General features: G+C 36.7%; 1 protein-coding gene and 1 long non-coding RNA gene across 3 annotated transcripts; both read right to left on the reverse strand.

Annotated features, from left to right (window-relative positions):
* Positions 1-959: 959 nt before the first annotated feature.
* On the reverse strand, positions 960-40320 carry XPO1 (exportin 1). 2 transcript variants are annotated; one of them, XM_032497632.1, is made up of 25 exons: positions 40181-40320; positions 36701-36832; positions 32025-32126; positions 28439-28511; positions 17933-17994; positions 17679-17723; positions 16291-16472; positions 15294-15342; positions 15098-15217; positions 13766-13894; positions 12959-13117; positions 11604-11801; positions 11006-11144; positions 10625-10806; positions 10386-10542; positions 10131-10294; positions 9710-9844; positions 9188-9371; positions 8768-8874; positions 5534-5728; positions 4004-4172; positions 3193-3327; positions 2954-3113; positions 2770-2866; positions 960-2024 (listed from the first exon to the last, which is right to left on the reverse strand). In XM_032497632.1, the coding sequence occupies exons 2-25, from the start codon at positions 36824-36826 to the stop codon at positions 1878-1880; spliced, it is 3216 nt and encodes a 1071-aa protein (XP_032353523.1). In that variant the 5' UTR covers positions 36827-36832; positions 40181-40320; the 3' UTR covers positions 960-1877. The 2 variants fall into 2 exon arrangements, with proteins under 2 accessions (XP_032353523.1, XP_032353524.1); XM_032497633.1 differs by lacking the exons at positions 36701-36832; positions 40181-40320 and adding an exon at positions 30860-30923 and having other exon boundaries at positions 32025-32104.
* An 8130-nt stretch (positions 40321-48450) lies between these two features.
* LOC116669000 lies at positions 48451-60582 on the reverse strand. The gene is made up of 3 exons (XR_004326358.1): positions 60498-60582; positions 51627-51631; positions 48451-48460 (listed from the first exon to the last, which is right to left on the reverse strand). It is a non-coding gene; the product is annotated as an uncharacterized LOC116669000 (long non-coding RNA).
* Positions 60583-110171: the final 49589 nt, after the last annotated feature.

Here is a 110171-nt window from a genome sequence, read left to right on the forward strand (position 1 = left end):
CAGCTCTTCTAAAGTAAGTATGAACTTATAGCTGATTCAGAGAAAACAATCTGGACCTGAACTCTTGACTAATCCAATAAACTTCTTAAATTATTTTTCAACAAACATTAGTAAGAAGGTCAAAGATCCTAATAAAGCTAATTTTTCAAAAACATGGTTTTTGTGTGGGGCGTAATTAGGTTTATTTATTTATAATTGAGGTACTGGAGATTGAACTCAGGACCGAATGCATGCTGGGCACACACTCTACCACTGACCTATATACCATCCCTGCCTCAAAGCTGTTTTAAAACAAGTGTTTCAATATTTTTCTTTAAATAATATTAAAATCTTACCATTTGTTCAAGAAAGATCTTATGCATGATTTTTTTACTGAAGTAATGCCAGTTTTGCCAAACCTATAAAGTTAGAGTATGGCAGTTATAAAAAGGTGCTGATCCTCCACGAACATGAGGCATTTCAAACCCTTAGGTTTTAGTCTAGGTTTATAGGCTAGTTTAATCCTCTGGAAATGGGTTCACCCAAGCTGGCTTCCTTTTTCTATTCTTTTCATGTTTTGTAGCCACTCTACACATTCTCCCCTTCCTCCCACCTTTCTTACAGGAATGAGACTACTTCCCAGGGTTATGTTCAAGAATATGTGCAGTAGCTTCTTGTACATGGGTTTTCATTAAGGCTGATTTTTAATCTTCATTACTCTTAGTTCCTAACCAGAGGAGAAAAGATGCTTTTTAACTGCAAATAAAGGTAAAACATGTGCCAACCTCTCACAGGAATGATTTGTTTCTTGGAAACAGACGGTATCTCAAGACCACATTCATTTTACCCAAGTGCTGCCTTTACTCAATAAACTTAGAAATACTTGGTATTGAACTTCATTTTAAAATGTTACCTAATACCTAAAAACAAATAACAACTTTCATTAATATACGAATAAAGTTGAGCCAATAAAGGGAAAATAAATGTAAACCAAGTTTATTTTGCTTTTTAAGTAGTGTTCTTAAAGCACTACAGCTTGGTAAACAATGTAAATTAGTATAAGTCATCTCAAAAGCCAGAATTTTGTTTTGTGTTTTTTAATGAGTTGTTAAAAAGATGCAGCCTATTCTAACAGGATAAATATTTTTAACCATTTCACTTCGAGTTAATGAAGGCTCACAAATGAGCAACACTCCTCATTGAGGAAAACAAAAAGCTGTTGTCGACAAGCGACAGCACACACACACAAAAACAAAAAGAACTGTGTAAAAATATCTAACTGTGTTCCCATATTTTTTGAAGTCGCTTTACAATGGGATGATATGCACATGATCTTGCTGCAAACTTGCCATACAGACTTGTAATACATGTGGTCTAGACAAACGATTCAGTCCAACAGGTGCTAACTTCAGACAATGCAGCACTATAATCCTTTTAACAACGCAATTTGTTTTACTCATTATCTTTTCTTCTAGACTGAAATACAGGCTAGGAAGAAAATGCCCCCTAATTAAAAATTGGTACTGTTTACAGGAAAAATTGTATAATTTTGCATTAGAATTTACAAGTATATGTTCAAATTGAATTTGCCTCCTCCCCCCATCCCAGCCACAAAATGGGCATGAAGTAAAATTTTTAAAAATGCCTTAATTTTCAACTTCATGCAAACTAAATAAAGATGACCAAAACAAAAGCTTAAACAATGGAAGGATATTTCACAGAAAATTTCTTATACAAAAAACACATAAGAAAAAGGGCCACTAGGTGACATTTTAATTTACAAATTGGCATCATTTTGGTCGACAAATATCCAGATGCTGTTTTCTTCTGCTAACAAGAGTTGCAGAGAGGAAGGAAAAAAAAAAACAAAAAAACCCCCATCAGCATGACTTCTGATTTTAATCACACATTTCTTCTGGAATTTCGTGTGGATTAAGGATGCCAGGGACAGACATCTGAAGTTTATGTTTCTCTTCCTGAGCCTGTCTCAGAGCTGTTTCTCTTTCTTCCAAAAATAGATCAGACGTATCTTCACCTGCAAACTCCTGTGAAAAGACAGTTGAAATGTCAACATAATAAACTTCAATTTCAGAAAATTACTTCCCTTTGGGGGGTGTGTAGATAAGCACCTCCCTGTTTGCATAACTGATATAATTTATCCATCAATTGCTGATTTTAAATTATAGTATATTATTTTATAATTCTATAGTTGAATTAAAAACCAAAGAAAGTTGGAAGAAAAAAAGGTAAGATTACAGAAGAGGTATAGTGTGATGCCATATACAAAATATACTTCATAAGCAATAATACCAAGATGTTTCTCAGACTAATGATCAAGTTTAACTATATTATCACTGTCCTAAAGGCTGCAACAAAGCATTGTAAAAAGGCAGTTAAAAAAAAAAAAAAAAAAAAAAGGCTGATAATCTAATTATCATGGTTCCCTATAATGGATTCCTTAATAATAACAGGGGTATAAAATTCCCAAAGGAACTACCAATGTGTTTCTTTCCTCAATTTCACTCCTTTAAAATGATCTATGGGATTCAATCACAATGCTGCGATATTTAGACCTTCTAAAATGAATTATATTAATAAAAAGTTGCCCAAAACATTTCAAGCCTATCTTCGTCCTGGTCTTAAGTTTTCCTTTCTGTAATTCAGTCTAAAACCATTAAGACTTTGTATTATTTAAAAAGCCCAGTCATTTCACATTACAAAAAGTGGTCAGTGCAACAGTTCAATCACATTTAGTATCAATACTTCTGTAATCGCAAATAAAGTACATACCTTTATCTGTACCAGGAAATCCCTAAGATGTTCCTTGAACGCAGGAATATCCTGATTTAAGCTGAAAAGTCCTGTCACAAAGAGCTTTACTTGAGCACTGCAATTCAAAACACAATGATTAAAAAAAAAAATCACTTAAAAACAAAAAGCTTAAAAATTTAAGTTTATTAAAAAGTGTATTTACTCTTGTAGATGAGGGAATGCAGACTTAAGAAGATTAGCCACATATTCCTGAATAAACATTTGGTTATTAACTGGATTTCCAGGATTTAATGGTGTACTTATTTTTCCTTCTTCAACCAAATTAAACATATATGCAAGGATAGATGCATGCATTGTCAAACCTGTTGATAAGAAGGACAGCATTAACACCAAGATGAAATAACCAGAACATTTAATATTTTTATGGCTGTAAATCCTTACCAGCAGTATGTGAGGTGTCTGTCACAACAGAAAAGATATGCTGAAGAATATCACAAAAATAAGTCTGATAGAAACTCTGAGCCGCAGCTTCTTCTTGTGCAACATTTTGTAAGAGTGTAAAAAGTATCTGTAAGCCTTAAAATACATATAACATCAACAAAGTTATTACATACTGACATTCATGATAGTACTTCAGCTATTAACAAATTCATTCAAAGCCCATTCCCCCATTTTTTGCTAATGACTAACAATTATTTGCCTAGGTTATCTTAAATCACTAATGGAGTTAAAACTAGAACCAGTGACTGCTTACTTACAGACTATAATCTAACCATTACCACATTAGCATTATTTCTGAAGGTTTAGTTTGATTCTTCCTCATCCACTCCAAAAGTAGCACAACTGAGCAGATTTTTCTAATACATAAACCAATTACTACTTAAAAGTAAAAGAAATCAACTCTCCTGCTAGAAATGTTTTACTTTTTCATTTGTTGACTCTTAGTGTCACAGACGAAAAGCATTTGGAGAAAAGTAAACACTGGTGAGGATATGGGTAAGTGATGCTCTCCCTGCCTTAAATCTTATGCCCACCTCCCCATAACTCAATTCTGCCTACAGACTCACTCTGAAACAGATGATTAAACTGTTTATAGGACTTAGACATATCTATGCAGTTGATGCACTCAAACAAACCAGGACAAGTAAATTGATAACTACTTGTCTACCACTATACACATCTGTTAGGTGTCTGTACATAGATTTTGGGTTGCTAGGCAAATGAATAAAGAACATTGCTTCTATGTATTTACCTGTATCTGCTACATTCCTCATAGTATGTTTGAAAGCCCAAATGATGGAATCCAAAACAAGTTTAAACTGTGCAGGTGGAATAGCCAGAAATGCTGGGAAACAATGAGAATTGACAGCCTGAAGTAGTAGGAAAAAGTTTGTTCTGTGTTCAGGATATTCTTCAAAGTCCTAAAATGAAGCAATACAAGGGCACCTTATTTTAAAGAATATTCATCAAAACTCACATAAAGACCATCACATTTTCTAGGAACTCTGAGACTATTACTATTATTTTTAACGACTTTGAGACCACTAACACAGATTAGAAAAACTGTTACCTATTGTATAAATGTGTATACTTAACATCTACATTTTTTTCCTTAGTTAATGTATTTTCCCACTCCTTATAATAAGCATATACTACACTTTAATAACTAAAATGTAGTATCAAGGGAGGGATGTATGCAGATGTGTCCATATAAATTTTGATGATAACCAATGATGTGTGTGCATCTCTTCTGGCTGTACTGTAAGAATCCATTGTTAAGTAATTCAGTGGAAAACATACCTCCTTGCTGGGGGGAGGGTACAGTTCAAGTGGTAGTGTGTATTTACATGAGGTCCTAGATTCAATCCTCAGTACCTCCTCTAAAAATAAACGTAATCACCTCCCCTGACCAAATTAACTAAATAATACAGTAATAAAGTATTTTTTTTAAAAAAGAAACATCTCTTTGCTAATATTTTAATAGTATGGGTTGGATAATGAATCCTCTTAGAAGCATTACACTTTGTGAACTCCATTGCTTTATGACTCATTTTTAGTTGCATTAAGGGAATGTATTACTAATCATAATTCTGGCAGTATCTATCTAGAGGGCTGTTGCCACTTTTGTCTTTGAAATTTTTATTGCCAAGAAAGGCAGGATTACCCTTTTTTCCTTCCAGACTGATTTGGTATAGTATATTGGTTACCAAAATACTAATATAGTTTTGGGACTCTGAAATGGTAAATATTCATCATATGTGAAAAAGTGTAACTGTAATGATCTTAATTATGTAAAAATGGATGCTTAGTTAAGGAGATACACAAACAAGACCTAAGAGGACACATCAAACTGTAAACTGCTTGTGATTATGGACTACTTTGTTCTTTGTGTTTTTTGGTTTCCTATTATACACATCAGCTTTCAAGAAATAAATGTTATTTTAAAAACCTTAAAAAAAAAAAAACAACCTAAAATGTAATCCTCCCTTTTCATTTATTTAAAACAAATTAATACAACTAAAGCCAATGACTGAAATGCAGGAAGTTTTCAATAAATGCTAGCTGCCATTTGAATAAATATCAAACTTATTTTTAATTCTTAGAATTCCATGCAAATTAAAAAAATAACAAAACAAGTATTTTTATGATCTAGTTCAAATATATAGTATCAGAGCCTAAAATTTACGCTGTAATCAAAGATAGTCATCATTTATGCTTTTAAAAGTGGTAAGAACACACTGCAGAACTTTCCATTATATAACTGAAACGCAAAAACACATACCTTATTTATCATATTCAATGTGCATTCAAAAACAGCATCAAATATTTGAGGTATTTCAGCTGTTATATGTCCTCCTAACTTGTTGACAATAATAGCCATAGTACTAAGCACTTCTGGTTCTCTAGCAGCTGGGACATTTCTCTGATAATCAATGAGAACTGCATCCAACAGAGGAGGGACAAAATTTTCAGCTACCTGTTTAAAAAATAATCTGATTTTAATTTAGGCACTTGGTAACTCATATTAAACAGTTAGGTCAATGTCATCTCCTGTACTGTAATTTTTTGTATATTAAAACTTTTTATTAACAGAAACCAACAAATCACAATCGGCTGAGAAGGCCATGAACATTATGCAGTTTAAATCTGTATGATAGGAAACTGAGGCCTGAAATCAAATGACTAGCTCTAAGTTCTGTGGCAGAACCACGATTCTGGGACACTGTTATGTGGGATGGGTAACCTCAGAGTAAAGAAGAGTCCCCCTAACCAATATTGTACCAAGGTACTCATATCTAACACCAAAAGAGGACGCCACTCAGTGATTTTTAACATAATGAATACTGGGTGACATCTCAATAAATAGAAACAATAACTATCATTTACTCTCAAAAAATGAACTGGACTATGCCAGAAAGACTGCGTGTGGTTTTCCAAGCTTCTCAATAAATAGTCTTATTAGGGTGTAATTTCTATGCTTTTAGGTTCTCTATTAAAATACGTAAAATAAACACAACCAATGTTTTATTTAACTGAAGATTTCTAGTTACTAGTGTCCCACTACACGAAACAGGTCTAGAAAGATTTGAAGGATAAGGACAAAATTATTTTTCCTTTTACCCACTTGGGTTTCTCTTAACTAGAACTAGTTCTCACTTTTTCCTTTCTTACAGTTTTATTGAGATACGATTGATGTACAGTGCTGTGTTAAGTTTACTTATATATATGAAATGATTACCAAGTTTAGTGAACATCATCTCATATAGATACAAAATTAAAGAAACAAAAGATTTTTTTGAGTGTGACAAAAGCGCTTAGGATTTACTCTTTCGTATATAACACACAGCAGTGTTAACTGTATTTATCATGTTGTACGTTACATCCCTAGTACTTATTTATCATATAAATAAAAGCTTCTACCTTTTGACTTCCTTTTTATCCAATTCACCCTCCACCCACTCCACCTCCTCTGGTAACCACAAATCTGATCTCTCTTTTTAAATTCAAGCATAGTTGATTTACAATGTTGTGTTAAGTTTCTGGTGTACAGCATAGTGATTCAGTTATTTTTAAACATATATATATATATATATATATATATATATATATATATATATATACACACACACATGCACTATTTTTCATTATAGGTAATCACAGGATATTGAATATAGTTCCCTGTGCTATACAGGGGGCCTTGTTCACCTATTTTATATAGCAGTTTGCATCTGCCAATGCAAACTCCCAATTTATCCCTCCTCCCCACTTTGGTAACCATAAGTTTGTTTTCTGCTTGTCTGTCTCTTTCTGCTTTGTAAGGAAGTTCATTTTTATCATTTTTTAAAGATTCCACATATAAGTGATATCACATATGTCTTTCTCTATCTGACTTCACTTAGTATGATGTCTCTAGGTCCATCCATTTTTTTTTTATTTTATTGAGTTATAGTCAGTTTACAATGTTGTGTCAATTTCCAGTGTAGAGCACAACTTCTCAGTCATACATGAGCATATATTCATTGTCACATTCTTTTCCACTGTGAGCTACCACAAGATCTTGTATATATTTCCCTGTGCTATACAGTATAATCTTGTTTATCTATTCTAAATATACCTGTCAGTATCTACAGATTTCGAACTCCCAGTCTGTCCCTTCCCACCCCCTTCTCCACTGGCAACCGAAAGTCCATCCATGTTGCTGCAATGATTTCTTCTCAGTTTGCTGTATGTTTAAGTACAACTGACCTACAATACTATGCTAGCTCCTGTTACACAGGATAGTAATTTGGTATTTCTATGTATTTCAAAATGATCACCACAATAACTAGTTATGAACTATCACCATAAAAAGACTACATTTATAGTCTACATTATAGAATACTATGCATTATATTAGTATATTGTTATATAAAATGTATATCATATAATACATGGACTATAGAAATATTATGTATTAATAACATGTTATATTAGAGCTATATTCTCCACACTGTGCATTTTCATACCTGTGACTCATCTGTTTAGCAATTAGAAGTTTATACCTCTTAATCTCCCTCAACCTATTTCTTTCCTTCCCGTTTTCACATTTCTACTCTTAACCCTAACTGAAATAGTTTATTTTCCTACAAAGCGGATCCAAAGTATTTGAGTATCTTTGAATTCACAGCCCTAAATCACAATACAAATCTTAGTTATAAATAAAATATGAGACCCATCTTGTCATTACCTCTGATGTTCCTGAAATTACTGCCCATGCTATTGTAAATTATGAACTTCTCAATTCCCTCAATTCATCCTACTTTTTACTTTCTAATTTTTAAAATGCAGTTCTGATCTCATAATGCATATTTAAAACCTTCTGGGAATCATGGGAATTCCACAACTGTTTTCTGAACAAGTTTCCTGAAATTTACCTTGTCAACAGGAACAATATTGAAATTTCAAAATTATGAAAGTAAATAGCACACTTGTCAATGCTATTTTCACCCAACAGTGATAAACAAGATACGATTTCTTGTAATTTTCCGAGGATCAAGAGAATGAAAGGTGTAACGATAATAAAACATAAAACAGATTTTTCCCCAGCTGAAGTATATGAAGTGGGTTTAGTTTCTGAAGACCACTTAAGACTAATGGGAATAAGACAGCAAAAGAGACATTCAAACCTTCAAAACTAGGAAAGTGCCTACTCCTACTGAAGAGGCAATCTAATGACAGCTTTGTCAACTGCTCTCAAGATCATGAGGAAAACAAAAATTTCATCCTAACTGTATCCATGGAAAAATAAGAATGATCCAATCATCTCAGCTTTGTTACAGCATGCCATCCCTCCCAACTAACAGCAATTTCTTAGTAAGATGGAATATATCTTACTACTTTAATGTACTCAAGAATTCTGATAAATAAAATGTTATAAAATGTGACACATCTAAATTAACTAAATGTATACAGAGATATATGCACATTCCAGAGAATGCAGCATCAACCTTAAAAACAAACAGCACATCTCACTTACCATCTGTGGATCATTGGACCGGCTCACCCAACCAGATATCAACTTTAAAGTTTCCCTTTTTACTGTTCGCATACTTCTTATCAACGGTTGCTTTGTAACCATCTCACCTAAAAAATATAATCAGGTGGAATCCAACTTGACAACCAAAACTCTACATTGGCAGTTACATGTACTTCAGATACTATTTATCATTAGAAAACTTAAAGACAAGGCTATACAGATGAATTTCCTGAGAAAATAAACTAAGACTAATGTTATAAGGGAAAAGAGCATGTGACTAGTTAAAAAAAATTGCCTAGGATCACCTGAAACAAGGAAGGGATTAATTTAAATCTGTGAGAAATGTTGAATGCTTATGCTAAAGCAGTGAGTGTAGACCTGTCTTAATACATCATTCCACAAGAATTCAGAATCATTTACCATTAGCTTGGATAGCTGCAGAAATATTTTCACTGAGGCACTTGTATACATTAAGCATATCTAAATAAATCCTTCCAAGCTGAATCACAAAGGGGTGTCCAACTGCTTTGCAGGCTCTCACATTTGTTTTCAATATGCTACCAAGCTGCTTGACTGTTTCAGGATCTTTAAGTATATCCACATTCTGTGAAAAGTAAGAAACAAATTCCATTTATCACATGAGAATTATCCTTGTATCTAAAGCAAAATACATTACCCACATTACTCTAAACCACCATCACATTTATAATCCTAAATGGTAAAACTAGTACAAAAGTCTTCACTACTACGAATAGAGCAAAATATTCCCAATTTTCCATCAAAATATAAAAATGTATTACTTTTTTCAGTGTGCAAAAGCACACCTAAAAGCACCTATGAATCAGATATACACGTCAAAGGTACTAAATTTACTACCTTTGTGAGTAACATTTTCTTAAAATTCCAACCACCAGCATTTTTACAAAAAAGAATAAAACTTACTTTGGTTGCTTGCTGGATTATGCTATCCCAAACTTGATTAGGAAGTAGCATGTATTTTTCTATCAAATGTTCTTGTACTGTTTGGTCTGTCTGTGCACCAATCATGTACCCCACAGCTTCATAAAACGTATGGACCTATGTTAAAAGGAAAAAATTTTCTTTTATCTACCGTAATAAGGAAAACCACACACAAACAATCCACATACCTATTTAAACTAATTTTGTTCAAGTGTCAGAAATCATTTATATTATAGGAAAACAGCCTAACAAACTTCTGGTTGAATTTCTGCCTCACTACAAAACTTAACCAAAGAGACACATGAAGTGAATCCAATAATGGCATTTGTTCTTTTCCCATGAACAAATTCTTATTAAACAGCAGTTACTGTCTAAGAAAAATGTGCTTAGACCTCTACAGTACCTGCTGAGGCTGAAGATCACAAATTATAGTGTTAATGTTGTTCAAAATCTCATCAATAAATGGCATTACTTCTCCAACCTGAACCTGAACAAAATGCCTACGGCATTTTTGAGCTATTTTAATGAAAGTATCACAAGCCATGTCCTGGACTCCATCGTGGGTCTCTAACAAAACAAAAACAATTATCAAAAACATTTTTCAAGAAAAATTTTGCTTTTCATATTCAGCAAAAATAGTGTATTAAATAGGATTTACCATGCATGAATTCAAACAGCTTGTTAACTACTGTCTTCAAAAATTTCCAGTGAGCTCTTAAAAATCGTGGATATTGACCTACTATGTACATGATATTTGATGCAATAATAGCTTTATTATCTTTGCCTCTTTTCTGTTCACATAATCCTAATAGATCCTGTAAAACAAGACAAATTTCAGTCATTTGTAATAAAATACACTTGTCTAATGGTTCCAGCCCACACACATCACTTGCATACCTTTATAACAGTAACAAGAAATCGCTTTTCATCCTCTTCATGCATTGCTCCACTAATGGAACCTATTGCCCAACACAAAGTATTCAAATTTTTCCAAGACCATTCCGTACCATTCACTTGATTGTGAAGCTTCTCAGTCATTATTCTTTCTGTATCTACATAATCCAGGTGAGTAAGATAAACTACAAGGAAGAAAAAGTTTCAGATGTTTCAAAATGCAAAACTTAATGGGCAAAAAGACTGTTTACTAAGAACAGCACATTAATAAGGATGGCTATTAACAGATTCAGAACCTAAACATGCCACATTTATTAAAAAGTACTTCTACCTCAGAACAGAATTACAAAGATTAGATTAAATTAACAGTATCTATTAACTTACCTAATGTTTCTCTCATATTCTTATACAAATTTATGGAATCTGTATCCTTCATGAATTCTCTCACAACTTCTCCCTGATCATTTTCTACAACCAATACTTCCTCTGGTTTAGCCATTCGACTAACCATCAATAAACGGACCTATTCAACAATGAAGAAAAAAATCTTTTAGATCTTTGGAATCAGCCACAACAAATAAATGTAGCCCCTTCCCAAAGCACTTAAAGTCAACATACCAAACAAAATTGTTCCCATGCTATAAAAGGATGCACATTCTTGAAATGTAATTCTACAATAATGATTTTTCAATCTTTATTTATCACGGATAAAAATCCACTCTTGTTAAGTTTCCTTCGTCTCACTTGCATTCCTAACGAACTCACAGGTGGTGCTGGTGCTTGTAGAAGGACTACACCTTTAAGGACCAAAACTCTTAAAACCATTTTCTTTCATGTCCAACTTCTCAGTATGCGTGGAGAATCTGAATTTTTTTTTGTAGCTCATTTATTTGGATAGATTTAGCCAAAAAATAAAAGCCAGTATTTGCATTTAGTCCTCAAATATCACAGGAAGCACACTCACTACCCACTTTATTGTTACCTTGGATAACACAGGCAAATACAGCTGTCTCCTGGGAGGAACATCAAAATGTTGACTTCCAGACAGCAAGGGAGAGGCAGATGTTGAGAACGGGCTCTCTCTATAGAGTTCAGCTGCCAGGTGATTCCAGTATTCAAGACAAATCTTAAAAATTTCAGTTTCCTCTACTTCTGATACCAACAACATATAATGAAGGGCCTACACAAAAGACCAAAACTAGTAAAATAATCCTTAGACATTATTAAACCAACCTCAAACTGCTTTCCACTTGCTACATTAATGGGAAATAATCAATGTTGTATTTTATACAACTCTGAAGTTTCATTATTCATCAGATAGACAGTAGAAATTTTCTAGGAGCAAACTGTGCTGCCTTCTGACATATCCTAGAATGCTTCAAGAACCTTACGATATTGTTGGTCAATATATTTTTTTTTTACCGACTTTTTTAATTCTCCAGCTTTCAGTGCCAAAGAGGCCATGCTGAGTTAGGTAGGCAGGCAGTGCCCAGAAAATATATTTCAATAAAAGAGAGAAGCAAATAAACAAACAAACAAACAAACAAACAAACAATGTTAAGTTTCTTAAAAAGGTATAAACATTAAGACATTTGTTACTAATAGCCCCCCATTAAGACATTTGTTACTAATAGCCCCCTCAAAAAGAAAACACTCCATATGTTCATCAACTGATTAATCGACACACAAAACTCAATATATATCCATACAATGGTATATTTATTATTCAGCCATAATAAGGATGAAGGACTGGTACATGCTGTAACATGGTAATATGCTAAGCTGAAAGAAGCCCCAAACTAAAGACCATATACTATAATTCCAGTTACTTGAAATGGTTCAGAATAGGTAAATCCATTGAGACATTAAACAGTGGTTGCTAGGGATTGGAGGAGAGAGGGGAATGAAGGGAGTGACTGTTTCAATGCGTGCATCATCCTTTGTGGGCGATGAATACGTTTTGGAATAGACAGATGACTGACAACATTGTGACTATACTAAACACCACTGAACTATACAGTTTAAAATGGATAGTTTTATGTTATGTGAATTACACCTCAATTTTAAAATAAGGCCTTTAGACTTTTATCTTATAAATAACACATCTACATATCCATTAGGAATTTAATTTTCATTATAAATTATTGAACTGGCATTAAGTAGAATACAAAATCAGGAAATTTGGCTTTTAATTGTAATGCAGAATTGACGACATGTATTTTTACTGCACAGACTATTAGGTGATAAGACATGTCAAAAGATCCATGAATTTCAGAATACTTTTGAAGTTTTCATTATGCAGAGAATTTCAGAAACCAAAGGCTCCACAAAGCCTACCTCCATGAGTGTTTCCCTGAGACTTGATCTTTTTTCTATAAGTTGACCGTGTTCTTTAAGAAAGGTGCAGAGAAACAAACTGAGATTTTGAATAAAGTTCTGTTCATCATCCTTTCCATTTGAGTACGCAAGTCGGATATTGGTATTTAAAGGAAGCATCTGCAAATTCATATGAGTCATTAGTCTTCATTTTAAAGACAAGACACTACATTTAAGTTCTCAAATTCCACCACACTTTTACTCATTTTAAAACATGGAGTTAAACAGTTTACTGTTCACTAGAAAGCCTTGATCTATTATACCCACTTTGTACCTTTCTGCCCTAGCTTTTGATTTTTTTAATGTTACTAGTAAGATTTCCTCAAAGATTATCCTTTGAGGTTTTCCCATCTTAGTATTATTAAAAGTGTAAAAATATTCAACGGAATCAGATCACAAACATATACAGTAATGTACTATGATTAACCTTCTAGATAATTTCATATATACCTAGTCAAACAAGGACAGGCTAATCCCTTCATTTAAGAGATATAAGGTCAGAGGCAGAACTGATACTAACCCCAGTTTACCATGATTCTAAATTCTGTAGAAATAAATTACCATGACACTCCCAGAAATTTTCAAGGAACTTTCAAAATGTTCATAAAAATTTCTAGCTTACCCTTCATGTTATATATATAATAAATATGCAGTTGCATTATAGCTGATTTATTTATGTTAACAGGTGCTGAAATGGTTCAACTCTAACCCACCTTTTTCTAAGGCACTAAAATTGTTTAGTCAGTTTTTAAAAGAGTGTTGTATTACCTGTTTTAGCTGCATCATTGTCAGTGTAAATAGCGTTACAAACTGTTCCTCATACTGGCTTACACTCACACCAGCAATCTCAGTGAGGCACTTCAGAGAGACATTTCGAAACATTGGAACATTCAGGAACTATTTTAATTGAAACAAAGGGGGAAGCATAAAATTAAATGGCCCGAAGCACTTTATTTAAAATTAACAATTAAACAAAAAATAAAGAATTTAAAAATCAGGAACATAGAGAAAAAGATCAGGTAAAGAGGTGATAATGTCTTTTTGGTACATACATTTTAAAGGAATTCCATTATCCACCCAATAGGGATTAAATGCTTTAGGAGCTAACTGTACTTTCTTTTGATGTATCCTCAAGACATCTGTAAAGCATCAAGTTGCTTAGAAAAGTTTCCCCTTGACCTATTATATGACTTTTTAAGGACATCATGTTTTCTGCGTAATCTAATGGGACTACAATTGTTAAGGATTTTAGGAGATGGGCAATACACCTAGGATTAATGAAAGTGTGGGAAAACTAGCTCTTTGACATTTTATTGTTGGGAAGGTATAAAAAGAGCCTACCACTTGTGGGCGGCAATTTGGTAAGCATCAAAAGCCTTAAAAATCGATGTACCTATTGACCTGGTACTTAACATGTATTAAAAATTTATCCAAAGTAAATATTTGGACAAGTGCATGGATGTTTCATGTAGTAAAAAGCAAACCAACTGTTGACAAAGGCAAGTAATTTTAAATAAATTGTCTATCAATAAAATGGTAGCTCTAATGAGTAAATTCCTATTAGAATATATCACTTTACCAAGTCCTGTACAAAGCCCCAAATGTAAGTTCATAGTAGCCTGCTTTTATAAGGTCTTGATTAAATACTAATTTATTCATTATATCTGACTAGAAAACATCTGGAAATGCAGCAGTTGGTTAAGTGATTATCTCTGGATGAACAATTTTAAGACTTTATATAGGCATTACATGCTACTGCTTTAAAATTATGTGGGAAAAAATACAAAGATTTCCCATTCTGCAGACATACCCCTTAACTTACCCTACTGTGACATATGTAATCAACTAAAGGCCAACCAAATTAATTATTAGTTGTTCACATGAAATTTGTTAAGACTGCATGGTAGATTTCGACAGTGTTCTTAAGAATTATAAGCTGTAACTACAGAAAAGTTCTTTTGAGTAGCTTCCTCATTCTTAGAAACAAGGTTGATTATAGCTAGGAGTATAGAATGGTTTTTCTACACAAAAGAACATTATGAATGAAGAAAATACATGCAATTATCCACTGATAAATAAACTGAAATGTATTCACTATACCTTATATATTAATGTGCTGATTAACTTGGTTTCAAAAATATACCCAAGTGGAATCCAGTTAAGAAATCTGAGCAATGTTTCCAAAGTTGCATGTACAAGTGGAGCATTTTGGGAATTTTCCTGCAATGAAAACATGCTTGTAAATTGTCATCTTCCTACAATTATTATTTTTAAAAATGAAATTAAAAGTACTTACCATCACAAACTGACACAGTTGAAAAATTTGTGAGAATTCATTGCACATGCTAAAAAAAGAAGTAATCGATTTAGAAGACACATAGAAATAAACATTGTAATTAGTTACATACTAATAACATTTCAGCAGCCTGGTCATTAAAAACTTGAGTTAATTCTATGTAAACACAGATATCAACTTCATCAAGTTATAAAAACTATGTATATTACTGTTTTAAAACTCACCTATAAAGAACCCATAATTTTTTTAAAAATTGTTTTCTTTGGGCGGAAGATTAGGTTTATTTATTCCTTTTAATGGAAATACTGAGGACTGAACCCAGGACCTCACGCATGCTAAGCATGTGCTCTACCACTGAGCTATACCCTCCCACAAAAGCATGTAATTTCATTTCTTGAAGGTTTGTCAATTCACTTTATATGAATTTGAATCAATCTAGTCTTTTAAATCAAGATAGCTGAATCAAAAATTTGAAAATGAGTAGTGTTAGATGTGCTTATACACCAAAACAGATGAAAAAATTATAAATTCTGAAGCTAGTTTGAATACACAAATGTAAAACATTTCTGTTCCCGAATGACTAGAACACATCCTTATTACAACGTTGAAAAAAGTAAAATCTGGCATGTTCCTAGTGTTAACTATAGGGGAACTGACAAAATGCAGAAATAATACAGTAGACATTTGAACATAAGTCATTTCCGTGGGCCTACAATTAAGTAGATACCATATAAAACGGATTCCAAAGAGGTTTCTGGGAACTCAACCTATATTCCTTCCACATGATATGTATGAAGTTATTTTGCTGTAACCTCACACATACTTTTCAGCCTCCATATTTAGAATATTAGGGCCACTTTGATATTTAAATTTGTTCTCAAAAAGAATTAAAAGTATATTAACTTCTAACAATGATAGTTCCTTAAAAATTTATAATCTACCTCCAAATTCCTTGTAATTGTTTTCAGAAATTACTTTAAAATTCTAAAATACTTGCCTGTCTTTTAAATGCTTAGCTTTCACTTGGGTTATCTGTCCACTAGAGAAATCAAATACTTCTTCACTCAAGAGTTTCAGAATCACCATATTATTCTGACAGAGACTTTCACTGGTCCTACTTGCTCCAACAATGTCACTGATAAAAGTTGGCCAGTGTTTTGGCCATTCCTGTTTCAGTATCTGAAATAAGATAGGAGATGTTAATTTCATTGCACTTGTCAATGACAAACTTCACAGAAATTGTGTGATACCAAAAGCAGGAGCAAGTATCAATCACCTTTCATTTTCTCTCTGTTTTATTAAGACAGGAAATATGCCAATCTCTACAGAACACATTGAGTAGAACGTATAGCACAGATAAAGTCCTTTGTCTCAAATGCCCCATTCCTCTCAGTTACCCTGATTGGTCTAATCTGTCTGTGATGTGTATGTGTATCAGTATTTACTACATAAGTGCAAATTATCCTAGGAGATGCAAAGATCTCACTCTAAGTGATAAAACGGTGATGAGCAGGGAAAGACATTATCTTTGGCTGGAATCTGAGCCTTGAAATATAGTAGGGTTTGGACATATAAATTTGGAAAAAAGGAAGCGTTACAATTGGGGATAAAATCACCTTAGACTAAAACAGCCTAATGGGTGGACTACATTCGATTTTATAGTCTACTGTTTATGTATGCTAGGGATTTCCCAACCAGATATTCTGCAGTACCACCTGTCAGTAAGAGGTAAGCAACTTAACATCTTTGTAATCCTCCCTCCTCCCATCCAGAGACAGGCTAACAACAAAGTCCTCAGTATAAAAGCAAGTGCATCTTTGTGAAAAGCCAAGTGTTTGGGAAAACCAAATGTTTCTGTAACTTAATAAATTGAAAAACCTATTTTTTCCCACATACCAATTAATGTTCTCAGGAAATTTGGGGGATATATTATAAAAGATAGGTAAGTATGAAATTTCTAAAGTTAGACATGGAAGGTTTAAAAACAGGCTAAGTACAGAGATTAATTAAAGGGATGCTTGAATTGAAAGGTAAATTTTTAATGAATTAGTAAGACTGAGTAAGGTAAGACTGAAAGAGTTGACATGGAAAGGAAGCGTTCACATTATGAGGCAGATGAGAAAATTTTTAAGGAGTCCAATCCATATTGGAGCCCAGAAGTGAAGGGTTTACAGTATCCAATGTTTCCTACTACAGCATATTATCAATTTTAAATACCAGACAGTAGCTAAGTATTGTAGTTATTGTGAACACTACTATCACTACTCTGTAAGATGTTAGTTTAGTTACTCGATAAAAGTAGGTTAGGATATTTTGTTCAACTAATCAGCCTAACTGAAGTATTTAATTCTTCTCAGGGAAACACTGTATCAAGTAAAAACTCACCTGAACAAGAATCATATTTAATTTCCCGATATACACCTTTTCCTTCTAAGAAAAGAAAAAAAGTTTAGATTAAACAAAGACCTAAAATAGATAAATAACAAACGTAGGCAACCCCATCCAAGAGAAAAATGTTTGCAGATCCACTGTAAATGTGCATGTATGTATATCTTCTCTGTCTGTGACAGAAGTTTAAGTTGAGTATCTAATATATTTAAATATTACACTCTCACAGTAATCGCCAAAAAAGCTCTTACCTCTACACAAGTTGGGTCAGACGACGTCTTGATAATGAGGCCAACAACATATTTTTTTATGCCTATTAAAAAAAATTATTCAACACTTTATAGCATGCTAATAAATCTTTAGGAAGCAAAAACAAATACAAACTGGGGGTGGGGGAGGGCAGAGTAAAGTCAAACAACACACCTCAATCCACAAATTGTGGCATTTAAAAAATATGCCGATTTTAGTGCACTACTCCTTTAAAGTTTTAGTTCTTGTTAACCTTTTAATTTTCATTAACCTTTAAAAAACATTGGTTTACCTATTACAAACTATTGTCTTCTGAGATATTCCTTGATGCCAGACAGTTAAGTACACCAAGCCGTGGTTTTTAACTTAAAAAAATACCACAAAGGACTAACATGTTATTCATTTAAATAAAAACATGTATTACTTTTATGGGTTAAAACTATAAAAACACTGAATATGTAAACTATGTAAGCACTATAAATAAGTTTATGTAAAATATTTATAAATCAAAGTCAGATGTTAATCCTTTCCAGATTTATTTTAATCACAGCATTAAGCTAATCCTAGAAGTAATTTTAATGTGTTCGCCTTACAATGTAGGAAAAAAGAGTAAAGGAGAAAGTTTTTATTTGTAATGTTCTTTACTGAAGGATACCTTAATAGCATAACCTATTCTTTAAACAGTTAAGACTTCACACCTTTGCTTTTATTTTGCATCACTGAGAATTTACTGAGTTATCTACTATAGGTCCCCTTAAAATTTAAAGTAATGTGGTGCACTTACATTCCCATACCCAAAGGGTCTGAAGCAGGATTCTCTATTGCAACGAATTATTATTTCCCACTATAAAGGATAAAGACTACCCTCACACCTGTTTCATAACTTAGGCTTTGCCACCAAATGACTTATGAAGACTAAAATTTTCAGAGGTATCTAAATTTCAAAAATACAGATAAAAGTTCATGAAACTGCGTTTCAAGTCTCATTTAACAAACCTGCAAAACTGGACTCAATATCGACTTAGAAGGGATATGCTAAGAAATTAACCCCGTTTAAGAATCAGCAGGAAATAGTCAACTTGAGAGCAACAAAATGTTTATTTGATTGTAAAACTACCTTAATATAGTAATCTTCATGAGCTAAAGTATTAAATTCACTCTTTGACCCTAAGGGTTCCTCTTCATTGGTATTTAAAAAATAATTTTTATTAATTATGGGGAAATCAGCCATTTCCTTTCACATCCCAAATAAAAACAAAACCTTAAAAAACATTAATAATAATAATTTCCTAACTGCAGAAATATTTCATTAGTATAATAAAGCCACATAATAAGGGTTATTTACCAACTGAAAATGCAATGTTAAGTACTATCAATATTCAGTGTAAGAATTGTTTAAAAAACTGCCTGCCAGGTGCCAAAAACTTAAGTGTTTCATACAAACACACACAATATTACAGTACCTATATTTTAAAAAGTTTTACATTAGGCAAAGACCACAGTACTAACTGTTGCAGACAAGACCACCAATGAATGATAAAACAAATGGGCAAAACTTTCAAGAGGAATGTGTTTCTGGCATAGTGTTAAATTACCTTCCCAAGCTATTTATCACTTTCAAAGTAAAAAAAAAAGTAATTTTGTAAACAGAAAACCAGCAAGCACCAACATAACTGGTAAAAGTTAATAATAAATGAACAATTAAACATACTGATACATGTACCCCCTGGTTTGGCAGACAGAGAACATATCACCTGTGTGGCATTCTTGGCCCAAAATATGGAATCTCACATCTAATCATGAGAAAACAGACAAGCCTAAACTGAAATACACTACAAAATAACTGACTAAAACTCAGCAAAAGTGTCAAAGACATATCAAGCAGGAATTAAGAACTGTCACAGATTAGGGAGAGTAAAGTTTAAGACACAACTGAATAAATTTTAGAATAGAAAAAGGACATTAGAGAGAAAGCTTGTGAAATCTGAATTAAGGTCTATGATTCAGCTAATAGTACTGAACCAATGTTAATTTTCTGGTTGTGATTATTTTACTATGGTTGTCTAAGTTGTTAATAATAGGATAAACTAAAAGGTGAAAGTACATCTTGTACTTTTTTGGGCAATGGTTCTACAGTCAAATTATTTTTTAAAAAATAAGGGGCTTTGTGGACACAAAATAAAATCAGGTCTAGATTCAATAAGGTGATTTAAAAAAAAAAAACTAGGGGAATCAATTTTATTTTAAAAGTAGTGCTAAATCATACCACTTAGGGAAATCCACACAAAAACCTCATGTCCTAATACCCACTAGACCTAATCAAAACATAATTCTGGCATTGCTGACTCTTCTATTCTTTACATATAAATTACTATCATTAAGGCCCCTAAAAATTAAGGAAAAGGGCCATTCTAATCTAACAAAAAAGCACCCTTCTGAAACCTCTAAATAAGTAACAGATAAAAACACAGTTTAAAACAAAACCAAAAATACAACCTACTCTCTCAGATTAAATGACTGACAATACCAAATAATAAGAGACTCAGTAATTTTCTTCTAAATCTGTCATAAGGAACAAGAGTAAAACTACAGTTGCTGCCTCTAGTTGAAATCTAGAGGCTTTTCTCAGCCTCAGAGAATAAGAAAACAGGATCAAACAGATCCTTCAACTCTTCTATTACCAATTAAATCAATTAAATCCCTTCTTCCTCTTTTCAGAGGCTTCTGAAATTCACCTGTTGATGGAGCAAAGAGTAAAAGGTGAAAACAGGAAAAACGTGGTAAGTAGTCATAATTATACAGTTCTCAGAGACAATAAAGTCTCAATTTAATGTCACTCTACAATGATCAGTACCTTCCATTCACTCAAAGAACTGGAACTATATATAAACAAGTTTTCTGATAGAGTACTACACATAAAAGTGTCTGTCTAAAATCTCCTACTGCTATGTACAAAGCTTATTTGATTAAGTACCATATAACTCCTCCAAATTCCTTCTCATTGTTTATCCAAAATTAAAAAAATAAAAGCAGCTCAATTAAGAACAATTTTCCAAGTGTGAACTGCACATTTAAAAAAGAAAGTGTCACACATCAAAGTAGAAAAGTCAACTGTTTGTAAGTAGCAAAGCTTCTGAGATTTAACAGAAAACCATCTGAGATTCGACAGAAAATAATTCATTCCTAGTGTCTCTTATTCTTTGTGCCAAATGAATTAGCTGTCTGTCAGTTGCAAAACTGACATTTATGTGAAACAAATTTCTCAAAACAAGAACTACCTTTACCAGACTTCATACCAAATAAATACTATGCTAATCAGAAATGGTCTGTTTCCAATTATTTTAAAAATGTATGTGAAGAAACTTATTTCTTGCAACAGCCTTCTAAGCTCTTCCTTGGAAATCAGGAAAACTTAAAAGTATACATGTTAAAAAAACAAACCCAACAATATTCCACTGAAGAGTTCTCATTCATAAACTTTGTGTGCCACTGACAAGCACAATTATGCTCTTCTGTGGTTACTGTGCTAAGTTTTTCAAAGGACTCATACAATGATCTATCATACTTATATCCATAGCCTCATTCTTCTAAATAGGAAGAAAAAATTCACCTCCCAAGTTTTTAAAGTAAACCTTCAAATTATTTATTGAAAAGTATTACTTTTAAAAAATGGGCCAGCCATCTATATAATTTCTTCAAAATAAGATACACTAGTACAAAAATGCCTAACTAGTAACTGGAAAGCAGCTTATGACACATGGATTTCCCATTTCCAAGAGTTTTATGCATTTATCTTTCACAATCCAACTCTATTTCTCAACGTCAAGAAAAAAATGTCCTTGACATTCCCATTTCAAATTAAAACTAAGCACGCCAAGTAGTCTGTACAATCTTGTAAGTGGATAGTATCAACTCTATGTTAGCTAAAAAGGTGAAATTTAAGTAACTCCCATCATGACTTAGAAGTTACATATCATCTTGCAAGTTATTTACCTGGCAATATTAATAATCTTAACCCCCAGGAATATCTTACAAGTATGTGGATACTTAATGATAGGGTAAAAGAAATGTATAACAGAATTTGATCTTCATAAACAAATTTCACTAAAACCCTTTAAAATCAGAACTTACTGACTACAATATATTGATAGTGCCATATCCCACGGAGACAAAGGCATTTTCTAAATTTAAATCATAAGGTTATACATGAGCATCTTAGCTAGTCAGTGACACTGCCATACATTAAATTTTTAATCAAATACAGGATTCTACCTATTAAAGAGGAAAATGCATTCCTAGACAAACTGTAAAATATGAGTTAAAAAGTTGCACATACCTATCCTTTTCTTCCATAGTGGCTAATTCTCCTACACCACAGAAAATGGAAAGCCTTAACACACTATTACAAACATAAAGCTATAGATAGGCAAAACTGAATTCAATTCAGTCCCAATCACTGTGCAATTCTTAAAAGTATACAATCAAATTACTTTATTTATTTTTAATTTTTAAAAATATATTTTTATTGAAGTATAGTCAGTTTACCATGTTGTGTCAGTTTCTGGTGTATAGCACAATGTTTCAGTCATATAGGAACATACAAATATTCATTTTCATAGTTTTCCACCGTAAGTTACTATAAGATACTAAATTTAGTTCCTTGTACTATACAGTATAAACTTGTTTGTCTATTTTGTATTAGTTTCTGAAATCTCGAACTCCCAATTCATCCCTTCCCACCCTTCTAATTACTTTAAATGTTTGTTTACTCTATAATCAGATTCCTCCATCAAAGCCATGTATAATCAAAAGAAAGGCTCTTTTCTCATGCCACAGTATTAAACATCTATCCATGTAAACCACCACCAGTGATCATCAGAAAGGTAAGTCACTAAAATAAAGCTGTTTGTTCCTCTTTCCCTTATTGTCCAAAGGAATTCAGAATAATGTTCCTACTCCTCACTCAATGAAATACTTGTGAGAACAGCAAAATGAGAAATAGCTAAAAAACAGTTCGTAACCATTAGATAGGCTAGAATTAGACTGTAACTTACTGCCTACATGTTTAGTAGTTTTTAAAAGTAGTTTCTAAAATCCTTAAAATTATTCTTAAATGGATTTATGGCCTCAAACCAATACTGAACAAGACCTCTAATGAAGTATTATTCAGCCTTAAAAAGGAATAAAATTCTGACAGATGCTGCAACATGGATGAACCCTAGAAACAGGCCATTTGAAATGAATGAGACAAAACACTGTATGATTGCACTTAGGAATTACCTAGAATAGGCAAATTCAGAGACAAAAAGTATAATAATGGCTAAAAAGGACAGGGGAGAGAGTGTACTGGAGAGTTAATGTTTAATGGGTAGTTTCAATTGGGAGGATGAAAAAATTCTGGAGATGACAGTAATGATGGTTGCACAATACTGTGAATTACTTACCAAGAATGAATTATACACTTTCCCTATAACAAAAAACAATTATATTAAAATCCACCCCCCTTTTATAAAGTTTATAGATAGTTCCTGTCTCCTATGTGGATGCGAAGTAAGGATTAGGCATTGTTATAGGCTTCAAGTAAGGACCTCTTATGGAAGTTTCACAAAATTAGGAAACTCTGGAGGGACCAAATTGTTACCTTAACCAGCAGTGGTGGGAAAATAGTTTCTGCCAATTATGTATGGTGCTGAAATGTAAAAAGAACATCTTGAAAAAATACTCTTTGTTTTATTAGATAAAATAAATCCAACCAATACTATATTCTTTTTATTATCCTATCATAGTATAAAGCTGGCAAATATAGGCTTGTCTGTCAAATCTCAGATTATATTGATGTTTCAAACATTACATTCTATGGGAGGAAAAAAAAACTTCTCAAGGATTTGTTTAAGAGCCAAACACAATGCGAAGGAAGCTCAACAGAATTAGTCATTAGGGAAACAGAAATTAAAACCAGTGATAAGCCATTATATATGTGCTATAGTGGCTAGAATGAAAAACACTGACCATGCCAAGCTTTGGTGAGAATGTGAAGCATATTCATATACTGCTACTAAGAACGTAAAGGGATACAACCATTTTAAAAAAACACTTGGGCAGTTAAACATACACCTACCATGTGATGTAGTCATTCTACTTCTAGCTAATCAAGTGAGTGAGAGAAAGCAGATTGGGAGCTGGGGATGTAAAGAAGGCAACCACAAAGATGAAGGTCTTGATTATACTGGTGATTTCATGGGTGTACACAAGTCAAAATCAAATTGTATACTTTAACACATGCAATTTATTGTGTATGTCAAATATACCTCAATACAACTTAAAAAAGGGCCAAAGCAAATAATTTTTAAAAGCCACTATTGCTTAAAGGCAACATGTTAAACATGATATTCAGTACAACGGAAGATTTAAAGCATGGGAGTGACCTGATTAGTTAGTTCTGTTTTAAAAATATCATGTTTAATTCTTTGTAGTGAATATATTACAAGGGACACAACATATACACATGAGTGGTTAATGAGCCCAGTTAGGATGCTACTGCAGAACTGTCAAGGTAATTTGAGACTACTATATGGTTATTTGGTGAAACGGAAAGAAATGGGAATATTTGTGGAAAAAGGCTGGCAACACACACTGTGTTTATCCACGGTCAGCACCTAGATATATAGAAGACTTCACATACATTACCACTTATATCATATACCAAAAACCATGCAGGACAATCAAGATAGTATGGCTTTATCACTTAACAGATTAAAACATAATCCTTTGGTTAAAAAAAAAGAGATTCCTTTACAAAGATTTTTTTTTTCAGGGAGAGACAAAGGTCTCCCTTGCCCTTTCATTATGGTTTAAATTTTCTAAACCAAATACAAAAATTATTTTTAAAAGGAAGGAAGTTACCTGCATAATGCAAGTTGATGTATACTGCAGACAAGACAGAATCAATACCACTGACAAGTCTTAGTGTACCTTTAATTACTTCAGTGACTAGTAACCACTCCCTATTTGGAAATTATTCTACTTCATTTTTAAAATTTCTTGTCTTTCTTAAGTCAAAAATAATTGTCTTGAGTTACAACAACTCATCTATGTAAACACTCACTTTAAAACTGAACCTCTAAGATATCAACTATAAATACACGTAAAAGCAAAAAATATTGGGAAGTCATTAGGCTCTTAGAGGAATGAATTCCAAACAGTGACTGCCAGTCACTGAAGTAATAATAAGCAATTCATTAATTAAATAATTATTAACTGAACACCTATATACCAAGGAGTAAGAATGCAATAAAGACATTCTCTGATCCCTGGTAGCATTGTTTATATTTGGAGGGACAAGGAAAAGAAAAATAGCAACAGCCAAATAGGATAAAGGTTACAGTGGGTACAGGTTGGGGTGACCAAACAGAAAGAAACATTTTCTGACCTAAAACTAAATGATAAAAACCAGAGCAATGCAGTAAATTTTGTATTACATAAATTAAATTCATTAAAATGATTATAAATGTTATATCTCCCTTACTCTATTTTTATTAAAGTATCTTTTAATTAAATGTTTTTTTTTAATGTCCTTATTTGACTATTAGCTCTGTCTTTTGTTCATTAAAATTTTGCTCTGTGATCCACTGGTACAGGACTCACTAAGGGAACACACAGCAAGAGACATCTGACTCAGTCTAGAATTGTCAGGTTATTTTCCTGGCAAAGGGCTTTAGATAAAAGCCCTAAGCTGAAAATGCCATTCCCCTAAAAGAACACATGAAAATTTAACATTTGCTTATGGACAAGAACCTGAAAGCAGATAAAATAAAGGTTAGATTTGAAAAAAAAAAAAAAATGTATAAAACTTGTTCTGGCTTGCTGTTTGTAGAGCCAAATCTATCCTTCCTTTAAAATACATCAAAATCAAGCATTTCCACTTTTCATGAATGAGCTTATCTACAGGGCCCAACCTGATTATTCCCTTTTAGCATATGTAGCACTCACATATACACCTAATTTAATGCTCTCATTATTTTTAACCTACATTTTATCTTCCCACCTTTAACACTTTGATGCAGGGATATATTTACATAGTCTTAATATCTAATAGTGCTTTGTACAAGGCAGATACACAATATATGTCCCACATATATGCTAAGAAAATTGGACAAATACTAGCTATACTTTAAAAGATATGACAATTACAAACAAAAAGAATGCATAATAGTTTGGAGGTTATACTAATGTATTTCCAATACTACTAAAGACGAAGGAAAATTAACACTCAGAAATGTTAGTTTATTTTGTGAGATAAAAAAATCTTAAGATTGTAGAAGCTTCCCAGTATTGACAAAGTTGGAAAGAATTTTAAAATACAGTACTGAGTATGTTTTCCAAAGTTTTATAAGTGAGATCAATTACCTTAAAAACACAAGTCATTAAACGCATCATGCAAAGTTGCTGTTGCATATCTAAAGCTAGAGTTCACTAACATTCTCTGGGAGCCATTTTACTTGCTCTTTTAATAATGAGCCTCTGAAAGACACTAGAAATTACATTTTCCCTCCATGTAATGACTTCACTGTCAGTGACAACCACTAACCAAGTCAGTGTGTGATACTAACTTCAGGTACTTTTAGAGAAGTTTACAGTCCACTTAATCTTTTTTTTTTTTAATTTTGGGGGGAGGTAATTAGGTTTACTTATTTATCTTATTTTTTTTTAGAGGAGGTACTGGGGACCTTCTGTATGTTAAGCATGTGCTCTACCACTTGAGCTATACCCTCCTCCCTTTCTCACTTAATCTTATCACTAGTGCCAAAGGAAAATGCAGGGGGAAAGGTAATTCTGATGTTTTTTTTTTTAAAGTACTGCTTTAAGAGAAATGAAGTATTTCACCAACACAGAATAAAACCACCACCACCTCTCCCCCATCTTTTTTCCAAACAAGATGACTATACTGTCAAAATTAAAATCATATGCCACCTAGAATATGTGTATATTCGATATTTAAAAGAAATACATAGCTTTTGATTTTATGATAAAAACTAAAAAATACCACTCCCATTCATGTAGAAAGCAAAAAATGTCAATTCCTCAGGGAGAACTTTATCCTCTAATTTTTTTCAGTAACAAATACAACCATGACTTTGATAAGCTAGTATTATTTTAAATCATTTAATTTTATTGGAAAGTATCTTGGGAGGATCATCTAGCACAATCCTTACATCACAGGAAGCAGAGGTCTAGGTGTTTAGAAATTAAAGAGGGACTTACTATGGTAAAATGGTACTGAAGTAGAAAATTAAACATTTTTTTGTTGGTATGGTACCAACAAAAAGGAACTGAAGTTTAATTTGAGGCTCAAACAACAAATATAAAACAATAGTAGTAAAGGAACCAGGACTGCTCCTAAGGTCCCAACAAGTAGTGATGAACCATTTGTCTATTTGGGCCACACAGTCAAACTGTACTTACTAATTTCTGAGGTCACAAAATGTGATCTAAAATGGTTTCAAACCAAAATAAAACATTTAAAGAAACAGGAATCTTTTTTGAGAGCAGTATTTCTTCCTGTACTACCATTCTTAATCCAGCTTAAGGTGTATTAGGTGTATTGCCATTAAAAATTGTCCCATTCACCTCTGAACATGCTACAAAGATGTCAAGATGTAGGTCAGACTGGGTAAATCCAGGTCACTATCCCACCATAAAAATGACATGAGAAAGCAGGTGAAAGACAACATCTTAAAGAGCAATAGTCAAAGGGGACATAATTTAATAGAAGAAAACACCACCCGAAGTAGTATGATTCCCATTATAAAGTCCACACTTCCTTTTACATGTTTCAGAGATTAAACAAGTAATAAAAAGTAGATAATAAGGCTATATGTGAAAACTGGAAGTAACCGCATTAAGGAATTCCAAGAGACTAAACTTGCCCCAGGTTTCTTAAACTGTGACTACTTTTGCCGAGATAGTACATAAGGGAAAAAGTTAAAACATGAATACCAGGCATCACCATATCTTCATTTTTTATCTTTCCTTATTTCAGAAGTGAACCTCCTATAAAGTATGACCAGAATTTCAAAAGGTAAAGCCTTGTGATTTTTAAAACGTGGTTTTACCTCTGCTCTGCTTTTAATTTGTTATTCCATGTATTACAACTCATTACCTTCTTACTGTCTGATAAGCTTAAAGCAATGCATAAGAGCACATATTCAAATTTCATTCACTTCAAACATGGTCCAGATTAACTATGAGTTGAAACAAATTTTCCACCACAATATTTACTGTAGAAAGTCTGACCAGTCTGGTCTCTGCTTTTCCACAAAAAACCACCTTATTCTTCCCTTGCCACCAAATATAAATAAAACCTGCCTTACCACATGATGAAAGCAGTAATCCATCACAACATAATAAATTACTAAAGATTCAACACATTCTCTCTGTCCAATACTCAACTATAATAAAAATGCCAGGAATAATAAATTCTGAATTTACAATTCTTTACATTTTCCTACCTTCGCACTGGTTCCTTGGAAGAATCTTCCACCTTGTTTTTATCACATTTTCCAAAATTTGTAGTCCATAATACTGAAAATTGGAGAATAGAAGGATGTGAATATATTGCTGTAAGACTGGCAACTTTCAGGATTCACAAATGGACAGACATTCACACATTTACAGCTAAAGTTTCAAAAACATTATGCTACCAAGTTTTATTACATATATTAAACAAGGATCTATTCACCCATATACTGAGTTTTCATGCATTTTCCTCATTTCATTGTTTACTACTCTATTTAACGTCCTGCTGTTTATACATGCTCACACCAGGAGGAGGAACCAAATAAAAAGCCCTTTAGCAGCCAAATGGGCTTAGTCTGTAGGAGGAAAAGCAGCAGCCAGATATGAATTCACAGCATAAATGACTGCTTATAGGCTCACGTACTTTAACACGACCAGGCTCCTAAGAATTTAGCAGCTTGGATGCTCTCAAGCTTCCTACCATCTTCTAGAAGTTGTAAGCTCTTGGCCAAGTATTAAAGTATTGTCACAGATACCTTCTACAGAAAAGTGTTTACAAATATCACTGGTGTGTTACTTAAGGAGCAGCAAGACAGCCCACGGGTTTAATTTTAAATTTTAACCCCACCCTTATAGTTGCTATTTCTACTAATTTAAAGATAAACTTTTGTGCACAGTCAAAATAATACACAAATGCATGTTGCAATCTGTATCTACCTTTCAGGTATTCCTTCCAAATATAAAAGCGATAACTAAAAATATAATTAAGTTAATAAATACAAATACCACTTTCAAGCCATTTTGTCCCTCCTGCTGATTACTCACTCTAAATAGTCAACAATATTTATAACAATTTATAAGGCTATAGAAGTCACGACCCAAAATTATTACCATGACCAATTAGTGTGGATAGACAGGAGGAAGAAAAGGGTCAAAATTGTTGTGGTATGTTTCATCTGGTTGAATTAGGGAAGAATCAGCTACAATACCTGAAAGGTAAACTCATTCATATATAGACATATAACCTCAGATTGCAAGTTTTGGCTGAGAATAAGAGTTCATCTTTAAAATGGTTAGTCATCACACAATAAAATAGGAGCATTAGTATTTCAACCAAAGGGATCATGTGAATGCACTCTTTATCCAAGCACAATATAGACTGTCCCAAACTACATTGTGCTCAAACAGTAAATGTTTTTGCTGTTTTCTTTCATTTTCAACATTTCATACTTTTAAGAAAATTTCTGCCATTTCAAACTAAAATCCTACATTTGCAGAACATTCCTTAAAAAGACTTCAAAAATAAAAAGGCCAAAGCAAAATTCTGAAATTACAAATTATAAATTTGATGCCATTAAAAGTTTCATAATCAGCAGCAAATGGTGAAGCTTTCTATTCTGTTCATTTACATCTCTTTATAGGTCTAGGTCTCAGAAAAATGTCAATAAATTTTAAAAAAGCACCGTTTCTCATCGACTGAAATTCTAAACTAACTCTTAAAAACATACTACACTAAACTTGCTTTAAATTAATTTTATAGGCATGAAATCAGTGTTAAAAGTTTTAGTTAAGTCAAAATAATGCACTTCTTACGACATGGTATGTCCCCTTGCTAATTCTCAACCAACTAAAAAGATCTTTAAAAAAACTAGGAAATAAAACCCACCATAAAAACACCAGTTGAAAAGTAATCTTAATGATAACTTCACCATATATTTAGCCAATGCATTTTCAGCTTACCGTTTTTAACTGAAGAATATTCCCCCCTTCATTGCTGCATTCATTTACTTACTTCTTCCTTTATGTCTGATACTTTGTTACCTAAATTACCTATTTACTAACCTCTAGTCCTTTCTCCAACTGTAAAAAAGTAGCACAAGCTTGCTGAAGATACAATTCATATTTTCCTCTTTCTGCCAACAGGGCTGAGGCAGGAAGCCCAATAAAAGCTTTTCACAAGTTAGTTCAAAGGAATATACAGATCACCATCATAATATCCTAAAAACCCAAACCCTCCTATACATTAAGACACTACATATGAAGAAAATCCACATTTCTTTGAAAAGGAGTATTTTGATTAAAAAAATTTGAAGTGACAGCCAAATCTGAGGGCCAGTAATAAATAACTACTTCGGAAATACACATAAATAATCCAATCATTCTGAAGTATTACTTTTCTGCTTTACATTTCAGGACTTGAGAAATCCACTGCTGAGTTATGAAGATGAGGGACAGATAACAGCAAAGACTAAATGAAAAAATAAATGCATGAAATGATCCCTATGGTAGAAATTTCTACTGAGCCCTTAGAAATACTTATTTTATGCATTGAATTCCCATTTCCCCTCCCACCGCCCATGAAACAAAAACAATTGATGAACAGAATTCAGTTAAAGGGAATCAAAAGGGTAGACCTTGTGGAGGCCTGCCGTCAAAGCCTAGCTGTGTCAGTTGCACAGGAAGACACCCCTTTTCTTCCTATTACAAGCAATCAACATAATGGAACATTATGATTAATATCAGGTAGTGTTAACATCTTTAAAGAAAAAAAAAATGATTGCATAAAAGCCAAATGTCATAGTGCATAAATTTAGCACCAAATCATTTGTAATTTATGTAAATTGAAGAATTCTTTACCTGTTGCTTTCTTTCTGTTCCTCTAATCATCTCATTTTTCACAAGACAAATTTGAGTTTTTAAAAATACTGTTGATAAATCAACTTAAACATTAGTAATGTCTGTCAGTATAAAAAGCAAAATTTACCAGGCAAGCAAACAGGCAAACACTGTTATGTTACTTAAGGTTAGCACTTTGAGGAAGTTCTGGACTGTATTTTTGCCCTAAAATTTAAGATGTCAAAACTAATTAGTATTTTAAAACTGTTAATTAACACAGTCTGATTTCAGAAACAGAAGTGAACATGGCCATTTTCTGTTTTAACACAATGTATATCAAGTGGAAACCTTGTGTATATTTGAACAGAATGCCATGCACGGTATTTTATTACTTTAAGGCAGTTTAAAGAAAAGTGTGAATCATCAAGCCTAAACAGTAAAAACACATTTTGATCAACCCTTCTGTTCAAACTTAAGAAAAAAGGACCCAAATGATAACATTTTCAATTGCAAATAAAAACTGAGTGCTGTCCCATTAAAAGCATTGGTACCATGGAGTAGGGTCTTAGGCTGCCCACGCAACTTGGTTTTGGAGGTGCCTAGCCTGTATTATATTGATTACTTGCCCAAAATAATTCCTCTGATGTCATGTTTCATCTCTGAATAACATTCAGAATTTATTTAGATCTGTACACATATTCTAAAAAGAAAAAACAAAAACAAAAACCCCAAACAACAAAAAAGCCACCTTGCATACTAGTCCCAATTACAAAACTTCATTCATAATTCTTAGGACTATTTGCAAGAATTAATTCTATATTTAACACTAAATTTTGAAATAAGTTAACATTATTAAATGATTTGAGATAACAAATGCTAATACTAAAAATGAGATACCTTCCTCAAAGTTTATGACTGGAAGAAAAGAAGAAATAATGGATTTTAAAACCACCACTTGCTTACTTTCGTGTTCATATTCTGTGAAAATTCCAAAATTGTGTCGACTCTTGTCCATGCATCAGGATGCTCCTTTAAATGCGTCAGTACTTCTTGAGCCATTCTTTGCTAAAATACACAAAAAGAATTTTAAGCTAACTTGTTCTTTTGAATTATATTGAGCAAAGACAAATCATAATAGAACAATGATCCTATCAACTTTCAGAAACACTCAAGAATTAGTCCTTATAGAAATAAATGTGTCCATCATCACTCTTAAACATCAATTAAAAATGGGAGCATTCCTTTGAAACAAGTTTTTTAATTATCTGCTTTATTTGTTATTCTCAAAAGTGAACTTAAATTCAATCAATTGTAACAAAGATCTACTCTGACATAATCAAAGTACTCACAGCACACAACTAACCAAAAGCAACATATAACATTCACATATACTTAGATAAATTATGTATGTAATGGTATATACTTTGGTGTGTAAGAGTCACCAAGATACCTCTAACAAACTGTAAAATTTTATTTCATGGGAAGACTGATAAAAGTTAGGTCTAAGTACGTCTACAAACCTCAGATACATGTAGACAATATAAAACATTAAGACCTGTAAACCTTTTTAAAAGTCTCTTCAATTTTTTGTAAATATACTTTTATCTCTGAAAATCTTGATTTCATATATTACATCCTAACTTATTTTGAATTTTTTTTGCTTTTGTATTTCTATAATGCAAACACAGAAATATTTAAACCTATGAAACCACCATCTAGAATTAACAAATGTTAAGATTTTGCTGCACTTTGTCTTTTTTTTTAAAGTTAAGATCTAAAACTTACGGAACTTTGTAACTTTCTTTAGAGATAATTAACTTTTATGAATTTAGTGTTTTCCTGTCTGTATTTTCACAACATGTGTATAAATTTCACAAATACGGTTGTGTGGTTACTAAGTATTATATATGTAGTATACTACAGAAATCCTTCTGCAATTTGCTTTTTGCATTTGACAGTTTTCTTCCCTCAGTTTTACTGAGGTATGATTGACAATTGATAGTTTTGAAGATCTAGCCATCTTGACTTTATCTAGCTTCTTCATTTTAACTGTTAGTTTTTCATATGATATGAACACTACATTTTATCAAAGGCTGATAATCCTATCGATTTTTTTTCGAGAAACAATAGCTTAATCTTTTTCACCTTTACAGGCTATTTTGTAGCTCAACCGAATCCTATCTTGTACCTATTTCTATCACATGTTGTAAGCAAAAGTTTGTAGGTTTTAAAATTAGTCAATTATCCTTCTTTTAGACCACCTGATCAAGGTTTTGATTCTATGGGTTATAAACAAGAAAGTACAAAAAAATGGGGAAGAAAGCATTATTATTTAAACTATCTGTGACACAGACAACACATAATCTTTAAGAAGGCTTTTATTCCAATTTACAAAAAAAAAATCGTACTTCTCTTGTGGCTTTGATGTTAAGAATTCTTTTCCTCGGATAACAGATATAATTATCATTCATGATTTTTTCCCCTATTAATCAACCATCAATAAACACTGCTTACTGTTTAAAAGAAAACGTCAACAAATGCACACCCACTAAATGAGGTAGTTGTTCTGTACCCTAACAATAACACCAGAAACACTGTGGAACTTGAAAGAAAAATCAGGTGCCTAGGTTCCACCCTAAGGGTCTGTACTTAGAGCTGGAGTGTAAGTTCTTGAAATACAATTATATATTTTAAATTTGATTTCATTAAGGGACTGATAACTTTAAAGGTTTATAGTTGTGTTATATAATAACCAACAAGAGAGAGCATAGTGAAGTGAGTTATCTAGGGCCAAAGCCCATTTTACTAGTTTTGATTTTCTCCCTAAGAATATGTAACTAGATACTCATTTCTAACTAGAGACTTGCATATACAATAGTAACAAACATTAAGAGGATAAAGTATATCAAAGATCCATGCCTAGTGAAAATTATTTGGTCTAGATACAACTTTATCAGATTTTCTGAAGAGACAAGCATTCTATACACAAACAAATACTTCCCACAACTGTCCCCATTTATTTCAGTCTCTAAAAACCTTGTTCTTGTTCCTTCCTTTTAAGTCATCCTTTTCGTTGTAATTTTTCTCTCTGAAGTTACTTCTAATATTTGCATCTTAGTGTCTTTAATTTGTCGGAATCCCACTGTCCTTACATAATATATTCTTTTATTAACTTAGAACTCCAGGAGGGGTTAAAAAGGATACAAAAGAAACTAAAGAGAGAAAATCTGGCATCTCCCTGTGTTACTAACTGAATGGTGAAAGTATTTTAGTTGCTAAGCAATAGAAAAAAAGAGTTCAGGACACTTAACACAATATTGGAGAAAACACCCAACTCTTCCATTTTTTTTCCTAGCGGCCTACTTCCTAAAAATAGAAAAAATGTTTATAACAGAAGGTAGTTCTAATGTTACAATATTAAATATTCTACTATACTACCAATTTTGGCAAAAGTTCTATCTACAGATTAAAAGCCACCCTTCTAATAATTTCTTCCCCTCCAAAGTTATATAGTCCTTTTAAAAAAGTTAGGCTATATATAGGTGAGTTTGAAAACTTAATTAGCATAATTTCTAGCTGCTTTAAGTACATATTTAGTGACAGACCAAAAACAAACAGAAAAAGCCCACCAAACTATATTTTAAAATAATGAGCTTACATCACATATGCTAAATCATACTTTCAAAAGTACCCTTTAAACAGAATGCCTTCTAACTATCAAGCACCGATTACAGGTTCTTTACAAAACCTCAATACAAATCCATTAGTCTCTTAAAAGGTAGGCAACACTTTGTAGATGAGACTCTACAGAGGAATGACTGGAAAACTTACTGGAAAAAAAATATGACATCTAACGGCGAAAACATGTTTTCCACTACAGCCTTCTACATTTTATTTAAAACAAACCTCCAAAGAGGTGGTGTTCAAAAAATTGACTGAACAAGGAAGTTTAAAGATACAACTTTTCTAAAAGGGGCTCTTAATTGACTTTAAGCTCTAAGCCTGTTTCCTTATCTATAACAAGTATCTTTATGCAATTTATTTGTCCTATGAGAGATCTAACTAGACATTAAATTCTTACTTTTGGGAAAGTTAATTTTGCCTTTATACTTTTCTAAATCTACTCTTTATTAAAGTCAAGTTAAAAACAGATCGTTAAATCTCAACACTGTGAAACATACTAAAAGTTGTACTTTCAGCATATTCTTCATATGACTGCTACTTCAGTTGTAAACCTAGAAGGTGGGTCTGTTTAGTCATCATACTTTTAGACGTGAATCAGGTTGAAAAAGAACAGAGAATAAACAGCAGTGGTAGTTTAATGATGTGATAAAATTAAACGCTCATCTTCCTAATGGCTTACAAATTTGTACTTCTAATACAGTCAAATTTGAGCCCAATCTTACTTCATGCATTTCAACCTTACTTTCTTCCAAAAGCAGCTGCTTTCCATATACCCTTGTTGGGATGAAATGAAGCCTACAGGTCCATGCTGAATGTGTAATGAGATAACTACATGTGTAGTATGAGTAGTAAACATGGACAAGAATGAAACTTTTTCAGGAATGCTTTTGGAGGCAAGAACACTGATCAAAAGCCTTAGGAGCATAAAATTGCACTAATAAGCTTACAAAAATCACTAGTTTTTTCCCACTCATACAACTTTCATGGCCCTTCTTTCTTTTAAATTTTCTCTTTATTATATCATAGTGAAACCAATGTTAGATTTTAGAAGGGATCAGAAATATTTATGCATTTGCTAATATCTGTATCATGGCTTTTTAAAATATCTATAAAAGATACTACTATATCTGCCTTTCAGGTTTCTAAAAAGTATAAAAGCACTCAAGGTTGAACTATGCAAATATAAATTATTATCTTGAAGATACAAACAACTTCATCTGCACTAGCTGAACTCTACCAGAAATGCACTTTTGAGCAATGAAATTGTAGTAATAGGTATTTGTCACATCACCTTAAATTTTTTTTAATCTAAGAACAGAAACTTTGACTCATTTAAAACTCTTCATTATTAGGTCCACAAGGTGAAGACTCAAGATTGCCCAATTTCTTGTAACATACAAAATTTACAAACATTCCTGTCTCATATATCTCTCAATTTTAAAAAAATCCCCAAACTTTAAACTGACCAAAACACCGATGATGTGTAAGATAATTCCCTACTATATAACAGTACCACTTTTACAAGTGCTAAAATTCAATGTAAAGATGCTTGGTATTGTTAGTTTTTTAAAACAAGTTTTACCTGTGAAGTACTTTTGTAATTTAAATATTTCAAAAATAGAATAATATTAACTCCAAATATATTTAATATAAGGTGCACACAACCTTTAATATCTATAAAACACTTAATACATTGGATTCTATTTTTTATTAAATGGGGTAAAGTTTTCTTAAGTTAAGGACAGAACAAGTATAATAATAATATTTCAAAACATCCCATTCTAAGCCATTTCCAAATATAATGCAACTTCTTTCTCCAGACCACCTGAGTTAACATATAATTCCAATTTAATACAAACTATAGAATACTTTTTTAAAAAGGTAGTAATTGAAAGTTTTATTCTAAAGCCAACAACTTTGTTACATTTCAGTAATATTTTGATCAGCTACTTTACCTGGGCTCCTTCTCCATGGTATAAGCAATTCACCACATTGTCTAAAAGGTTGATATCCAGTTTTTGGCTGAAATCGAGCAGCTGGCGAGCTGCATGGTCTGCTAACATTGTCATAATTGCTGGCATAGATTACTGAAAATAAAGAAAAAAATGTAAGGTGCCTAATGAAGTTTTGATAGTATCAGTCAAAAAGTTTCTACTCAAGTCATTTTACCTTCAACCATGTTCTCACAAATATATTAGTATTTTAGAGATTTTACCCAAACAACTGAAATTATAAAAGCAAGTACTGACATTACTTAGGTATTCCATAACTGCATTAGTCATTAGGGTCCACTTTATTTTTAGACCCATGAAAAAGCATACTTTTCTTTCTATTAACATGTATATAAACAATTACCCTAACCCTTTTAAAAAATGATTATTAAAGAAATTATGACCCTATAAACTGATACAATTCAGTCTTGATCTCAAAATTTTAAGTACAGATGAAATTCAAATATATGGGTTTTTTCCCCCTCTTTTCTAAGTAGGGTCTAAGCAGTTCAGCAAAAGCTCACTTTCCCTTATTTCATGTTACCTTAACTTTTAAGATATACTGAAGATGCTGATTAATTTTCCTATATACAGCAATGATTTAGCAGGAACCACAAGTCAAACAAGCCTGGTATCTTTAACCTCTACAGAATTTAAGCTTCTTCACTCAATTAAACCATCTATATTTTTCTATCTTTCATCCCTGAATGAATTTGGGGATTAAAATTACAAGCATTCAAAACTCCTTGAATATATGGTCTAGAAAAAAAATTTCACGGTAATATGTCAAACAAGATTTTTAAAAATTTCCATGTATTCATTGGCAAAGCAAGCTGTAAAAAGCTTGCCAACTATTTTCTAAATAAAAACAAATTGTATTGTAACAGATAAATGAGCTCCTTCACCTCAAATAATGCACTGGCTAAAAGCTACTGGTTCATATGCAATGTTACCCTTTTAAGAGGATTCTACTCCAACATGCTGGCATACATTCACATTTTTCTTGCCCAGCATTATAAAAATCTTTCCTGTTGCTTTTTCTTCAAAGCCAGGGCCACTTAAGTCTGATTGTCTAAATCAGTACTCCTCAACCTTTTTTGGGTCAAAATACTTCACAATCAGAGGAACAGGATAGCTCCTGCCAAATCATTTAAAATTCACAATTTTGTATACAGAAGATTCAGGACACTCTGAAAGCCATGCATGAAACCTCAGGTTAAGTACCTCTGGTTTACTGTACTTAGACCCAACAGGGTCAGATGGTCATCTCTATTTCTCCCACTCTTAACCTTCCAAGATCCAGCTAATTTGATTACATTTTGTTTGGACAAACTAGCTTGATAGGAAAAAGGCATTATTTCTTGGCTAATTTATAAATTTTAAAACGTTCTTAATAAAGGAAGCAATTTCAATTTTAACTCAAATGTTTTATTTAACGATAACATCAGTTACAACAAAGTAAAAGTGTGAAAGATCAGTCAGGTTAGATATAATGTAAAAATTGAGAAATTGAGAAGTTAAGAGTTCAAGGATTTTTATTTCTCTGAAGTCTTTTGATCCATTATTGACAGTAAAAACTAGTAAGATTTCAAAAATTTCTACAGCAGTTATTAAACATATTTTTAATACAGAATAACTGACATACACAATCTTTGATCTAAACGCTAACATAAAAAAGGAAATACAAAGTCTACAAACGAAAGAGTAAATTTCCCCCCTTCAAGTGCCGTACAATTTTAAAGGACTAGAACAATCTTTAAAATTGAGGCTGAAAAGCAAGTTCCACAAAGAACTAAGATCTGCGTTTCAAAAGCTTTCTATTTGAGGGTAGGCGGGTAAAAATTGAACAAACTTTTCTACTTAGTCCTACCTATCATAATGCAATAGACAAAATCACAATAATAAAATGCCTAAAAAGTTTCAAACACGTTGTCCTTACAGAGTTCGAGACAAAATCCCGTGAAAAATCAGGTTTAGAACAGAAGCTTGTGTTAAATACAACAGGGTATGTCACCCTTAGAATCAGGGCTATCTTCGAAATGACCAGTCTTATTCCTGAACTGTACGTAGTACAGAAATGGCGGCTTTCTGGTCAATGCCAAGCACATTTAGTCTTCCAAATCAAACAGCTTCCAAAACATTCTTTCCACTAACAGCAGTGTCCCGCATGCTGAAGATATACAATCAGGCGGATAGCAGACAGCCACAGCGGGAGAGGTTAAAGAAACCACAAAAGATTTCTCTTCTCCTTGGACACTCAATCCTAAAATCCACTCACTGTATAACAAATACACAAGGTATTATCCAGCCATGTGGTGGCTCTACAAGTGACTACCAAAATACCTTCACTGCCATTTCAAACTGAACAGACAGGCAGCTACACACTGTCAGCTCCCATCCAAAAACCAGAAAATCATAACCGTTGCTTAATGATAACTACATAGTAGGTCAAAAAACAAGTCGCTACAAGGAGAAAGACTGATACTTCAGGTGTGTGGGCAATTGCCTGCTTCATTCAGTAGAAACACACCTCACTAAGGCCCGCCCTCCCCCGTCTTCCCACCCGAACTGATTTGCAGCACTTCTAACTATAGCACACAGGAGCACGCACTCACCCCGCCCATACTCGGAGGAGGCATTTAGACCAGGCGCCTGAAGTTCACCGCCCCATTCTCTATGCAGCATGGCCTCTGCGTGATCAGAGGTCCGGACTGGGCAAATCTTTAATGCTTCCTCTAGTACACCACTTCCTCCCACCCACCTCACACTCAGATATCGTAATGAAGGAGAATCAGGGTATCATCCACTGTACAGAGCCAGCAGTATATGATTCGATCACTTAACACACGCAAGTCCCCGAAAACTACAGCACCGAACCTCATCTGTAGATTCCCGAAAAAACTATTTTTTCCTACTTCTAATTCTACTCAGCAAAAAAAAAAAAAAAAAAAAAAAATCTGAGTTTCCCTGCAGGAGGAGCAGGGACTCAACAGCCCCTCCCTCCCGCGATCCCAGGCTCTCCACCGAGGGGCCACGTGATGCAGGCGGACGTTTCAATGCTGCTGCACTAAATATTTCTGGAAACTTCCACTCCTAATAATTTACAGAGATGTTCCTGAAATCATCTCAACTTCTCCGCAGCCCCTTGGGCCGGGGAAGCCCTTCCACCCCCGCGCCGGGCCCCTCTTCACTTTACACTCCTTGCCTTTCTCCACCGCTACCCGCACAAGCCAAAGACCCAGCAAGCGCTCCCCTCCCGCGGCCGCCTCCCTGCCTCCATCCCCCAGCGGCAGAAGCGGCTCCATTCAATCGCAGGCTCTGCTGTGGGCCCGCCGCCGCCTCCCGGGCTCGCCTCCCGCGGCCGCCGCCGCGCCCCACGCCAGCCTCCTCCCGCCGGGCCGCGCCGCCGCCCGACCCCCGGCCCCGAAGACACAGTCGACTTACCCAGAGATTGAACCAACTGCTTCTTCCTTCCTTGTCGGGGGATTAGGACGAGGGAAGATGGGGAGGGGGAAGAGGGGAGGAAATCAAGGTGGGTTTCAGTTTTCCCACCTTAAAAAAGGAGATTAAAAAAAACGAAGAGGATAAGGGCAAAAAAAGCTCAACAATATTTACTATTTCAGGGACACCTCCTCCCGACACGCACACCCACCCGACCCCCCCCCAAAAAAAGAAGGGGAATTAATCTGTGGAATAAATGCTCCCGCCTGGCTGGGGAGTGAGGGAAGGGGGAGGGGAACGGGGTCAAGTCCCAAAGATTCAGCCCCAGAGGGACCCTCCAGCCACAGGCGGCAGCAGAAGCGGCAGGAGTAGGGGGTGTAGAGTCCACACGGTCGGGGGACGCTCTGCTGCCAGCTGCAGTCCGACTCCCCCCTACCAAAATACGGCTCCCTCTCTCACGCGGCTCCGGCGCTGGGCCCCCCCCACCCAAGCTCGCCTAAACTTTCCCCCCTTTTCCTGCTCCTCAGCGACTGGTGGTTCCCCCCTCCCCCTCTGGGTGGTTGCACGGACTGCAGCAGCAAAGACTGGAACAAGCACCGCCGCCGGGGCTGTAGCTACTGTTGCTCTTGCTGATGCTGTAGCTCCCGCTGCTCCTGCCGCGGCCGCTGCAGCCGCTTCTCCCCCTCCTCCTAGTGCCTCAAACTCGGAACCGGTTGAAACCGGTTCAGACTGGGAGATTCCATCTCGGTTGAGTTTTCAGCCCATGGCGCCGCGGAGCGTTTGGAACCTGGGCCTCCGCCCCCAGCCCGCCCGCCCATTGGCCGGTTCCAGCCACAGCCGCGCCATTAGCCTACCTCCTACTGGCCAGGCCGCCCGTCAATCCCGCCTCAGGGCTCCACGCGAGCCCGCCGCTTCGGCCCCCGCCTCTTTCCAGCAGCGATTTGCCCGCAGAGTGGGGGAAGGGAAGTGGGGCGGGTCGCAAAGGAGCGAGGAGGGGGTGGAGGAGAAGGAGGTGGGACGAAGAGCTGAGCGGAGCAGAGAGGAGAGCGAAGAGAAGCCTCGCAGAGGATTGGTTCGAACGAGCTGTCACTCAAGCGCAGCCCGCCCTCGACTTCCCGTCCCCCTCCCGCCTCTCCCCCTCCCAGTGCTTAGCCCGCAGGCCCGGCCTTTCCGCCCCGTTCATTGGCTGGGCGCCTTTGGTGACGGAGAGGGTGGGGCGCAGCTCGTGAGTTGGTGGAGGCGCGAGTTTGAGCGCGGAGTGCGGCGCGCGGCAGCCAGCGTTCGTTTGGCCTTTCCCGGACCCGCGCTGGCCCGCCCCCGCCGCCTCCCGCCAACGTGCGGAGTCGGAGCCCGCCGGGATCGGGACTCGTCCCCTCAGATGGGGCTGCCCTTCTGAAAGGGTGGGCACACCCAGTTGTTTTTTAAATCCGGGAGGGGTGGAAAAAAGGAAAGAAAAGGACACAAGGGAGGCCGATTGTAGGCCCCGGACCTCTGTAATCCATTTTAAAGGCCTCGGTTTGGGGTCAGGATGCTGAGAGGTTGGGGTGAGGTGTGGGGCGCGCTCCCTTGGCGCCTGGTAATCTCAGAGACCTGGAAAAGACACCTAAATAGTTCTTTGGCAAGCCTCCTTCAGATTTTAACACGGTTTCTCCCCAGGCTGGAATTTGCTTGCTTCAACAACCGATCCTTCCTAAAAAATTAAGACACTATAATCCCTGTGATTGGCTTAACATCGCGTGTTTTTGCTGGACAAGGGTGCATGCCAGCTGCCCTTGATCTCCCCCTACTCCCCTACCCTCGGTTTTTCCTTTCTGCACAGATGCCCTTCACATACTTCATCATCACCAAATAGTATTTTCTATGAAAGTCACACGCACGTGGCCCTTCACATGGCTGCCTCTCTTGTCCCCAAGTGCCCTCCAAATCTTTACTGATTGTTCTTTGCTGAAGAAGCAGCAAGCAGCCCACCAAAGTTTAGTGGGCCCATTGTGCCACCAAGAGGTTGAGAAATGGTTTATTAAATCAACACAGTTTTCCTCAGCAAATCCTAACTCACAGTGGACAAAGGCTAACACCAACGCACCGCCTAAGAATAACTCCCTCACCCTCCAGTAGATTTACCGAAATGATATTGGATTACTTTCAGACCTTAGATTTTTATTCATTGCTTAACTGAATAATATCAAACCAAACTATGTAATATATATGATATATACACTGATCTTTTGGAATACTTTCATTGAATTACTGAGAAAACTGGGCCTGTCTTTTTTTTTTTTTTTTTTTTAAAGTTTTTCCCGCCACATTTTCAGCTCTTGGTCCAGGCAACTGATTTTTGTAGATGGCAGGATAATAGGAATAAAAGCTGACTGGATGTAACACCTAACTTTGCTCAGAGTATGACCTTGGGCAAGTCACTTCACCTCTTTGGGCCTCAGTTTCCCTCTCACCTATTTGGTGAGGCTGGTATCATCCACTCCTGTCTCATCCATATAAGGATCAAATGGATGTGAAGGAGCAGTGTGACCCATAAAGCTCTTTGTGTATTGTAAAGTTTAAAATCGTTCCAGTTTGCTATCCCCTTCTTCGGCTCTTTTCATCCCGTCCTTAAAATCATACCCCGTAGGAGGTCAGATCTGTCTGACGATAGTGAATCAGATGTAAATATTTAGCCCATTGTTTTTGCCTGAGTTAGCCCAAATGGGGTATTCAGTATAAACTTGTTATTAACAAGTGCAAAAAGAAATGACAAGAGTAGATAATTATGTTTGATCCCTGTATTTTCAAAATCAGATTCGGAACACAGGTTTGACATGTGTCTAATACTTTTTTCATTACCTTCATTTGTTAGAATCAAACAGAGTTCAAACCTTGGAGTGGGATATGAATAAAGGAATGTAATCAACTGTATTGAGTGTCTGCCTGCTGTCTAGCAGGCTGTTAGAGAACTTTCTGTGCAATATTCACTGAATTCTTACAGCAACCCTGTAAGGTAGTTATTCTTTTTCAGATCTTGATCTTACTCTTGCTCTGTGCCTCCCCAGCAACCGTCTATCACACAAACTTAGACATACACACCACCCCACAGTAGTTGGGTCAGCATTAGAACCCACGTTTGCGTTTTTACTAGTTTCACGAAACAATAACATTCATCAGAAATAAGAAACAGAAACTCATAAATTCCTTTGTACTACTTGTCACTTATTACTATTAAATTTTTTTTTATTTAAAAAGTAATACATGATCATGGTTAACAATTCAAACAATAGAGAAAGAAGTATCTCTGGTAAAAAGTAAAAGTTCTCTTCATGTGTCACCTCCCCCATCCAGTTCTTTTTCCTGCCCTGGGATAATCATCATTAAGGGTGCCATGTGTATGCTTTGAGACATTTCCTAAGCATTAACAAATATATTTGCTTTCTGTTTTATTCAACATACATGACATCATACTGTATTTATTATTTTCTTTTTACTTAACAGGTCAGTATAAATCCACATCATCTTTATTAACAGCTCCATGCTCTTCCCCATCTTCTCAGTACTATAAATACTCAACCATTCCCCCACTGAGGACGACTAGGCTATTTCTGATTTTCTCTCTTCCAAATAATGCTGCAGTGAATATCCCATATATTTATCTTTAGACATTAATGTGAATATATAGCTAGGTTCACATTCTAAAAGTGGAATTATGGGGGGAGGGTATAGCTCAAGTGATAGAGTGCATGCTTAGCATGCATGAGGTCTTGGGTTCAATCCCCAGTACCTCCTCTAAAAATAAATGAACCTAATTACCTCTCCCACTAAATAAATAAATAAATAAATAAATAAATAAATAAATAAATAAATAAATAAATAAATAAATAAGGAATTACTGTGTCAAAGGCCATGTATGTTTATTATTGTGATAGGTATCGCCAAGATTTCCCCTAAAATGATTGTGTCAATTTAACATACCAGCACAATATGCAAACAATACCTGTTTATTCCCTATGAAAGCCATAGATATTTGCTATTAAGTTCACACCAGAGTCAAATCTTTGCATTTTTACTCTGACCTTGTGAAGACAATCTCTACTGATTGTGAGCTTTCCAAGGAATATACAAAGTATACGATTAAATGCCCATATAGTGTAGTAAAAATACTTGAAGTAAAGATATTCAATAAATCTATTATCTTAATAACAGAACTGGTCATTTCATTCTTTCTGAGAAAACTGGTATCACTTTGCCCTCAGAGACTCAAAAGTGACCCTCCAACATGCACTTCTTCGTACCAGTCATAAGAAACAGACACTTAGACTGAAAATACCATGAGTCTGACTCACTGGGTATATTCATGTATTGAGCACAAATTCACAATTCCATGGGCTTTTTGCTCAGTGAATCTCTAGGGCATGTTGGTGACTTTGTAAGGCCTGAAAGACAGACAAGAATAGTAATATATTATCAAATTTTGAGGAAGTTTTATGAAAATTATGTTTCAAAACCTTATTCTCCTATAATAAACTGAACATAGATTCTAACAACAGTAAAAAATGATCTATCGTGTTCTCTGACTTTAGAAGGAAAGAAGAACGTAGCAAAATTAGTGGATCTATTTCAGTGGTTCTCAATCAGGTGATTTTATCCCAGAGGAGACATCTAGCAATCAAACATTGTCTCACAAAAAAACATTGTTAGCCAACGACAGAGCCAAACAGATCATGTTACAAGCTCACTACAGTAGATCAGAAAATGTAAGTATAATAATGACTAATATGAAGACATTGTTGGTTGCCACAGCTGATCAGGGAGGGGGGTGCTACTGGCATCTAGAGGGTGGAAGCCAGGGATGCTGCTAAACATCCTACAATGCACAGTCCGGGTCCCCACTGCAAAGAATTATTCAGCCCAAATTATAGTGCAGAGGTCAAGAAACCCTGATCTAGTTATAAAATATTTCTGGCTCAGTAGCAGAAAAAAAAAAAGCTGAACCTCAACTAAATCAGAGTTTCTCAAACTTTACAGTATGTATGAATCACCTGGGAAGCCTTTTGAAATACAGATTATGATTCAGTAGGTCTGGGCCAGAGCCTGAAATTCTGCATTTCTATCTTTTCTCTCTCTTTTTTTAATTTTTTGGTTAATGAAGGTACTGGGGATGGAACCCAGGACTTTGTGCATGCTAGGCATGTGCTCTGCCATTGAGCACGCCCTCCCCAAAATTCTGCATTTTTAACAAACTCCCTGGAAATGCTGATGCTGATAGTCCCTGATTTGAGTAACAAGGTACATGCCATTGTGCTGTCTTTTGGAGTGGGATGGGATTCCTTAAGAATTTTGGGGGACTGAGAAGCCCCAAAAAATAATGTCTGGGGAATGATATTTGCAGGTTTGTACTGGGCTCATTAAAAATTATGTTATTTTTGGCTACTCTGTATTTTGCAATTCTTTCCTCATGGGAGAAGTTTTAAAATATATTTCTAGAGCAGAAGAAAGTCCTCTATGAAGAGATCAAATTAGCATTATAAATGTGTTAATAGAAAAATCTCAGTACCTCACCCTGCCTTCACGTGGTACTATGTTTAAATCATTTCAAGCTGATTTCTACATACTTGAGAATGTCAGAATCACACAGCAGATAAACCACAAACCCAGATAGATCAGAAGGGGAAAGTAATAATAAGAAGAGCAAGTATAACCTCACACTAGTGAGAATGGCCATCATCAAAAAGTCTCAAATAATAAATGCCGGAGAGAGTGTTGAGAAAGGGGAACTCTCCTACAATGTTGGTGGGAATGTAAATTGATGCAGCCGCTATGGAAAACAGCATGGAGGTGGAGGTTCCTTTAAAAACTAAAAATAGATCTATCATATGATCCAGCAATCCCACTCCTGGATGTATATCTGGAAAAGATGAAAACTCTAATTCACAAAGATACATGCATCCTAATGTTCATAACAGCACTATTTACAATAGCCAAGACATGGAAACAACCTGTGTCCATCAACAGATGACTAGATAAAGAAGATGTGATATATACGTGTGTGTGTGATATGTATCTTTATACAGATAATGGAATATTACTCAGCCATAAAATAGAATGAAATAATGTCATTTGCAGCAATATGGATGGACCTAGAGAATACCATTTTAAGTGAAGTTAGGCACACAAAGACAAATATTATATGATATCACTTATATGTAGAATCCAAAAAATAGTACAAATGAACTTACTTATAAAATGGAAGCAGATTCACATGGAAAACAAACTTATGGTTACTAAAGGAGAGGCAGGGGAGAAACAAATTAGGAGTATGGGATTAACAGGTACGCACTACTATATATAAATTAGATGAACAACAAGGATTTACTGTATAGCACAGGGAACTATATTCAACATCTTGTGATACCCTATAATGGAAAAGAATCTGAAAAAATGTGTATATAAATAACTGAATCACTTTGCTGTACACTTGAAATAAACAAAGTGTTATAAATCAACTATACGTCAACAACAACAACAACAACAACCCCAGCAAATATAATAAGGGCTAACATCTATTGAGCACTTACTATGTGACAGGAACTTTACTAAGTACTTCAGAATATTTACTCATTTAATTTTCACAATAACCCAATGAAGTAAAAATTATTACTATTACCATTTTAAGATGGGAAAGTGAACACAGAAAGTTAACATATTTGAAAATAAAGTGATAAGTACACAAGGATACCCTGATAAAAAATAAGTGAATGAAGTATGAAGGAGTTTCCTAGAAAGAATACTCTTTTGGTTCTAATTCATTTCCATTTGGATGTAAATTTTAAAACCTTATAAGAAAGAAAAGAAAGAGAAATACTATCACCTGGAAGGACTGGAACATGCATATGTAATGGAGTCTTTGTTTTTTAAAAAAATCTCATTTATAATTTGACTAAATTAGAAATTTTCAAGTTCTCTTAAAATGTTTTTAGAGCTATCGTCAAATTCCCATAGAAAAAGAGTTAGTGTAAATCCTGTAAGTTATTTATTTACTTATTTAATCATTCTGTTATCTTCATCCTGAGAAATATTGTAAAAGCAAAAAGATTTATTTCAATAACAGGTACATTTGCTCAGGCATTTTGAAAATTGCCACAATTCATGGACTCTTTTCTTAAGAACGGTCTAGCATGATTGGCCAGTACAACTCTTTACTTGTAATGTAACTAGAGTCTAAAGATTTTCAAATGAATAATGTTTAAATCACTTTTCATATGGAAAGTGAAGTGAAAAATATTACATTACTCTATGGGCCATTATAGTCGTAATTTCAGTAATTCTAATCCTCTGTAAATGAGGCTTATGTCATTTAAGAAATGTGGAAAGCAACATATATATATATATACAAGCATGAGATCATAATATCTTCTACAAGTTCCTTTTATAGTAACTGTTGAATTGCACAGAAATATAAAATATATTTCGTTTGTACATATATACATTCATTCCTCCTCTCTCTCTTTGCACTTTTGAGAAAATTGGAGAGAAAAAAAAGGAAAGGGGGGAGGGGATTCATGGAATGGAAAAAGTCCAATGACCATTCTCTTCTCACTCAAAACACTTTCCAAAAAAACAAAACAAAACAAAACAAAACAAAAACCATCTACAATCCATTTGGAGGTTGCAAGGGGGCTTCTTTACAATGCTCTGAATCTTGGACACTTAGTGTTTTTTCTATTTGGATAAAGTAATCTACTGGAAATCAAACAGCAGTAGTTGTTATAAGAAAATTCTCTGTTAAATTGACCATTTATCAGTATCTGCTATTTGCCAGATGCTTTATATATGTAGACAGTTAGAAATAAGGCCAAAGTAAATTCAAATTTCTAAATGTTGAAATGTTCAATAAAATAAAAGCAAGATTTTAAAAATCTTTATATACAGTGACATTTGTGTCATGGTCAATACCAAGAACACAGAAAATGTACAATATAAATTCAAACTAAAATGATTTTTTCCTGATTTATCCAGATAATTATTTCACACTTTTTTTGCCTGTAGAGATCCAGACTATTGAACTCCCTGTGTAAAAAGTATTTTACTGTGTTTTAATATTTTAAAAATGTAACCTATTCTGAGATCCATGAAAACCAAAGTATTTAAAAATATCTCTTAAGTCTTTCCTATAAAAGTCAAATTATACCAAGGAACACATTGAAAGTAGTTTACCTGATAATTCATCTATAGGTTTTGTGTAGAACCTTTAAATTTAGGTTCTGTGCTCATCACTAATGCACTACCCAGCATTTTCTTCTCAGACTGTGTTTACACTGTGATGAGCAACACTTCTTTCTTTACTGGGTAACAGCAGGATTCCCCAACAAGGGTTTTGCAGTGAATTGGGAAGATAAGATGAGCACAGGGTGAGCAAACGAAATGAGCAAAGGTGCACGAAACTGAGGCTGCAGCAGGGTGGCAACACTGGAACAACTAGCTCCACAGTGGCTGGTGGGTGGTTGGGGGTGTGCAGAGGTTGAGAGGTGTGGGCTTAGTGGGAACCACGTGCTATCCTGGAAACTGTCAAAACAAGTCCACCGCCTTGCCAGACTGAGAAAATAGAAAACAATGCCAGTTGGCCTTCAGAGGCGATGAGGTGGGAGACAGAGAAGATCACAGACTTAATTACCAGGTGGCAATTTGCACTCTTCCAGGCAGAAGCATCATCTTTGTAATAAACCAGCAGCCTCAACCCAAGGAAGCTATGGAGAAAGAAGAGGGAGTCTTCTGAATGACATGGGTGTAAACAGATCTGGCTGCTTCTTATATCACCAGGAGACAAGGTTTCTGATTGGAAAGAGAGTGGGTCAGGAGACCAGGAAACCCACGCCTGGACACAGTTTTAGTCGGGGTTTTGGAGAGCCCCCAAGGCCCTGCACCTACTATAGCATTTTCAAAATTCAGGGTGATCCAAAAGGGCCTCAGTTTTCTGAGGAGTCCATGCATCCACTGCTGCCACTAGAAAAGACTGGAGGCAGGTCAATGGAGCTTGTCACTCAGTTGTGTCAGGAGAATCTCTCCAGTCTTGTCTTATAGGAGCATCAGCTTTGATGCTAGGGAAAAATACAAAAACACAAAACCTAGTCCTCAAAGTAAGTAAGCCTATGACAGACAAGCAAGGGGCAGTTGGAGGTCCACATAGCTCCTGAGCATCTTTCTACCAGGACCCAACCTATCTCACACACCTCATTGAGAGTGTAGACTGTAGCCTGTTTGGCTCCCCACCTCCTCTTATTCCTGTTAAGGGGCAGGAACACTGGGTCCTCTGGCTGAACCCTCAAGGCAGGAGATGTGAGTGCCCTTCCAGAGACGGTGGTGAAGAAAAGACAGATCTTTCCTTCTTTTTCAACAAAGCCTCTCCAGAGAGGACCCAAAGAACTGTAGGTAGCTCTAAGGCCATTACGGGAGCTACTAGAAGAATCTTCTTCTAGGTCCCTGTCTTTAAAGACAGAGAACCGAGGACTATAGCAGGTGTTAGCTCTCCCTTCTGGTTGTAGCAGTTTCAGGCATTTAAGCTTTAGTGGGAGAGGGAGATGTGCAAACATATTTCTTATCAGGTCAGAGTGGCTAAGGAAAGAAAAGAGGACCATTAAGGGGACCTAATGGGACGAGAGAGGACCCAGTGAGAGAGGACAGAGTAAGTGGGGCTTTAGCCTGGAATCTGGAGAGAGAAGTAGAATACATGCACATCTGAGAAGGCACTCAGCAGAATGTCTTAGTGAAGTTCCTGGGAGAAGGGCACGAGAGAATTTACTTTTATTTGGCCCCAGTGAACATGAAATCTCTAAGGTCTTGTGTACAACATAAACTTCATTGGTTGTCGAAGACTGAAACCAAACAACATATGCTGCGGAAATAACTGGTATAGAGAACAACACACAAGGTTCACTTGAGGGGAAACACTTTCATTTAAGAATTCCGCATCTGTATTTCAAATTCTCCTCCTGCAGGAGACACATGGCTTTGTAGGAGCTGCAATAGAGAGAGAGAGAAGTTTGATCTGTGCCAAAAAGATGAGTTACATAGGATCAAACAGTATTTTTATGTGTTGCCACATTTTTTTTTTAATTGGAGTAGCAAAATGGGACAGTGAAAATGTCTGGACTCAGGAGATCAGGAGCCTCCTCCCAGGTCTGCCATTAATAGACAGACAGAGCTCTTCACCCTCCGTGATGTGTTAAAACTGCTAAAAGATTCCTTTCTGGCCCAAAGACAACCCCTAACTTCTGTGTGTTCCTTTTCTCTTGAAGATTAAAGCTGACAAAGAGAAGTGCAGAAAAAAATTTTCATTGGGGATTTTGTGAATATATGTGCCTTAAGGAAGCATTCTCTATATTTGTTCAGTCATTCATTCATTTAGCTAGTATTTTGCGTCCCCGACATGTGGTACGTACTACGCTGGAACTGGGAATACAACGACGTCGAAAACCTCTCACTTCTCTAATGATGAAAATGTTTTCCTCAGATGTGATTTTTCCTATAATTGTGTCTACAATAGTTTCTAAGTAATCACACAGTTTCATTCATTTGAACATGTTATCCTTAACAAGTGGGGATTAATTTTGTTGTGTTGTTGGCTTTTTTTCTTTTTTAATACTAGGGAGCTATTTTCATTAAATGATCTTAGAAGTCTTTGAAGACATTTCAGAGTCACTTGGTCATTTGTTGATAATCTCTGCATGCTAGATTTACTGTTGCTAGTAAGGACATAGTAAAGAACAAGCCAGGCAGAAGCCCTGTCCTCAGAGACTCATAATCTTGGGTCTATTAAAATATGAGAATTTTAAACTAGTGTGCATTCCCATTTAAACTTTGTTAGCATCCTAGTCAATTGCCCCAGATTCATAAGGTGGCTCTAAAATTTTTCAGGTAATTTTTTTTTCAGTTCAGGACTGTGTTTGCTTATTTAGACAATTTGTGACAAATTGTCACTATTTCTAGCAATGCTGTGAGTGTTGATTTTAAAAAATGAATGTGACCAAGCCACTCTTCCTTCTCCTCTCCAGTTTCCCATCCCTCCCTTCCACTTTCAAAAAATCCTTTAGTGTCTACCCTTTACCTCACAAGAAAATAAACCCTAACTTTCTAGCACATCAGGCAAAGCCCTTGGTGACCAGACCCTGCCTCCTCCAGTCCAGCTCATGCTCTGAGGCTTGTGCATTGTCCACTCAGGCCACACTGATTGCTCTTTCCCGATATAAGTCTCTCCATTCTGGGCCTTTAACTCAATCCAGATGCTCTTCACCCCCTTCCTCCTCCCCGGTGCCTTCACTTACTCCCTGTACGTGGGTTCATCCGTTACCCACACAGTTCCTGTGCCTACATCCACCCTGGGACTTGCCCAGTGCAGTACAATGCCCACTGACACATCCCTCTGCTGACCACAATGGGAAATTTCAGGATGGTGTACAGGGCTGGACACGTAGGCTTCCTTAATGAAAGATGCTTTGAGTGAAGAAATGAATGAATGAGCACACAACTACAGATGACATTCTAGCAGGGAGAACAACACGAGGGAAGACAGCAGGGTGGGTTAGGGACTCTGGCAGGAATTCAGAATGGCTGGAAAACATAATTGAAGAGGGTGAATGGCTAGAGATGGGACAAAAGAGAGAAGCAAGGACAAATGCAGCCAGTTTGATAATTTGGACTTTATCCTGAGGACAATAGTGAATCATTAGGGAAAGAAGTAATTAGATTAGCATTTTAGAAAGAACATCGTGAAGCCTAGATTTCAAAGAAGCAACACTGGGGATGAGGAGATATGTTAGAGTATCTATTGCAGAAAACCAAGGAAGAGCTGGTGATGGCCTGAAATAATTTAGCAGCCTTGGGGGTAGCAGGAAGTGGAAAGAGTCAAGAAATGTTAAGGGGGTAGAACTGTCAGAACTTCGTGGTTCATTGACTATGCATCTTCCGCACTTCAACCAACTGATAAACTTCTGAAGAGCAGGAACTCTGCAGTATACGTCTTTGAGTTCCATTCAGTCCCCTATGGTGCTTACCTACAGATTAGATGTTTGATAAATATATGCTGAATGAATAGATGAATGAGTGAATGAAACTTTATAACTATACACAAAGTGGAGCTGATAAATCCTTACTTTTCAAAATAAAACCAACATGTAACTCACACAACTTAAAGATTTATGAAAGACTCAAAGCAATATTTATTAAGGTAGTCACCTTAGGCCTGAAAGACAAAAGAAAAGGCTAGCTTGGTGGAGTGGTCCTGCTGTCAAAAAAGACAAATATAATCAATTAATAAAATTCCCTATTGTTCTTCAGAAGGAAGGAGACTCTTATTCTAAAGCAAAAGCTCAATTTACACAATTGGTACAAAAAGAAAAGTCTGTGTAACAAGTCACTTAGGATCATATTCCACAGAGATCCCTTGTCCTAGCAGTGTGAAAGTTTACTGTATGCTATTAGATGCTACATCTGTTTGGAGAACTCTTGTCACTTAGATATGTCAGACATGTCAGAAACGATGTTCTGTGCTTTTCATACAGAAAAATCCTGAATACTTTTCAGATTCCCTCCAGAAATATTCTTGTAACTCATAAAATACTGAACTATGATTCCTGAAGTTATAATATAAACCAGCTCACAAAAAGATGTGTCAGAGACAGTGGAGGATGTATGTTATTACAGTTAATCAATAACCCATTACTGGAAATCAGCAATAATCTTAACAGTTAACATAACACATTTAGCCTACATAATGAATGCTCTGATTCTTTCATCAACATTTACTTAATTATTTCCACAATCAAAGCTAGTAATAATGAAAGTTTAAATTTCCAAGTTCAATATTCTGTCAAAAACACTTTCAAATAAGGTCATAATCAACCATACACACAAATAAAAAGCAAAAGTCACAAAGGCTAATCCATCTTTTCCATCTGCATAACTCTTGGTGATAAACTGGGAAAGATGCCTAGATGATTTTTTTTAAATGAAAAAGCTACCACACAGTGTTAAATGAAAAAGTACATTACAAAACCTGATTAACACCGATATGAACCTAACAGAATCAGTTTTCCAAAAAGGGAAAATATCACGTCTATTTTATTTTACCTGCACGATTAAACTTGGCAATGCATTAGTCCAACTCTGCTTGCTTGAAAATATTGAAAAGCATAAAAAGGACCAAAGATGGGGATAGTTTGAACTATGATGTTCACATTTTAATTTTAATTGAAATTTAAATGCTTCACCATTTGAGACCTCAAATTATTAATTTTGTTGCCTTACATTTTTGTTTACTTTTAATTCTAGGTTTTTTTTTAAACTTTTAGCTGGTTAAGTTTTTATACAATGGATAAAATTTAAATGACCTATCTCAATTTTTTTTTACAATTTAACTATTAGTAAAGAGAACTTGAGACTAGTTAATTCAGTGCTTTTGATTTGATAATTTAAAAAAATCATTAGCTACACATCAGGTTAGTGGGCTTGCAAAGACTTTTTTTTTTTTACCTCAACAGACAGTAAAAAATACATTTTATAAACAAGTGTCTTCTGTATAGCACAGGGAGCTATATTCAATATCTTGTAGTAACCTGTAATGAAAAATAATATGAAAACAAATATATGTATGTATATGTATGACTGAAACATTATGCTGTACACCAGAAATGGACACAACATTGTAAACTGACTATAATTCAATAAAAAATAAATAAACAAAATAAAATGTGAAAAAAAATACATTTTACATTGTGACCTAATCCACATCCCTACCAATAAAGAACTGAAACAGGACAGTAGTTCTATGAAACATTGCTTTACTGTGATGCACTGGTGGCATTTTCTGTTCTATTCTTTTTCATGTTTAAGGACCCGCTAAAGCGATGGACTATGGCCTGCTACTTGAAAAACCTCAGTTTTAATCATCCCACACTTTAGAAACAGAGTAATGATTAAAGACTCTAGGGGGAGATGCCTGATTTCGAATCCCAGCTTCACTACCTTCTAGCTCTGTGATTTTGTGCAAGTTCCCATTCTCTTCTGACCCAGCCTCCCCATCTATAAAATGAGGATAACTATAGAATCTACTTCATTGTGAGAATTGGTGTTTACATAATACTTGTAAAGCTCGAGTCAAAGTGCCTGCCTCTTTGTAAGCACTCAGTACTACTACTAGTTTTATCATCATCATCATTATTATTATTTATCAGTCACTAGGTGTCTTCTAAATGTCTGTGTATAATCCATGGTACCAGGCATTGTCAGGCATTCAAAAGACACACTGCTCTCATGACTCATCTTTTATTTGACTGATAAATTGCAATCATGATAAATTGGCTTAGATATCAGTGAGATATAGTGCTTGTCATTTCATCAAAATACAGTGTTTCCCTTTGTTACGGAAACGACAGGCCAGCCAAGAAACAAGCACCACTAGGAGGGTTGGAGTACTCAGATTTATTACGCTGGCGGGCTCAGAGGGGCTTCTGCTCCGAAGCTCTGAGCACCTCCAAGACGTGCACATGAGGTTTTATAGGGTTAATTACAAGTATGGGGCTATTAGCCAATAAGGTTCAAACAACAAAAAGCAAGGAATCAGTACACTGGAGCTTATCAATTTGGAACAGATCATGTTACTGACACTTGTTGAGCTTGGATTTACGAGTTAGCTTGTTAGCCCAGTAAACTGACACTAAACTTCAGATTTATGAGTTAGCCCAGCAGAACTTAGATCAGTAAACCGACACTTATCACACTTAGATTTGTGACTTAGCTCATTAGCCCAGCTGGGCTTTTCCTTCACACCTTGGTTTAAAAACAAAAGAATTCAAGTTCCATATAAATAACAAATAGCTACCCCTCAGAGTTAAAGAATAATTTTATCACAGAGGGTGCTTGTCAACCTCATCAAGTCTCTCTGAAAGGAGATTCCAGTGTTTGAGATTCATTTTCAGATGGTGTTTACAGTCTCTTCCTCTGGTGAGAAAATCTGTTGTAATAAGACATTTGAAATCTTGATCAATGTCCTTAGAATGTTCACTCATACAGGTTTACACAGCTTGAAGCACCATAATTGATATCTACAGAATTTATTATATTATAAAACAATGACTCTTCCCTATTTTTTAGAATGTCACAGGAAGAAAAAAAGATATTTTTCTTCTAAAGTCATAACCTTCAAAACAGACATTCAGAACTTTATTACTTAGCACCTATATTAGCAATAGTGTCAAATTCTTTACAAGATGAAGATGGAAAAAAAGTAATTCCAGAATTCTAAATTGTGTATTAGTGTTGTTATTTTTATTTTGGTATGACAGATGGGGTCTTTTGTTACATCATTTTGATTTTATTAACTTTTTGGCCAAGTATATTAAATAGCTCTTGTTAGAATAGAAACTCCATAATGAAAAGTGTGGGAAAAAAGGAACCCTCCTGCACTGTTGGTGGGAATGTAAATTGGTGCAGCCACTATGGAGGACAGTAGGGAGGTTCCTTAAAAAACTAAATATAGACTTACCATATGATCCACCAGTCCCAGTCCTGGGCATAGATCTAGAGAAAACTATAGTATTTGAAAAGCATTTCAATGTTTACAGCAGCACTATTTACACTAGCCAAGACATGGAAACAACCTAAATGTGCATTGACATATAAATGGATAAAGAAGATCACACACACACACACACACACACACACACACACACACACAGAGGAATATTACTCAGCCATAAAAAGAATGAAATAATGTCATTTGCAGCAACATGGATGGACCTAGAGATTATCATCCTAAGTGAGGTAAGTCAGAGAAAGACAAATATCACATGATGTCGCTTATATATGGAATCTAAAAAACAACAACAACAAAATACAAACCAGAAATAGACTCTTGGACATAGAAAATAAACTGTGGTTACCAGGGGGGAAAAGTGGGGGGAGGGGTAGATTAGGAGTTTGGGATTAACAGATACACATTACTGTATATAAAATAGACAAACAACAAAGATCTACTATATAACACAGGGAACTATATTCAATTTCTTGTAATAAGCTGTAATGGAAAAGAATCTGAAAATATATATACATATGTATATATATGTATAACTGAATTGCTTTGCTGTAGACCTGAAATTAACATTGTAAATAGACTGCAGTTCAATAAAAGATAAGAATTAAAATTAAAAAAAAAAAGAAAAAGACTCCATAATGATACTACAATTCTGAGTACTATTTCCTGAACTGTTACCCGAATTGATTTCTAGATGCTTAAGGCAGCCAAAGAGTTATGGTAAAAATCATACTAATTAAGAGGGAAACTGGCTGTACTCTGATATCCCTCAGTTTCCACATTTGCTTTTGCTTCTCCGCCAGAACCACACACTTGCTTATTTTTCTTGTAAAGTTCTTTGAGGCTTCTCCTAAGTAGAGTAACGGTGTGATGTGTTAGCAGGGAGCAGTGTGGCGGCATTTTGGGTAGGGTGGAGGAGGACTGTCTGCGCTACCCATGTATGGGCAGATGGAGAGGTCTCCTCAGAGTTTCAAGATTTGGTTATCTTCTACAGTAAAATTGTATCAACAGGTAATGGGATCTATAGAGGTGACCATTCTAGAAATGGTTAATAGCCTGTAGTGTGAGGAGATTTATGAATTCCTAGACCTAAACAGAGAGGATAGGTCTCAGTGAAATAGAAAAGAATGTGTAAACCAAGTAAATTCGCATTATAGTCTATTTGAACATAATTGGTGATGAATTATTCTTTGGGGTTCATTTATTCATTCATTTAAACACTTAGTTGCCATCATTATCCTCAACAATTATAAAAGCTGGCTGAAGAAATGTAAATTGAATCGAGTCTTTCTCCTGCCTAAAAGCCTTCAATGGAAACCCATTGTTCTTCAGCTCAAGCACACCAGTGTTAACAAGTCTTATCAAGTCTACCTCCAGGGGCACTGCAGATGTCTCTCTCCTCCACCTTCCCTAAGGGTCAGCTGGCCTTTGGCTCCCCAAGAGCATAAAACCCTTTTCTTTGAGGAGGCAGTTCCCTCCCCTGCAACACTGTCTTCATAATCTTGGCTAAAGTGATTCCATATATCTTCAATTCTCACTCTAGAAGCCAGTTTTTAAGGGAGACTCTCCTCGATCAGCCCCTCCCTGCAGGGTCACATTGTACTTTAGGTACTGCTCCTTCTTCTCACTCATCCCACTTCAGTCAAGTATCTGTTTCATGTCTGTCTCCCCTGCCAGACTGTCAACGGGATCATATCTCTTCAAAGCTCAGCAACAAGCAGAGTACCTGGCCGAACAGCAGGAGCTCAACAGATCTCTGTTGAAAGAAGGAACGCACACTTATTACGTGCTCAATACAGCCTATTACAGGCTAGCCGATGTGTTGGGTACTGCGTGGACAGGGCTGAGTAGAACAGGGTGTCTGCCTTCACGGGATCAGGCTTGCAAACAAACTGCTACCACAGAGCACAAGCACTTTGAAGGGAAGTGGGTACCAGGTGCCTTGAGTGGAGGGAGGAGGGCAAGCACCAGCTCTCAGAAAACACGAAAACAAGCATTTCCACTTAGCACATGCTGGGCTCTGAACTAAAACCTGTATGACATTACCTCCCTCATTCAACCCTCATGACAATGCTATGTGGTGGTTAAGGAACTTGCCTAAGGCCACAGCCAGTAGTTGAATCCAGCTTATCTAGGTCTTCTACTTCAAAGCAGAAAGCTACGCTTATATACACAACAGCTGACACAGAGTCCCCGTGAATATGATCATCCACTTCACCTTGTGCTGTTAACAATTTAAAAGGGGCCCATAATTGCCAATCTAAAAACTGATTTAAATTTTAAAAATGTTGAATATGCAATACATTCACATGTTTTTTCCACATGTTTTTTGAATAGACAATGCATTCTCACTGTTAAAACATTTAAAAAAATAAGCAGGTTCACTTAGAAGTTTCCCACTACTGTCTCTCATTAGCTCAAACTCAGATTACCAAAGCTAATCCCTGTTGTAAGTACTGCCTACATTACTCCAGAATTTCTTTATGAACATACAAATAAAAATATATATTCTTATTTTGCCCCTTTTTTCTCCTCTCAAAGGTAGCATAACATACACACTGTTCTGCACCTTGTTATTTTCAGTTAGTAATATATATCTTGAAAATCTTTGTTTCATCAGCAAGTCATTCTTTCTTGGCAGCATAGTACTCTACTTCAGGGATACATTACAATTTATTTGACTAATTCCTTATTGATAGACACTTAGATTGTTTTCCAGTGTTTTGCTATTACAAACAATGCTGCAATGAATAATCTAGTACATAGGTCAATTAGCACGTGTGCAAATGTATTTGCAGGGTAAATTCCTAGGAGTGGTATTTCTGGGTCAAAGGACATATGCATGTATAATTTTGACAGATATTGCCAGATTGCCCTCTGTAGGGATTAAATCAATTTACATTCCTACCAGCAGTGGATGAGAGCACCTGTTTTCCTACAGTCTGTCAACAGTGTTAACAAACTTCTGGTTATTTGCCAAACTAATGGGTAAAAAAATGGTACCACAGCATTTTTCTCATTAAAAGTGAGGTTGAGCTTTTTTTTTTTTTTTTTTAATGTTTAAGAACTTATATTTCCTTCTTTCTGAACTGTCTATTCTTATCCTTTGTCCATTTTTCTCTTGTTGGTCTTTTTCTCTGGGTTTGGTAGGAAATTTTTCTGTATAAGGGAGATTAGTTTCTGCCTATGATGTAAATTGCAATCACTTTCCTATAATATTGAGTTAGAAGTTCTGACTGAAATAACAGAACATATATTAGATATGATGTAAACATATTTAAAAGGAGAAGGCAATAAATCATTATTTAAAGATGCTGATATAACTAGATTACTTTAAAAGTTGATTCAAATTAATAATATTAATTGAATACCTCTTGATGCAGGAAATTGAAAATAGTGCTGGATCAAACAAGAAGGTATAAAACAATACACACACATTAAGACCATTTCTATATACTAGGAATAAGAAAAATGTGATGAAAAAGAGACATCATTTACAATAACTACAAAAAAATACAAAGTACCTAGAAGTGATTTTGACAAAGGAAAACTATGACCTACATGAAGAAAAACATTAAACTTTGTCTTCTTTTTTAAAAGAAGACTTGAATAAATGAAAACACAGACTAAGTTATTGGATGAGGAAATTACATATTTGAAAGAGGTCACTTAACAAATCATTTTATAGGTTAATGCCATTAAAGCAAAACTAAATAATTTTAACTTTGAGAAAGTGTTAAATTCATGTATAAAAATGAAAAATCGATATACACATATACACGTTTTCACTCTAAAAAGGGGAGTCATGATGGATTTCACTCTAACAGATGTTAACATGTATTATAAAGCAATAATAATTAAAACAGTGTGGTATAAGGGCAAGATTAAACACTTAAATCAGTAGCCCAGAAACACATCTAACTGGAATAGGAAAGATGTAAACAGGAAGATGACACACAGTTGTCCTTTGGGGATTAATGGTTTCAGGACCTCCGAGGCTACCAAAATCTGCAGATGATAAAATCCCTTATGTAAAATGGCATTTCCATGGGTGCAGAACCGCAGATATGGAGGGCCGACTGTATAATAACAAGAGGTACCCAACATAATTGGGAAAGAAAAATTACAATTCTAATAAGAATTTATGCTTATATAGCATCTACTCTCAGCCTGGCACTCTTCTAAACTCCTCCTATACCAATTCAATTAATTCTTGTTTCAATCCTATGAGATAGATACTACTTAACTGATGAGAAAGCTGAGGCACCAGGAAGATGTAAATAATTTGTTCAAGGTCATACATACAGCCAGAAAGTGGCAGGGCAGGGCTTAAACTCAGACAATTTGGCTCCAATGTCTGTGGTCTTAACCATTTGTAATTAGGATAACTACTAATTTATAAAAAGGAAAAAATAAGAATACAGGCAAAATTACTTTAATAATGCATATTGAAAATCTGCTATATAACAGCATACAGCTTCTCTCATGTAATTCTTTTGCTTTGCTTTCTACATTTTTGTATTATTTGAAGTCTTTTGCAATTATAAACTGTTTTGTAACTTAAAGAATAAAATAAATGGGATATTTTGAATTTTTAAAACATCTTTGACTATGCATGAACTATTTTCCACCTGGTTATCCAGTTGAAATAATATATTATCTATTGTTTCTTCTTTCAGGCATTGATGATCTGTCTTTCTTAAAAGCACATTTATTAATCTTCTACTGTTTTCCCTGATTGAAATGATGGACAAAAGAAACCCTGTAAATTAGGATAATTTGGGACAGTGTGGATATAGAGTCTCAGGCATATGAAAGGTATTAAAAACAGCAGGCTGTTTGGCCAATAGAATTGAATAAAGGTTGTCAAAAAAAAAAAAAAAGGAAAAGTGGAATAAGCTAGTAAACCTTATTATATAAACTTATCAGCAACTTTCATTTATTTTTAATTTCTATACACATTCCTCACACACCCCTGCCACTACTCCTTTCCCACAAGAATATGCAGCAAGGCATTTATAAAGCTGAAACAGTAACTCCAACCCATCACTAATATAGTTTTGTTAAAGACTTCTGTTGTGGGTTTGGACATAAGTTAAAATCTGAAATGAAAAAGATACTTAGTGCTTGTATTCGGTTGTGGGATAGAATTGTCAATAAATGAGGAAATACTTAGGAACATCAAATTCAAGGTTTTTTAAAGCCTCTAAAAACAGTATCTGATTGCTAAGACATTCAACAACTCAGTAAAGTACATGATAAAAGATCTACTGGAAAAGAAGAATGTCTTGACCTCCATCACATCAGAGAGACAGCAGGGTCCAGCTGCTAAATCCGTTAGGTTCTGATCCAGCTAATCCCTATGAAAAAAGCCTCACAATGACAGAATTATCTCTTTCTGTTGTACCTATATGAAAGTATGGGTTGATTTCACTCTTGATTCTTAACTGTGGAGTTTTAATTTTATTTATTTTTTTATCTTATTTTATTTTTTAATGGAGATGCTGGAGAGTGAACCCAGGGCCTTATACATGCTAAGCATGCACTATACCACTGAGCTATAACCCCATCTCCCCAAGCTGTGAAGTTTTTTAAAGGAAACTTTTCTGAGGAAAAAAACAGTAAATTATTCATCAAGTTTATGCCTACTTTGAATGTTGGAACATTAAGATGAGGCAGGCAAAGGTTGCAGAAAGAGCACTGGATGTGGAATCAGAGAAAGGGTGACTCAACTCTGTCTTTGATCACTGTATCTTTTAAATGGTCATGGTTTCCCACCCACTTTGAGCCTTAAATTGCTCATCTATGAAATAAGGCTGTCCTGCATAGTCTCACCTGGAGGGACAACTGAGCCCCTGTATATAAAATTTTAAAAGTTGTACTCTACAACTACTCTACTACTCTATATGCTTTGTATCATGTTTAAGACCTTCTTGTAAATATTATTGTCAAAGTATGTGACTGAGAAAGTTACTTTGTGACTATCCTCTTATGCCATTGCCCTACCCAGGTTTTGCTCCCTCTATCCTGAGCTACTCACTGCCACGCTGAATATTCTAAGCTTTCTCACTCCTTATATTTTGGTACGATAAATAACTTCTTTATTTTAAAACACCCACTAGACTTCTAGAACATCATTCATGCCTGGTTTTCCACCTATTTTTAGTTTCCTACTCTGGATCTTTCCCTTTTTCCAGACCTCTAAATATTAGTGTTTCCCAGCTCACTTCTAAGACTTCTTTTTTAACTCTACATTCATCTCCTTGGTGATCTCATCAAACTTCCATGCTGATGAATACTGGGCTCTACATGATCTCCCCCAGCATAATTTAATTGCTCTAATTTAATCTCCTGTTGTATTTCTCTCCCACTCACTCAGTCAGTTCTATCCCACTGCCCACCTCAGGGGCTTTGCACTTGTTGCTGTCTTCCTTCCACAGTTCCTCCCTTACTTCACTCAAGTTTCTGTCAAATGTTATCTCCTTTAGAAAGTCCTTCTCTTCACCATCTTATCTAAAACTGCATACATCACCCCAGACCTTCTTTCATCCTTTATCCTTTTTGTCTTTTATACATTTATTTGTGTACTTTTTTATTATCTCTCCCCCAAGCAAGGCACAGATTTGACTGTTCACTGCTCTATCTCCAGAGTCTACTGAGGCTCACAGTAAGCAGTGTCATTGTTGAAATGAATGAATAAATGAATGAATGCTGCTTCCCCTGACTGGAATGCCATTAATCTGCCTAATCTCTACTCATCCATAAAGAGCAACCTTAGTATTATCTCCATGAGGTGCCTTTCCTGATTGACCAAGCTGGTTTACTTTCTCCAACTCTGTGGGTTTGTAATAGAGGAGAACAAATCTGACTCCATATTGGATCTGTTCCTTAAGTTTTAACCACTGTGCCCTATTTTCTAGGCTTAGTCTTGCTAGCTCTGCACCTTTTGTAAAACAGCGTTGCCTTTAGCCTAAAATTTACAGGAGAGCCTGTTCTCCAGGCTCTGACCTTTAAGGATGTTAGCACTTCTGCACTTATGTGGAGATGGCAAGTTGCAAAATAGAGAATAACCATGGCCTGACCCACATGGATGGCTGCAAGAACAAAGAATTCCTACGGCAAGAAGTTTGCAGCTAGGAACCACATCCCTTCCCCTATTTTTTGTATAAAAGGAGCCTGTATTCTGACTGAAGCAAGATGGTTCTCCAAGACATTAGTCTGCTATCTTCTTGGTCTGCCGGCTTTCTGAATAAAGTCGCTATTACTTGTCCCAACACCTCGTCTCCCGATTTATTGGCCTGTCGTGCGATGAGCATAATGAGTTTGGACTCGGTAACAGGTTCATAATACCTTCTGGTTAGGTTAAATCCATCAGAACATCTTAGTTGTTTACTTATCTACTCCCCAACCACACTGCTGTGTCTTTTATTGTTCTAATTCAAGGGCATAGCAAAAATCTTGCTGGGGATGAAATTGTGTGGTTTTTCTATAGATTTGGTAATTTTTGAAATAAAAAATCATAAGATAAAGTACATGTTTATTTGTATTTTAATATTATTAATTAAAAACTTTTATAGATATTGATATATTATTGTTCAAAAAGGCTGTCATATGTGTTGCAAATATTTTTTAGCAGTCTTTTGATTTTTGATTATGGCCTTTGTACTTTTTTCATTATTGTTGTTGTTCATCCTTTTCTGTAGTCATATATACATCTGTCTTTTTCTTTTTGGGGTGCTGACTATCCTGAGTTGTTTAGGCCTTTCTGACTAAAAGTTTATATAAATTTTTTTCTCACATTTTAATCTAATTATATATCATAACTTTTTATACTTAATTCTTTAATCAATGTGGAAAGTATTTTAGCATTTGGAATATAAGAGGTAGAGGACTAGTCATCTTCTAATGAATGTTAAATAAGGAGACAGTTCGGATAGAAAACTCACTTTAGCCCTAGTAGTACAGAAAATTAGCTCTACTTGCTTCTATCCCTCAGATAGGGAGGAATTTTTCCACAGCTGGGGAGGGCTTAGAGCTAGCAGAGGGTAGATGGGTTCTTGATCCAACCAGGTGGGTCTGTATAAAATTTCATTAAAAAAAAAAAGTTTGGGGGGAGGGCATAGCTCAGCGGTAGAATGCGTGCCTAGCATGTACGAGGTCCCAGGCTCAATCCCCGTTACCTCCACCAAAAGTAATAAATAGGTAGATAAACCTAATTATCTACCCTCCCCAAAAAACAAAATTTAAAAAGTTTTTAAATGTTTGAAAACCACAATCTACAAATAAAACCAATGCTCAAATGCAGGATTACAAAATCACAGTGTATTTAATGTTGTTTCAATATGATATTATTTCTTACACTTAAAATGGTAATGATAATTTGGACACCCCACTCTCGGACCAGTCTTTCCCCCATCCTGCCCTTTTCCTCCGCTGCTCCTCAGACCTTTGACCTTTCTCTCTCCTCTTGGGTCCAGTTCCTTCTGCATTCAGTCCTCCCTTTTCCAGCCTGTAGCTCTTGATCCTTTACTTTGACTCTTAGTTCCCTTGCCTTCTTGCAGTTCCACCTGCAACGGGGCCCTGAGGGCAGCCACTAAGCAGTGTTTCTCATTATCCAAGACAGCCTTTTCAAACCTCCACAAATCTCTGACCCTCCCACCTCACCCTCCAAGAATGACCTCACCTCCTACTTCAGGGAAAACAGAAAGCTTTAAAAGGAACCCCCACCCCCGACTTCCTGCCTCCAAAATAACACCCCTCCTTTCCACCTATTAAGGCTATTTTTTTCCACCTATACTGTGGATCACACACCCCACCCCCATTCTCTGGGGCTTTGCACTATTAATCATCCTCTCCCTCTGAATCTTGAATCGCTTCAGCTCACTAGTCTTTAACACCGTCAGTTATAACTGAACAATTCGACTGAGTCAGCATGAAGGCTCCAGTCTGTCTGTGTGTGGGCACTTCTGTGATGCTCCTGTGCCCGTGGACCTAAGGGTTCTTTTCATTATGCTGGCTCCTTTGTCAAGCAGTGCACGTTTACTAAAGAAGCAGTGACAAATAGCTAAAAGAAATCTCTAGGCATCTAGCACTTTTCAAGCTTTTTTTTCCCCCATCACCATGGAATCAATGCTTTGGGTCAGATTTGTGGAATGGAATCAAGAGACGGTTCTTTTGAGAATCTTTCAACTGATGTTTTTGGTTACACAGAGAAAGGTGGGCCGGGAAAAGGTGGAAGGACTTAACCAAGTTACTGAAAATAATATTGGAATAATTGTCAAGTATTATAACAGAATAACAATGAAGAGGATGGCCCAACTTCTGGATCTGTCGATGAGTCTGATGCATCTCTCTTGAAGCTAGTAGTTAGTAAAAGAGGTTGGCAGGAATTAACAATTTTCAGAGACCCAATTATCCAAATAACCTACCAAATGACTGGTCTCAGAAACTGAACTTGCTGTTATCTACATTTCACAGACAAAGAAGAGATGACACATAAACACAATAAGGGACTAGATGTCCTGAATGTTTTTGAGAAGACATTTGGACTAGAAGTCATAAAGAACAGCTTAACACAGGGTGCCCAGTAATTTTTTTTCTCTACTCCCAACTCCTTTGTCTAAAGTTTAAAAAGTAAATGAAAATATTTGAGGCTCTTTTGGCTTTTAAGTTCCTTAGTTTTCATTCCCTGGATTGTGAGTATTAGCAAACCATTCCTATTTGTTTGTTCAGCCCCATCCATTAAAGGGCACTTACAATTTGTATTTGTAACTATGTCTTGGTACCCTTGTATTAAAGAAAGCAAGATACGTTGTTGACATTGAAATAGTTGCTTGCCAAGGGCCTTTGCTAAATTAAGATTTAATTTTATACCCTTAGCTTCTATAGAAAGATGATTATAAGAAATGTTCTTTCAAAGAAATATTTCCTGTATGTTTTGTAAAGTCAAACCAAAGATGTCCATTTATTCATTCATTTAACAAATATTTATTGAATCCTGATTACATGGCAGACTAGGGATACAAACATGAATGAAACCCAGTGCCTGACCTGAAGGAGAACACAACCTGGTGAGGTGCAGACACATAAATAAATCATAATATAGTGTTAGAGTGTCTGTAATTAGAGGCATGGATAAAGTGCTGTGGGAGCAAAAGGAAAGGCAGTGAGTAATTCAGCCTAGGGGTAAAGGAGCGCTTCTCAGAGGTGGACAAAGAAAGTTGGAAACCTAATTACCTCCCTGCCAAAAAGAAAAAAAAAAAAGTTGGTACTGAAGGTTGAGAAGGGCTACCCTGACTAAGAGGGGGAAGAGAAAGGCTTTCTAGAGCTGAGAGCTGAATAAAGATGGACAAGTATGAATTCACTTCATAAATTCGGAGAATAGTCACTAGGATAGAAAAAGGACACTAGGAAATATCCAGAGATGAGGCCAGAAAAGTAGGTTAGGGTCTGATTTTAAAGATACTTGTGGTATCATAGCAACATTTACAGGCCCTGGAGTGAGACTGCCCAGTGTAACTAATTTGCAATTTACTAGCTATGAAATCTCGGATGACTCAGCATTCTAAGCCTCAGCCTCAGGTTCCCCCTCTGTAAAAGTGGAATGCATTCATTCAGCAGTATTTATTGATCACCCACTATGGGTCAAGCGCATAATAATAATGCCTACCTAAACAAGTTAATAAATGTAAAGTATTGTGAATGGTGCCTGACCCAGAGTCAGTGCTGACTAAATGTTAGTTATTAGTATTAACAATTGTAATGTTAAAATGCCTTCTTCTGTGTCAAAGGATGTGCTTTTTATTCTGAAAACAGGGAGTGGTGTAAGATTTCTAGGGGAGGAGCAAGATTGGATTTCATTTTGAAAAGATTATTGGCCAACAGGGATAGAGGGAAAGATGGAGGAGAGATTAGAGCTGGAAGAAAAAGGAGAAGGTGATCCCCTCATCGTCTGAGATTGGGCACCTAACCGATATTAGCGGGGATGGGATTGGAATGAAGACAGAGATCTGAGAAGTGTTTAGATGAGAAAACTTGATAATCGATATGGTAGTTGAGGTGGGGACAAGTAATTAAAAATGACCTTCACATTTCTGCTGTGGGTGATAGAATTAATGGCATCCTTAACTGAGACGGATAACAGGAGAAACTGAGATGATGGGCAGAGGTTGGAGTAAAAACTGATGACAAAGTACCTAGCTTGGGACAACAGGAAAGGGCTATAGATAGGTAAGTGAGGATAATGACTTTAATATTGTACATGTTGTTTTTGACCTAAAGATGAGAAGAAGTAAAAAGCAAACAAAAACCAAACAAAAAGATTTGGATTCCACCAGAGAGGTGCTACAGAGTCAGAGATTTGGGAGTCATTGTGCTGTACCTAGGAGTTGAATCATGGAGTGAATGAGATCTTGCCAAGACAGCCTTGAGGAATACTAACATGTCAGCAATGGGCTGCTCAGTTATGTCCCCATCCTTATCTCAATATAATCATTACCCTGATTTTTGTGCTTATCACTCTCTTACTTTTCTTCAGTTTTATGACACATACCTGTTCTTAAAAAATATGTTTTCATTGTGTATTTTTCATATTACATATATTCTTCTCTGCCTTTCTTTTTCCCCAACACTGTTGGTGAGATTCAGTTATGATGATGTATGTGACCACAGTGCTTTAATTTTCACTATTATATAATATTCTGTGACATGAATATAAAACTATCCATTCAACCATGAATGAACATTTGGGGTGTTTCCATTCTTTGGTCTTAGGAGCAATGATACCATGAGCTTATTTGTGCTTCTCTACTGGTATACAGTGCAAGAGTTCCTCTAGGATTTCCAGCTGTTATTTGAATCACCAGGTAGTTGGCATATTCTTCAACTTTCTCAAGTAATGCCTGATTGTTTCCAAAGTAATTGTACCAATTTAAATTCCACAAGCAGTGTGTGACATATCCTCACCAGTGTGTGCTATTATATGATTTTTTTCGCTTTTTACCAATCCAAAGGTCATAAAGTGGTGTCTCATTGTGGTTTGAATTTTCAGTTCTCTGATTACTAATGAGGTTGTACGTCTTTTCAAATGTTTGCTTACTGTTCAAGATTTCCCTTCTCTGAAATGCCCCTTTGTATCTTTTGCCTTGCTTGGTTATGTGTCTTTTGGTTAGGTATTTTCTAAGTACTAGGCATAAAGCTAATGGTTTTCAAATCAGTTATCTCATTAATCCTCACAGCTTATTTCTAGGAATCTTCTTTTGAAGTGAGGGATTTATATATGTTCATGTCTTTGCCACTGTATACGGTGTCAGATTGACAGAAAAAAGTACACACTTGTAAATTTCCTAACCTGTTAGCAAAGTGTTAGGCATCCAGACCCAACACATTTATCTTAGGAATGACCTTAATTCTGGCTTTATTTCACAAATACTGTCTGAAAGCAGCATTCATTCTATCATTTAAAACGTTAGTTATTTTTCATCAAAAACAGCTTGTATTTGAAAAAGAGGATGACAAAAGACAGTGAGAGACTAGTGGTTTAGCCCTCTGCTACTTCAAGAATGGAACACAGACAGACCAGCAGCAGCAGCATCACCTGGGAGCTCATTACAAATGCAGACTCGGGGGCCTAACTCCAAACCTACTGAATCAGAATCTGCATTTTAAAAGGTCCCCAGATGTCTCTTTAGGCACTTTATTAAGTTTGAGAAGGGCTGGTTGGCTAAACGGTGGTAAACAGTGTGTGTGAGATCTAGTTAGCACTGAGTTTGAAAGAACATCTTTGTTTTTCCAGCACTTATAGAGCAAAACTATGCCTGGCATTTTTAGGTCTGAGTATTTGAATCTGAGGGGCCCACCCAGGTAAATGGAGCCAAGAACAAGTGAATTATGTTGATCCATTAAGTAGGATTCTGATCTTATAGCCCCAGAAAAGTAAAACAGAATAAACAATTTGGCCTGAAATATATCTAATTGAGGTCCAATTTACTTTTTTTTTCCCCCAGAAAGATCCATACAATTGATCCAACTCTCCACTTCATTTTGAGTGTATGATTCAGTCTGACAGTCTTACATTAACTAGATGGGTTCAACTAATAGATTTTCAAGCCATAGGATGATAGAAATTGTTGGGACCAACAGTCTTATTTTACAGAGGAGACAAATGAAGCATTGAGCAATTAAGTGAGAGATCACATAGTGTCTAGTAAAGACTTGAGTCCCAGTCTCTGGCTTTTCCCATTATCAGAGGCCCAGATTAGGTATTTCCCAGCTCTCTAGATGTATCTCCTGGCTTGAACAGGGTAAAATTCATAACCCTCCCTTTTTAATATAATCAAGAGAATAAATTAGTATTTGGGGGCTTAAATTTTTTTTATTTTTTCACGGGTACTGGGGATCAAACTCAGGACTTCATACATGCTAGGCATGCACTCTACCACCGAGCTGTATTACCCTCCCCCTAAATCAATATTTTGGAAAAATAGCCCGATAATACAAAAACAACCCAGAAAGCAACTTTTTTAATGAAAGGATTCTAGAATACCTATCTATTTTTAATCCCTATTATAATTGTAAAGCAGCAAAATAACTTAAGTGGCACCATCTTACATGTCCCTTTCTAACTCCAGTGCAGTGTTTTGACCTAAAGAAGCATTTGACACTCAGACTTTTCCACTCTTCTCACCATCTCCTATCTTAGAATTCAAAGTAATGACTTACAATGTTAACTCCAGTGACTTTCTAATCCCTAAATTACATTGATCAGGCCAATTGCACACTTATTGCAGCAGCCCCACCTCCAGAAGGGCAAGGTGGAGTGACCCCATTGTTCTGGATTTCCTCTCTTTGTTCACTCCCAGCCTCCAGCCAGTCACCTTAAGCTATCCCTCTCCTGCACTTGGAGATCTAAAAAAAGCCTGGGGTTTTCCCTGCTGCTGAACTAGCTTATGAGAAATATTGTCACTCCCCTATTTTAAAACTTCCTTTTCCTCATAATGAGTATTTCTGTGTTCACTGGGGACTTTTACAACTAATAATAAATGTACATTCAAGTAGTTCAAAGGAATTTACTTTTAAAAATCATGAAAGATGGATACAAATAAATACCACCAGCAGAGGGTATCTCCTGGGAAGAGGTAGGACTGTGGAGGGAAGTCAAGAGCACTTTTACTGTGTTTGAATTGTTAGAATATTTTGCAAAGAAAATTGTTTATGACTTAAACAATTAAATTAAGTAATCACAGAAAGATCAGAAGAACTATTTGCTCATATTAAAATTTTAATCTATTCTGAGGAAAAAGAATAAAGCTGGAGGGATAACCCTCCCAGACTTCAGACAATACTACAGATCTACAGTAATCAAAACAGCAAAGTATTGACACAAAAACAGACATAGATCAATGGAGCAGAATGGAGAGCCAAGAAATAAATTCACACACCTATGGTCAGTTAACCTTTGACAAAGGAGGTAAGAATACACAATGGAAAAAAGACAGTCTCTTCAGCAAGTGTGTTGGGAAAACTGGACAGCCGCATGTAAATCAATGAACACACCCTCACACCATATACAAAAATAAACTCAAAATGGCTTAAAGACTTAAATATAAGATATGATACCATAAAACGTAATCAGACTTACAAGCTTTTGCATTGCAAAGAAAATTATAAACAAAATGAAAAGAAAACCTATGAACTGGAAGGAAATATTTGCAAATAATGCGACCAACAAGAACTTAATTTCCAAAATAAACAACAGCTCATAAAACTCAGTAACATAAAAACCTACAACTCAGACAAAAAATGATCAGAAGACCAAAATAGATATTTCTCCAAAGAATACATACAGATGGCCAACAGGTACATGAGAGAGAGCACTAATTGCTAAAGAAATGCAAATCAGAACTACAATGAGGAATCACCTCACATCAGTCAGAATGGCTATCATCAAAAAGTCTAAAAATAATAAATGTTGGTTAGGATGTGAGGAAAAGGGGACCCTCCTACACTGTTGGTAGGAATGTAAATTGGTGCAGTCACTGTGGAAAATAGTATAGAGGTTAAAAAACTAAAAATAGAGTTACCATATGATCCAGCAATCCCACTCCTGGGCATATGTTGGGAAAAGATGAAAGCTCTAATTTGAAAAGATACATGCACCCTAATGTTCATAGCAGCACTATTTACAATAGCCAAGCCAACAGCAACCTAAGTGTCCACCAACAGATGAATGAATAGAGACACTGTGGTATATTTATATGGTGGAATATTACTCAGCCATAAAAAGAATGAAATAATGCCATTTGCAGCAACATGGATGGGCCTAAAGATTATCATCCTAAGTGAAATAAGTCAGACAGAGAAAGACAAATATTATATGATATCACTTATATGTGGAATCTAAAAATTAGTACAGGGGAGGATATAGCTCAGTGGTAGAGTGTGCACTTAGCATGCACAAGGTCCTGGGTTCAATCCCCAGTACCTCCATTAGAAACATAAATAAATAAATAAACCTAATTACCTCCTCCCACCCAAAAACAAACAAGCAAACAAAAAATAGTACAAATGAACTTATTTACAAAACAGAAACAGACTCACAGACATAGAAAACAAACTTAAGGTTACCAAAGGGGAAGGGGGGCCCAGATGGGGGTGATAAATTAGGAGTATGGGATAAACAGATGCTTACTACCATATATAAAATAGATAAACAACAAGGTTTACTGTATAGTACAGGAACTGTATTCAATATCTTGTAATAACCTATAATGCAAAAGAATTTTAAAAGAGAATATACATGTATACATATATATACATATATATAACTGAATCACTTTGCTATATACCTGAAACTAGCAGAAATTATAAATCAACTATACTTCAATAAAAATTTTATTAATCTATATACTGATGGAAATAAAAGTTCCCCATTCCTGATTTCCCAACCCATTCCCCAGAAGAACCCCCTGTAGCATATTGTTTTATATTCTTCCATTAATATTCTGGGCATATGTAAGCATATCCATTTCTCTCTCTATTATTTTTTCTACACAAAATAGGGTTAGAAAGCATGGTTCTGAACTTTCTTTATTCACCCAACACTGTATCTTGAGTAGGATGCCTCTTAGCAGTATACTACACTCAATGTTTTTTAAGTTAATAAACTTTATTATTTTTTAGAGCAGTTTTAGGTTTGCAGCAAAGTTGAGCAGAAAGTACAGAGAATTTTCATATATCCTCTGTTCCCCAACATGCTCAGCCTTTCCTGCTATCAATATCCCACACCACAGGAGTACATTTGTTACAATGAACCTACATTGACACATCATAATCACACAAAATCAGTCCATAGTCTACATTAGGGCTCACCCTTGATGTTGTACATTCTAGGGGTTTTGACATGTAGTCACAATTACAGTATCATGCAAAACAGTTTCACTGACCTAAAAATCCTGTGTTCTGCTTATTCACTCCTTCTTTCCCCCTAACACCTGGTAACCTCTGATCTTTTTACCTTTTTAAAACATTTTAAAACTTAAAAAAAAAAAGAAGTTTTACCTTTTCCAGAAGGTCATAAAAGTTGAAATCATTCAGTCAGGAGCCTTTTCAGATTAGCTTCTTTCACTTAGTGATATGCATTCAAAGCTCTTCCATGTCTCTCCATGGCTTGATAGCTCATTTCTTTTTAGTGTGGAATAATATTATATTGTCTGTATGCACCATAGTTTATTTGTCTATTCACCCACATCTTGGTTGCCTCCAAATTTTGGCAGTTATGAATTAAGCTGCTATAAACATCCATGTGCAGGTTTTTTGTGTGGACATAAGTTTTCAACTTATTTGGGTAAATACCAAGCAGTGTGATTTCTGGATTGTATGGTAAGAGTATGTTTAGTTTTGTAAGAAGCTGTCAAATTGCCTTCCAAAGTGGCTGCCTTCCCACCAGCGATGAGTTAGAGTTCTTGTTGCTCCAAATTCTTGTCAGCATTTGGTGTGGTCAGTGTTTTAGATTTTGGCCATTTTAATAGGTATGTGGTGAAATCTCCTTGTTTTAATTTGCAACTTCCTAATGGCATATGACTTTGAACATCCTTCTCTATGCTTACTTGCCATCAGTATATCCTCTTTGGCAAGGTGTCTGTTCAGGTCCTTGGCCCAGTTTTTTAATTGGGTTGTTCATTTTCTTATTGTTGAATTTTAAGAGTTCTTTGTATATTTTGGATAACAGTCTTTATAAGATGTGTCTTTTGAGACTATTTTCTCCTAGTCTGTGGCTTGTCTTCTCATTCTCTTGATGTTACACTCTCTTTAATTTCACTGAGTACCTTAAATTATTTAAGCAGTTCCCTCTTCATGGACATGTAGGTTGTTTCCAGTTTTTGCTATCAGCTGTTACAATGAACACTATCTAACAACCATATTTGAGTATCTATAGATATTCATATGGAATTAATTTCTAGAAGAGGAATTCCAATACCAGAGGGCATATGCGTTTAATATTGTCATAGATACAGACAACTTGTTTTCCAAAAGAAGTAGCTCCTCCAAATATAATTGATAATTCATTCTTTGTTTCTTGAGCCCCTCTATGAAGTAAATAATGAACCCATTCTAGTTAGTTTTCAAGATTAAAAACAGACTGAGGATCAATTGTGCATTATGTATTTCACTAGAATGGCCATTTTTAAAGTCTGGTTTTAGTTTGGAATCATCTGGGTTCCATAGTAAATCAATCAACAAATATTTATTAACTGGTCATTTATGGATCCCAAAATTGTTTATAATTTGTATTTGGTAAAAAGCATACAAGTGCCAAATATATAGAGTGATCATGCAATTTATCATCCAAACAGACACCTGGAAAATGGGCGTAACAGGGACTGTCCCAAACAAACAGGATTTATAGTTACCCTACATATCAGCTGCTATAAAAGTTTTATAAAGACACATTTTTAAGTTTAAAAAAAAAAAGGTACAGAATTGTTTATGGAATTGTTCATTCTGTGTAAAAACGAGTGAAAATTTGCTTATATATTGATAAAGAAATTCTGGAAGCAGATTCCAGAGAAAGAGATAAGGTGGGGTGGAAAAGAGATTTTTATCCGAACAGTTTTTGCTTATGTGTTTTACATTGTTTATAAATATATTATGTCATATATTATATCAAGTGAAAATATTAACATAAAAACTCTACAAATAAAGAGTTGGGGTTGGGGGAGTGGGATGTGATTACTTAATGGGTATGGGGTTACCAGTTGGGGTGATGGAAAACTTCTGGAACTAGATAGTAGCGATGGCTGTGCAATATTGTACTTAATGCCACTGAATTGTACACTTTAAAATTGTTAAAGTGGTAAATGTTTATGTTATGTATATTTTACCACAATAAAAAAAAACTCTAAAAATAAATGTGCAAAACACACAGGTACATACACAAATAAAAGTTGGTTATCTTCAGCAAGAACAACACATCTAACTTTGTTTTGTAAATATCTCATTCATAGATTAGAGCATGTTCCCAAATCTCTTAAGGGAGCAGCCAGGTTAAACTAGCTAATAAGATAAAATGCATTATTAGAAATGTTCACAATTTACATTTGTAAATGACAAATGTAAACAGAAGTCTCATGGCTTATAAAGATTCTAAAAAAAAAAAAGAAAAAAGACCATGATAGACTCAAATTTTACTAGTGCCTCTGCAGAATTATTTATAAAGAAGATCAAATGAGAACTATTCTAAATAGGAACAGATCCTAGGGGAAAAAGATAAAATAGTAGGTTGTATTTACACAATAGGATTGGTCTTTGAGATGTTAATTTATTAACTGTAACAATGTGTTTTGCTCACTGTATTATTTCTCAGCCTACACATAACCCCACCCCACCCTACTCTACACAGGTCCTTTGTGTCTAGGTCTTTTGTAATTCCTTTCCCGGGAATTTTTGCAAGAGGAAAGACAAAAGCAGTTTAAAGCCAATGGCTCTTCAGGTCTTTTGTAAAAGTATAAACCCAATGAAGAAGAGGGGAGAAAGAGAGGGGCACTTGCCTGTGAGAGTAATGAAGTGGGGGTGCAGAGGAGGGGAGATTCTTCCAGACAGAGAAGGATCCTGGAGTAGCAGGGGTTTCACTAGTACTTTGGGGGCCCAGGGAGGTGCAAAGACCTCAGAATAGATTTGAGCATCAGGATGAGTGAACCCTGCGGTGTCCTGCTTAAGCAGAAATGCCCATCCCCAATGGAGGAGAGGGCCATTATACATCAAGGGACCAGATGGCCTGAGACCAAGATTTTTGTGGCATTATAGGCAACACATTAGGTGTCCTCAACAAGGATTGTTAATTAATTTCTCATCACCTCAGTCTGATGGAAATCAAAATTTAGGAATAAACATGACATTTCCTTATGTTTTACAATTCATACCTAATATATTGGTTTCACATGAATAGTTTTGGGGAAATTTAATTGCAGTAGGCAGAATAACAGCCTCCCAAATATGTCCATGTCCTAATGCCCAGAATATGTTAATTTACATGGCAAAGAGACTTTGCAGGTGTGGTTAAGAGATGGGGAGATTGTCCTGGACTACTTGAGTGAGTCCAATGTAATCACAAGGGTCTTTCAAAGTGGGAGAGGGAGGTGGAAGAGTTGCTCAGCAACCTGACATTGCTGACTTTGAAGATGGAGAAAGGGAAACAGGAGCCTAGGAATGTGGGCATATCTAGAAGCCAGGAAACTCAAAGAAACAGATACTCCCCTAGAGTCTCCAAAAAAAAAGGAGCCCTGCCAGCATCTTGATTTCAGTCCAGTGAGACCTATGTCAGACTTTTAACCTATAGAACTATAAGATTGTAAATTTGTGTTGCTGTTGGCCCTTAAGTTTGTGATAATTTGTTAACAGCAGCAATAGAAAACTAATACATAGTTGTAGAGTCAATTCATTTTTCCCCCTTGTCTCCACTTACTAGGAACTTTCTCAGCTATAATTCAACTTTCATCAGGAAAAAAAAAAACCTACACAAATGGCCACTTCCACTGCAAAATAAGTTGATATTCTGGCTCATAAATCGTCTTTGGGAGCTTTTGCTTAGCATAATTCAATCCCCAAGAGCCTGAGCATAGCATTATTTCTGGAAATTGTAAGATGACACTTGGTTTGTGGGGATGTACATAGCTGAATTTCTCTACCTGTCCAATGGTCCATTGACCCACCTTGTGATGATCAATTTGCTGGTTTGTTCCACCTTCAATGATGATATTGTCTGCTTGGGAAGACCAAATGAACACACATAAAGGATATCAACAATATAAGCCAGAAAAATGGTAAGGGCCAAAGAAAAATGATAATAGTAAATGCTATTTAGAGAAGTCTGGAGGAGAGATCCCAAACTCTGTTCTGATAGGAGAAACTTGAAAAAAAGTGAGGGCTTGAATTAGGCATTTCTATGAGTAAATACCAGAAGCAAATTCAGTTACAGCAGAAGAAGTTAGTCAAAGGTAAGACTGCAGGGGCAGATTGGAATCAGCTGCTGTAGTAGTCATCTGGGCTGAGGAATCTGGATTAGGCAACCAGGAATCAACAAGAGCTTTAGGGAAGGATAGTGATGAAGATAAAGTCTTGAGAAAGATTTCCATGGATCTATGGGGTTATAATTCTTGAACTAGGCTAACCCTTACTGAATTCAACTGTAAAATGCGAAGAGACAGCAGGGATTATTTGGTAGAAGGAAAACACATGCTTTTGGTCCTTACTGGTCAAAGTAAAGGTCATGGCTAGATGTTCCTTTCAATCTGTATTGAATAGACACTGTTTCTATCCCATTGGAGTATGTGCTGCGTGAAAGCAAACAGTACCCTCTGAAAAGAAAAATCTTTTAGCTTGAGCCAAGTTAGTAGGAGCTCAAATTCTGAGACCTGTGGACTTATTTATTCTAGTGCTTCAGAGGCTGAGGGCCCTCTGGATTTTTAGCTGTAAGAAAATATTTATTTTGAAATTGAGCTAATTTATAGAAAAATCCCCTACTGAGTACTAGTTGCTAAACTATTTATGACTCCAAATGTTCTGCCAGTCTTAACTGTGATCTGTACACAGATCTTACATAGTTATAATCAGAATACAAATGATCTATTGGTCTACATTCTGAATTTAATTGGTTTCACACACACATTTCTATGTATTGACATAGTATATAGACTTTTTATTGTAAGCCGATATGTAGGATCCCAGGTAGCTGAGCTGTCACAGTTTGCTTAGTGATTCCTTGTTGTAGGTCATCTTGTTCATTGTTTGCTCATCGACTCATGCTAAAACTACCCAGGCCTTGTACTCCTTTTTAGAGTGGGCATAAAAGTTATAGCTCCTACTCTCAAGGAAAGTATATTCTAGGAGAGACAGGTGTGGAAAATAAAGTATAATATTGTTTCCTCTAAAGTGAAGGAAGGCCCCTATTTTTCCAGGAATATCTACTATGCCCAGTCCTTTCCTGAGGGGTTCTGCATTCCTCCTCATTGACATGGGAGCAAATCCAGGACGATTCCTTTTTCTGGGGGCTATAAATGTCAGGGTTTGCGGGGAGAAGTGCTGAGTCAGACAGGAGCTGCATTTGACAAGTCCAGAGGGTAACCACACATGATGGGCATTGAGTTTCCTATGACCAGGGGTCTCCTAATATACTGACACTGCCACAACTGGGGGGCAGCCAGGATTTGGTTAGAACAGTGCACAGGCTCTGAGTTCAGAAGTGGAGGTTGGAGTAATCCCCTGGGCCAGCCTCCAGTCAGCTCTGGAGGCCAGATCCTGACAGGTTCAAACAGGGCTATCAAGGGCAACAGGAGATGTGGTTTGTTGTCACACAGTTTACCTTGGGAGGAGATGTGGGTGTGGCAGGCATGACAGGCATTTCCTAGTTTGGTGATCAGTTGTTGGAGGATGAGGAATTAAGACTGTTTTAATGTATTTCCTTAGGATGAATGATAGCTGAGAATCTTCTCTAAGTAGGGTTGCCCAAAACACAGGCCACTCAGTTACATCTGAATTTCAGATCACGAATACTTTTTTTAGTGTAAGTATGTACCAAATATTGCAATCATCTAGAGTTGCTCCATCTTAGAGAAAATAGATCAGTTAGCGGAGGATGTAGGAAGCTCCTTTCCTCTGAAATCGGGGCTGCTGCTACAAATGTGAAGGGAAGGGGGAAGCAGGGTTTTGGAGAGAGAGCTAGAGCTTGCCACACCTGCTGAAGGCGCTGAATGAAGAGGAGATGAGACCAGGTCTGCCTGGATGCAGAGACAGACAGTGAGGCATCCAGCAGTGGTGAGGACTCAGGCTTTGTAACCACGCTGCCCCGGGTCTGTACCTCTTCCTAACTTTGTGGTTTGGGGCAACTGACTCAACCTCTCTGCTCTTCAGTTTCCTCATCTCTAAAAGGGGCTCCCTCATGGGGCCTTCTTCATGGGGTTGTTGTGCAGATTAAGTGAGGTGATGCAGGTAAAGCACTGATGACACAGTACCTATCACAGAATCAGGGCTTTCTCTCCCAACTGCAGTGGCACAAATCTTCATGACTCTATGCTTTTCTCAAGCCATTTTCTCAAGGAGAGAAAGTAGACAGCTGAACTGCTTTATCCGTTTCTAGTTGGAAAATTAATTTGACTTTTAGAAATATTAGGCAGCTGAATTTTAATTAACACAAAATTGAAATAATTTTTATTACAAAAGTTGTACATGTTGACTGTAGAAATTTTTAAAACTGCAGGTCAGCAGAAAGAAAATTAAAACCACCTGCAAATTCATCTTCTAAGAGTAGACAATATGTTAGTCATTTTCATATGCGTTCCGTCCTAATGTATAAAAATATTTATTTAATGCCATTGTACAGTACTCATTGTTTTTTCACTTCTCAATATATCCAGAACATTCTCTGGGTCACTCACTGATCTTCTACAACATATCTTAATGGCTGCATATTACACTGATGCACTGAATTTTTAAAAAAATTCTATTTTTTAAGTAGAATATGTTGTTTGGAGTTTTAAGACATCAATTAATCATAGAATACTTTTTGATAATCCACATTTACCAAAACCCAATTTTAAAAAAAATTTCAAAAGCATTATTTTGAAAAATAGGATAAAATAATTTTATTGCCCTAATACCCTAATACAAAGAATTTTAGTTCATCCTCTGTCAATATAGCTGTGTGTGTGTGTGTGTTTAGGTTAGTTCTAGTTGCTGATGTAGTTGAACTGTGTTACCTGGATACCTCTTGGAGAACCTGAGGCATTAATATTTAACAGACCTGAGAGTGATGGATTGATGATAGCAAAATTAATTCAGTCCACCTAGGTTTCTATCTGTTGACAGAACAGCAAGGCTATTGTACAGGCCAGAACGCAAGGGCCTCTGGAGGAAGCGACTGAAAGCAGTCATGGCCTCTAGAATCTGGAGTTGGAGACAGGCAGCTTCACTGGTTTTCTTTCATCTTTGTGCTTGGACAAATGTCTCTTGATTGGCTGCTGAAGGATCAGCTTGTCTCTCTCTCTCTCTTCTTTAACTAAAATCTTGAGATCTCAGTAAAGAATTAGATGCATGAGGTCCTCAGTTCAATCCCCAGTACCTCCTCTAAGAAGAAATAAACCTAATAACTTCCCCCACCAAGAAAAAAAAAAAAAGAATAAGAAAGACCGGCAGAGAAAGACCTGTTTTGGTTAGGCAACACTGTTGTCTGGAAACTCTAGTCTTAGAGAAAGTGTTCAGCCTGCACTGTGGAGAGAATTAGCCCATCAATATATGCATTGACTAAGTGTTCCGCTGAATGGATTGAATTGGTTTGTATTCCCCAGTGACCTCAGGCTGCTGTTCCTCTCTCACCTCCTTACCTGTGGCTTCTGTTAAAGGTGGTATCCTGGCAGCTTTTGCTCTGCCCCAGATGGGTGGGTTTGTCATCTGCAGATATCTCTTAGATACAAAAAACATTACCTTTGGGATATGAGCCAACACCTTAATTGACATAAGCCACATGTTTTTTTGTTTCTAAGATGTTTCAGAACAAAGACATTTCTCTAATCACAGGGAGTCAATTACTAGAAAAAAACAATTCCCCAACCTGAAAAACAGGTGCAAAGACTTGCAGACAATTAAACTTAACATCCATCTGCTCATGTCATACTCTTTGGCAGGTACTTTTCATGTATGTGACTTTATACCTCCAAGAATAGATATTGTCCTAATTTTCAGAAATTAATTCACTCAGTCACAGGTCCCTGTCTAGCCCATCACAACCCCCTTTCTGATTGAACCCCTTCTCTGCTCTCTTGTTCACCCCTCTTCCTCATCAAGCCCACCTACCACCTCAGAGCCCTCACACTCGCTGTCCCCTCTTCTTCCAGAAATCCACATGGCTCACTCCCTCACAGACGGTCTTGACTCAATTACCACCTTCTCAGTACAGCCTTGCTAAGACAGAGGCTATTGACTCTATTTAAAATTGTACCCCATGCCCCCCATATTCCCTATCCTCCCTTCCTTTTAAATTTTTCTCCATAGCACTTACCATCATTTAAAATGATAATATTTTACTTGTTCATTTTGTTCATTGGTGGTCTTTCCCCACTAGAACGTAAATTCCATGAAAGTAGGGACTTTTGCTCTCTGTTCAGTCCTCCAGTACCCAAAACAGGGCCTGGCACAGAGTAGGCTTAATAAATATTTGTTTAAATGAATGAATGAAAGGCCACTCAGCCTGTACGTGGTGGAGGCAGGGATTCAAGAGTCAGGTCTCCTGGCCTGAAACCTGGTTCTCTTTCCTCAGCTCCATGATGCTTCTGGAAAGGAAAAAAAAATTTTTTATTTTAAAAGCTAACACAGGAGAGTGTTAATGGAAGGGAATGTGAAAACCTGGTCAATAATCCTGCCACAATATTTGATAGGTCTGATCCTTACTAAAATATCATGAGCCAATTGAAAAACCACATTTAAAGAAAGATTTGAAGAGGTTCAGAGAAGACAGAATGATTAAACAGGTGCTAAACTGGTATTTGCTAGAAGGTTAAGGATTGGAGCTGTTGAACTTGTAATAGGCAAGTCCAACAAGTCACAAATGACATTAAGCACTTAGAAGATTAAAATCAGATCCCTAACCAATTTTGGGTCATTTCTATCAAGGATGCAACAAGATGAAATAACTCTTTGTTAAACATAAAGATGTTATTGACTCTATAAATGTCTGAACTTGTAAGAGTGTAAAGCCTACATCATAGAGAAGTATAAGTAGTTCACATCAGCTTTCTGTTAACTCACTCATTCATCCACCTAACCCACCTTAGGCACTCTACGATTGCTTTCCTGTGTACCACTGACAGTTCCAGAACTACTGTCTTTGAGTATATAGCAGTGAATGAGTGAGGCACAACACAGTCTCATCATGAGCCTAGCGAATGCTTCAGATGCTGTCTTGAGCACATTTAGTGCTAGATTTTTTGAGATCTCTACCACTTCTCAATTCTCTGAATATATTTTTTTAAATAAAAATTTTAATTTTATTTAATTTTTTGAGTTCACAAAACTTCAAAATTCAAAACGTATAAAGATCTCCATCCCTTGTCCTTAGCCACCAGTTCTCCATCTCAGAAATAACCAGTATTAGAAGTTTCTTGTGTTTCTTTTCAGAAATAGTCTATCAGTAGATTAGCAAATATGTATATATTTTCCTCCCTTCCCCTCCTATCCCCTAACCTCCCACCACCTGTTTTTTACACAATTGCTCACCTTTTTACTTTACAATATATCATGGTGATATTTCCCTATCCGTAAATATGTTTCTGTTCCTTTTTAAAGGCTCATGATACTCCATTACACAGTGGACTATAATTTATTTTAATAGTTACCCTCTGATGGTCACTTGCATCTAATCTTTTGTTAATACAATGTTGTAATAAATATTCTTGAGGACACATCATTTTCCACAAATGTGTCTATCAATAGGATAAATTTCTAGTAACTTGGGTTAAAGGGTATGCACCTATGTCATTTTTTACTGATTTTTTTTTTGTAAAAAACACATACAAAATTTGCCATTTTAACTACTTTTAAGTGTACGCTTCAGTAGCGTTACATATATTTATGTTGTTGTGAATGTACAAACTGAATGTTGTCAATTTAACAAATATTGCCAAATTCCCCTCCATGGTGATTGCACCTGTTCATACTTTCACCAGCATTACATGAGAGTGGGCCCTTCATGTAGAGAGCACTGAAAAGCAGAGTGCCTGTGATTAACTGGAGATGATGTAGCAGAGAAGAAAGGGCACAGGTTCTGATATTTAATCCTAGATCTGATGCTTGCCAGCTGTGTGCTCTTAGGCATTACTTAATTTCTTTGGGTTTTGTTTCCTCATATCTAATACTAATCTCATAGAGGGGTAAGGATTCAAAGGGCCTAGAATAAGAGCCAGGCATATAGTAGGCACTTAATAAATGATAGCCATTAGCTATTATTATGAACTGGGTCCTTCACCAACCAGTCTACAAATATAAGTTAACATCGCTGAGAACTAATTCTCTCAGTGTAAAATGAGGGGGTTTAAATAATAGGGGACTGGTTACCCAAAATGTAGCCTGTTAACTCACTGGAATACTCTTTATCTATTAAAATGATCGAAGTATTTTGTGGAGAGTACGGGTTAAGCATACAGAGTCCAAAGCCAGGTTGCCCGGGTTGATTCCTGGTGATGCTGCTTACCAGCTGTATAACCCTGAGTTAGATCCTTAGTCAGTCTGGGCTGCTGTAACAAAGGACTATGTACTGGGTGGCTTATAAACAACAGATATTTATTTCTTACAGTTCTGGAGGCTGGAAGTCGAGATCAGGGTGCCAGCATGGTCCAGTTCCAGTGAAAGCCGTCTTCCAGGTTGCAGACTGCTGACTTATTGTATCCTCACATGGTGGAGGAGATCTAGCTAGCTCTCTGGTCTCTTCTTTAAGGGCTCCATTACCTCGCAAAGGCTCCACCTCCAAATACTGTCACACTGGAATTAGGATTTCAACATTTTGAATTTGGGGGAAGACACAAACATTTAGTCCATAGCAACATCTGTGTAAACTGTATTTTAGTTTACTCATCTGTAAAATGGCGAAAACGGTAAAACCTATTTCAAAGAGTAACTGTGAAGATGAAATGACATCATGAACGTAAAGCTTTTAGAATTGTACCTCACACTCAGAAAGCTCCCAAAGAAATGCTGGCTAAGCTAAGGTGCTTGGAGGTCCTGCAGAACCCTCACTGGCTAGTAATCTTCTCTGAAACACAAATCTTGTTGAGAAGCTGAGATAATTCTACTTCTTAATGGCACCTGCCCAGAAAAAATGCACCAGTGTGTTGTTAAACTATAATTTCAGAGGTCCTTGGACCTCAAGCGAAGAATTCCTAGTCTGGTTTAACTTCCTCAGTCCACAAACTAGAAAGGCTCCTGGAAGAGCACAATGAGTTACGTGAGAGCACAAGTTCAATTGTGGAGGCTGAAGTGGATTGCTTTTGGTGGAGAAGATTAGCTGGAAAGGAAGAAGAGTTAGTGGATGAAGACCACTCTTTCAGGTAGATGACTGCAAAGGGCTGGAGAGAGAATCTGCTTTATCTAGATGGATGTCATGGTTCTAAAACATGTACTGGATTCTTTGGCAATTCTCCCTTCAAGAAGTAGGATTATGCTCCCTTCTGCTGAATCTTAACTATTGCAACATGGTAGAAGTGATACTAGACTAGTTTCTGGACCCAGACCATGAGAAGCTGGCACCTTCTACTTTCTCAGACGTTTACTCTTGAACCAAACCAGTGTTGGGAAGAAGTGCGAGCAGCCTGTGGAGAGGTCCACATGGAGTAGATGTGAGCCTGCCCATGCCCCCAGCTGACAGCCAGAATTAACTTGCTAACTTGAAGGGTACCCTCCAGTTGCCCTTCAAGCCAGGGTAGCTCATGCCACATGGAGCAGAGACGACCCTCCCTGTTGATCTGTGTCCAGATTGCAAGGCTTGTTTAGGTGTTGATTTTATTTACAGAGCAATCAGAAGCCACTGAAGATTTTAAGCGTGGGAGCCAGGTGATCCAATTTACATTTTAAGAAGATCCCTGCTTCTAGGGATGCCTGGAGGGATGGTAGTGGAAACTTATTTAAAAAAAGAAAGTTTTTATTGATTTTACTATTTTTTTAACTTAGAGAGGATTTTGTTGTTGTTGTTTTTTAACTTAGGTTTTAAAGCCAGATCCCCAACATGTCTTTGTGTGTGGGATTTTTAAAAAGTTAAAATCAATTACAACTTATTAACTCTGAAAACTTCGTAATTTGAGAATTCATGGAGTGCTTTGGCATTGATGTCAAGTTGCTTCAGAAACATGATATGATATTTGAAATCAGAGAATATTGACCCAGATGTGCAGATGTCCTAAATATTAAGTATTTAAGGAGAAGAGTCATTATTTATAATTGCACCAAGAAACAAAAAGATAAAATTGAGAAAGAAATGTACAGGAGTCATTTGAATAAAACTTTAAAACACTCCTGAGAGAATCAGAAGACTTTACAGATAGTCCTGCCATGTTCTTGGAACAAAAGGCTCAACATCATAAAGATATCAATTCTCACTAAGTTAATCCAAAAATATTTACCACAATCCCAATAAAAATACCAAGAGAATTATTTTTCCTGGGAATTTGACAAGCTGATTTTAAAGTTCACGTGGGAAAATAAACAAGAATAGCCAGGAAAATTCTGAACAGGAAGAATATTGAGGGGAGTCTGGTCTTACTAGACTTTAAACCATAGTTTAAATTAAAAGACTTCAGTAATCAAAAAAAATGTGCAATGCATGGCCTGAAGGTTAATTTCTCTAATATGTAAAAACTCTCACAAATCTATCGTTGAAAGACCAACAACATAGTGTGAAAATGGGCAGAAGTATAAAAACACAGCTCACAGAAAAGGAAATACAAATCATGCTTGTAGAAATGAAAAGATGCTCAACCTCACTCTTAAGATAAATGGAAATTAAAACTTAAATAAATCACCGTATTTGATTGGTAAAATTGATAAGGGTCAAAAATTTGGTGAAACAAATAAAAACTCTGTATTGGTCAGAGAATGGGGAAACGGTCTCATACATAGCTGGTGGGAGCTTAATTGGTACAGCCTGTATAGGGGACAATCTGACAATTTCAATCAAAATTACAAGCACACATATCCGTTGATCCATCAATTTCTCTTGTGGGAATTTAACTTACACATACTAGCACATGTAGAAAATTACACAGGTACAAGGTTACTTACTTACAGCATAACTTGTAAGAGCAAATAAATCATGATTCAGTATGCAATCAAAACACTCTCGAACTGTTATAAAAGAAGGAAGGAACTGTCCACAACCTGAAATGTAAAGTTCTGCAAAGGCATATTGTTAAATGAAAAAAGGAAGGTACAGAAGAGTACCTGCCTTTTGTGTAAAAATATGGGGGAAAAAAGCATATGTGTTGGCTTATAAGCATAAATATAAAGAAATTCTGGACAGTTACATAAGAACAAATAATAAAGTTTAGTTCTTAGGGATGAGATGGCAACTGGTGATTGGAGACATGGGTAAGAGAGAAACTTTTAATTTATTTTTAAATTAATTTTCAAACATGTGACTAATTTCTTATTAGAAAATTAAAATTTAAAAATTAGGAAGGCCTCCATATACTGACATGGAATTTCCAAGATTATAATCTCTAAATTAAGTGAAAAAACCAATGAGCAGAATTGTAGTCATAATACACTATTTTCAGTATATCTATATCCATATCTCTCTCCACATATACATGCATAAATGCACAGACGATCTCTACAATTATGTGTAAGAAAGTTGTAACGTGGGCTGCTTCAGAGGTGGGGTATTGGATGGCTAGGGACCAGGAGTGACAGGGAAACATTTTCCTGCATACTCTTGTGCCTTTTGAAATTAGTATGTGCATTACCTAAAAAATAATACAGATTAATTTACTTTAAAAGTAAATTAAACATTTATTTAGCCTTTGGGGTATAAGCAGACCTTCTATAATTAGCAGGAGGTGGGAGGTGGACATGCATAGGACTTTCAAATCTATACTCTGATCGCTTTATCCCTAAAGTTCTTTCTAGCACCAAAATTCTTTTTTCTTTTTAATTCTTATTGAAATATAATTGATAGCAGCACCCAAATTCTTAATCTCTAGCCTGACTGTAAACTGTTACAGCATCGGAATTACATTTTTCAGTCCTTTGACTCTCCCATATGAGAGTTCTGCAGGGTTTGTTGACCTGTAATTGTAGGCTATTTGCCTAGAACACAAAATCGGAGGCTGGGTTTGACAGAAATTTCCAAGTTCTCTTAGTTCCACATCCCAAATGGCTTAATGCCAACTCAGTTGGCTCAATCTATCCACAGTACTTGGCCAGGGTAGATACTCAGAGGGTAAAAACCTCACTGCTTAATACAGTCAGCAGCTGGGACAGCTGGCATGAAACTTACGGCAGTGATCTTAGAATCTTCTGTCATGAGCCATTTGGGGACTCTGATTCTGTGCTTAGCACTGCACCAGGCAATTGGAGGGATCAAGGAAATTCTCTAGGAATTTTCCTTGCTTGACACTTTAGTGAGATCTTAATACAAATATTTGCTGAATACAAATGTCTGTAGACTTGGGAGGAATGTGAAAGTAATTTAGGGAGAAGGCTCCTGAGGCAGGCTTAAATAGTAATCACATCAATTGTGTCAGATCAGTTTTGACTGACCCCATTTCACAGGTTAGGACCCTTCTTATTTTGAATGAATTAATGAAATTAACAGGGTGGACATTCTGACTCCATTGTCCCCAAAGCTGGATATCTAATACTTTATAGTTTCCTTAAGGCAAAAACAAGCAGTTCATCTGGTTTGTTTGTTTGTTTATTTGTTTTTAAAGCTAGATGCTATGTAGAGTCTTAGCATTTTTTTTTTTTCCTTTTGAAGTCCTTTTGTTTGGGAAAATCGAGGCTTGAAATTTTTATGATTAAACATTTCCCTCTCCCAAGGCATATACACCTAGTACTACATTGCCCAAAGAGTTAACTGGTTAATTAGTATGTTATTTACAATTTTAATATTTTATTGTGTGGCTGTGGGTTAGACAACAGAAAGGAACCGATAATTATTCTTCAATTGCATGGTGGTCGCCATGTGGTTCCTTGGTGCACAGTGTCCGTATAATTAGAGCTATGTATGCCCTGAAAAACAAAGCAATGCCCATAATATCCATTTGAAAGCATGTAATTTAATTTCCCAGATTGAGGGTAACAATTTCAGTTTTGAGGAATTGATTTCTTCAAGGATTTCTTTGGGAAATTCAGAATATCTCTTCTAGGTTGGAGAAATAACTTGTTTCTGATTACAGTTCGGTATACATGGGAATTTTTCTGTCAAATTAGGAACGTGAATTTTTTACTCTGAGCAGAGGTTTGTGCGGGGGCTACAGTTCTGAAGGTATCTGGGATGGGCCCTGACTTCAGCATCCTGCCTCTGAGTACTCTGGGAAGGGATGACTTCTGGAGAGGGTATGGAATTTGAGGGGTTAGGGTCTCCCAGAGGCCCAGACAGAGAATGAGTGGTCCAGAGAAGTGTTTTGTTTTGTTTTAATTGAAGTATAGTCAATTTACAATGTTGTGTTAATTTCTGGTGTACAGCATAGCGATTCAGTTATACACATAAAAAACATTTTTTTAATGGAAATACCAGAACCTCATATAAGCTAAGCGTGTGCACTACCACCAAGCTACCCCTTGGAGAAGCGTTTTGAACTCAAATGAGTTGTGTTGTTTCTGTCCTTTAAAAGCCCCCATAAGTAGGCACTACTTGAAGTCTGATTTTACTTAAATGAATCTTTAAAAAGAACCAATTATATTTTTTCTTATGTATGAGCTCTTGGTTAAATATGTGAATCATCTCCTAGGTTTAGAGCATTTAACTTCATTTTCAGACTTTAGCAACATAATTTTGGGAAAATATGTTTAATTAAACTAAAGTTTAGAGGAGAATATCTGAACTCAGATTTTATACCAAGAGTAATCAAGAGTACTTTCTTCTTTGATTTCAATTTTAAAACTCAAGACCTGAATTTGCTTTTCCTAAACCAGGGAGCATCCCAGGATTCCTGTGATGACTGCATTTCCTGATTCTACCAATTCTTAAATTCTCAGAATTCCCACAATTGTCCAAATCCTGCATCTTCTGCATCCTTTTATTGAGGTGGTCTACCAGGCTGGGGACCTCAGCTTCCCAAGAGGCCCTGCCTGTGTTTCCTAAGCCCACCTAGGGGCATCCTAGTTCTTTCTATTTGGGAAAAGGCACGAATGAGTAGAGGCCTCATGGTTCTGACAAAGTCTGCAATAACTTTTTCTATAAGCTTCACTTGTAACTAACTAACTACAAATAATTCAACTACTTTAAAAAATAATTTTTATTGAGGAAAATTTATAAGATACAGATGATCAAGAGAAAGAAAATTAAAACTGCCCATAATCTTACCACTTGTTGATCTCCAAAGGTAACACTTTGGTGTAAATTCTAGGCACAAGTAAGCTTTTAAAAAATGTGGTATTTCTGGTTCATAACTCACTTTTCATACTTAATATAATGAGAATATTTTTCCTCTTCCTGGAACTATTTTTCCCAAAGGAAGACATAAATGACATAAATGTCATTTCTCATGGCTACATAGTACTCGGTGTTAAGCATCTATGTTGGCTTAATTAGCCAATTGTAGAAGTACGGTTGTTTCTAATTTTTCCAGTTTATAAATATTCCTTGTAGCAAAATCTTTTGGGAAACCTTATTTCCATAAGATAAACTCCTAGAAGTAGAATTCCTGTGTCAAAGAGTATGTGTATTTTTAAGTCTGCTTAAATGGATTGCTAAATTACACTCTTGAAAGCACCGATTTTTGCTCTTTCTTGATATGTATAATAAGTATGCACATTCCTTTGTCCCACCTTTCCTAACACTGGGTGTTAAGACTTTTTTAAAAAGCAGTTTGCCAATTTGATAGATAAAAATAATATTTCATTGCTGCATAAATTCACATTTCTTTTTATTATTAGACAGATTTTTTAAAAAATATATTTTTTTGGCATTCTGCATTTCTTCTTAGTAAATTGCCATTCATTTTCTTTACACATTTTCCCCTGTGTGCCAGCAGTTTTTCCATAAACCATGTTTGATACAATTTTTGAGCCTTTCTTTCAGGTACTACATCTTGATTTTAGAGAAAATTTATGGATTAGTGTTGTCATTAATCTACAGCAGACAGAGCTCTTTACCCCTATATGAAGTTTCACATGTGCTGGGTACTTGTTTAATACCAGATGATCGTTTAGGAAATTTAATTTATAATATGCTGACCTCCTCTTTGGACTTAAGAAGACTAGTCTTCAAGTTTTAAGCATCATCCCACAGTTTTATGCATTTACTGGATCATTTATTTTTCTCTTCACTTGCCAAGTGTATCATATTTCCTTCATCTTCTTACATTTACAAATACTCTTTATTTCTCCAAATTCTTCTCCTGGTCTGGAATCTTTTTTTTAAATGTTTTATTTTATTTATTATTGTGTTATTTAATTATTTTATTCTGGCAAGAGTGGGTAATTAGGTTTGTTTATTTTTAGCGGAGGTACTGGGAATTGAACCCAGGAACTCATGCATGCTAAGCATGCGCTCTACCATTGAGCTATACCCTCCCCACAACCGTCTGGAATCTTTCATTTTGAGACTTGCTACTAGAGAGGGGAGCTAAGAGTACTGGAATGCTCTGCAAATCCTGCCAGGCTGTTTCTTCCCATCTCCACCTTCCAGAGGTGTGTGGGAAGAGAGCTGAATACGTCAGCAGCTGCAGTAAGTTCCCAGCCATTAGACACCATGCGGCCTGCCAGAGGCTGAAAGAGACCACACGGGCCCACTTTCAGATTTGGCCAAAAGTTAATCTTTCTTCTATTTTCTTAGCCAGTTTATTAATCATTCCCTCCCAAAACTTCCCCAACTGCATCACATGTTCTTTAAGCAAAAATATTTTTATTTATTTTTAACTTTTTAGTTTGAAATAAATCCAGACTTATATAAACACTCCAAGAATAGTACAAAGAATTCCCTTTTCCCAGATTCCTTCTATGTTAATATTTACCACATTTGCTTTATCTATTTTCCCTGTCTCTTTTCACATATAATATTTTTTTTCCTGAACAGCTTGGCACACATGATACACATATGATGATGCCCCTTTACTCCTAAATACTCTGACGTGTACTTCATAAAAAAAGAAAAAAACAAGCTTGTTCTTTTATATAACCACAGCGCTATTATAAAAATCAGGAAATTAACATTTATATAACATTAGTTTTCTAATCAAGAGTTTATTTAAATTTTATCATCTTAATATTTTCACTTATGGCCCAAGAAAAATTAATTTTTAGGGTAAAAGTGTTTTGACTGATCACCTAGATTAGTGGTTTCCCAAATCTAGCATTTTATTTAAAATTAAAAAATGTAAATTACAGGCACATTCAAATATGCCATTATCTTCAACTCTAACACACTAGAGACTCCTAATATAGTAACATGTGTTCTTATCAATTGTAGAAGAAGTATAAATGCTTTACATTTAAACTTATAAAATAAATACAATAATGCTTTTCATTTGTTTTCTTTTTTGGTGTATGCTACTCATTTTCGACATCTGCTTTATCATTTTCTCTCTATATATCTATGCATTTACATACACATACACACATATGTACAAACATGTATAGACGAACAGGTACATATATAATTTATATACACACATAGGTATATACATATATAAACATCAGATCCATTCCTCACCTTTCTGCTCTGCTCTGTTTCACAGGGAACTACATTCATTCCCAGGCTCCTTTGTTAGCTGTCTTTCAGGGAGATTTTACCAATGGGATGCACTGGTGAAAGACTGTAGCTCAAGAAAAGGAAGAAGCTAAGATGTTTCTTCCCATCTATCTCTGACTCAGGTGGCTCCTCTTTCATGGCTCTTGCCCCAAAATCTTCCGTCTGTGGCCTCAATATGCATGGCTCCAACTTCTGGACTCTGGCAATACCACCTCTTCTCACGTCCATCCAGCTCTAGGAATAATAGCAGCTTCCTGCTCTGGCTAATCTCTAAGGTGCCTCATTCTTTCGCGCTTGGCTTCTCAGCTCTTCCATTGCCTCTGTAACCAATTCCTAGTATTAAATTCCCTCTGTTTGAAATACCTAAGGTAATTTCTGTGTTTGTTTTTTTTTCCCCTCAACCCTGACTGATAACATGAGGTAAGATTTTGTTTGAAAACATCCTTGTTCAAATAACTTCAGAAACCATTGCCACAGATGATTGCCTTGACCCTTTATTTTATTTTGTGTCCATGTGTGTGCAATTCATTCACTCACATGCTGTATACTGGGCCTCTAATAGACAGCAGGTGTTAGGCGCTAAGGACATAAAGGAGAACAAGGAAGCAACAATAGTGACTAACATTTATGGAGTATTTGCTGTGTATTTTAAGTGCTTTAACATTATCATCTTATAGTTGTCCACTGCTGGGTAACAGATTGCCCTAAAACGTAATGGCTAAACAACAAGCATTTATTACCTCAGTTCCTGTGGGTAAGGAATTCCAGAGCGGTTTAGCAGGATGTTTCTGGTTCAGGGTCTTTCAGGAGGTTTCCATCAGGGTATTGGCGGGGACTGCAGTCATCTGAAGGCTTGACTGGAGCTAAAGGATCCACTTCCAAGATGGCTCTCTCACAGGGCTGTTGGCAGGAAGCCTCATTTCCTCACTACATGGGCCTCTCCATCAGCTGATTGTCTTCACAACAAGACAGCTGACCTCCCCCTGAACAAATGATCCAAAGCCACAGTGTCTTTTATGTCCTAAGCTCAAGGACAGTACCTCTTCTGTCGTATTCTATTTGATAGTCATTACGTCGCCCATACTCAAAGGAAGAGAACTTCAGCTGTATATTTTGGAGGGAAAAGTGCTGAATAATTTGCAGACATATTTTAAAACCACCACACATCTCATATAATCTCACAACAACACTAATTTTGCAACAATCCCATTTTTTAGCTGAGGAAACTGAGATACAGATGGTTAAGAATTTACCCAAGGTCCCACAGCTGGCAAGTAATACAACTGGGAGTCCAATGCAGATTGACTCTAAAACTTGTTTTTAACCACGATACTATACTGCCTTGATGTGCAGATGCCTTGAAATCATGAAGCTTATATTTCAACAGAGAGACTTGACATTAGTCAAGCAATTTCTCCCTCTGCCTCTCTATTTGTTTGTTTCTCTGTCACACACACACACACACACACACACACACACAATTACAGTTTAAATGAAGGAAAAATACAGGGAACTGTAGGAGTGCATGGCTGGGGAATCAGATCTAGTCTGTGGAAATAAGGTGCTGTATTTTGAGTCTATAGTTTAGTCCCTGGCCCCAAGTGCCACTCTTTAATGGGCTAGCAGACAAGTTCCCAATCCTGGCTGCACATTAGAATTACCTGGAAAGCAGTTTTAAAAAATGCTGATGCCCAGGACATAGCACAGGCCAATTAAATAAGAATCTCTGGGGCTGGATCCAGGCATCAATATATTTTAAAGCTCCTTGGGTGATTCCAGTGTGTGGTCAGGGTTGAGAACTGCTGTAGGACTCAATTTTGCTGCACAAACTTGGACATGCAAGTGCTTCCAACAAAAGTGATGGCAGAGCTCAGCTTCTAGCTTGCTGTTGTGTTGTGGAGGGGTCTCTCTTTTAAAGGAGATTTTCCACACATTTAAAACCTTTAAGGTAGTTTTTAAATGTCATGATTCATGGAAGTTTTTTTTTTTCTTTTTTCTGGTTTTTTTTTTTTAATTGTTTTATTTATCAGCAAGGTGGGGGTAATTGTGTTTATTTTTAACAGAGGTACTGGAACTTGAACCCAGGACCTCGTGCATGCTAAGTACATACTCTACCACTGAGCTATGCCGTCCCCCTGGAAGTTGTTTTTATTTGGCAAGGGAAGGACATGTATTGCATTGTGGGAAATGTTTTGTTTGATTAAAGAGATCACTTTTTATGAATAACCTGACTCTAACCTTCCTTGAAGTCAGAGGGCCTCTCTTTCTCACTGGCCTCCACGATTCCAGATATCAGGAAGTAAAAAGAAAATCATACCAGCAAATCAGCTGTAGGAGCTCCACTCCAGGGAGAGCTGCGTAGGTAAAATAAAGTTGAGGATACAAATTCTCTTCTCATTTCTGACATGAGCTAAGTCTTCCTGCTTCTTCTCTCCCCTGCCCATTTAGAGGTCTGTAGAATCATTCTGCTCTCAGGTCTCTGAGGGATTTATCCTTCCCTCAATAAGGAAAGCCAGGCACTATCTTGTTACTGATTTTCTTGCCTCCGGTGGGCTGCCTGCTTGTTCTCAAGACTAATTTCCTGGAGAGCAGGGGCCAAGTTTCATTTATTTTGAATATCCAGATCTTAACACAGTGCCTGACACGTATCAGGTGCTCAAAACATTAGCAGCATTGAATTAATGGTGTTTATTGCATTTTCAGAGATTGAAGATGGTGATTTGTTTACCTAGTGAGGCACAGAACCAAAGATGTCAAGAGAAGGAATGTAACATCTGTTGAGTCCCTACTAGCCAACTATATCACAATGCATGTGAATTAATCAGTGCAAGTCTGTGAGCATTGCTGAAAAAAACACTTAAAACGTACATTTTGCTGGTGGCACAAGAGCAGCAGCCTCTTTTGAACTGTTGCTGTCTTCTAACTGTCTTGGCTCCCCACCCACCTCCCATCCATTCCTCACATCAGCTGAAGGAAGGTGTGATACTTTAAAAATATAAATCTGATCATGTGACTTGCTTGGTAAATATCACCTCAGTAGGGAGGCCCATGAGATCCTACATGGTCTGGCCTTTACTGGCCTCTGGCTCCTTTCCAACTTCTTCCAAGCTCTTTCCTCCCTTGGGCTTCTGAACTTGTCGTCCCCTCTGTCCACAGCTCTTTCCCGGGGCCCTTTTCATGGCTGGCTTTTTCATAGGTTCTACTGAGAGAGGCCTTTCCTGACCCCACCTACCTAGAGTGACCTCTCTTAGTTGTTCATTACCCCTGCTTTATTTTCTTCAAGGCATTTTTCTCAATGTGAAATTACTTTATCTATTTATTTACTTATTTACTGACTATCTCCCTGAAACAGAATATAGGTGCCATGGAGGTGAGAACCTCATTTCGTCTGTCTTGATTTCTTTTGTATCCCCAATATCTGGCTCATAGTGAGCACTCAATCAATATTTATTAAATGATTGAATAAATTCTTGGAAAAAGGAGCACTATTGTGCATACTATAGGGAGAATAGCAGTCACAGGTTATAGAATAGAACATTTTTTAAAACAGCCTTTATAACTTAAAAAAAGACTCATTTATTAATAACATTCCCCCAGAAGCTTGGAATATTATTCTTCCATACTCATGTCTTTTCTTTTTAAAATAGTTCTATGGGGTGGAGGTGGGGGGCAAACACAATGATATTTACTTTGGAAACACAGACATGAAAATTACTTTTACTTTACATGCTGAGAGCAGAAATATGATGCCTATGCGATGCAAGATTTGCAATAAAGCTGAAAATGGATAAAGACATTGGCATTCCCATCTATTATAACTGGACCAGAACTTCAATCACCAGCTGAAAAAATAAACATGGGGTCAGCAAGCATTTGCCCTGCATCCTGAGTGCATTCCAAAGTGAAAACCATGCACAAATGACCTAAAGATTGAGTGCCTTCTGATTTAGAATGCATGCAAAGCTACACAATTCATATAGGGTAGAGTGAGCCACAGCAGGGTGTCCTTGAAATTGAAGCCCATTGTAGGAGAATGGTCCAAGCGACAGGGGAATCATATACAAGCCAAAACAAAAAACAAACAAACAAAAAGTGTATATAAAATTTCTTACATTTTTTTCTCCCCGGTGATCAAACACCTAGGGCCATTAACAAAAAGATGGTTTTGCTGAAGGTGGGATGGCCCAGCCCCAATCCCAGGGTTTTCAGCAGTTGACTGGCTTTAGCCAGGAGCAGAGCAGGGACATATGGAGGGCCAGCTTAGATGGCTGCAGGGGTGTTGCTCAGGGTAGGGTAAGAGCCACCATGGTTGTTGGGCCCTGATCTGCCGGGAAGCTTGATAAAAGCAAACCTAGGTAGGGCCAGAGGCCTCTGTATTTATCTGTATAATAAATGCGAAAGGCTGAAAAGGAGTAATGTGCTTCACTTGGTTTAGGGGTTACACAGATGTATAAGCCACATATCCATAATTTTTCCAACCATACCTGTCTCAGATAATCTTGCCTTTTTCTTCTTTATCTGACTTTTGATTTCTTATGTTAGAAACAACAGAGATGATTGTTATTTCAGGCGCCCAGTAGTCACCTACCTTTATTGGCCATACCACCTTCTTTGGGTTCTTTCAATGTGTCATACTTCCTATTCTGGTTTCTACTGCTGTATATCAAATTACTCCAAATTTAGTGGTCTAAACCGTAACCATCTTATTAGACTCTCAAACTCTGCAGGATGAAAGTGGGTAGGGCTTAGTAGAGAGGTCCTGTCTCTGTTCTGTGGTGCTGGGGCCCTCAGCTGGGAAGACCACAATGCTGGGGTGACTTGAATAGCCAGGGGCTGTGATAATCTGAAGGCTCCGTCACTCTTATCTAGTGCCTGGGCTGGAATGAGGCAAGGGCTGGCCTCACCTGGAGCGCTTGCTTGTGCTTCTCCATGTGGTGTGGGCTTCTCATAGCACGGCGGTTGGCTTCCAAGAGGGAGCATCCTAAAAGTAAGTGTTCTAAGAGAGCTGAGTGGAAGCTGCATGACCTTTTTGGACCCAGAAGTCCAGCAGTGTCACTTCTGCCAATTCTATTGGTTACAAGAGAGATATAAGCCATCCAATTCAAAGGAAGGGGAATTAGCTTCTTCCTCTTGATGGAGTGGTGGTAGGGTTACACTGCAGAAGGTCTGTCTCCATCTTGGACCCCCTGTGTGAGGCTGCTGATGACAACGCCTACAGTATTGTTAGTAGTCCTAATTTTAACAGGAAGGGTCTACAAGGCTCTTGTGAGAGTCTTACAAGGCCTTTGTCTGGCTGAAAGTTTCTTTGAAGCTGCATGGCCTTTTCTGACCTAGCCTCAGTAGTCATGTGGCATCACTTTACCACTTTCTATCAGTACTGGGTCACTTTAAACTTAACCTGTAGCTTGGGGTTTGTAGGACTACCCAGGAATATAAATTCAGGCTGCAAACCTACACTAGGAATATTCCTATTCTGTGGTTATAACTTTGGGGGACAGTTCCTTCCCCACTATGCTCTTTCCAGCACCAAGGCAACTTTCCTTGCTGACAACTAGGGGGTGGGTTGGGGATGGGTTTATTTCTGGTCCAAGCTTTATGAGGGCAGGGTCTCCTATCTGCCTCCCATCTTGCATGGTTCCTGAACTTTGCTCTTATTGAAGCTCAAGTTTAGTAAAGTTCCTCAAAAGTAGCTTCAGTGCTCTTTTGGCTCATGCCTTCACTCATGTTTTAGCATGATACTTTCCTCACTATATTGCGAGCTACTTTTAAGAAGATGGTTTTGATATTTACGCCAGTTATTTTAGTTGTTTTCATCAAGAGGGTCAGTCTGGATACATTACTGGAAATGGAAGTCCCTATCTCAATAAATTATATCTCCATCCAATTGGTTGTTCATTTCAGAAACCTGGGAGTCCATTTAGAATATGTATTTATTAAAATATAACTAATAGACAATTCACTTAAGTACACAATTCAATGGCTTTTATTATATTCACAAAGTTGTGCATCTATCACTGCAGTTAAGTTTAAACATTTTATTATCTCTAAAAGAAACCCTGCACTCCTTAGCTACCACCTGCCAATCTACCCACAATTTCCCAGCCCTAGACAACCATTAATCTATTTTCTGTCTCTAGAGATTTGTCTGTTCTGCACATTTAATATAAATGGAATCATTCATACCTGATACCTCATGTCCCTCACCAAGTGGGTATACTCCAGCCTGGCTGGATGTTCCGAGCTCTTTTGCTCACATTGGTATCTTTGAAAATATTCCCTCCGCACTTATGGCTCAGCCAATACCCATTGTGACTTCCTTCTAGCATGTCTTGATCCATAGCAAAAGCTGGAACCCTAAAAACTGCATTTGCCAGAGTCCCTTTCAGTTAGATACCAATTTATATTCTGCCAATCAGATGCCTCCATGTGAGACTCTGAATTCAGAATTCAGTAAAATCAGAAGACTGATCCCTATTTTTGGCATGGATGTGGCCAAGGAGGCAACGTACTCAATGGTCCTCAGCTTCCTGGGGTGGCAGTTGCACTCCCCTCCACAGAAGAAGCCGTGTGATTCTAGGGGGTGGGAGTTGTCCCTAGAAGCTCCACCTGGAACCTGCTCCCCGAGCCCTTGCAACAATTTTGGGCACTTACTAACACCTGATAATAAGTGGGTTCTTTTATCCTTGGATGGCAACTTAAGAGCCTCTATGGTTTCTTCTGTTCCCTGCCTCCAGGAATACAAAAGTCCTAAGTCATTCAAGATAGGCAGTTGGTAGTGGGGAGGGTATAGCTCAGTGGTGGAGGGTATATCTAGCATGCACGAGGTCCTGGGTTCAATCCCCAGTACTTCCACTAAAAATAAATAAATTAAAACCTAATTACTTCCCCCATTAAAAAAAAAAAAACCCTCCAAAAAACCAAGCCAGCTTTTCAAGCTCTCTTGTACATAGGATGTGGCTGTTCCTCTTTTGACAACCTACCGCTTCACTGGTGGCAGATTCAGCCAATATTAGAGACTCAGTGAGGACAACTGGGACCAGGGCAAGATCTTACACTCCTAGTGATACAACCATCTGATACAACCATCAACCACCCCCTGTAAAAATTACAGATAAAGAAGTTGGAATTGTGAGTGTTAATCCTGCTGATAACACTCAGAATAAGTCAAAGCATATCCACTCAATGTATAGAAGGCTTTTTTATGTTAATGAGAATAGTGGAAAGGCACACAGGAAAGGCAAAGATATTTGAATGGAGCGGGGCAGGGTGCCAGTCTTTTTGGGAATTGTTGAAGATACGGTATGAGGATGACTTAGTTGCAAAGAGGGCCTCACCCACCCTCTCTCTATCCCCTGCCTGCCTCCCTGTACCCAAACTGGTTCTTTTACATCGCTTTACATTCTTAGAATGCTACTTTCTCATATTGCCTTAAACTTCATTGTAGCCATCCCTTTTTAAGGGCATGACAACATAATTTGTATACTGAGGACTTTGAAACCTGACTGGGACTCTAGGGCCAGGGGCTTGAGCAAAATTAAGGTACCAGGCCCCATATTTGTGTGAGTGTATGTGTATGTATATGTGTGTAATAGCCTGAGGAGAAATTTCTCCTTTTTTTGTTATTATTCAGGGTCAATCCTGAGTCCACGGTACCCTGAAATGCACCCAGGATTCTTAAACCAGATACCCAAATTTACTAAACATATCTAATGGGCCCCCACAGTCCTCTTGGCTAGACAGCTCTGATCTGCTCCCTGCAACCCTGTATCCTGTCCTTCTGGGCCACAGCTGATTCACCAGAGTGGTCTGTCAATCCTCAGGCTAACCAATGACCTTTACCTTATTGCCCAGTGCAGTAGGTTTTGCCAGTTTTCGGGGAGGCAGCGAGAACAACACAAATGTGTATTTACAGCATATTAATAAGCTCTGCAGCTGGGGGTCCCTGAGCAGCTTTGAGCACAGAACCACCCTCCATTCTAGCCATAGGAAGCCTGGTGATGACTCCTTTGGGACTAATGCTGAGACTCATTATCACACCTTGTAATAAATCCTCTTTCTTTTAGCTAACTTTAGAGAACCTCAATTCCTTATGATCAAATGAATCTGAGCTAAAATGGCTTAAAATTTTAAAACGCTAAATACAATAGATACCTCTTCTGTTTCTAGCCCACAGCCTTCCTTCTCTGAAAACAGCCTGATCAGAAGGGAGCACTGACAGGCTAGTGCCTTTCTAGTAAGTCCCCTCAAATGACTTTCAACCAGACGATCTTTGTCTAAGACACGAATACAGGCATCTCCCAAGTTACCAACACCCAACTTGTAAGCGCCTGCAGGTATCAACAGCTGCTAGGAGCTGGAAGCAGAGATGACACCTCCCTGAGATTGGGTCTCAGTTTCTAAATTCCTCTTGCAAAGAAGCACTAGCAATAGTCATTCACTGAACAAATTCATACTAAGTGCCTACTCTAGCTACACACCAAAATTTGAATGGTTTCAACCATATTATGTGTGAATCCAACTTCTGTGGGGTAGACTTGGACTCCAATCCTTATTTATAATATGGCTATAAAGAAAACTTTGTCCTACATCCCTCCACCCTGATTGTCTTCCAGTTAACATTCGGCCTAGCTGGGATGAAAGCAGAGGATTGCCTGTAAGGCACAGAGCAGCAGTGGGTGTCTCACTTGAGAAAAAGCTGCTGACTTTCAGTATTGCTTCCTGGGGAAGGGAACAGGACCGGGATAGGCGATGCTTCAAGGCACAGCTGTGTGTAAGGCGTCCACAGAAAAGCAAACAGTGCACGAACAGTGGAGCGTGTTTATTGAAACAGGTAGTGGAGACACCTGGAAAGTCTCTGAAAATGAGTCATTGGTGATCTATATAAATGAATAGTTAGCTGATTTAGACACTCTTTAGGTTGGGTGGGTTTTGTCAAGTTTGTATGTATTGAGTAATATATGCACTCAAAAATTAAATTCATTCAAATAAAGACTGTGGAAGAAAATAATTAGGCTTTCACCAGGGAAAAATCCTCTAGAAGAGTGATTCTCTACTCTTTTGAGTATGAGTATGCCAGAAAACTTTTATTTTCCTTACAATCACGAAAGTAACAGGCTCATTTCAAAAAATTTTAAAATTATAGAAAAGTATTTATTCAACAAGTATTTATTTACCACCTACTATGTATAAGACCCTAGACTAGGCACTAAAGATATAATTGTGAGCACAGACAATCTCCTGTAGACTCAGCTTCTGGAGAAAGCATTCCTAATAGTTTGGTGCAGTGTGTTCTAGTCTTTGCACATATCTGGATTCTAATCCATGGTGCTATTTCCACAAGAGCAGATACAAAAGCAAGCGAGGACAAACATTTCTTATTGGCCATTTCATCAGATGCTGGTAAATGGGGAGAATATCTTATTCAGATCCAAGGCAGCCAACAGGTATGTAATAGGTTAGTGTCGTGGAGCCTTCCTAGGACCCGTAAAGACTGAATGTTGGGACCGGCCCTCCAGTTGCATTTGAAGGGAGAAAAGGCTTCCTGTTGCTCCTGCAGAGTTTACTGGGGCAGGGATCACCTACAAGGCTTTGGAAGACATGATTTTCCTAAGCTCTGATGTCAACACACTCCTACCACTTCAGAGATGTTGAAGGATGCTGGGGGAGCATCGAGATTAGATGCTCTCATTACATGTTGTCTTTTTGTTTTTGGTTTAATGATAGGCCTGGGCAAACAGTTTACAATCTAGCTTCAGGTTGATGTCTATGAGATCCATCTCCCCTGCAATTCCAATTTTTGTATTTACAACTAAGTTGTCTTCTTTAGTGATGCTTTAATCGGGAATTTTGTCTACATATTCAAGAGTTTTTCATGGACAAAAGGTTGGGGAAGATACCTTTCACAGTACATATCTTGCCAGTTTGATTAAATTATTTATGCCACCTACTGGCCTTTTTAGGACTCACTTTTTCATTATTAATTTTTTTTTACATTTAATTTGTGTTTATGCTATACACAAATTTGTCTAAAATACTCCTTGAATCAAGTCCATAAATCTTTTATAAAGAATATACTGAGTTGTAGAACTTGATTCTGACCCATATTTTCTATTTTTAAAATTTCCCCTGGCCAAGGCTAATTTAAAAAGGTACTTATGTATTATTTAGGAGAGAGCTATTATCCTCTGGTCTCCAGTAACATTCCTAAACAGCATATATTTTAGACTTCAAAGCCTTTATGAATATCAGAAAAGCATATGGTCCTGGTGAATAGTGAAGTTTGTCATCTGTACAAATGTAAAATACCTCATTTAGCTAGAAAACCTTTAAATGACTCTTTCCTTCTGGAAGGAAAACTTGTAACAAAGGTAACAAAGCAATTTAAGCTGTCACATCCTCTTCTTACCATCTGCTACCCTTCTCCTCTTACCTCCTCCTGATAGAAATTGGAAGAATTCTCTACCTAACTCAGAATTGATGTTTCTCATTTAAAATTCATATGTATGCCTCAGAGGACTATCAGAGACTAATGAGGAGCAAATTGAAGTGCTCATAGAACTCGCCAAATTAACTTTGTGTAGGGGTAACATTTTTTTAATTATAAGAGAAAACTTGTTAATTGTAGTGATTTTGAAAAATACAGGCAAGCACAAAAAAAAGAATACAAATAATCTTATAATAAGCCCAACTCCGCAAAAAAGCAATATTAACATATCAGTGAATATCTTTTCCAGACTCAGTTACTCAACTTTCTTTAAAAACCAGATTGGGATAGTTTAAGGAGACTGCCTTAGCTACTGTTTTGTAATTTGCTTTTCTCACTTATCAATGTAATGAAGTCACTTCCCCATTTTATTATTCTTCCAACGTCTGGAATTCCACTACCTACATGAACTGTACCAGATTTAACTAGTTACATATTTATGACACTTTAGTTTGTGACCATGTTTTTGGACAAGAGAAATAAGCCACAGCGAGTGTTCTGGTACATACATCTTGGCAGGCATCTCTGATATTTTCCTTAGGATGACAAGGGAAATTCAAGCAGCAGAATTCTCAGGGTCAAACTTTAAGGACATTTTTCAGGTTCTCAGTCCTAACTGAGATAACTGATAACTCTCAGAAGAAGGACAAATGTGGGGGTTAAACCCTTAGGCAGGTTTCACTGTTGCGCTTCCCCCAGTCTCACCTTGGAATTCCTAGGAGGAAAAAAGCTGGCTGGTCATTTCAGCACTGATGGAAGTTCTGGAGAAGAGTGGATGATCTTCTTAAATGACAAAAAAACAAAACAAAACAAAAAAAAAACCCAAAACTCCCCCAAAACAACAACAACAACAGCAACAAAAACTAATGGCTGGTAACAAAGATGTAACCAGCAATCCAGACAGAGATCTCTGAAACACTAGGATATTTTAACTGTTCTGTCCAAGCTACAGAACAAAAGTAAGTATATTTTCTTACATTTTTTTTGAGTATGTAAAACATGCACGGCAGAATGGATATATACAGCTGCCCAGGCCACACACAGCACAACTCCAGGGGTGCAATTTACCTGGATTAGAATATGAATAGTGCACCCTTGGGGGAGGGTATAACTCAGTGGTAGAGCACATGCTTAGCATGCATGCATAAGGTCCTGGGTTGAATCCCTACTACCTCTATTAAAAAATTGGAAAAAAAAGAAAATGAACAGTGCACCCTTGGCCCTTTGCATACAGTATACAATTCAAAGGTTCAAACAGGTATGTATTGAGAAATTAGTTTCTCTGCCACTTTGTCCCCTGGCTGTCCTATCTAGGGCAGCGACTCAGTCTTTGGCTATCCTTCCCAAGATATTCTATGTACATACACATATGTACAAATGTATATATTCTTTGTTTTCCTAAAACAAATAGTGTTATAGACACTGCTGCTCCTGGCTTTCTTCAGTTAACGATATGTCTTGGTGATTGTTCCCTATCTTGAGGTACCTCCTTTTTTTTTTAATGGCTGAATGATATTCCACTGTGTGAATGTTTAGGGTTCTTCACAGGTAGGAGAATTGTGGTATTATCAGAAATAAGGAACAAGGTTTTGAAAGCATTTAGGATATATTACAGTATGGGCATGCCAAATCTCAAAACTGAAAATGTGAAACAGGAATTATTCGAAAGGAGTTAGGGTTAGAGAAATGGATTTTGGAGTCATCCAAAGTATGAGATACAGGCTGAGCTAGTGTAAGAAAGATATCTTAAATTCAGTGCCTTAAACAATACAGGAGTTTATTTCTATCTCACAGAACAACCAGAGATAATCAGTCTAGGATTGTTAGGGTAGCTCTGTCATTCTCTACTTGGGCTGCCTCTCTGACTCAGCTCCTGCCATCACATCTGTGTCCCAGCCAGCAGGAAGGAAGCAAAGATGAGTGGAGGGCATGCCTGTTATTTTAAGAGAATGAGCAGGAAGTGGCTTATATCACTTCTCACAACCAATTGGCCAAACTTAGTCAGATGTCTCGCATCCCATGGCCAGTTTCAAGACTGCTTGCTGTCTCAGGCTGAGTTCCAACAATAAAGGAGAAGGAATGAATGTTGGTGGAAGCTAGCTCTCTTTGCCATATTCACAAAGGCTGCTGGGTTAACTTCGCTAAGAAGTTAGGGAGATTCACGCCCAGATTTTTTTTCTTATTGTGGTAAAATACAGTAACATAAAATTTTCCACTTTAATCACTTTAACTATACATTCAGTTCAGTGGAAGTAAATGCATTGACATTACTGTGCAACTATCCCCACCATCCACCTTCAGAACTCTTTCATCTTCCCTAACTGAAACTCGGTCCCCGTTAAATGCTGACACTCCATTCCTGCTGTATGCAGGATTTTATTGGGAAGCACCTCTGGGATCAACACCTATGTGTGGGTGAATGCAGGAGGGGGCAACTGGGGGAGCCAAACTGCAGGGCAGTTGCAATTGAGGCCTAGGCTGACCCTGTGGGAGCTCTAGAGCATGACGGACCTCCAGAGATGGCCCAACATGAGGCAGGGTGCCTGGACTTTATACCCAGGCAGGGAAAAATGATCTTGGGTGAGGCAGCACTCATCAGCTGAAGGCAATGCCTGCAGAAGGACTCAGCTGAGAGTTTTTGGCAACCAACACACCCAGCCTCTGGGGGAATGAGTGCCTGGGTCCAGAGCAGACGACAGGGCAGCACACCACAGCGTCCATGACAATTCACCCCTTATCCACTCAGACTCATTTACTTCGTATAATAAATTCAGCTCCTCCAGAATTCTGGTTGGTCTCTTTTCCTGGAGGAAAATTATGAGAGGAAGTGGAGTGGGAAAGACTCCAGGTGCAGCTAAAACTCACTGTCGCCCTCCTCCACTACCTGTTCTAGTTCCCTTACCCTTCGCCGGCACCTCTGCTGGTCTAGGCACCTTCCTTGGGGGTCTGGATGGCCCAGTCCCTCAACTCTATCTTCTAGTTTTTCTCCTTTCTGACCCATGACCAAACTACTACAGGGGAGGAAAAATTTTCCTGTATCCAGCTAGGCTCTTTTGGCTGATCTATTAATCAAATCAACGTGAGACAGACTAACAGGAGAAAAACAAAGGCAATTTCGTATGTATGGGAGTCCCACAAAGAATGAGAGGCTCTCTGACAGGCAAGCAATTGAGGCTTATATGTCATTCTGAGCTAAGGAGAAGGGGCCGGTGGTCTAGTTTCAAACGGAAGAAAGGCAATACACAGGAAGATGGGAAAACAAAGGTTTGGTGAATGACAATGGGATACAGAGAGGACTCTGAACAAACAGGGGGTCCCCCAGCTTACCACACCTGCCCACACTCTCTGTGGTTGTCTCTGCTCATAGCTCTCTTCCTGGAACAGGCCCTCTATCTAAATTCCTTTAGGCGGTTGAAGGGAGAGATTAAAAATCTCTTCCTGAATCTTTGAGGCCTCCACTGTCTTCAGCTCAAAATAATCCACATGCTGAATTGGCACATTTTGGGAGGCTGGTTCTGAATTACTTCACTGACAAGCTATTCAGGGCTGCCCTTATATTCTTACCTCAGGCCAATTCTTTTTTCACACAAAATGAATGACCAGAGCCTGAGGGGCGAGCTGCTGTCACCAGAACCTTCTTAGACTGTGGCTGCTGCACTTGTCCATTTACCTTCAAAACTGAGCAAGAGTCCCAAAAAAACACTCCCGCAGATCACTGACTATGCCCTTGCAGCCACAGGTGTGAACTGAGGGAGCGACATCAGTGCACCAGTGCTGGATGACACGGGGGTCTGGATCACCTACCTGTGCAGGTTCCTTGTGCCCTCTGACCCTGCTCTTGACTGATCCCAGAGGTACCACTTCCACTGTGTATTGGATGATGTTAGGCTGCACTCCACAAGCGTGCAAGCTTTAAGGCTGCTCAGCCTCGAGACAGAAGAAAGCCCAGAGAAAGTGACAGAGACATCAGTGGCTTATTGGACAGGAGATCTTACATAAAGGGTCCTGGAGCAGCACCCCCACATGCTCTGTTTCTGGCAGACGGTGGACAGAACATAGCAGCGATCTTTGCTACTTGGGGGGTGGGGGAGAAAAGGGGATTGACATTTGACATCAGGTGGGCTCACTGGTACCAGGAACTAATTAAGCCCTCTAATTATGAGGACTGGATAGTCATGTGAGTGAACAGGGACTGGTGGAGCAGGGGATGTACAGAGAGCAAGAGAAGAGCCACCGTGAACAGCCTAACCATACAGATGGGCTTGAGAGAAACCATCTTACAAGCAGGTGACCTTGGCCATACGTTCACTTGATTTCTCAAAATCAGTTCTTCTGTCTCTATCAGAGTGTAGTAGCTCATCTGGAGCTGTTTTTCAAATGGTGAAAAATTCTTCACTGAAGTTGGCATAGACTTGTTTCAATACCCTAGGGATCTACATTATGATTCTCCTATGAAGTCGCCGTAAGTTCCACATGGCACCTTTTGCTATTACTGATACTTCTAATACCATAAAGTTAGCTGGGTCATATTGCCCACGTGGCAGGACTGCTCTTGAAAATCCTTCTGATTTCTTGTCTAGATTGAGAGACCTCTGCATTATTTTCAAGCACTAGCCCTTAACAGGAGCACTGGGGCATTTCCGCTGGCCCGCAGGGTTTAGAGGGATCTGCAGTTCCAAGGTTTTTGAGTGTATCAATCCAAATATTCCCATCCCAGGTCTCGAGATTTCACTTCTTCCTAGTCAGGGCCCTAACTTGGCACAGCTGACTAAAGAATTCAAATTTCTTTGTTGTTTTGCTGCTCTTATAACTAAGTCCAGGGTCAAATTGAAGCTTTCTCTGCCCTCTGGCTGCAGGAGATGCTGCTCTGTCTATGCTTCCATGGAGGCCCTCTGGTCTTGGTGAACTTGGATGGAATATTAATATTCACCCAACAGTTACACTGAATACCAGAAGCTTGTAATGCTTCTCCTATCCCCAGTGATAGGGACCACAGTTGGTCCAGTTCCAAATCTCATTTTAGAGTCTACTTCCTTGAACCACTCCTGGCACTAAGTGTCGTAGGAAACAGACTTGTTCTCCAGGAAACAGATTCTGAGATGAAGATTTTGTACAGGTGGTTTATTGAAGAATGCTCTCAGGATCGACATCTGTAGAACTGGACAGAAGGAGGCGTCGAAATGCAATATAGTCACAACAAAACCCAGGGGAATTCTAGAGCAGGTACGACTGGCCCTTCAACGTTATCCCATCAAGAAGCAAGGGGGCAGACCCTTCTCATTCCCACATTGAACAAATATTGGATGAGGGCTTTCGCCTGGGAGGGGATGTGAACGTGGGTGAGGTTGATCTCTTTGCATGAAGGCAAGGCCCAGGGAGGGACTCAGCTGAGAGCTATTATCCTCCAACTGTCCCAGCAGCTGGGGAAAGGAAAGGCTCCGTATAGAAGAGGGGACATGGGCGATACCCCAGTATCCACTACCGGATTATAACAAAAATTGCAAGAGAGGATTAGAGAAAAAAGGGAGTCAAGGACACTCCACTGGAGAGACTCCTGCATTTATGTGACAAAGGACTAAGAATTGTCCAAAAAGGAGACACCAGAGATACTAGAGAACATGGAGAGCGGAGAGCCATGGAAAGCAAGGAAGCAGATGGGAAGTGTCTGTAGGAAGCTCAGAGTTTAGGAACCCAATCTCCTGACTTTAAAGATGAGCAACTCCAGAATAGGAAGAACAAGGAGTTTAATTCCAATTCACCCAGCAAGTTAGTGACAAAGGCAGGACCAGCATCCAGGTTTTCTGACTCCTTCTCCAACCTTCTTAACTCTGTGTTTCTTCCTTGAGTCCTGTGTAGGTGATTGCTTTCTAACTCAGCCTTGGATGAGGGCAGGGAAAAGTTAGTGAGACTCTGGAGTGTTCCATTTGTGGGGCTTGGTTCCTAACTTCATTGTTTCTCACAAAAAGTTTCTTAAATTATGTATGTATAGTTCTTCCTTCCACATTGAATGAGGTCCATAAAGTAATTTTATTGAATGTGAAGGGAGTTACTAACAAGTGTATGGATTATTTTTTTAAAAAAGCTATTGAGAGACTTCAGGAAAAATTCTTCAGCAGAGCAGATTGGCTGCCTTGTCATAGGCTTGTGGCAAAGTGAGGGGCGTTTCTTTCATTTCTCTGCGTTAGATATAAGACTGAACTTGGTAATACTTTCTTTTTCTCTTTTTTAATAAAACTTATCCTGGTGTGCCAAGAATGTTTAGTTGAAAAACACCAGTTGAGAGGGGTTGGATTATCATTGAGATGTTATAAATTAGAAGTTAATTTAGTCTTGTGCATTCATACTTGTGGATATTTTAGAACAGAAGTTCCCAAGGAGGGGTGGGGGATTGCTGATTGGGTCCTGGGATCTGGTGCTGTAACACTTAGTTTTCTATATAGCTTTAGAGGCTGTAATTTGAAGGGCCCTGTGCCTACTATGGGGTATGTAGATCCTACATACATACACTGAGAAGATATTGAAAATTAGGGCTTGAAATTCCCAGGTAGCCCTGAGAAAGCAACAGTTTTCACAAAGACCTGATGACTTAAGCAAATTCTATTGTCACTGTGCCCTCTTTACCACATGACATGTCCAGACACTGAAGGACAGAGGGCACACTAAATTAGAGATTAAATATTGGCTATGGGGGGAGCATAGGAAGGAGAGAGCTCTTCTTCTTCCAGCTTCTCCCCTCTGCTTTGTGGGAGGAGCAGAGGTCACTTTTTTCATTAGCTTTGTTTTGTTTAGTTTTGCTTTTTTGACACTAGTGACAATTTTTGATAGGACAATAATTTTATTCAGATATTACAATTATGATCCCTAGTAGCATATTAAAAACTATTCTAAGTCAACAATGCATGTGCACTCCAGCTAATGGCTCTAAAAATATCTAATTGCAATATGTTTAGGAACAGAACTCTGGGGCTGATTCCAAGGAGGCTCAAATTCTACACTTTTACTGTCCACATAAACTGTTATATTCAGTGATATTGAGCAATATGGACCACATTTCCTCAGAATACATTTGTGTATAAATACAGTAATTTAACTTTACTTGAGTTAATTTTTATTCTCAGATGAGAAACAACGTAATCCAAGAGAGGGCAATTTATTCAGAGACCTAAGGTCTTCATTCATGTTTTAAAGCTAAAACAAATATCTGAATACAAACATATGGATACTTGAAAATACCTGGAAGATTGAAATGTTCAGTTTTCAGTTAAAATCTTTGCCATTATGGGTAGAGAACATTAAGAGGCAGCTTGTTCTCTCAGGAGGGAATGCACATTTACTGAGCTCATCAGACTGATATATAAAATCCAAACTCTTATTTACGATAAGAAACACATTGCTTCTCAGACCTTAGTCCTTGTATTTGCATAATAATCACTGCCTTATCTCTCAGTAGATGGACCATATTTCTAACTATCTTCTGAGCCATAAGACAAGTCTCAATAAATTTCAAAGGAATCAAAAACTTTTTTCAAAGGAATCAAGTCATACAAAGTGTTTTCTCTGACCAAAATAAAATTAATTAGAAATAAATAAAGATCTAAAGTATGCAGAAAAAGGAAACAATAAAGATAAGAGCAGAGATCAATGAAATAGAAAATAGAAAATAATAGAGAAAATCATGAAATCAAAACCTGGTTCTTTGAGAGGATCAATGAAATTGACAAACCTCCAGCCAAATTCATCAAGGAAAAGAAAGAGTGAAGACACAAATTACCAAGATCAAGAATGAGAGAAAACATCATTTTAGATCCTATAGACATTAAAAGGATCATGAAGTAATACTATAAATAACTTTTTGCCAACAAATTTGACAACTTGGATGAAATGATGAAATGGACATGTTCCTTGAAAGACACGAAGTACAAAAGTTTATTCAAAAGGAAATATCTCTACAAAAGAAATTGACTTGTTGTGGAAAAACCTTCCCACAAAAAAATGCTTGGTCCAGATGGCTTCACTGAGAAACCTACCAAATATTTAAAGAAGAAATAATACAAATTCTACATAAAGTTTTCCAAAAAATGAAGGAAGAGGAATATATTTTAACATGTTCTATGAAGTTATCATTACCCTGACACTAAAACCATCAAGGACATTACAAGAAAAGAAAACTATAGACCAATAACCCTCATAAACATAGATGTAAAATCATTCATGAAACATTAGCAACTTGAATCCAATAATATATAAGTTGGATAATATTTATGACTAAGTGGCATTTCTACTAGGAATATAAGGTTTAATAGTCAAAAATCAAATATGTAATTCAATGCATTGATAGACTAAAGATGAAAAACCATATAATCATCTCAATAGATAAAAATAAAAGCATTTGACAAATCCAACATCTGTTTGGCTAAATACTCTCAGCAAACTAGGAATAGAAGGGAACTTCCCCAATCTGATAAAGGGTATCTACAATAAACCTATGGCTAACATCATGCCTAATGGTGTAAGATTGAATATTTCCCCCTAAAGATCAAGAAAAAGGCAAGGATGTCCACTGTAGCCATTTCTATTGAACATTATGCTGGAGGGCCTAGACAATTCAGTAAGGCAAAATAAATAAGTAAGTAAAGTAAATAAATAAATAAATAAATAAATAAAATTAAAAAATATCACTTACAACAGCATCAAAATGAACTAGTTGGTGATAAATTTAATATAAAATGTGTAAGACTTATACTCTGAAAACTATAAATTATTTCTGAGAGAAATTAAAGAAGATATACATAAATAGAAAGACATTCTATGTTCATGGATTGAAAGACTTAATATTGTTAAGATGGCAGTATTAACCAAAGAAATCTACAGATTCAATACAATTCCTAACAAAATCCCAATGGCAATTTTTTTTTGCAGAAATGAAAAAGCTAATTCTTAAATTCATATGTAATTGCAAGAGATCCTGAATAGCCAAAACAATCTTGAAAAGAAA

The sequence above is a fragment of the Camelus ferus genome, chromosome 15 (assembly GCF_009834535.1).
Source record: "Camelus ferus isolate YT-003-E chromosome 15, BCGSAC_Cfer_1.0, whole genome shotgun sequence".
Classification (NCBI taxonomy): domain Eukaryota; kingdom Metazoa; phylum Chordata; class Mammalia; order Artiodactyla; family Camelidae; genus Camelus; species Camelus ferus.

Excerpts from the sequence above, each read along its gene's own strand:
- XPO1 (XM_032497632.1), bottom strand. The coding sequence starts at position 36,826 with ATGCCAGCAATTATGACAATGTTAGCAGACCATGCAGCTCGCCAGCTG. Across the intron at positions 13,118-13,765 it reads CAATGATGCAGCTAAAACAG|ATGCTTCCTTTAAATACCAA; the intron begins GTAATACAACAC and ends ATGAATTTGCAG. Across the intron at positions 10,807-11,005 it reads GAATATGAGAGAAACATTAG|TTTATCTTACTCACCTGGAT; the intron begins GTAAGTTAATAG and ends TCTTCCTTGTAG.